This window comes from Callospermophilus lateralis, chromosome 2 (assembly GCF_048772815.1).
Source record: "Callospermophilus lateralis isolate mCalLat2 chromosome 2, mCalLat2.hap1, whole genome shotgun sequence".
In the NCBI taxonomy this organism is placed as follows: domain Eukaryota; kingdom Metazoa; phylum Chordata; class Mammalia; order Rodentia; family Sciuridae; genus Callospermophilus; species Callospermophilus lateralis.
The window spans coordinates 130,332,237-130,476,415 of record NC_135306.1 but is presented as its reverse complement, the minus strand read 5'-3'; the positions used below and the strand labels follow the sequence as shown (position 1 = coordinate 130,476,415).

At 39.3% G+C, this 144,179-nt stretch overlaps 6 protein-coding genes across 6 annotated transcripts; all 6 read left to right on the top strand.

Moving 5' to 3' along the window:
- The first annotated feature begins 19,155 nt into the window (after positions 1-19,155).
- Positions 19,156-20,835, top strand: LOC143387817 (lysine-specific demethylase 4D-like). The gene has a single exon (XM_076841973.2). The coding sequence runs from the start codon at positions 19,156-19,158 to the stop codon at positions 20,833-20,835; it is 1,680 nt and encodes a 559-aa protein (XP_076698088.2).
- A 10,077-nt stretch (positions 20,836-30,912) lies between these two features.
- Positions 30,913-31,944, top strand: LOC143387808 (lysine-specific demethylase 4D-like). Its single transcript, XM_077108308.1, is given in 3 exon segments — positions 30,913-31,287; positions 31,289-31,787; positions 31,790-31,944. Coding segments are annotated over 3 exon segments (1,029 nt in total).
- Positions 31,945-53,931: 21,987 nt separating this feature from the next.
- Positions 53,932-55,611, top strand: LOC143387797 (lysine-specific demethylase 4D-like). The gene has a single exon (XM_076841962.2). The coding sequence runs from the start codon at positions 53,932-53,934 to the stop codon at positions 55,609-55,611; it is 1,680 nt and encodes a 559-aa protein (XP_076698077.2).
- Positions 55,612-80,356: 24,745 nt separating this feature from the next.
- LOC143387786 (lysine-specific demethylase 4D-like) lies at positions 80,357-82,297 on the top strand. Its single transcript, XM_076841958.2, has one exon. The coding sequence runs from the start codon at positions 80,357-80,359 to the stop codon at positions 82,295-82,297; it is 1,941 nt and encodes a 646-aa protein (XP_076698073.2).
- An 8,650-nt stretch (positions 82,298-90,947) lies between these two features.
- On the top strand, positions 90,948-91,817 carry LOC143387775 (lysine-specific demethylase 4D). The gene has a single exon (XM_076841953.2). The coding sequence runs from the start codon at positions 90,948-90,950 to the stop codon at positions 91,815-91,817; it is 870 nt and encodes a 289-aa protein (XP_076698068.2).
- Positions 91,818-113,445: 21,628 nt separating this feature from the next.
- Endod1 (endonuclease domain containing 1) lies at positions 113,446-143,807 on the top strand. Its single transcript, XM_076843855.2, has 2 exons — positions 113,446-113,821; positions 140,180-143,807. The coding sequence occupies exons 1-2, from the start codon at positions 113,522-113,524 to the stop codon at positions 141,380-141,382; spliced, it is 1,503 nt and encodes a 500-aa protein (XP_076699970.2). The 5' UTR covers positions 113,446-113,521; the 3' UTR covers positions 141,383-143,807.
- The last annotated feature ends 372 nt before the right edge of the window (positions 143,808-144,179 follow it).

Sequence of the window (144,179 nt, the reverse complement as noted above, 5' to 3'; positions counted from 1 at the left end):
GCCTATCTAAGAAAGAGGAAATCAGTTATGGTCATGACATTGTAGTAGCTTTTCCTGTGCAGCAGGTGAGAAAGGAAGGGGCAGTTTATTTCTAGATAATTTGGTGGAGAAATGCTGGAGGTGGAGGAGTATGGACAATTTGAGGAGGAAGTCTCAGATGAAGCCATAGCTAGAGTTTGATTTGGAAGAAAAATGTTTGACAAACTGCTTGCACATATAACCAAAATATAGCATTAAAATCAGTAGCTCCTTCACTTCCAAATTCATTCTCTGAAGCCAATATCACCCTGATTCCAAAACTAGATAAAGACACTTCAAAGAAAGAAAACTTCAGACCAATATCTCTAATGAACACAGATGCAAAAGTTCTCAATAAAAATTCTCAATAATATTGAATACAAAAACATATCAAAAAGATTGTGTGCCATGATCAAGTGGGATTCATCCCAGGGATGCAAGATTGGTTCACCATAAGGAAATCAATAAATGTAATTCATCACATCAATAGTCTTAAAGATAAGAATCATATGATCATCTTGATAGATGCAGAAAAAACATTTGACAAAATACAGCGCCCCTTTATGTTCAAAACACTAGAAAAACTAGGGATAACAGGAACATATCTAAATATCATAAAGGCTATCTATGCTAAGCCTCAGGCCAACATCATTCTAAAAGTGGAGAAAAACTAAAGGCATTCCCTCTAAAATCTGGAATAAGACAGGGATGCCCTCTTTCACCACTTCTATTCAACATAGTTCTTGAAACATTGGCCATAGCAATTAGACAGATGAAAGAAATAAAAGGAATATGTATAGGAAAAGAAGAACTTAAATTAATTCTATTTCGTGATGATATGATACTATACCTAGAAGACCCAAAAAAAACTCCACCAGAAAACTTCTAGAACTAGTAAAGAATTCAGCAAAGTAGCAGGATATAAAATCAACACCCATAAATCAAAGGCATTTCTGTATATCAATGACAAATCCTCTGAGAAGGAAATGAGGAAAACTACCCCATTCACAATAGCCTCAAAAAAAAAAAAAAAAAAAAAAGGTACTTGGGAATCAACTTAACAAAAGAGGTGAAAGAGCTATATAATGAAAACTACAGAACTCTAAAGAAAGAAATCAAGTCAAAGATGACCTTAGAAGATGGAAGGATCTACCTTGCTCTTGGATAGGCAGAATTAATATTATCAAAATGACCATACTACCAAAAGTACTATACAGATTTAATGCAATTAAAATCAAAATCCCAATGGCATTTCTCGTAGAAATAGAAAAAGCAATCATGAAATTCATCTGGAAAAATAAGAGACCCAGAATAGCTAAAGAAATCCTTAGCAGGAAGAGTGAAGCAGGTGGTATCACTATATCAGACCTTACTATGCTACAGAGCAGGAGTAACAATATAGCAATGGTATTGGCACCAAAACAGGCTGGTAGACCAATGGTACAGAATAGAGGACACAGAGACTAACCCAAAAAATTCCAATTATCTTATATTAGACAAAAGTACCAAAAACATGCATTGGAGAAAAGATAGCATCTTAAACAAATGGTGCTGGGAAAAGTTGAAACCCACATGCAACAAAATGAAATTAAACCTCTATCTCTCACCATGCACAAAACTTAACTCAAAATGGATCAAGGACCTATGAAATAAACCAGAGACTCTGTGTCTAAGGGAAGAAAAAGTAGACCCTAGTTTTCATCATGTGGGATTAGGCTCCAACTTCCTTAATAAGATACCTATAGTGCAAGAATTAAAACCAAGGATTAATAAATGGAATGGAATCAAACTAAAAAGTTTCTTCTTAGCAAAATAAACAATCTGTGAGGTGAACAGAGAGCCTACATCCTGGGAGCAAATTTTTACTCCTCACGCATCAGATAGAGCACTAATCTCTAGGGTATATAAAGAACTCAAAAAGATAAATACCAAAAAAAAAATATATATATATATAACCCAATCAACAAATGGGCTAAGGACCTGAACAGACACTTCTCAGAAGAGGATATACAATCAATCAACAAATATTTAAAAAACATGCTCATCATCTCTAGCAATCAGGGAAATGCATACCAAAACCACTCTAAGATATCATCTCACTCCAGTCAGAATGGCAGCTATTATGAAGACAAACAACAATAAGTGTTGGCGAGAATGTGGGGGAAAAGGTACACTCATACATTCCTGGTGGGACTGAAAATTGGTGCAGCCAATTTGGAAAGCAGTATGGAGATTCCTTGGAAAACTGGGTATGGAACCAACATTTGACCCAGCTATTCTGCTCCTCGGACTATACCCAAAGGACTTAAAAACAGCATACTACAGGGACACAGTCACATCAATGTTTATAGCAGCACAATTCACAATAGCTAAACTGTGAATTGTGCTAGATGCCCTTCAATAGATGAATGGATTAAAAAATGTGGCATATATACAGAATGGAATATTACTCAGCAATAAAAGAGAATAAAATCATGGCATTTGCAGATAAATGGGTGGAGTTAGAGAAGATAATGTTAAATTAAGTTAGCCAATCCCCCCAAACCAAATGCTGAATGTTTTCTCTGATATAAGGAGGCTGATTCATTGTGGGATAGGGAGAGGGAGCATGGGAGAAGTAGAGGAACTCTAGATAGGGCAGAGGGGAAGGATGGAAAGGGAGGAAGCATGGGGTTAGAAATGAAGGTGGAATGTGATGTATATCACTGTCCAAAGTACATGTATGAAGACATGAAATGATGTGAATATACTTTGTATACAACCAGAGATATGAAAAATTGTGCTCAATATATGTAATAAGAATTGTAATACATTCTGCTGTTATACATCATAAAAAAATAATTAAAAAGAAAGAAAATCTAAACATTTGCGACCAAAAAATGTACTTATCTACTCCTCAGCTCTGTAGCTTTGTGTTATTAAATATTTATTTAATGTTATTAAATATTTATTAACCTTGATTTTTAAACTATAAAATCAAATAAACTATATTTAAATGACTGATAAATGAGTATAAAAAATAAATAAAAGGAAAGCATCAAACAGGGTTAAACACTTGGGGGGGATTCTCTATTAGGTAAAATATTTCAGGGTACTATTGTACTCAAACTAAAAGGGAACAGGATTTTTAAGATCAATATTTTTAAATGGGTGAATTGAAAGAGGGAACTAAGTTGGAGTGCAGGGGGAAAAAATCATTCAAAGCCAGGAGTTTTGGTACAAGCCTGTAATGCCAGTGGCTCAGGAGGCTGAGAAAGGAGGATTGAAAGTTCCAAGCCAGGCTCAGCAAAAGCGAGATACTAAGCAACTCAGTGAGACCCAGTCTCTAAATAAAATACAATAATGGGCAGGACATGTGGCTCAGTGTTTGAATGCCCCTGAGTTAAATCCCCAGTATCCATCCCCCCAAAAATCATTCAAGTCACAGTAGGAGGATCATGAGTTCAAAGTCAGTCTCAGCAACTTAGCAAGGCCCTAAGCAATTTAGCAAGATTCTTTCTCAAAGTAAAATCTAAAAAAAAAAAAAAAAAAAAAAAAAAAGAATATCCAAAAGATCAATTAACATAAAAAATTGCCTATTCTTATCAATAATCAAGGAAATTCAAATCTTGATGAGATACTTTCCCTGACTGACTGAAACTAAAAAGGTTGATATTTACTAAGGTTTGCAAAAGTAAAGAGCAAGAAACAGCCTCACATAAAGTTAGTAAGTGTGCATATTGGTGAAAACCGTTGAAAACAGTGTACATGATAGATTGCATTCACATATTCTATGATCAAGAGATCTAAAGTATGAGTACATAAGACCTCTAATATACAACATGTTACACTTAATAATGGAGATACGATCTGAGAAATGTGTTATCAGGTGATTTTGTCATTGTGCAATATCACAGTGTACTTATACAAACCTAGATGAGCAAAATATTAAGAGGTGTATTATTCTCTGAACAATACTTTTCCATTTTGACAGCACAGCAATTCAGCAGGGCATCTTGGAAGAGGAAGCTGGGTAATCTCTGACTTCTTATTGCTCCTGTACTTTTCGGGCCTGTGCAGTTAGTGATATGGTTGAAGACCTGGGTTTCTTGCTCTGTCAGGTTTCAATTTGTTGCTTGCAACATTGCTTTCAAGGAAGGCTATCCCTAAAAGTCTTGAAACCTGACATTGAATTGGCCTCAGTATGGATGAAAATCCTTTCAGACATCTGTTTCCAGAATTGGAAAAGTTTGTCCATGTTGAAGATACACTCTGGTTAGCCATGTCCCCAACCCCCCACACATATAGCTTTTCTAGAATTTCCCAATATCCTCCATCTGCTTCATATCAGCATTCACAGAAACTCTACTCCCATTCATATTATGTAATTAATAAAAATTCTTGAATAGTTTAAACCACTTAGAGCCAGCAGTAAATTCAACATTGTAATCGGATTCAGTTTTTTCTTTAGACATCACAAACTTTTTGCTTTGGCTGGGATTGTCATGGTGCTGAGAAGGTCCCACTGCTATCTGGTCTTTAATCCAGTCATTAGAAGTTTCTGCATATCTGACAGACCTGTCTCCAATTTTGATTAGTCTCCTTGCCTTTGATGAAGTAGATCCTTCAGCAGGTTTTCTCACTTTGTTACTGTTTCAGTTCAAAGCCACAGTGGAGTTGGACATGCCTGAATGCCCAGAAAAAAAACATCATGGATTTTCTTCCTTGGTAGTCCTCAATCACTTCTGATTTCATTTCCAGGTCCATCTCTTGATATGGCCTTTTCCTGGCAATGCTAGCAGTACATTTTGTATGCTCAGGGTTCATGACGGAAAGGATCATATGAGATTAGGTCAAAGATGAGAGAAATATTGCAATCAATAAATGTGGTAAATGTGAGATACAAGGCTTCAGCCAGCACAGTGTTTCACAGTAACTTTTTGTAAGTAGAATAGGACACTCTAAAGCAACAATAAATAATACAGTATAGAAAACATTATAATCCTCAAGCATAGTCATTTATTTTTATTATCAAATATCATGTGCTGTATGTAATTGTATATGCTACATTTTTAACCAACTGGCAGCACAATGCGTTTGTTTCCACCAGCTTCAAAATAAACACACAAGTAATTCCTTGCTTTATAATATTAGGAAGGCTCTGAGGTCAGTAGATGATAGGGATTTTTCAACTCCATCTCAACAGACCAGGGCTCCATCATTACATCCCAAAACCCTAGAAAAAGAAGACAAACCAACACCAAAAGTAGTAGAAGAAAGGAAATAATTAAAATCAGGGCAGAAATCAATGAATTTGAAACAAAAAAAATTCAAAGAATTGTCAAAACAAAACTTTTCACTGAAAAAAAAATTGATAAACCCTTAGCCACCCTAACAAAAAGGAGAGAGAAAACTCAAATTACTAAAATTCAGGAGGAAAAAGGAAATACCTCAACAGACATTATTGAAATGTGGAAGACAAATAGAAACTATTTTGAAAATTTATACTTCAGTAAAATATAAAATCTCGAAGACAACGACAAATTTTTAGAGGCATATGATCAACCTAAACTGAGTCAAGAGGCCATACACAATTTAAACAGATCAATTTCAAGCAAGGAAATAGAAGATGCCATCAAAAACCTACCAACCAAGAAAAGCCCAGGACCAAATGGATTCACAGCTGAGTTCTACAAGATTTATGAAGAAGAATTAATATCAATACTCCTCAAATTATTGTATGAACTAGAAAAGGAAGGAACCCTTTCAAACTCATTCTATGAAGCTGGTATCATCCTGAGACCAAAACCAGGCAAAGACACATCAAGGAAAGAAAATTTCAGACCAACATACCTGATGAACACTTATGCAAAAATCCTCAATATGGTGACTTATGACTGAAATGTCTATATATTGAACATGTCTGAGATTGTTCAGAGCAGTGTTGTTCGGAAGGGGTCAAAAGTGGGAACAACCCAAAAGCCCATCAAGAGCAGAAATACTTAGTCTGCTGAATGTTATGGTAGGAAAGCAGAAACAAGTATAGCTACACAAAGCAATATCAAGATGTATACAATACATTACTATATATAATTATGTTTTATATAAAACTGTGCAATGCTATAAAATAGTCAAAATTTTAATTTTGCACTGCTAAGGAAAATTAAGCCCTTGAAGTTAGACCAGGGTGAGTCTAGGAGAGAGACGGGGCAGTGATCTGTGGAAGAAAAGAACAGTCAGGTGCAGGGCAAGTTTTGCTTCTTGACCTGGAATGGGGTCTCATTTTGTTCACTGTGTTATTTGTTAATGGTTCATATGTATTTTGTAAATAGCCAATAAATATGTTACATTGCACAATTTTAAAAATATATCAAGCCGTTTCTGTTCTAAAGCATGTAAGAGGCTTAGAATCATTAACAGAGTCGTTTGATTTATGTTACATTTTATTGTTTTGTAAACTTTTAAAAACCCTGATTGTATTTCTAAACTTCCTTCCTAATATTGTTTTGGAAAAATATTGCATTTTTAAGTGTTTCAGATTTACATAAAGTTTAAGCATAGAACAGAGACTGCCATACAACACCCCTTCCATATCCCTACAGCTTCCTTATTTGTTTGTTTGTTTATTGGTACTGGGGATCTAACCCAGGGATGCTGTATTACTGAGCTACATCCCAGCCCACTTTTATCTTTTCTTTCGAGTCAAGGTCTCATTAAATTACTGAGGCTGGCCTGGAACTTGCAATGCTTCTGTCAACCTCTGGAATCCATGAGATTATAGGTGTTTGCCACCCTGCCTGGCAACTCCCCTCAATATTAACATCTTGCATTCGTGTGGTACATTTGTTGTGAATAAATAACCAAAATCAATGAATTCTTGATAATTCAAAGCCTTTTTTTTTTTTTTTTTTAGAATTTTAATACTTATTTTTTAGGTTTTGGCGGACACAACATCTTTCTTTGTATGTGGTGCTGAGGATGGAACCCGGGCCGCATGCATGCCAGGCGAGCGTGCTTCCGCTTGAGCCACATCCCCAGCCCCAATTAAAAGCCTTTGTTATTCATATATCAGATTTCCCTTGGTTCAGACTGGAGAGTCCTTGCCTAACATATTTCCCTATTCTTGAGCCTAGCGTCTGTTTTCTGTTGCAGCATCCTGACTAAAGCACCACATTACATCTAGTTTTCACCTCTCCTTAGTTCTCTTTTGGCTCTGAGTTTCTCAGGCTCTGCCTGGTCTTGAGGATGAGGATTTTGAGGGAATCTGGTCTGGCATACTATAGGATGTCCCTCAATTGAACTCTCATGACTTTCCCATGATCAGCTGGGGTAGTTGTGTTTCTGCTCTGTTCATCACATCACATCACATCCCATCCCATCCCATCACATCACACCAAGGGTACAACCTATCAGCATGACTCAGGACTCAACGTTGACCTGGCCAGAACAGTCATTTTCAGGTTTCTCCACTGTGGAGTTTCTATCATGCACTCCCCACCCCCTCCCTTGAAAGCCATATGCACCTCTGGAAGGAAGTCACTGTTCAATGACAAGAGTAAGGACAGGGACAATGCTCCCCTCTTCAGGGCAGAGCCTCTGTGGAATTTATTTGAATTCTTCTGCAGGAGAAATTTGTCTCTTCTCCCCCTTTTTTCAATGTATTCTATCATTTATGTGTATCTATATCAACTTATAGACACCGATTTTATACCATGGATTATAATTGTACACTGTCTTCATTTTGCTCCGGGTCATTCAAGCTGTGATCACTGGGGCCATTTTCATTAATGGTTTGTGCTTCCCTTTGATATTCCTGCCCATGTTTATGTTTGTATTTGGCACATTCTCATTTTCAGGCAATGCAAAAAGCTTCAGTCTCATGTATTTCCTTTCCCAGACCTAGAAACTTCTTGTTCATCAGTGTTGTCACTTCTTCATTTTATTTTTCTTTAAAAATATCAGATTGCAGTTTTATTAATCACCTCAATATCATGTACCGTTTCCCCTTTATCATTTTATCAGTATTTTTATACTTCATTGACTTTTGCTTGGTTTGTTTTTCATTTGTTTTCCCTCAGTTTAACAAAGATGAATAGATTTTTTTAAAGAAATGTGGATATTAAATTTTAAGGAAATATGTACTTTTATAGTTTCAATGTTATTTAATTGTGATCAACTGCTCAATATTGTCTGAAATTTTTATAGATTTTTTTGTGGTTCTGCATGGTAAAGTTTTGCAAACATTTTATATATTTTTTTTATTTTTTAATATTTTAAACAGAGAGAAGAGAAGAGAGAGAGAAGATTTTTAAATATTTATTTTTCAATTTTTGGTGGACACAACATCTTTTTTTTATGTGGTGCTGAGGATGGAACCCAGCGCCCTGCGCATACCAGGCGAGCGCCTTACTGCTTAAGCCACATCCCCAGCCCAAACATTTTATATATATTAAAAAGTATTTTTCTTTCATTGGTTTTGTGTTTGTTGCAGGTGATGTTTAGTTGTTCATACTTGATGACATTGTTTCTTTCCTTTTCTACTCTGTCAGCTTCTGAGGGAGTGGTGTCAAAATAAAGCACTATTCCAAGCCTGGTAGAAGGTTGGTCAGTTTTTCCTTGTGGCTCTCAGACTTGGTTCTCTAGGTTTGGCTGCTGGCTGGTTAGCTGCCAAAGTTCACCACTGCAGTATGCTTCTTCGGAGTTTTTCTTTCCAATAGCTATGAAAATCTCTCTTTGATCCCACGGATCTATCTGACATTAGTATTGCTATGCCAGGTTTGTTTTGTTTCTGCTCCTTTCTTTCTTCCTTTCTTTCTGTTTTTTCTTTCTTTCTTTTCTTTTTTTTTTTTTGTACTGGTGATTTGACCCAGGAAAGTCTTATCACTGAGCTTTATTCCCAAGCTTTTTCTTTTTTATTTGGAGACAGGGTATTCCTACATAGACAAAGCTGGCCTCAAACTTGCAATCTGGCTTCAGCTTCCCGCTTAAGGGGCTGGGCTAAGAGGCAAGTGCTACTGCAGTTTGCTATGTCAGGTTCCTTTGCTTAATTCTAGCCTGTTTGTCTTTTCCCATCCTTGATGTTCAATCTCTTCATTGGATTGGATTTGATTGAATTAAGAAAGGAGGAGGGTGGATGGGATTGGATTGGGTGGGGTGGTGATCCTAGAACCCAGCTCTGTGATTACATTAGGTGGGTGTGGATTGGATTGAAGCTGAGCGCAGGTATAAAACCAGGTCCTCAGGGTCTGGGCTTCCTGTGGACAGTAGGTGTGCAGAGGAAGCCTTCTCTGTGTGCTGGAGTGTCTCCACCTAACTCTAGAATTTGCTGGGGAAGGTAGGTCCCTCTGTTTCTCTGGTGGGCCTTCTTGGATGTTTGTACTTTTGAGGAAATGTTACCACCATGTTGTTGGTAAGATTCAACAATACTTTTAAAACCAAGGACCTCTGATAAATTTATGGCAGTGTCTCCTATTTTATCACTGATTTATTTCGTAGTCTTTTCATAGAAATCATTTTTTTCTTTTTTGTTGTCATCTATATTAGGTGTTCGGTTTTTTGTTGTGTATGGTTCATTTTATGCCCTGATTTAAAAAAGAATTTTTTAATATTAATTCTTTGAATTTCCTTTTTAACTCTATCTAATTTTATTAAAGATATTTAATTTTTTTTTTGGTACTAGGGATTGAATCCAGTGTCATTTACCCTCTAAGCTACCTGCCCAACCCGACTTTTTTTTTTTTTTTTTTCATTTAGAGACAGGTCTTGCTAAGTTGCTTAGGGCCACGCCAAGTTGGAGAGACTGGCTTTAAACTTGCAATCATCCTGCCTCAGCTTCCTAAACTGCTGGGATTGTAGACATGTGCCATCATGCCTGGCTGTTAAAGATATTTTTTAAATAAACAAATTGGTACTAAAGGCAGGACATGGCAGACCATCATTAATAGTACACAACAATGGTAAAACTCCTTCTTGGAGGGGATACTAAAATCAGAAAGTCATAAGACCCAATGATTTATTCATGAGATGCCCTGAATAGGGAGAGTTTAGAGTGAGGGTTGGTATTTCAGCTTTAGCATGATGTTTAACAGCTTTTCACAAGCCAACCCTGACTTGCAGGAAATGGAAAGAAAATGGCCCAGTTAGAGAAGAGGTCCAGTCTAGAGAAGGAATTGCTGTTCTTTTGAGAGCACTATGTCAAAAAGGTCACTAGAAAGTCCAGATTGGCTGACATGGGTAGAAAGGATTCTGGGGGTCAGGTCCCAGTAAGTCTCTAGATTTAGGGAGTCAAGTGAATACAGACAGCAGAGAGGGAGAGAACATAAAGATGAATTTGAGTTTTCCCCCACTCACCACAAGGTGTTTGTGCCAAGTGGCTGTGTGTGCCAAGTCAGGGAATCCCTCCTTCTGGGAGCCAAGAGGAAGTCTCAAAGCTAGCAGGGAAAGGTGTTTTTCCCACAGCAATCTAGCTTTGGAGACATTCTACTAATGATCTGCTCCTTTCCCCCAAAGCAGCAATGAAGTGCCTCATGTGAAAACAACTTAGCGTTTTTAAAAAGTAAAACAGAGTTCTGCATTTTTATGAACTTGATAAAAGTAGTATTTCAGACTGTGAAGTGGCCAGGAGCACCCTGTTATCAACAGTGCACAGTCCCTTGGCATCTCCAGCACCTTCAACTCCCTGTGTTTTTGGCATCTCCATTTTTACAGGGTTATTCACACCCAGGTGAGTTCAACTTTCCCCTTTAGTACTTTCCCTTTTTTGCAGGGACTGTTTAGGTTTGGGCTCTGGCTTCAGAGGAGCAGGGATCCTTATCCCCACCACTTTTTTTATACTGAGGATTGACTCAGGGGTGCCCTTTTTATTTTTGATTTTTAGACAGGTTATTCCTAAGTTACTTAGGGCCTTACAAAGTTTCTGAGGCTGGACTTTCGAACCTCCTGTCTATTCTCCCGGAGTTACAGGTGGGATCATAGTTGTAAACTACCCTGACCAGCAACTCCCCTTAATATTAACATCTTGTATTCGTGTGGTATATTTGTTACAACTAAAGAACCCAATTCAGTGAGTTCTTGATAATTAAAAATCTTTGTTCATTCATATAGTAGATTTCCCTCAGTTTGGGCTGGGGATGTAGCTCAGTGTAGAATCCTTGCCTAACATATCTCCCTATTCTTGAGCCTAGAGTCTGTTTTCTATTGCAGCATCCCGATGAAAGCACCACATGACATCTAGTTTTCACCTCTCCTTAGCTCTCTCTTGGCTCTGACAGTTTCTCAGGCTCTCCCTGGTCTTGAGGAAACATTTGCACAGAAACTTGAGGTTTTGGGGGAGAGCTGGTCTGACACACTGTAGGATACCCCTTGATTGAACTCTGATGTCTTTCCTATGATCCAATGGGGTAGCTGTGTTTCTGCCCTTTTTATCACATCATATCATTTCCAGGGTACACATTATCAACATGACTCGGGATTCCACATTGACCTGGCCAAAACAGTGGTTGTCAGGTTTCTCCACTGTGGAGTTACTATCAGGCACTCCCCACCCCTTTCCCTGCTAGCCATATGCACCTCTGGAAGGAAGTCACTGTTCAAGGACAAGAGTAAGGACAGGGACAATGCTCTCTTCTTCAGGGCAGAGCTTCTGTGGAATTTATTTGAATTCTTTTGCAGGAGAAATTTGTCTCTTCTCTCCCTTTTTTTCAAGTTATTCTATCATTTATGTATATCTATATGAAGTTAGAGATATTTATTTTGTACCTTGGCTGGAATTGTATACTATTTTAGCTTGAAGTGGTGGTACACACCTGTAATCCCAGCAACTCAGGAGGCGGAGGGAGTCAATGGGATTATAGATGTGTGCCACCATGCCCAGCAACTCCCCTTAATATTAACGTGTTGCATTTGTATGGGACATTGTTACAATTAAAGAACCAAAATGGTGAGTTCTTGTCAATTAAAAACCTTTATTCATTCATATAGTAGATTTGGTTTCCCTCAGTTTGGGCTGGGGAAGGAGGATAGCGAGTTCAGTCAGCCACTTCATAAGACCCTAAGCAACTTAGAGAGACCCTGTCTCAAAATAAAAAGTAATAAGGGCTCCAGATGTGACTCATTGATTATGTGCCTCCAGGTTCAATTCCCATTACTACCCTTCCCTCCAAAATTGTTTTAATTTGGTCAACTCATTTGAACTCTGGTCATTGAGAGCCATTTCTAATGGTTTCTGTTTCTCTTTGGATTCTCCCTTCAATACTTTTGTTTGTATTTAGCATATTCTTATTTTCCAGCAATACAGGATGCTCCTCTTTCATTGGATATATTTTCTGCTCAGTTCTAGATAGTTCTTTTATATTCTTTAAAGGTGTCTGATTTCAGTTTTATTAACCATCTCAACTTTTGCATTGGTTTGTTTTCCCTTTTGCTTATTTATCATTCTATCATTAATTTAACTTCCATTTTCCTTTGTGTAACAATTTTATATTGTTTGGTTGGTTTAATTGAGTGTACATAAAGTGAGTGAATATTTAAAAATACAGATACTGATTTTCAATAAATATGACTGGGTTCATTGCTTTTATTGTTGATTTCAGTTTTATTTCATTGTTTTTGATGATGCATAATATATAGATTGCATGAAATTTTAATTGATATTTATTTTGTAGGCTTGTAATTGGTATGTACTTATAATTGTTTTGTGTTTATTGAAAAGGATTTTCCAATTGTCATGTATTTGTCATTGGCTATGTTTGATGTTGTTAGGTTTGTTGTTTAAATATTTTTTATAGCACAATTCATTTTATCGTCTACTCTGTATAGGATTCTAAGGAATGTATTAAAACAAAACAAAACAAAAAAAAACAAACCAATACAAAAAATTCCCAGCAGCACTGATGATTTTTACCTTTAATTTTTGACTTTCTGTCTGTTTTCTGTGTCTCAGGACTGTGTTAGGTGCATAAATTTCATCATTGTGTATATTCCTATTTCTTTTATATTTTTAAAGTTCTTCTTTGATCCTCTTTTTTTTTTTTTTTTTTTTTGTGGATGGTACCAGAAATTGAATCCAGGGGCACTCATCCAGTGAGCCACATCCCCAGTCCTTTAAAAATTTTTATTTTGAGCAGGGTCTCTCTAAGTTGTTAGGGCCTTGCTAAGTTGCTGAACTGGTTTTGAACTTGCAATCCTCCTGTCTCAGTCTTTGGAATATCTGGGATTGCATGCACTTACAGTCTATATTTCTTCATTGGAACCTTGAGTTTCTCTTGTTAAAAAACTTGAAATCAGGACAAGGGTGAGATTCAGTGGTAGAGCATGTGTTTGGAACATTAAGGACCTTGCTCATTATCCAGCATTAAATAAAAAAAAAAGAAAGAATTGAAGTGTTTTTGTTATTCCATTTTGTAATTGATTATTAACTGGTGGGCAGAATGGTATAGATTTCTATATGGTGACCTTGAATCTAGAAACTTTGCTAAGCGCAGTGTTTCTAATAACTTTTGTTTCTTAATCCTAAGCAGTGATTGAATTTTAATTAGAATGCTACTAATAATAATGATTCTTGGACCTGTATAAGTAAGTACATGTTTTGTGATTGTTTGCCTGCTTACTGCTTTGCAAAAGTACTCTTTAAAAAAAAAATAGAGCTTTATATTTATACATAGTAATTGGGTTCATCCAGACAAACTCCTAGATGCATGGAAATCTATGTCAGTATATAACCTCCCTCTTCTCCACTTTGCCCTCCTATCCTCCCTCCCCCTCACATTCTTCTTCTAATCTGCTAGACTTCCTTTTGCTCCTCTATTAATTTCTGAATTGTACTGCTATAAACATTGATATGGCTATGTCATTGTATTATGCTGATTTTAGCTCTTTTGGGAAAATACCAAGGAGTGAGACTGCTGAGTCATATGGTGGTTTCATCCCTAGTTATTTGAGGAATCTCCTTTCTGCTTTCCAGAGTGGTTGTCCTAGTATGCAGTCCCACCAACCATGTGTAAGTGTTCCTTTTCCCCTACAACTTGCCAGCATTTATTAATGTTCATGTTCTTGATCATTGTCAATTTTCTGGAGTAAGATGAAATCTTAGTGTAGGTTTTATTTGCATTTCCCTAAGTGCAAGAGATGTTGAACATTTTTTTCCCCATACATTTGTTGGCCATTTGTGTTTCTTCTTTTGAGAAGTTTCTTTTTAGTTTTTTTTTTTTTTTTGCCCATTTACTCATTGAGTTATTTTTTGGCGTTAAGTTTTTTGAGTTCTTTGTATATTCTGCATATTAATACCCCTTCAAAGGAATAGATAGCCAAGATTTTCTCCCATTCTGTAGGTTCTTTCTTCATGCTCTTCATCATTTCCTTTGCTATGCAGAAAATTTTTAGTGTGATGGCATCCCACTTAGATTCTTGGTTTTATTTCTTGTGGTTTGGAATCTTGTTAAGGAAGTCAGTGCCAGCAAATACAAAATGAAGTGCTGACCCTATGTTTTCTTCTTGTAAAGTTTCTGGACTAATTTCTAAGTTGATCCATTTTGATATAAGTTTTGTAAAGGTGAGAGAGAGGGTTCTAGTTTAATTTTTCTACATTTCTAGTTTTCCCAGCACCATTTGTTAAAATGGCCGTCTTTCAAAAAATATTTTTAGCACCGTTGTCAAATATCAGATAGCTAGAAGTGTGTGGATTTGTCTCTGTGTCTTTTATTCTGTTTCATTGGTCTTCCTGTCTATTTTCACACCAACTCCATGCTGTTTTTATCACTACATCTCTGTCGTAAAATTCCAAATCAGGCATTGTGGTGCCTCCTTCTTCACTATTCCTGCTTAGTATTTATTGGCTCTTCTGGGTCTCTTATTCTTCCAAATGAATTTAGGAATTTTTGTTTTCTAATTCTGTGAAGAATGTCATTAGTATTTTGATGGGGATTGCACTGAATGTGTACATTGCTTTTGGTAGTATGGACTTTTGGACAATTTGATTCTGCCTATCCATGGAATGTCTTTCCATCTTCTAAGGTCTTCTTTAGTTTCTTTCTTCAGTGTTCTATGATTTTCATAGTAGTGCTCTTTTATGTCCTGAAGTTAGTTTAATTTCCAAGTTTTCTGTTTCTTTTTTTTTTTTTTTTTTGGAGGAGGAGACTATTGTGAATGAAATGGTTTTCTTGATTTCTTCCTCAGATGAATTACTGTTGTAGTATAGGAAACCTATTGTTTTGTGGGTGTTGAGTTTGTATCTTGCTACTTTGCTAAATTTATTTATAAGCTATAGGAGTCTTCTAGTTGAGTTATTTTGGGTCTTGTAGATATAAGATCATGTGGTCAGCAAACAGAGATTGTTTGATTTCTTCTTTTCCTGTTTGTCTCCCTTTGATTTCCTTTTCTTGCCTGATTGCTCTGATTAATGTTTCAAGGGCTGTATTGAGTAAAAGTGGTGAGAGTGGACAGCCTTGTATGTTTCCTGATTTTAGAGGAAATTCTTTCCGGTTTTCTTCCATTTAGTATGATGTTGGCTGTGGGTTTGTCATAAATGGTCTTTGGGCTGGGGTTGTGGCAGTAGTACAGCGCTTGCCTAGCATGTATGAGGCACTGGATTAGATTCTCAGCACTGCGTATAAGTAAATAAAAAATAAATAAAGGTCCACTTATAACTAAAACATATTTTTTTAAAATGGCCTTTATGATGTTGCGTGTAAGTTCCTTGGATCCCAAGCTTCTCCAATGTTTTTAACATGAATGGGTGTTGAATTTCATCAAAGGCCATTTCTGGGTCTATTGAGATGATCATGTGATTTTTGTCCTGAATTATGTTTAAGAGGTGAATTATATTTATTGATTTGTATACGGTGAACCAAACTTGCATCCTTGGGATGAAACCCACTTATGTCTTCTATGTGCTGTTACAATTTTATTGCTTAATATTGGTCTGTTTTGGTTTTCTTCATCTTTATGATTCAATTTGGGCAGCATATGAAATTTGTCAATGCGTTCCAGATTTCCCAGTTCCTTGGAGTAAAAATTTTCAATATAGGTTCTGGTAATCAGAACATGGATTTCAGAAGAGTTTGTGGTAATATCTCCTTTTCTATCTCTGATCTTGTTGATTTGCACCTTCTCACCCTTTCTTTTGCTTAATTTGGCTAAAGGTTTGTTCATCTTACTCATCTTTTCACAGAACCAACTCTTTGTTGTGTTGATCCTCTGCATTTTTTTATACTCAATTTCTTGATTTTGACTCTGATCTTAGTTATCCTGTCTTCTACTGGTTTTGAAGTTAGTTTGTTCTTCTTTTTCTAAGACCTTGAGCTGGAATATAAGGTTATTTATTTGGAATATCTCTTATTTTTTTTTTCTTTTTGTGGCACTAGGGATCAAACCCAGGGCCTCATGCATGCCAGGCAGGCACTCTACCAATGAGCTATATCCCTAGCCCTCTCTAATTTTTTAATGTAGGCACTCCATGCTACAAATTTTTCTTGAACTGCTTTCATACTGTCTTAGAGATTTTAATATTTTATATCTCTGTTCTCATGTATTTTTTAAAAAATATTTTTTTGTTGTAGATGGACTTTTATTTTATTTATTTATTTTTATGTGTTGCTGAGACTTTCTTGATTTCTATCCTCATTTTTTCTTCTATCACTTCTTCCTTTAAAAGTTTTGTGTAATCTCCATGTGTTTATGCAGTTTTTATTATTTTTATTGCTCTTGATTTCTAACTTCATTCCATCATGATCTAATAGGATACATGTGGTTATATAGATTTTTTTTGTATTTGCTAAGATTTACTTTGTGGCCAGAATATGGGCTATTTTGGAAAAAGTGCCATGTACAGCTGAGAAGAAAGTAAATTTAGCTGTTTTGTGGTGGAATATTCTATAGATGTCCATTATGTTCATTAGATTTATAATGTTAATTAGGTTGGAGATATCTTAATTGATTTTAGGTTTTTGATGTCCTGTTTATTGGTGATAAAGGTATACTGAAAGCACTCACTATTATGATGTGGGGTCTATGTGGGACTTAATATCATGGGGTATCTTTTTTCCATGTAATTGGGTGGGTTGACATCTGGGACATGAATATTTACTAATGTTTTATATTTTTATTGGGTTGTTCCCTTGTCTAAGTTATAGGGACCTTCTCTGTCTCTTCTGATTAATTTCTGTTTGAAATCTGCTACAAAGTAGTCTTCATGAAGGGAATTTTTACCTCTTTTTAAAAATTAAGAGTTAAAAACATACATAATGTATGTCAAATAATTATTAGAGATTAAGTTATTTTAATTATATTTCTCATGAAATAATATCCTTTTTTCAACTATTTGTGTAAACAGGTATACTACTAGATTTTTTTCTTAATATGTACTATTTCTTTTTATTGTTACTGTTAAATTTGTTCTAATTAGTTATACATGACAGTAGTATGCATTTTGACATATTGTATACAAATGGAGCACAATTTCTTCCTCTGGCTGAACATGATGTAGAGTCACGTGGGTAGTGTAATCATACATGTTTATAGAATAATAATGTCCATTCTACCACTTTTCCCACCCCACACCCCCTCCTCTCTCTGCACTCCCCTCTGCCCAATTTAAACTTCCTTCATTCTTCCCTACCCCGACTCCTAATTATGGATCAGCATCTGCTCATCACAGAGAACCTCTGGCCTTTGGTTTTTTGGTTAGGCTTATTTCACTTAGCATGATACTCTCCAGCTCCATCCATGTACCTGCAAATGCCATAATTTTATCCTCTTTATTGCTGAGTAATATTGCATTGTGATATATACCAAATTTCTTTATCCATTCATCTATTGAAGGTCATCTAGGTTGCTTCCACAGCTTAGCTATTGTGAATTGAGTTGCTATAAACATTGATGTGCCTGCATCACTATAGTATGCTGATTTTAAGTCCTCTGGGTATAGACCAAGGAGTGGGATAGCTGGGTCAAATGGTGGTTCCATTCCACGTTTTCTGAGGAATCTCCATACTGCTTTCCATTACACTGCTGGATTTTTAAATCATCCTGAAAACCATGAAGTATGATTAATCTTCTATTTATTTATTTTTTCTTGATAGTATATTTTCATTTAAATCATACATAACTCAAGTTTTGTACAAAGCTATATAGTGAAAAATTGGGGTTTCCCTCTAAAGCCTTAAGTATCCAAAGTTTAAAAGGTTAATTTTAAAATAATCAAACAAATAAAACAACAAAAACTTCGTGGTGTATTATTCTTTTAATACCTAGCTGCATTACAGATTTCATTTATTTCTTTTTTAATATTTTTGTAAATTTGCCATTAGATAAACTTGAGCCTATGGGATTTCCAGTGGGGCTTGTTCTGGTTTTGGCATCAAGGTTATGCTCATGGCCTCATAAACCCAAATCATTCTAAAAACGATTATAGAAAAGAAAGTAAGAGAATCTACTTACAAAATGCTATGAGTTTAGCGTTTGAGGATTCGCTTTTTTCCCGATAATTTCATTGTGACATTATACTTCTACATGATTGTTGGATTTATTTTGGAGGGGTACTAGAGATTGAACCCAGGGGTGCTTTATCACTGAGCTACATTCCCAAGCCGTTTTCATTTTTTATTTTGAAATATGGTCTCACTAAGTTGCTCAGGCATCTTCCTAAGTTGCTGAGGCTGGCCTTGAAATTGTGGTCCTTCTACCCCAGCCTCCTGAGTTGCTGGGATTACTGGAATGGGCCACAATGCTATGCTATAATGGTTGCATTTGTTACATATTTCTACATACACAGAATATAAGTATAATTTGATCATTGTCATTCCTTACAGACCCAACAAAGGGAAACTCGCTGAGCTGCAGGCTGAGCCAGTTCTTGCATTGTGGTACCTGCTCCACTGGAAAATACTCAGTTTTATTTGAGTAAAATATCCACTGATCAGAATAGAGTACATTTGGTGAATCAGCAAAACTGGAAAAGATATGTCATTGAATTGGAGGCTCAAGACTGGGTTACTGCCTCAGAGATAAACAAACATACTTAAAAGAAGAAAGGAAGGAAGGAGTAAAGAAGGAAGGACAGAAAATAAGGAGGAAGAAGACAAGAAGAAGAAATAATTCCCAAACATTCTCAGGAATCTATAATTCATCTAAGGTTTTAGAATTTGTTGCCGAAAATATTGCACCATGAAGTCTGCTCACTCTGGTACCCAGACAAGAAGTTCCACCATTCTGACATTCCACCCAACCATGGAAGAATTCTCAGATTTCAACAATTATATTGCCTACATGGAATCCCAAGGGGCACACAGAGCTGGCCTGGCCAAGGTAATTCCACCCAAGGAATGGAGAGCCAGGCAGTCCTATGATGATGTCAGTGACATCTTAATAGCCACTCCCCTGCAGCAGGTGGTCTCTGGGAAGGCAGGAATGTTCACTCAATACCACAAGAAGAAGAAAGCCATGACGGTGAGAGAGTATCACCTCCTGGCAGAAAGCGAAAAGTATAGAACTCCCCTTCACCTGAATTTTGAAGATCTGGAGAGAAAGTACTGGAAGAGCCGCCTCTATGACTCACCAATTTATGGTGCTGACATCAGTGGCTCCTTATTTGATGAGAACACTAAAGAGTGGAACCTGGGACACCTGGGAACCATTCTGGACCTGTTGGAGCAGGAATGTGGAGTTGTCATTGAGGGTGTCAACACGCCCTACCTGTACTTTGGCATGTGGAAGACCACTTTTGCGTGGCACACGGAGGACATGGACCTTTACAGCATCAACTACTTGCACTTTGGGGAGCCCAAAACGTGGTACGCAGTGCCCCCTGAACACGGGCAGCGCCTGGAGCGCCTGGCCAGGGAGCTTTTCCCGGGCAGTTCCCAGGGCTGTGAGGCCTTCCTGAGGCACAAGGTGGCCCTCATCTCGCCCACAGTCCTCAAGGAGAATGGCATTCCCTTCAACCGCGTGACTCAGGAGGCTGGTGAGTTCATGGTGACATTTCCCTATGGCTACCACGCTGGCTTCAACCATGGCTTCAACTGTGCGGAGGCCATCAATTTCGCCACTCCGCGGTGGATTGATTATGGCAAAGTGGCGTCTCAGTGCAGCTGTGGGGAGGCCAGGGTCAGCTTCTCCATGGACGCCTTTGTGCGCATCCTGCAACCCGAGCGCTATGAGCTGTGGAAATGCGGGCAAGACAGGGCGGTAGTGGACCACACTGAGCCTACAGCGCCTGGTAGACAGGCGATGACCACCTGGAGGGATGTCCTTTCACGTAGGAAAGCTTCCTCCAGCCTGAGACAGTTCCCACTCTGGCAAGACCCAGCAGCTCTGGACCACACCAAGCCCACCGCATCAGCAAAACAGAAACAGGTTCCTGGGAGACTGACCCCTAGCCTGAGACACCACCGAGGCCAGGGAAAAAGATGCCTCAAATGTCCTGTAGCCACAGGCTGTGGGAGCCGTGGCTGCACCCCAATATGTCCTGCGTCCTGTAGCATGTCATCCCCAAATAGTTATATGCAGCCCAGGGCTACAGTTAAGGGCTGCTTCCCAAAGTCTGGAAGGATCCGGGCGCGAACCAAAACTGTTAATCGTTTTTGTTCTTGGGAATTGGAGGCTCCTGAGCCTACTGTCTTGACACAGACCAAAGGACTCCTAATGGTGGCCACAGGGAACACAGCTTCAGGTTCTGAGCATCAGCCCTTGCCTGAGGATAGAGCTTTGATGAACGATTCTGTATCTGTGAGAGCTGGGCCCTATTTTCCTGCCAAGGCCTCAGGATGTCACTGTGCCCCTGATCTTCAACCCTTGGGTCCCCCACTGGATCCTGACGAACCAATGCACCCTGGTCCATGCTTGTAGTCTCTGGATAACTTCACTCTGAATCTCCCTGAAATTGTCCCAGTGACTGCTTCTGACATCATTCCACCTGTAAGAGTTACTAAGGATGCTACTGGGGACTGCATGACACCTGCTGAGGTTGTAGGCTTGGACCACTTTTATTCCTCTATGTTTCTGGATCCAGCGGAGGTCTCTAGGATCTTCTTGCCACTAGAGGGATTTGAACCTTTGAGTTTGGAGAAGGCCACCAATGGATGCTGTTAATCTTGTAAATGTGACTGTGTTTGACCCCTAATCCTAGTGTTTTGGTTCAGATATAAATTGTCCCCCTGAACTCATTCATATGAATTAGTCCTTTATGAGTGCTATTGTTTACCTAGGATGTGTCCAATAAAAGCTCAAGTGTTAAAACATGGAATCATTTTCATAAGAGAAATGATTAGATCACAATAGGTATGGCCTAATCATTGAATTAATCTAGTGATATGGATTAACTGGGTCAAAACTGTGGGCTCATAAGGTGTGGCTACAGAAAAGTAGATTGCTGGGGGCCTTTTGAGGAGTGTTGATTTTTCTCTCTCTGCTTCCTGGTTTCCGTGTTCTGAGCTGCTTTTCTCTGCCACACTCTTCAACTGCACTGTTCTGCCTCCTGAGGCCCAGAGCTATGGAGCTGACCAACCATGGAACCTATGAAACCCTGAGCCAAATAAATGTTCCCTAAGTTATTCTTGCTGGGTCTTTTGTTACAGTGATGAAACTTGATTAAAACAATGAGTCTTATGTTAATGGTTTTAAGAGTATGGAGAGTTAATCTGTGTATAGTGTTTAAGGGTGGGACCTTTAGAATGTGATTAGTTTAGATTAGGTCCTTAGGGTCCAGCTGTCATGACAGAATCCTAGTGACATTATAAGGAACAGGAAAGAGACCATATATACACAGAGGTATGTACACGCTCTCCCTACCATATGATGCAGCCAGTAGACACCCTTACAGGTGACTGCATCAACCTGTTTGGACTTTCATTCTCCAAAATCATGAGTCAAAAGAAATTTCTATGTTTGCCAAGTAGTCTGCCTCAGATATTTCATTATAGCAACAAAGTACTGACAAATCCACTCAGGAAACTTGGAAAGAACCATTGAAGTTCTCAGCCATACAGCAATTCTGGCATGGGCCTGTCTCTAGTACCTGTTCCCTGTTACTTTCAAGAATTGACATTTCTGAGGATGCCTGATGCTTTCTCCCACTATAACAACTAGGGCTCACTGTAGCCTAGGAAGTGGATCTCTCCACCCTATAAGCCGCCACAGCAAGTTGTAGCATCTCTCAGGGACTGTCAGACCACTCCTGAACATGGCTGTGCCTGTGGCCCCTACCATGGTCTAGATGCCATGCCTACCTCTTGTTTCTTATGTCCTTGTTTCCTCCTCTATGGTATATGCTTCTAGCCCCCACAATCATGGGTCAACATTGGATGATGCAGAGAATCTGACTGAACTTCTTTACTTTATCCCCAATTTCCATCAGGGTGTCTGTCCTTAATCAGACTTCCCCTGGATCTTGCCACTGCCAAAGTGAGGCCCAGTAGCACCTCACAGCCTGACAAGTATAACATGCTCTGCTTCCCAGGTTACCACCAACCACTGTTCCTGAAGAAACTAAACCTTTTGACCAACTGAGTCTGGTAGTTCTGGCCCCAGGCAGGTTTTGTAACATTATCGCTGTTTAATAAATTTGTTATTTCTAATGTGTACCCACAAAACAAAGAGAGGGAACCCTTAAAATATATTCTTCATATAAAAATTGTATGAAAGAGATATATCTAAACAGTGTTTCAGGTAAATATAAAACAATATAATTGGCGAAACTGTACAAAGGAAAATGCAAACAAACAAACCTCACTGGAGTCATGGATCTTAGTATCAGACAAACAAAATGAGATCAAAGTTATGTACAGGAAGTGTGTGTGTGTGTGTGTGTGTGTGTGTGTGTGTGTGTGTTTGTGTGTGTGTGTGATTTTTCTAGTTGTAAATGTCTTTATTTTCTAGTTGTAAAATAACTTTATTTATTTTTATGTGGTGCTGGGGATTGAACCCAGTGCCTCACACATGCGAGGCAAGCACTTTACCATTGGGCTACAGCCTTGGCCCTAGAAAAAGGGCACTTTAAAAAAATTGCAATTATTAACATATATTAATTGTGCAAATTAATGAGTTTTACTGTGACCTCTCCCGACATGAATATATCATGCTTTGATCATATCCACTGTCTAGAAGATTCTTCATAATACTAAAGAATTCTTTAAACACACTTTGCAATGAAAGTAAAGCAGTTATGAATGTCCATGAAACTTTTTCTTTCATTAAATATCAAAATATTTTTGTTGTGGTTGAGTATATGTAACATATAATTTATAACCATTTTAGTGACTATAAAAGACATTCTAATTATACAACCATCACAACCACTATCCATCTGCAGAACCTTTCCTCACCACAAAGTGGTACTCTACACATTAGGCAATACTTCTTAGTACACACTGCTCCAGCTGCCATAATCCATTATTCTAGTTCATTTGTGTGTTAATTTGACTATTATGGCACCTACAACAAGTGGAATGATACATTATGTGTTGTTTTGTATCTGGTTTGTTTCACTTAGTATAATGTGCACATTCACGTTGTAATATGTATCAGAATTTTCTTCATCTTCAACACTAGTCACTGTCCTAGTCTGTATGTACACAACATTTTGAGTATCTATTCGTCCATTGATGGAATCTGTTTTTTTTTTTTCCACCTTTTGGCTATTGTGAATAGTGCTGAATGAGCGCTGATGTACAAAAATATTTTACAGACCTTTTTTAAAGCCATTTTTATCACCTTTTAGATTCAGTTCTATAGTCTTTATTAAAATCATGCATGTATTGACCATTTTTCTTACTAAATAACTACACTATATTACTTTTATATAATTATTTCTTAATTAAAAAATACATACGGTTATTATTTTAGATTTAAAATAAACTGTGGCATTCCCCATGGGCATTGAGAGTCTGTGGAAAGCTACAGATCTTCCCCTTTCACAACTCTACACACGTGAAAATCTATAAACATTTCAGGGAACTCGTGGGTCCCTTCAGTTTTATCCTAGGTGACAGGTTTATAATTCTAGTTTCTTTCCATATTTACTCATTGTGAGGGTCTGAGTGTTGGAGGGACACATTTATTCTTCCCTTCATTTGTACAGCCTGGATATAGGTATGCTCCATGTCTTATTCTTACTGGTAGTCTCTCTACACTCCATGTGGCTTTCCTGGGTGTGGTGGACAGGAGGCTGTACAGTGCCAAGAATCTCTTCCCAAGCTTCACACACTCAAGCGTGTGGGATCCCATTGCAAGGTGTGGGCTGGACAGTGTAATGCATCCCACTTGTGCTCTCAGAGGTCGCCAAGGTTCTGACTGTATCCAGAGCAAGTGGGGGGTGCTTGTAGGAGAATGCAGTCAGGAATGTCTCAGAATCATGCACAGGGATCAGTCTGTGCTTGGTTAAAGGGTATTCCTCATAATTTTCATGCTAAGCTTGTGTTGAGCAGTAAGTGTTGCCTTTGTGACCTAGAGGGAATTGTATGGCGCAAATGCAGAGGATTGTTCTGGAGAAAACAGAAATGTCATTGCTTTTTTCTCACTGGGATGCAAGTGACCCAAATGGGACACTTGGTCACGGAATGCTTCACAGAGCAGAAGACATTTTTGAGTCCCTTAAGGTCCAGAGCAGCATTTTCCACTTTCAGGAATCAGTATGTGCCACAGGCGTAATGTAGAGGAGGGTGATTGTGTTTCTTTAGGAATAGAAAGGAAGCTCATTTGTGCCTGGGGCATAGAAAGGAAAAAGAGGCCTTGTATCTCATGGTAAGTGTTTGATTCTTTTGTAACTTGAAAGGAGAAGGCATTAGAAGTTGAAAACAGCAGTTGACATGATGTGATTCTAAATTTCAATAATCAGCTTAGTCTTGTGAAAAATGTGGGGCTGGAGTAGCAGCTAGACCATGTAGATAATACAAGTGAGAGTAATGCTGACTTAGACTTTATTGGTAGTGTTGAAAATGCACACAGTGGACAAATGCAGAATGTATTTTTGAAGTTGAAAGTGCGAGTTTTGATAGAGAAAGAAAGATTTCAGAGAAGCAAGCTCCCCTCTCCTCAGTAACAGCCATCCTTACTCCTTCCCACAGAATTTCAGTAAGGCTCTAGAATTGAAGACAAGAGTAATAAAAAGTTGATACTTGTTAGAGATCCTGAGTAAAGGCAGCAAAAGCCTATATCTTAACCCTATCTCATCCAGGTGGGCAATTCTGTAGATCCTAATGTTACAAAAGATGGCATACCAGGCTGAGAGACTGAACTCAGGAAATCTGCGAACAGAGGAGGATGGGAGTGAAATGCCCGACTGAGAGGGAGAGTAAGTCAATATTGAGATGGAGGGATCACAAGATGGAAGCTCACTGTATTTACTTGGCAGGGAGCAGCCCTATGGGGGCTGCTGGGCCTATAGCAGATCTTACATGGACTTATATCTGGTAAGGACTGAGAGATGGAGGCGTTTATTCCTTCAGATGAAGTTTTATTGCCCCTGGTGTTCAGGGACACAGGTTTCAGCTGCCAGTTCCTACAGCTGTGGAGAGATGCCTCACCCAAGGCCATGGCTCTTCTCAGGGAAGCCCATGTCCCATGACTGCTCCATGCTGAGGCATGAAAGTTTGGCCACACTGCTCCACCTGGGAACATTCTGAAGGGCCAGTTCAGCTCCAGAGTTCCTTACAGACTGTCTTTGAGCCTGAACCTAAGCTCAACTTTTCCGGCTGCTCAACCCTGCCTCAGTCCCCTCCCTTTCCCCTGGCCATGTGTACCCCAAGGGCTCTTCTAAATAAATGCCCCTGGTGCTGAGCTCTTGAAGTCTGCTCCTAGGCAAGAAACTAGAACACCACTCTAGGTCTTGATTGAGAAAGTGAAGGTCTGTGCCCCCCGCTGACATCATCCTTCATTGCAAGGTTGTTCAGGGATGTGAGGAATTAGAAAATGCCAGATATAATCTCTGCTTCCAATTCATGAACTTTTGTTGTAACTCCTGGAGAAAACAGATGCCTCTGGGTACTGAAAGTCACAAGTATATGAGGCAAGTGTTGTGCTCTGGGAAATATAAATCATTCCAATATCTACCCCTAGATTTAGTGGAAGTACTTCTCTGAGAGGAACAATACCATATTTGGGGCAATGGACACACTTGTGTGTCAGAAGTTTGTGGCAATTGACAGTCACACAACCTCTTTGAAAAACTGTCAATTTCTTATAAACCTAAGTACACATGTGACCCTAGAAAATACATTCCTATAGTTATTTACCTAATTCAGAAAATTGAGAGCTGTGTGAAAAATTCAAATGTCTCCGAACAGATGAATGGGAAAAATAATAGTTCATTGAAATATTCTTCATTAGATGAATGGATAAAGAAAAGGTGGTATACATACACCGCCATCAAGCACTACTCAGCCATAAAGAAGAATGACTTTTTGTATGAGAAGTGGAAGCTACTCCATAATAAGTGGGGGGCGGAATAATAAAAACATAATAGAAGGATCAGTGAAGTAGACAAAGGATAATGAAGAGAAGAGAGGAAGGATGGGGTATGGAAAGACAATGAAATGATTTTGACCTAATTTTCTATGTACATGTCTGAATATACAACAGTGAATGTCACCATCATGTACATCCACAAGACACTAATTTAAAAAAATCAGTAAGTAGCAAAAAGATTAGTAGAGAACCGGAAGGGAATGGAGGAGGGACGAGGGTACAGGAAGAGGAAGTACTAGGGATTGAAGTAGAACAAATTATATTTAATGCACTTATAAGTATGTCAAGATAAATTCTATTATTATGTATAACTCAAAAGAACCAGTAAAAATAAAAACATGATAAAAAGAAATATGACTTATCAATCTAATAGAATGAAGTGTGGTTTATGCTGCAATCAATAGAAGCCATTTCCAAGAGAACAAAAGATTATGATTCTAGGGCTCAGGTTGTGGCTCAGTGGTTGAGCGCTTCCTTGGCACGTGTGAGACACTGGGTTTGGTTCTCAGCACCACATATAAATAAATGAATAAGTAAAGATTTATTGACAATTAAATATATATATATAATATATATATATATATATAATATGTATTATATATATATTTTAAAAGATTATGATTCCATTCATATTCCTTCCAAGAATGGGCCAAACTGATCTGCAGTCATAGAAGCTAGTCAGTGGTTGCTTCTATTGGGGAGTGGGGACTGATTAGGAAGGTCTAGGGAGGAGAGAATAGTATAGGGTGGTTGCTGAATCATCCTACATCGTTTTGGGGTGACGACTGCATACTGTACTCATTTTTGATACTCACTGAAGACCTAAGATTCATGCATTTATTGTATTCTGAGGCAAACTGAGTAGTAGAAAGGATAATAGCAGAGAAAAAGTGAGAACTGTCTCAAAAACTTCATAAAGCTGAGTTCCTAGATTAGTGGAAGAAAAAATAGAAAGCAGCTCAATCCACAAAACTGAATGGGGATGAGAATTTACTACACCTAGTATGCCACTGGAGTTGGGAGTGAAATTGAGAAGTGCAAGAGGTTTTGTTGAAAATTTATTTGCAAAGTTAGTAGTTGGTCGGTCAGCTCCATCAAATGATCATCTCAGGTAGTCCTTTACAGTGATCTTGGTAGAAGGGCAGATGTTCTTGTTTTCCAAGTGAGAAACGGTAATTTAGTGGTAGAATTAGATGGTGGATATGGCAATGCAGAGAAATTTGGGAATTCTGGAAAGTGTCTCTTAAGGCAGTAGCCTTGGCTGGCCTTCCTGTTTTGAACAACAGATGCTGATTTCTTCTCATCATCTTTCAGTAATATTATACTTTCTTCCCAGATGGATAGATGCTGTGAGAAGTCTTTGCTTTAAAAAAATTTGCGGGTGTGGGAGGGCTCTGAAGGACAAAAACATAAGCACACAACTCATTTTTTGAAAACACTGTTTCCATGGCACTCCTATACTTTTACTCTGTAGCATTCATTAGTGTTTATTCTCTTGCCCTATAAGTACAAAGAAAGGCATATTAAACCAATTTCTAAATTAGTCTTCTGGAGATTCAAGAAGTGGAGGAGATCCTTCAAGAAATGTTATTCAGAATTTTCTGTTACTTGTAGTTGCCACACTCAATCTGAACACACTCAATTTGGAGCATTCTTCTGAGTAAAACACACCCATATCTACCTGGTATGGTTTGGATGTAAAGTGTCCCCCAAAAGCACATGTGTGAGACAATGCAAGAAGGTGGGAGGAGAAATGACCAAATATAGCTTTCACCTACTAATCAGTGAATTAATCCCCTGATAGGGATTAACTGACTAGTAACTGAAGTGGTAGGATGTGGCTTGAGGTGGTAGGAATTAAGGCATCACTTTGGTGTATATATCTGAATCTGGAGAGTGGAGTCTCTCTCTGCTTCTGGATCACCATGATGTGAGCTGCTTCCCTCTGCCATATCCAACAAAAAGCTATATTATCAAGTATATAAAGAGCTATTACAGTTGACTCTCTGTATTCATGGGTTCCACTGCATCTACAGATTTCAAGCAATCATGGAATAAAAATATTTTTAAAAAATTAAATCTGTATTGAACACGTATAGACATATACTCTTGACACTCCCTAAACAATAGAGTATAACAACTGCCTCCATTGGATTTACATTGTATTAGGTATTATAAATAATCTAGACATGATTTAAAGTATATCAGAAGACACATGTAAGTTATATGAAAATACTATACCATTGTTTATAAGGACATGGGCATTCATGGATGTCCATATCTTCAGGGAGTTCCTGGAACCAGTTCCCTACACCCCAGATACTAAGAGATAACTGTACAAAAAAGAGAACCCAGATTCCTGATATTTACCTATGATTTTCAGAGGTGAAAAGCAATGAGCACCCTCATACAGAGCTAGTGGGTGTGTAATATGGTAAAAAACTGTTGAAAAGCAGTTTGAATGATAGTTTGCATTCATGCTCTATGACCAAGAGATCTATTCATTATTATGAGTCCACATGAACACCTGTACATAGTGTACAAAGTCCAAAAATGATCCTTTTTATTGGTTCTTTTTTAGTAATCCATAACATCAGGATTTATTTTGACATAAATATAAGCACATTGAATATAATTTGTTCTTATCCAGCTCTGGTACTTCCCCTTTCTCTTCCCTCCCCTCTCCTCTTCTTCTCTTCCCTCTACTCTACTGAGCCTTCTGCTCTATACATATAGGGATTTTTTAAAAAAAATTATCATCTTATGGATATATATGATGGTGAGATTTACTGTGGTGTATTCATATGTGTACACAGGAAAGCTATGTCAGATCCACTCCACTGTCTTTCCCTACAAGGATCCCTCTTCCCTTCCTTTCATTCTCCTTTGTCTATTCCATTGAATTTTTTTCTATTCTTTTTTTTAACCCTCTCTCTCTTTATTTTGGATTAGCTTCTACTTATCAAAGTAGAAAATAAACTACCCCCACAAACTTTAAAAAGTGGAAGCTCATCAAACTTTGACTTTCTGAGACTGGCTTATTTCACTTAGCATAATATTCTTCAGTTCCATCCATTCTCTGGCAAATATCATAAATTCCTTCTTTTTTTTTACAATGGAGTGATATTCCATTGTGCAAATGAAACAATTCATCTGTTGAAGGTCACCTACTCTGCCTTCAGAGCTTTGCTATTGTGAATTATGGTGCTATAAACACTGATGTGGCTAGGTCACTGTAGGTACTATGCTGATTATAAATCTTCTGGATATACCGAGGAGTGGGATAGCTAAGTCATATGGTGGTTCCATTCCTAGTTTTTGGAGGAATCTCCATACTGCATTCCACAAGTGGTCCTACCAGTTTGCAGTCCCATCAATAATGTATGAGTGTACCCTTTTCCCACATCCTCGCTAACATTTACTGTCACTTGTATGCTTAATAATTACCATTCGGACTAGAGAAGAAATATCAGTATAGTTTTTATTTGCATTCTCTAATTGCTAGAGATGTTGAATATTTTTTGATATATTTGCTGACTTTTCAAATTTCTTCTTTTGAGAAATATCTACTTAGTTCCTTTGCCCATTTATTGGTTGGGTTATTTTTTTTTTTTGGTATTAACTTTTTTGAATATATTCTGGATATGAATTCTCCAAGGAGAAGGTGGCAAAGATTTTCTCCCATTCTGTACACTCTCTCTTCACACTCTTAATTGTTTCTTTTGCTGTGAAGAAGATTTTTAATTTGATAGCATTATCCTACTTATTGATTTTACTTCTTGCACTTTAGGAGTCTTGTGAAGAAAGTCAGTTCCTGAGCCAACATGTTGGAGTTCTGGGCATACATTTTTTCCTAGCAGGTGCAGGGGTTCTAGTCCTAGGTCTTTGATCCATGTTCAGTTGACTTTTGTGCAGGGTGAGAGATAAGGAATAAATTTCATTTTTTCTACCTATGGATTTTCAGTTTTCCCAGCACGACTTGTTAAAAAGGCTATCTTTCTCCAACATATGTTTTTGGCACCTTTGTCTAATATCAGGTAACTTATTTTCTATTCTGTATTTTCTTTAGTTTTAGAGTTTAAAACTACTTGACAATACCTGGTACAGTGGAGCCAGCAGCTATTCATGCATGCAGGCCTGAGAATTAGAAGACATATCCAAGACAGTGAAAGCCCCTATTGAAGACACTCATCTATCTGCAAGCTGAACCAGTACTTGGATTGGAGTACCTGCTCAATTGGAGATACTCTGTGTTCTTTGGGCAGAAAACTCTGAACAGGATGGAGTTACTGTAGTGTTAGCAAGTCCGGGAAATTACTTAAAAATCAAGTCTGCCTTCACCTATAAGTCAAAACATTCAAAAAAAGAAAAAGAATAAAAGGGGAAAGGTATAACTCACAAACATTCTCAGTAATCTGTAATATACTTGAGGTCTTCAAGTTTGTGGCTGAGTATATTGCAGACATGAAGTCTGCTCACTCTGGTACCCAGACAAGAAGTTCCACCATTATGACATTCCACCCAACCATGGAAGAATTCTCAGATTTCAACAATTATATTGCCTACATGGAATCCCAAGGGGCACACAGAGCTGGCCTGGCCAAGGTAATTCCACCCAAGGAATGGAGAGCCAGGCAGTCCTATGATGATGTCAGTGACATCTTAATAGCCACTCCCCTGCAGCAGGTGGTCTCTGGGAAGGCAGGAATGTTCACTCAATACCACAAGAAGAAGAAAGCCATGACGGTGGGAGAGTATCACCTCCTGGCAAACAGTGAAAAGTATAGAACTCCCCCACACCTGGAGAGAAACTACTGGAAGAACTGCCTCTATGACTCACTCACCAATTTATGGTGCTGACATCAGTGGCTCCTTATTTGATGAGAACACTAAAGAGTGGAACCTGGGGCACCTGGGAACCATTCAGGACCTGTTGGAGCAGGAATGTGGAGTTGTCATTGAGGGTGTCAACACGCCCTACCTGTACTTTGGCATGTGGAAGACCACTTTTGCGTGGCACACGGAGGACATGGACCTTTACAGCATCAACTACTTGCACTTTGGGGAGCCCAAAACGTGGTACGCAGTGCCCCCTGAACACGGGCAGCGCCTGGAGCGCCTGGCCAGGGAGCTTTTCTGGGGCAGTTCCCAGGGCTGCGAGGCCTTCCTGAGGCACAAGGTGGCCCTCATCTCGCCCACAGTCCTCCATGAGAATGGCATTCCCTTCAACCGCGTGACTCAGGAGGCTGGTGAGTTCATGGTGACATTTCCCTGTGGTCACCATGCTGGCTTCAACCCTGGCTTCAACTGTGCAGAGGCCATCAATTTCGCCACTCCGCGATGATTGATTATGGCAAAGCAGTGTCTCAGTGCAGCTGTGGAGAGGTTAGCTTCTCCATGGATGCCTTTTTGCACATCCTGCAACCTGAGCGCTATGAGCTGTGGAAATGCAGGCAAGACAGGGCGGTAGTGGACCACACTGAGTCCAAGAAGTGACTAAGCCAGAGTTGCTGACCACAGAGAGGACTGGATGCTCTTGAGAGATACCTAGATGCATATTGTTTCTGGAGAACTGTGCTGGCTGGCAGCTCTTGAGTGTACTCATAAGTCCAGGGTCCAGATGCCCCTCCTAAGGCTACAGAGCTGATGCAAAGCCTGGTACAGTCATTAATTTCACGTGTTGCCTATTGTGACTCTATCAAGAAATGCTGTCCATCCATTGTAACTCTATCAACTGGTAGATGTGATAGTCATGGTGGTGGTCTTTGCAAAGTGGGACTCACTTTGTGAGACAACTTTCCAGACTCCAACCAAGAGTCACCATTTCATCTGCAACAAGAGAATAGCTTGCAACCCAGAGCCTCAGTGCCTGCCTTTGGATGGCATTTACACAGTCTGTAAGACATGGGTCTCATTTTTCTGCCATGGTTCCTGGATTCTGCTGAACCCCTGATCTTCAACCCTTGGGACCCCCCCTGGTTCCTAATGCACCCTGGCCCATGCTTGCTATCCCTGTACCACGTTGTCTCCCTGAAATTATCCTGCTGACTGCTTCCAATGTTATTATGCCTTTTAGAAGGCTCTTCAGGGCCACTATTGGGTACTAAATGACCCCTGTGAACCTGGCAGAAGGTGTAGTGTTGAACCACTCTTCCTCTAGGAATTTAGACTCAACTAAGGTTGCCAAAATCCCTTATGTCTCTGGGTGGGATTCCTCCCAGCTGAAGCTAGATGGTGCTGCACTTTTGAGGCCTAAAATAACTTTATTAATGGTTGCTCTCAACTTCTGAATCCATGGCTATTTAATATATTGCCAAATGCTGTGCCTCTGACTCTTAACACTTGGAACCACAGAATATCCTCATCAGCAACAATTCAGGCCTGAATCTTTCACCTGTGGAGACCCAAGAGTGGACACCAGTGAGATGTTTGTGCTTCCTCCTGCTATGACAACCAGGGTCCACTGTGCCACAGATGTGGACCTTCCCTCCCCATAAGCTGCCACAGGAGGTTGTGGTATTTCTCAAGGACTCTTAGCCCAGTCCTAAACATGGCTGTGCCTTTGGCCCCTACCATGGCCTGGATATCATGACCACCTCTTGCTTCTTATGTCACCCTCAGGATATCTTCCTTGTGGTGTTCCCCTCTGGCCCCCACAATCATTTGAGCCAATATAGGATGACTGAGCCTCACTTCATCCCATGTTGCCTCTGGACCTCTAAGCCACTGACTTTAGCTTCCATCACTAAGCTTCAGTGAAGTCCAGGGCTTATCAAAATTCTTTAAACACTGACATGCTTTACCTCCCAGGCCACCAGCAACCATTGTTCATGCAGAAACTAGAACTTCTGACCTTTTGGAGTAGGCCTAAGTGTTCTGACACTAGGTGTTTTGTACTTTTGTGATATTTAACAAATGAAATGGTTATTTCTTGTTTGTTTAATAAATAAATTTGTTATTTCTTCTTGTACCTGCAAAGATAGTTGAATTAAAAAATATAAATGTGTATATATAATATAAATCTGTATACACACGTGTGTGGTGTGTATGATTTTTTTTTTTGTACTCTGTTTCAATCTCAGGGCCTCACATATTATAGGGAAGCACTGAACCACATTCCCACCCCTTTTCTTTTTTCTATTGAGACTGGGTCTTGCTAAGTTGCTAAGGCTGACCTCAAACTTGCAATTTGCCTGCCTCAGCCTCCCCAGTAGCTGGAGTTACAGATGGTTACCACCACACCCAGCTCTTAAAATGTGTTGTAGAACTCAGAATTAGAGTAAAGAGATAGAGCTAAAATAAAAAGGCTGAACACAAAAGAATGGGCGGTGCTATCAAAGATAATGCAAACAAAAATAGAGCCAGAAACATTAATATTAGAAAAACTGTAATTGAGACCACAAATACATAGAAGGGCTTTTAATTATTCCAAAGGCTAAAGTTCACACTGAAAATAAAGCAATCATGAACATTCATGCAGCTTGGATAAATATAAATCATACTAGATAAAATTCAAGTTGAAACAAACATTAAAAGTAGAATCTAATTCATCTCAGTCCAAACAAAAAAACAAATGGACAAACATAAAGATATAAATAATTCACATTAACAATAAGGTAGAATTTATGTACCTGGCAATAAAGATACTTGCTTTTTTCAAGTGCCAGAGGATCAAATTTGACAATATATTAGGGTGGGAAGAAAACATAAATACATTTTTAAACCAAAGTAAAAAAAAATGTGAACATTCTAAAATACAGTGTAATAAGACTACGAACACATTTAAAAATCAGAGAATCTGGAAGGACTTTTCTCAAAGTTAAAAATTGTCTATTGAATTAGAGAGAAACAAAAGCCAGAAAAAACCAAGTTGTCAGAAATCAGAATAAATAACAGTATGAACTCTGGGTCAGACAGCCTGAGTTTGAAACTTAGTTCCATCTCTTACCAGCATGTGTGGCCTTGAAATTTACTTGTTGATGACAGATTCCTCAACTCAAAAAAGAAATGACATCTACCTCACGTGTCTGGTCCAATAGTTCTATGAGTTAACACCCATAAAGTGTTAAGATCAATGCCTAGGACACAACATGTATTACTGGAGGGTTTTTAGATTTCAAAATTAGCACACATATGTGCAGAAATATATGAGATTCAGTGAAGACAGCGTTGAAGAGGATTTGCAGTGTTGGATATTTTTTTCTGTCAAATTGATAGGATGAAATTAAATGGATCAAGGTTCTGATTCAAAAAGTTAGGAACAAATAATGACTAGCAGGAAGGAATTGATAGAGGAAACACACAGGAATTAATGATTAAGAATAAAATCAGGGCTAGGAATATAGCTCAGTTGGTAAGGTGTTTGCCTTGCACACACAAGGCCCTGCGTTCAATCACCATGGACTTCCAGATAATAAAATTAAAAAAAAAATAATTAGAATCATAATAAATCAACTGAAAGCTTGAATAATATGTACACTTTTCTGGAAAATTAGCTTACTAAAACTAATTTAATTAGAAAATCTAAACCATAAATTCCTATGTAGAAATATAAAAAAGCTGGTGCATGCCTATAATCCCAGCCTATAATCCCTGCAGAGGCAGGATTGCAAGTTCAAAGTCAGCCTCAACAAATTAGCAAAGCCCTGAGTAATTAGTGAGACCCTGATTAAGTGGCCATAGATTACATCCCTGGCACACACACACACACACAAAAAAAAAAAAAAAAAAAAAAAAGAAAGAAAGAAAAAAAGAAAGAAAAAAGAAAAGAAAAAGAAAAAGAAAGAAAGAAATATACAAAAGCCAGGTGTCGTAGCTCATGTCTGTTAAGCCTAGCAATGCAGGAGGCTGAGGCAGGAGGCAGGAAGCAGGAGAATGTGAGTTCAAGGCCAACCTGGGAAACATAGTGAGATTTCCCCATTGAAAGAAAAAAAAAAAAAAAAGAAATAAAGAAAGATGTCAAAAGATTTACTATTTAAAAATTCCCCAAACCAAATAATATTACAGAGTTATTATGAGATACCTCTTTCCAAATCATTTTGGGCATTTAAAAGGAAGAAACTCCAAGTTGTAAAGTCAACACAATATTGGTAAAAAATCATGATAATATTACATAATGATAAAATTATAAATAAAACTTATTTATGAAGATTGATGCAAAAATATCAAGTTAAATATTAGTTAAGAGATATTAAGCCCATTAAAAGAATAATTATATAATGACTAATGGAGATCATTGCCTGAAGGCAATAATAGTTCTGTTAGATAAAATGTGTAGACTGTTGGTATGGACTGGGATTCACACTAGGCCCAACAGACCAAACTAATGTGGAGTTACATCACAGTAGCTGAACAGTAGCTAATTGTAGGAAATTCTGCAAATAGTTAACCAGTTAAGCACTAACCAATTAATTTGTCTCTATACCTCACTTTTATTTTTGTGTAAATGCTGTCATATCACATTGTTGATTGAAGTTCTCTAAACGTGTTTTATTTCTGAGGCCTGTGAGATTTGTGAATCATTTTTGGTTTAATTTTTTATTTCATTGATTTATGGTACTGGTGATGGAAGCCAGGGCCTCATACATGCTAGGCAAGTACTCTACCACTGAGTTACATCCCAACCTCTCATTTTTGCTTTGTTTTGTTTTTAATTGCTCAATTAAATAAGAATTTCATTAGCATGAGGGCTGCTTCTTTTAACGGTTTGAATAAGAAAATTTAAGAGCTGGGGATGTAGCTCAGTGGTAGAGTGCTTGCCTAGCATGCATGTTGCCCTGGGTTCAATTCCTAATACTATAAATAAGTTAAATGTAAGAATCCTATAAATGGATACAAGAGTAAGAAGTATGTGATCATTTTTATCATTGTTGACAGGAATTTGAAAAATATCAACCCTTGGTCTCCTCTCATTTTAAATATACACCAATAAACAAGCAATGGATAGTCCTTAAAATAAAAATGGTTTCTCTGATTGTCTACTTAGCTCTCTTAGCTTCAACACCAGTATTTTCCCCAATGTAAAACATGTGAGACATTGATGCTAATAATTTATTTATAAAAATTATAGGTACTAACCAATGCAAAAATTAGAACAATAAGTGATGCAAGGGAAGAGACCAATGTTACTTTGCTACATTGCAGTTGAGATGACTGAATGCCTGGAAAACAGTAGGGGGAGGGTAGTCATTCCTATCTTTTTTCTCTGATTCTTCAAGCTAGCAGGTCTTCTGTATCACCTACGCTTCACTTCTCTGCCTTCTTCGGTAAGTGCAAAGGTAAGCGCCTTTCTGCAACAGATGATACCCAGAGGACGTAAAAAGAGCATACTCCAGGGACACAGCCACATTAATGGTTATAGCAGCATAATTCACAATAGATAAAATGTGGAACAACCTAGATGCCCTTCAACAGATGAATGGATTAAAAATGTGGCATATATACATAATGGAATATTACTCAGCAATAAAAGAATAAAATCATGGCATTTTCAGGTAAATGGATGGAGTTAGAGAAGATAATGTTAAATTAAGTCAGCCAATCCCCCAAAACCAAATGCTGAATGTTTTCTCTGATATAAGGAGGCTGATTCATAGTGGGATAGGGAGAGGGAGCATGAGAGGAGTATAGGAACTCTAGATAGGGCAGAGGGGTAGGAGGAGAAGGGAGGGAGCATGGGGTTAGAAATGATGGTGGAATGTGATGGACATCATTATTCAAAGCACATGTATGAAGATATGAATTGGTGTGAATATACTTTGTATACAACCATAGATATGAAAAATTGTGCTCTGTATGTGTAATAAGAATTGGAATACATTCTGCTGTCATACATACATAAAAAAAAACATTTAAAAAAATTTAAATATTTCCAACCCCAAAAAATATACTTATCTACTCCTCAGCTCTGTAGCTTTGTGTTATTAAATATTTATTTAATGTTATTAAATATTATGAACCTCGATTTTTAAACTATAAAATCAAATAAACTATATTTAAGTGACTGATAAATGATTATTAAAAAATAAATAAAAGGAAAGCATCAAACAGGGCTGAACATTTGGGGATTCTCTATTAGGTAAAATATTTCAGGGTACTATTGTATTAAAACTAAAAGTGAACAGGATTTTTAAGATCAATATTTTAAAATGAGTGAATTGAAGGAGGGAACTAAGTTGGAGACAGGGGGAAAAAATCATTCAAAGCCAGGCGTTGTGGTGCTCGCCTATAATGCCAGTGGCTCAGGAGGCTGAGAAAGGAGGATTGAGAGTTCCAAGGCAGCCTCAGCAAAAGCGAGGTGCTAAACAACTCAGTGAGACCCAGTCTCTAAATAAAATACAATAATGGGCAGGACATGTGGCTCAGTGTTTGAATGCCCCTGAGTTAAATCCCCAGTATCCATCTCCCCCAAAATCATTCAAGTCACAGTAGGAGGATCATGAGTTCAAAGTCAGTCTCAGCAACTTAGCAAGGCCCTAAGCAACTTAGCAAGATCCTTTCCCAAAGTAAAATCTAAAAAGAGAAAGAATATCCAAAAGATCAATAAACATAAAAAGTTGCCTATTCTTATCAATAATCAAGGAAATTCAAATCCTGATGACATACTTTCCCTGACTTACTAAAACTAAAAAGGTTGATATTTACCTAAGGTTTGCAAAAGTAAAGAGGAAGGAACAGCCTCACATAAAGTTAGTAAGTGTGCATATGGGTGAAAATCATTGAAAAACAGTGTACATGATAGATTGCATTTACATATTCTATGATCAAGAGATCTAAAGTATGAGTACATAAGACCTCTAATATACAACCATGTGACACTTAATAATGGAGAATGCTGAGAAATGTGTCATCAGGTGATTTTGTCATTGTGCAATATCACAGTGTACTTATACAAACCTAGATGAGCAAAATCTTAAAAGGTGTATTATTCTCTGAACATTACTTTCCCCTTTTGACAGCACAGCAATTCAGCAGGGCATCTTGAAAGAGGAGCTGGGTAATCTCTGACTTCTTATTGCTCCTGTACTTTGCGGGCCTGTGCAGTTAGTGATATGCCTGAAGACCTAGGTTTCTTGCTCTGTCAGGTTTCAATTTGTTGCTTGCAACATTGCTCTCAAGGAAGGTATAATCCTATCCCTAAAAGCCTTGAAACCTGACATTGAATTGGCCTCAGTATGGATGAAAGTCCTTTCAGACATCTGTTTCCAGAAATGGAAGAGCTTGTCAATATTGAAGATACACTCTGGTTAGCCATGTCCCCAACGCCCCCCACACATCAGCTTTTCTAAAATTTCCCAATATCCTCCATCTGCTTCATATCAGCATTCACAGAAACTCTACTCCCATTCATATTATGTAATTAATAAAAATTCTTGAATAGTTTAAACCACTTAGAGCCAGCAGTAAATTCAACATTGTAATCGGATTCAGTTTTTTCTTTAGTCATCACAAACTTTTTGCTTTGGCTGGGATTGTCATGGTGCTGAGAAGGTCCCACTGCTATCTGGTCTTTAATCCAGTCATTAGAAGTTTCTGCATATCTGACAGACCTGTCTCCAATTTTGATTAGTCTCCTTGCCTTTGATGAAGTAGATCCTTCAGCAGGTTTTCTCACTTTGTTACTGTTTCAGTTCAAAGCCACAGTGGAGTTGGACATGCCTGAATGGCCAGAAAAAAACATCATGGATTTTCTTCCTTGGTAGTCCTCAATCACTTCTAATTTCATTTCCAGGTCCATCTCTTGATATGGCCTTTTCCTGGCAATGCTAGCAGTACATTTTGTATGCTCAGGGTTCATGATGGTCAGAATCATATGAGATTAGGTCAAAGATGAGAGAAATATTGCAATCAATAAATGTGGTAAATGTGAGATACAAGGCTTCAGCCAGCACAGTGTTTCACAGTAACTTTTTGTAAGTAGAATAGGACACTCTAAAGCAACAATAAATAATACAGTATAGAAAACATTATAATCCTTGAGCATAGTCATTTATTTTTATTATCAAATATTATGTAGTGTATGTAATTGTATATGCTACATTTTTAACCAACTGGCAGCACAATGGGTTTGTTTCCAACCAGCTTCAAAATAAACACACAAGTAATTCCTTGCTTTATAATATTAGGAAGGCTCTGAGGTCAGTAGATGATAGGGATTTTTCAACTCCATCTCAACAGACCAGGGCTCCATCATTACATCCCAAAACCCTAGAAAAAGAAGACAAACCAACACCAAAAGTAGTAGAAGAAAGGAAATAATTAAAATCAGGGCAGAAATCAATGAATTTGAAACAAAAAAAAATTCAAAAAATTGTCAAAACAAAACTTTTCACTGAAAAAAAATTGATAAACCCTTAGGCACCCTAACAAAAAGGAGAGAGAAAACTCAAATTACTAAAATTCAGGAGGAAAAAGGAAATACCTCAACAGACATTATTGAAATGTGGAAGACAAGTAGAAACTATTTTGAAAATTTATACTTCAGTAAAATATAAAATCTCGAAGACAACGACAAATTTTTAGAGGCATATGATCAACCTAAACTGAGTCAAGAGGCCATACACAATTTAAACAGATCAATTTCAAGCAAGGAAATAGAAGATGCCATCAAAAACCTACCAACCAAGAAAAGCCCAGGACCAAATGGATTCACAGCTGAGTTCTACAAGATTTATGAAGAGAATTAATATCAATACTCCTCAAATTATTGTATGAACTAGAAAAGGAAGGAACCCTTTCAAACTCATTCTATGAAGCTGGTATCATCCTGAGACCAAAACCAGGCAAAGACACATCAAGGAAAGAAAATTTCAGACCAACATACCTGATGAACACTTATGCAAAAATCCTCAATATGGTGACTTATGACTGAAATGTCTATATATTGAACATGTCTGAGATTGTTCAGAGCAGTGTTGTTCGGAAGGGGTCAAAAGTGGGAACAACTCAAAAGCCCATCAAGAGCAGAAATACTTAGTCTGCTGAATGTTATGGTAGGAAAGCAGAAACAAGTATAGCTACACAAAGCAATATCAAGATGTATACAATACATTACTATATATAATTATGTTATATATAAAACTATGCAATGCTATAAAATAGTCAAAATTTTAATTTTGCACTGCTAAGGAAAATTAAGCCCTTGAAGTTAGACCAGGGTGAGTCTAGGAGAGAGACGGGGCTGTGATCTGTGGAAGAAGAGAACAGTCAGGTGCAGGGCAAGTTTTGCTCTTGACCTCGAATGTGGTCTCATTTTGTTCACTGTGTTATTTGTTAATGGTTCATATGTATTTTGTAAATAGCCAGTAAATATGTTACATTGCACAATTAAAAAAAAATATCAAGTTGTTTCCGTTCTAAAGCATGTAAGAGGCTTAGAATCATTAACAGAGTCGTTTGATTTATGTTACATTTTATTGTTTTGTAAACTTTTAAAAACCCTGATTGTATTTCTAAACTTCCTTCCTAATATTGTTTTGGAAAAATATTGCATTTTTAAGTGTTTCAGATTTACATAAAGTTTAAGCATAGAACAGAGACTGCCATACAACACCCCTTCCATATCCCTACAGCTTCCTTATTTGTTTGTTTGTTTATTGGTACTGGGGATCTAACCCAGGGATGCTGTATTACTGAGCTACATCCCAGCCCACTTTTATCTTTTCTTTTGAGATAAGGTCTCATTAAATTACTGAGGCTGGCCTGGAACTTGCAATGCTTCTGTCAACCTCTGGAATCCATGAGATTATAAGGTGTTTGCCACCCTGCCTGGCAACTCCCCTCAATATTAACATCTTGCATTTGTTGCGAATAAATAACCAAAATCAATGAATTTTTGATAATTAAAAGCCTTTATTCATTCATATATCAGATTTCCCTTGTGTTATCATGAAGAGTCCTTGCCTAACATATTTCCCTATTCTTGAGCCTAGCGTCTGTTTTCTGTTGCAGCATCCTGACTAAAGCACCACATTACATCTAGTTTTCACCTCTCCTTAGTTCTCTTTGGGCTCTGAGTTTCTCAGGCTCTGCCTGGTCTTGAGGAAACTTGAGGATTTTGAGGGAATCTGGTCTGGCATACTATAGGATGTCCCTCAATTGGACTCTGATGTCTTTCCCATGATCAGCTGGGGTAGTTGTGTTTCTGCTCTGTTCATCACATCACATCACATCCCATCCCATCCCATCCCATCACATCAAAGGTACAACCTATCAACATGACTCAGGACTCAAGGTTGACCTGACCAGAACAGTCATTTTCAGGTTTCTCCACTGTGGAGTTTCTATCATGCACTCCCCACCCCCTCCCTTGAAAGCCATATGCACCTCTGGAAGGAAGTCACTGTTCAATGACAAGAGTAAGGACAGGGACAATGCTCCCCTCTTCAGGGCAGAGCCTCTGTGGAATTTATTTGAATTCTTCTGCAGGAGAAATTTGTCTCTTCTCCCCCTTTTTTCAATGTATTCTATCATTTATGTGTATCTATATCATCTTAGAGACACTGATTTTGTATCATGGATTATAATTGTACACTGTCTTCATTTTGCTCCGGGTCATTCAAGCTGTGATCACTGGGGCCATTTTCATTAATGGTTTATGCTTCCCTTTGATATTCCTGCCCATGTTTATGTTTGTATTTGGCACATTCTCATTTTCAGGCAATGCAAAAAGCTTCAGTCTCATGTATTTCCTTGCCCAGACCTAAAAACTTCTTGTTCATCAGTGTTGTTGCTTCTTCATTTTATTTTTCTTTAAAAATATCAGATTGCATATGGCAATATGTAAATCAATGGATGTGTAACTGATGTGATTCTGCAATCTGTATACGGGGTAAAAATGGGAGTTCATATCCCACTTGAATCAAAGTGTGAAATATGATATATCAAGAACTATGTAATGTTTGAACAACCAACAATAAAAAAAAATTAAAAAAAATATCAGATTGCATTTTTATTAACCATCTCAATTTCATATATGTTTTCCCCTTTATCATTTTATCAGTATTTTTATACTTTATTGACTTTTGCTTATTTTCGTTTTCATTTGTTTTCACTCAGTTTAAGAAAGATGAATTGATTTTTTAAAGAAATGTGGATATTAAATTTTAAGTAAATATGCACTTTTATAATTTCAATGTTATTCAATTGTGATCAACTGCTCAATATTTTCTGAAATTTTTATAGATGTTTTTTGTAGTTCTGCATGGTTAAGTTTTGCAAACATTTTATGTATATTTTTTATTTTTTTAAAGAGAGAGAGAGAGAAGAGAAGAGAAGAGAAGAGAAGAGAAGGGAAGAGAAGATTTTTTAATATTTATTTTTCAGTTTTCGGTGGACACAGCATCTTTATTTTTATGTGGTGCTGAGGATGGAACCCAGCGCCCTGCGCATGCCAGGCAAGCACCTTACTGCTTGAGCCACATCCCCGGCCCAAACATTTTATGTATATTAAAAAGTATTTTTCATTCATTGGATTTGTGTTTGTTGCAGGTGATGTGATGAAACTTGTTTAGTTGTTCATACTTGATGACATTGTTTCTTTCCTTTTCTACTCTGTCAGCTTCTGAGGGAGTGGCGTCAAAATAAAGCACTATTCCAAGCCTGGCAGAAGGTTGGTCAGTTTTACCTTGTGGCTCTCAGACTTGGTTCTCTAGGTTTGGCTGCTGGCTGGTTAGCTGCCAAAGGTCACCACTGCAGTATGCTTCTTCGGAGTTTTTCTTTCCAATAGCTATGAAAATCTCTCTTTGATCCCACGGATCTATCTGACATTAGTATTGCTATGCCAGGTTTGTTTTGTTTCTGCTCCTTTCTTTCTTCCTTTCTTCTTTCTTTCTGTTTTCTTTCTTTCTTTCTTTCTTTTCTTTTCTTTTCTTTTTTTTTTTTTTTTTTTGTACTGGTGATTTGACCCAGGAAAGTCTTACCACTGAGCTTTATTCCCAAGCTTTTTCTTTTTTATTTGGAGAGAGGTTATTCCTACATAGACAAAGCTGGCCTCAAACTTGCAATCTGGCTTCAGCTTCCCGCTTAAGGGGCTGGGCTACAGGCAAGTGCTACTGCAGTTTGCTATGTCAGGTTCCTTTGCTTAATTCTAGCCTGTTTGTCTTTTCCCATCCTTGATGTTCAATCTCTTCATTGGATTGGATTTGATTGAATTAAGAAAGGAGGAGGGTGGATGGGATTAGATTAGGTGGGGTGGTGATCCTAGAACCCAGCTCTGTGATTACATCAGGTGGGTGTGGATTGGATTGAAGCTGAGCTCAGGTATAAAACCAGGTCCTCAGGGTCTGGGCTTCCTGTGGACAGTAGGTGTGCAGAGGAAGCCTTCTCTGTGTGCTGGAGTGTCTCCACCTAACTCTAGAATTTGCTGGGGAAGGTAGGTCCCTCTGTTTCTCTGGTGGGCCTTCTTGGATATTTTACTTTTGAGGAAATGTTATCACCATGTTGTTCCTAAGATTGAACAATACTTTTAAAACCAAGAACCTCTGATAAATTTATGGCAGTGTATCCTATTTTATCACTGATTTATTTCGTAGTCTTTTCAAAGAAATCATTTTTTTCTTTTTTGTTGTCATCTATATTAGGTGTTCGGTTTTTTGTTGTGTATGGTTCATTTTATGCCCTGATTTTTTAAATTTTTTTTTAAAATATGAATTCTTTGAATTTTCTTTTTAACTGTATCTACTCTTATTAAAGATATTTATATATATTTTTTGGTACCGGGGATTGAATCCAGTGTCATTTACCCTCTAAGCTACCACCCCTACGCCCCTTACCCCCCCCCCCCCCCCCCGCCTTTTTCATTAAGAGACAGGTCTTGCTAAGTTGCTTAGGGCTACCCAAATTGGTAAGATTGGCTTTAAAGTTGCAATCATCCTGCCTCATCTTCCTAAACTGCTGGGATTATAGGCGTGTGCCATCATGCCTGGCTGTTAAAGATATTTTGTTTTTTATAAAATTGGTACTGGGGAAGGACATGGCAGACGATCATTAATAGTATACAACAATGTCAAAACTCCTTTTTGAGGGGCTGGGGATGTGGCTCAAGCGGTAACGCGTTCGCCTGGCATGTGCGCAGCGCTGGGTTCTATCCTCAGCACCACATACAAATAAAGATGTTGTGTCCGCTGAAAATTAAAAAATAGATATTAAAAAATTCTCTCTCTCTCTCTCTCTCTCTCTCTCTCTCTCTCTGTCTTTAAAAAAAACTCCTTCTTGGAGGGGATACTCAAATCAGAAATCATAAGACCCAATGATTTGGATACCCTTGGATTGAACTCTGATGTCTTTCCTATGATCCGAAGGGGTAGCTGTGTTTCTGCCCTTTTTATCACATCATATCATTTCCAGGGTACACATTATCAACATAACTCAGGACTCCACATTGACCTGGCCAAAACAGTGGTTGTCAGGTTTCTCCACTGTGGAGTTACTATCATGCACTCCCCACCCCTTCCCCTGCTAGCCATATGCAGCTCTGGAAGGAAGTCACTGTTCAAGGGCAAGAGTAAGGACAGGGACAATGCTCTCTTCTTCAGGGCAGAGCTTCTGTGGAATTTATTTGAATTCTTTTGCAGCAGAAATTTGTCTCTTCTTTCCCTTTTTTTCAAGTTATTCTATCATTTATGTATATCTATATGAAGTTAGAGATATTTATTTTGTACCTCGGCTGGAATAGCATATTATTTTAGCTTGAAGTGGTGATACACACTGGTAATCCCAGCAACTCAGGAGGCTGAGAGAGTCAATGGGATTATAGATGTGTGCCACCATGCCCAGCAACTCCCCTTAATATTAACATCTTGCATTTGTGTGGGACATTTGTTACAATTAAAGAACCAAAATTGGTGAGTTCTTGATAATTAAAAACCTTTGTTCATTCATATAGTAGATTTCCCTCAGTTTGGGCTGGGGATGGAGGATAGTGAGTTCAAAGCCAGCATTGGCCACTTAGTAAAACCCTAAGCAACTTAGGGAGACCCTGTCTCAAAATAAAAAGTAATAAGGGCTCCAGATGTGGCTCATTGATTATGTGCCTCCGGGTTCAATTTTCCCATTACTACCCCCCAAAAAAATTGTTTTAAATTGGTCAACTCATTTGAACTCTGGTCACTGAGAGCCATTTCCAATGGCTTCCGTTTCTCTTCGGATTCTCCCTTCAATGCTTCTTATTTTCTAGCAATACAGGATCCTCCTCTTTCATTGGATATATTTTCTACTCAGTTCTAGATACTTCTTTTATTTTCTTTAAAGGTGTCTGATTTCAATTTTATTAACCATCTCAACTTTTGTATCAGTTTGTTTTCCCTTTTGCTTATTTATCATTCTATCATTATTTTTAACTTTCATTTTCCTTTGTGTAATTTTATATTGTTCGGTTTGTTTAATTGAGTGTACATAAAGATGAGTGAATATTTAAAAATACAGATACTAATTTTCAAATAAATATGGTTGGGTTCATTACTTTTATTGTTGATTTCAGTTTTATTTCATTGTTTTTGAGGATGCCTAATATATTGATTGCATGAAATTTTAATTGATATTTATTTTGTAGGCCTGTAATTGGTATATACTTATAATTGTTTTATGTTTATTGAAAAGGATTTTCCAACTGTCATGTATTTGTGGTTGGCTATGTTTGAAGTTGTTAGGTTTGTTGTTTAAACATTTTTATAGCACAATTAATTTTATTGTCCACTCTGTATAGGATTCAGAGGAATGTGTTAGAAAAAAACAAAAAATCACAACCAAAACAAAAAATTACCAGCATCACTGATGATTTTTTCCTTTAATTTATGACTTTCAGTCTGTTTTCTGTGCCTCAGCACTGTGTTAGGTGCATAAATTTCATTACTCTATATATTCCTAGTTCTTTTTTATTTTTATTTTTTAAAGTTCTTCTTTGGTTCTTTTTTTTGGGGGGGGTTGGTGGGGGATACCAGAGAATGAGGCCAGGGGCACTCAGCCAGTGAGCTACATCCCCAGAGTTTTTTTGTATTTTATTTCGATACAAGGTCTCACTGAGTTGCTTAGTGCCTCACTATTGCTGAGGCTGGTTTTGAACTCAAGATCCTCCTTTTTCAACCTTCCCTCAGCCCCTAGGATTATAGGCGTGTGCCACCTCACCTGGCTCTTACTTTGATCTTATAAATACATTTATATTGATATTGCTACCTCAGGTTTCTTTTGCTTAATATTTGTCTGAATTATATTTTTCCATCATCTGATGTTTCAACCTCGTAGCTTTAAGATTGATTAAGGATATTTTTTAGAGGGGGTGGGTATATATTAAGTGGGATGTCAAACCAGAGCCTAACTCTGTGATTATATTAGTTGGGAGCTAATAAGATTAAAACATTGCTCAGGTGGGACTCCAGGATCCTTGGTACTTGAGTTTTGTTTACAGTGTAGCTACAAAGAGGGAACCTTCCTCTGGGTCCTGGAGTATTTCTGTAGGAAATTCAGATTTTGTTGGTGGAAGGTAAGTTGCTTTATTTCTCTTCTTTCTGAGATAGAGATACCATCATTTGGAAGTAGCAGAAAGTAAACACTCTTGTGTTTCACTTTTCCTTAAGTAATAAAATATTAAAATGATGAATTTTACTTTAGAAAGTACTTCCTGGTTTTAAAAAATCATCTTCTTTATTCATACAGTGAGAAAATATTAAGTGCATGTCATTTCTGTTCTTTTTATTTTGGGTACCAGGGATTGAACCCAGAGTTACTTAACCTCTGAGACACATCCCCAGTCCTTTTAAAATTTTTATTTTGAGACAGGGTCTCTCTAAGTTGCTAGGGCCTTGCTAAGTTGCTGAACTGGGTTTGAACTTGCAATCCTCCTGTCTCAGCCTTTGGAATATCTGGGATTGCATGAACCTACAGTCTATATTTCTTCATTGGAAACTTGAGTTTCTCATGTTAAATAACTTGAAATCAGGACAGGGGTGAGGTTCAGTGGTAGAGCATGTGTTTGGAACATATAAGTACCTGGCTTAATTATCCAGCATCAAATAAAAAAAAAAAAGAGAGAAGTGAAGAGTTTTTGTTATTCCATTTTGTAATTGATTATTAACTGGTGTACAGAATGCTGTAGATTTCTATATGCTGACCTTGAATCTAGAAACTTTGCTGAGCCCAGTGTTTCTAATAACTTTTTTCCTTAATCCTAACCAGTGATTGAATTTTAATTAGAATGCTCCTAAAAATAATGATTATTGGGCCTGTATAAGTAAGTACATGTTTTGTGACTGTTTACATGCTTACTGCTTTACAAAAAAAAATACTCTTTTTTTTTTAAAAAAATAGAGCTTTATATTTATACATAGTTATTGGGTTCATCCAGACAATCTCCAAGATGCATGGAAATCTATGTCAGTACATGACCTCCCCTTTCTCCCCGACTTTGCCCTCCCATCCCCCTCCCCTCTCCCATTCTTCTTCTAATCTGCTAGACTTCCTTTTGCTCCTCTATTAATTTCTATTTGATTGGTTCTTTATGTTATCCTTCCATCCCCCATTTCTTTTATTTTACTCTAGCCTTCACAAATGAGAGAAAACATTTAACCTTGAAGTTTCTGAGTCTGGCCTATTTCACTTAGCATGATATTCTACATTTCCATTCATTTGCTGGAAATGCCATAATTCCATTCTTTTTTCATGGCTGTGTAGAACTCCCTTGCATGTATACACCACAATTTCTTAATTCATTAATCTATTGACAGTCATTTTGGTTGATTTCATTTTTAGCTATTGTGAATTGTACTGCTACTGACATTGATGTGGCTATGTCACTATATTATGCTGATTTTAGATCTTTTGGGAAAACACAAAGGAGTGGGAGTCATATGGTGGTTCATCCCTAATTATTTGATGAATCTCCTTTCTGATTTACAAAATGGTTGTCCTAGTATGCAGTCCTACCAACCATGTATAAGTGTTCCTTTCCTCCCACAACCTTGCCAGCATTTATTATTGTTCACATTCTTGGTCATTGTCATTTTGCCTGGAGTGAGATGAAATCTTAGTGTAGGTTTGATCTGCATTTCCCTAAGTGCTAGAGATGTTGAACATTTTTTCCCCCATACATTTGTTGGTCATTGTGTTTCTTCTTTTGAGAAGTTTCTGTTTAGTTTTTTTTTCCCATTTATCGATTGAATTATTTTTTGGTGTTAAGTTTTTTCAGTTCTTTGTACATTCTGCATATTAATACCCCAGCAAAGGAATAGATAGCCAAGATTTTCTCCCATTCTGCAGGTTCTCTCTTCATGCTCTTCATCATTTCCTTTGTTATGCAGAAAACTTTTAGTGTGATGGCATCCCTCTTAGATTCTTGGTTTTATTTCTTGTGCTTTGGAATCTTGTTAAGGAAGTCAGTGCCAGCAAATACAAAATGAAGTGTTGACCCTATGTTTTCTTCTTGTAAAGGTTCTTGACTAATTCCTAAGTCTGATCCATTTTGATTTGAGTTTTGTACAGGATGAAAGAGAGGGTTCTAGTTTAATTTTTCTACATTTCTAGTTTTCCCAGCACCATTTGTTAAAAAGGCCGTCTTTCAAAATACATTTTTAGCACCTTTGTCAAATATCAGACAGCTAGAAGTGTATGGATTTGTCTCTGTGTCTTTTATTCTGTGTCGTTGGTCTTCCTGTCTATTTTCACACCAATTCCATGCTGTTTTTATCATTACATCTCTGTCGTAAAATTCCAAATCAGGCATTGTGGTGCCTCTTTCTTTACTTTTCTTACTTATTATTGCTTTGGCTGTTCTGGGTCTCTTATTCTTCCAAATGAATTTAAGAATTGTTGTTTTCTAATTCTGTGAAGAATGTCATTAGTATTTTGATGGGGATTGCACTGAATATGTATATTGCTTTTGGTAGTATGGACATTTGGACAATTTTGATTCTCCCTATCCATGGGATGTCTTTCTATCTTCTAAGGTCTTCTTTAGTTCCTTTCTTCAGTGTTCTATGATTTTCATTGAAGTGCTCTTTTATGTCCTTAAGTTTTCTTTTTTGGGGGGTGAGGGAGGCTATTGCGAATGAAATGGTTTTCTTGATTTCTTCCTCAGATGAATTACTGTTGTAGTATAGGAAAGCTATTGATTTGTGGGTGTTGAGTTTGTATCCTGCTACTTTGCTAAATTTATTTATAAGCTATAGGAGTCTTCTAGTTGAGTTATTTTGGGTCTTGTAGATATAAGATCATGTGGTCAGCAAACAGAGATTGTTTGATTTCTTCTTTTCCTGTTTGTCTCCCTTTGATTTCCTTTTTTTGCCTGATTGCTCTGATTAATGTTTCAAGGGCTGTATTGAGTAAGAGTGGTGAGAGTGGACAGCCTTGTATCTTTCCTGATTTTAGAGGGAATTCTTTCAGTTTTTCTTCCATTTAGTATGATGTTGGCTTTGGGTTTGTCATAAATGGTCTTTGGGCTGGGGTTGTGGCAGTAGTAGAGCGCCTGCCTAGCATGTATGACACACTGGATTTGATTCTCAGCACTGAGAATAATTAAATAAAAAATAAATAAAGGTCCATTTTTAACTAAAACATATTTTTTAAAATGGCCCTTATGATGTTGAGTGTAAGATCCTTCGATCCCAAGCTTCTCCAATGTTTTTAACATGGATGGGTGTTGAATTTCATCAAAGGCCTTTTCTGGGTCTATTGAGATGATCATGTGATTTTTGTCCTGAATTATGTTTAAGAGGTGAATTACATTTATTGATTTGCATATGTTGAACCAAACTTGCATCCTTGGGAAGAAACCCACTTGATCGTGGAGTATTATTTTTGATGTGTTTTTGAATGCACCTTTCTAATATTTTAGTAAGGATTTTTGTCTCTATGTACATCAAGGATATTGGTCTGTAGTTTTCTTTCCTTGATGCATATTTCTCTGGTTTTGGTATCAAGGTTATACTGGCTTCATAAAACGTATTTTTGAGTGTTCTCTCCCTTTCATATTCATGTAATAATTTGAGAAAGCCTGATAAAGTGTCTGCTAGGACTCAGATGAGAAGATATCATATCCTAGGCTTTTCTTTCTTTCTTTTTTAATTAAAAAAATTGATGAAACTTCATTTTATTCAGTTATTTATATGCAGTACTGAGAATCAAACTCAGTGCCTCACACATGCTAGGCAAGTACTCTACCACTGAGCCACAACCCTAGCCCCTTTTCTTTCTTTTTTCTTTTCTTTTTTAAGTCTTTTATGTGCTGCTTTAATTTTATTACTTAATATTGGTGTGTTTTGGTTTTCTTCATTTTCCTGATTCAATTTGGGCAGCATATGGAATTTGTCAATGTGTTCCAGATTTCCCAGTTCCTTGGAGTAAAAATTTTCAAAATAGGTTCTGATAATCAGAACATGGATTTCAGAAGAGTTTGTGGTAATATCTCCTTTTCCATCTCTGATCTTGTTGATTTGCACCTTCTCATCCTTTCTTTTGCTTAATTTGGCTATGTTTTTTTTTTCATCTTACTCATCTTTTCACAAAACCAACTCTTTGTTGTGTTGATCCTCTGCAATTTTCTTATACTCAATTTAATTGATTTTGATTCTGATCTTAGTTATCCTGTCTCCTGGTTTGAGGTTAGTTTGTTCTTCTTTTTCTAAGACCTTGAGCTGGAATATAAGGTTATTTATTTGGAAGATCTCTTATTTTTTTTTTTCTTTTTGTGGTACTAGGGATCAAACCCAGGGCCTCATGCATGCCAGGCAGGCACTCTACCAATGAGCTATATCCCTAGCCCTCTAATTTTTTAATGTAGGCACTCAATGCTACAAATTTTCCTCTTAGAACTGCTTTCATACTGTCTTAGAGATTTTGCTATTTTATATGTCTGTTCTCGTGCATTTTTTAAAAAATTTTTTTGTTGTAGATGGACTTTTATTTTATTTATTTATTTTCATGTGTTGCTGAGAATTTCTTGATTTCTATCCTCATTTTTAATTCTATCCCTTCTTCATTTAAAAGAGTTTTGAGTCTTATCCATGTGATTATGCAGTTTTTATTATTTTTCTTGCTCTTGATATCTAGCTTCATTCCATCATGATCTAATAGGATACGTGGGGTTATATTGATTTTTTTGTATTTGTTAAAGTTTACTTTGTTGCCTAGAATATGAACTATTTTGGAAAAAGTGCTATGTACAGCTGAGAAGAAGGTAAATTTAGCTGTTTTGTGGTGGAATATTCTATAGATGTCCATTATTTTCATTAGATTTATAATGTTAATTAGGTTGGAGATATCTTAATTGATTTTAGGTTTTTGATGCCCTGTTTATTGGTGATAAAGGTATACTGAAAGCACTCACTATTATGATGTTGGGGTCTATGTGGGACTTAATATCATGGGGATCTTTTTTCCATGTAATTGGGTGGGTTGACATCTGGGACATGAATATTTACTATTGTTTTATATTTTTATTGGGTTGTTCCCTTGTCTAAGATATAGTGACCTTCTTTGGCTCTTCTGATTACTTTCTGTTTGAAATTGGCTACAAAGTATTCTTCATGAAGGGAATTTCTACCTCTTTTTAAAAATTAAGAGTTAAAACATACATAATGTATATTCAAATAATTATTAGAGATTAAGTTATTTTAATTATATTTCTCATGAAATAATATCCTTTTTTCAACTATTTGTGTAAACAGTTACACTACTGGATTTTTTTCTTAATATGTACTATTTCTTTTTATTTTTTACTTTTAAATTTGTTCTAATTAGTTATACATGACAGTAGTATGCATTTTGACATATTGTATACAAATGGAGCACAATTTCTTCCTCTGGCTGAACATGATGTAGAGTCACGTGGGTAGTGTAATCATACATGTTTATAGAATAATAATGTCCATTCTACCACTTTTCCCACCCCACACCCCCTCCTCTCTCTGCACTCCACTCTGCCCAATTTAAACTTCCTTCATTCTTCCCTACCCCCACTCCTAATTATGGATCAGCATCTGCTTATCACAGAGAACATTTGGCCTTTGTATTGTTGGTTTGGCTTATTTCACTTAGCATGATACTCTCCAGCTCCATCCATGTACCTGCAAATGCCATAATTTATCCTCTTAATGCTGAGTAATATTGTAGTGTGTGTATATATACCAAATTTCTTTATCCATTCATCTATTGAAGGTCATCTAGGTTGCTTCCACAGCTTAGCTATTGTGAATTGAGCTGCTATAAACATTGATGTGCCTGCATCACTATAGTATGCTGATTTTAAATCCTCTGGGTATAGACCAAGGAATGGGATAGCTGGGTCAAATGGTGGTTCCATTCCATGTTTTCTGAGGAATCTCCATACTGCTTTCCATTACACTGCTGTATTTTTAAATCATCCTGAAAACCATGAAGTATTTTTAATCTTCTATTTATTTATTTTTTCTTGATAGTATATTTTCATTTAAATCTTACATAACTCAAGTTTTGTACAAAGCTATATAGTGAAAAATTGGGGTTTCCCTCTAAAGCCTTAAGTATCCAAAGTTTAAAAGGTGAATTAAAATATCCAAACAAATAAAACAACAAAACCTTTGTGGTGTATTATTCTTTTAATACCCAGCTACATTAAAGATTTCATTTATTTCTTTTTTAATATTTTCGTAAGTTTGCTATTAGATAAAGTTGACCTATGGGATTTCCAGTGGGGCTTGTTCTTGTTTTGGCATCAAGGTTATGCTAATGGCCTCATAAACCCAAATCATTCTAAAAAAGATTATAGAAAAGAAAGTAAGAGAATCTGCTTACAAAATGATATGAGTGTAGTGTTTGGGGATTAGCTTTTCCCCCCAATATTTTTATAGGTACATTATAATTCCACATGATTGTTGGATTTAATTTTGAGGGGGTGCTAGAAATTGAACCCAGGGGTGCGTTATCACTGAGCTACATTTCCAAGCTCTTTTCATTTTTTATTTTGAGACTGGTCTCTCGAAGTTCTTCAGGCATCTTCCTAAGTTGCTGAGGTGGGCCTCGAAATTGTGATCCTTCTACTCAGCCTCCCAAGTTGCTGGGATTACAGGAGTGGGCCACAATGCTCTGCTATAATGGTTGCATTTGTTACATATTTGTACCTGCTCACAATATAAGTATAATTTGATAATTATCATTCCTTACAGACCCAACAAAGGGAAACTCGCTGAGCTGTAGGCTGAGCCAGTTCTTGCATTGTGGTACCTACTCCGCTGGAAAATACTATATTTTATTTGAGTAAAATACCCGCTGATCAGAATAGAGTACGTTTGGTGAACCAGCAAAGCTGGAAAAGATATATCATTGAATTGGAGGCTCAAGACTGGGTTACTGCCTCATAGGTAAACAAACATACTTAAAAGAAGAAAGGAAGGAGGGAGTAAAGAAGGAAGGACAGAAAATAAGGAGGAAGAAGACAAGAAGAAGAAATAATTCCCAAACATTCTCAGGAATCTATAATACATCTAAGGTTTTAGAATTTGTTGCCGAAAATATTGCACCATGAAGTCTGCTCACTCTGGTACCCAGACAAGAAGTTCCACCATTCTGACATTCCACCCAACCATGGAAGAATTCTCAGATTTCAACAATTATATTGCCTACATGGAATCCCAAGGGGCACACAGAGCTGGCCTGGCCAAGGTAATTCCACCAAAGGAATGGAGAGCCAGGCAGTCCTATGATGATGTCAGTGACATCTTAATAGCCACTCCCCTGCAGCAGGTGGTCTCTGGGAAAGCAGGTATGTTCACTCAATACCACAAAAAGAAGAAAGCCATGACGGTGGGAGAGTATCACCTCCTGGCAGAAAGCGAAAAGTATAGAACTCCCCTTCACCTGAATTTTGAAGATCTGGAGAGAAAGTACTGGAAGAGCCGCCTCTATGACTCACCAATTTATGGTGCTGACATCAGTGGCTCCTTATTTGATGAGAACACTAAAGAGTGGAACCTGGGACACCTGGGAACCATTCTGGACCTGTTGGAGCAGGAATGTGGAGTTGTCATTGAGGGTGTCAACACGCCCTACCTGTACTTTGGCATGTGGAAGACCACTTTTGCGTGGCACACGGAGGACATGGACCTTTACAGCATCAACTACTTGCACTTTGGGGAGCCCAAAACGTGGTACGCAGTGCCCCCTGAACACGGGCAGCGCCTGGAGCGCCTGGCCAGGGAGCTTTTCCCGGGCAGTTCCCAGGGCTGTGAGGCCTTCCTGAGGCACAAGGTGGCCCTCATCTCGCCCACAGTCCTCCATGAGAATGGCATTCCCTTCAACCGCGTGACTCAGGAGGCTGGTGAGTTCATGGTGACATTTCCCTATGGCTACCACGCTGGCTTCAACCATGGCTTCAACTGTGCGGAGGCCATCAATTTCGCCACTCCGCGGTGGATTGATTATGGCAAAGTGGCGTCTCAGTGCAGCTGTGGGGAGGCCAGGGTCAGCTTCTCCATGGACCCTTTTGTGCGCATCCTGCAACCTGAGCGCTATGAGCTGTGGAAATGCGGGCAAGACAGGGCGGTAGTAGACCACACTGAGCCTACAGCGCCTGGTAGACAGGCGATGACCACCTGGAGGGATGTCCTTTCACGTAGGAAAGCTTCCCCCAGCCTGAGACAGTTCCCAGTCTGGCAAGACCCAGCAGCTCTGGACCACACCAAAACCACCGCATCAGCAAAACAGAAACAGGTTCCTGGGAGACTGACCCCTAGCCTGAGACACCACCGAGGCCAGGGAAAAAGATGCCTCAAATGTCCTGTAGCCACAGGCTGTGGGAGCCGTGGCTGCACCCCAATATGTCCTGCGTCCTGTAGCATGTCATCCCCCAATAGTTATATGCAGCCCAGGGCTACAGTTAAGGGCTGCTTCCCAAAGTCTGGAAGGATCCGAGGGCGAACCAAAACTGTTAATCATCTTTGTTCTTGGGAATTGGAGGCTCCTGAGCCTACTGTCTTGACACAGACCAAAGGACTCCTAATGGTGGCTACAGGGAACACAGCTTCAGGTTCTGAGCATCAGCCCTTGCCTGAGGATAGAGCTTTGATGAACGATTCTGTATCTGTGAGAGCTGGGCCCTATTTTCCTGCCAAGGCCTCAGGATGTCGCTGTGCCCCTGATCTTCAACCCTTGGGTCCCCCACTGGATCCTGACGAACCAATGCACCCTGGCCCATGCTTGTAGTCTCTGGATAACATCACGCTGAATCTCCCTGAAATTGTCCCACTGACTCCTCCTGATTTCATTCCATCTTTAAGAGTTGCCAATGATGCTACTGGGGACTGCATGACACCTGCTGAGGTTGTAGGCTTGGACCACTCTTATTCCTCTAAGATTCTGGATCCAGTGGAGGTCTCCATATTCTTCTTGCCACTAGAGGGATTTGATCCTTTGACTTTGGAGAAGCCTTGGCCACCAATGGATGCTCTTAATCTTGGCTACTGAGTATATTGTAAATGTGACTGTGTCTTAGACCCCTAGTCCTCGTGTTTTGGTTTAAATATAAATTGTCCCCCTGAACTCATTCAGAAGAATTATTCCTGTATGAGTGTTATTGTTTATCTAGGATAAACAAGTGTTAAACATGCAATAATTTCCATAAGAGAAATGATTAGATCACAATAGGTATGGCCTAATCATTGAATTAATCTAGTGATACAGATTAACTGGGTCAAAACTGGGCTCATAAGGTGTGGCTACAGAAAAGTAGATCACTGGGGGCCTTGGGGGTTTATATTTTGCTTTTGATGAGTATTGATTTTTCTCTCTCTGCTTCCTGGTTACCTTGTTCTGAGCTGCTTTTCTCTGCCACACTCTTCCACTGCAATGTTCTGCCTCACTGAGGCCCATAGCTGTGGAGCTGACCAACCACAGAACCTATGAAACCCTGAGCCAAATAAATGTTTCCTAAGTTGCTCTTGCTGGGTCTTTTGTTCACAGTGATGAAACTTGATTAAAACAATGAGTCTTATAATGGTTTTACGAGAATGGAGAGTTAATCTGTGTATAGTGTTTAAGGTTGGGACCTTTAAAATGTGATTAGTTTAGATAAGGTCCTTAGGGTTCAGCTGTCATGATAGAATCCTAGTGATATTATAAGGAGAGGGAAAGAGACCATATATACACAGAGATATGTACACGTTCTCCCTACCATATGATGCAGCCAGTAGACACCCTTACAGGTGACTGCATCATCCTGTTTGGACTTTCATTCTCCAAAATCATGAGTCAAAATAAATTCGTATGTTTGCCAAGTAGTCTGCCTCGGATAGTCATTATAGCAATGAAGTGCGGGCAAATCCACTCAGGAAACTTGGAAGGAATCATTGAAGTTCTCAGCCATACAGCAATTCTGGCATGGGCCTGTCTCTAGTACCTGTTCCCTGTTACTTTCAAGAATTGACATTTCTGAGGATGCCTGATGCTTTCTCCCCGTATAACAACTAGGGCTCACTGTGACCTAGGAAGTGGATCTCCCCACCCTATAAGATGCCACAGGAAGCTGTAGCATCTCTCAGAGACTCTCAGACCACTCCTGAACATGGCTGTGCCTGTGGCCCCTACCATGGTCTAGATGCCATGCCTATTTCCTCCTCTATGATATATTCTTCTAGCCCCCACAATCATGGGTCAACATTGGATGATGCAGAGAATCTGAGTGAGCTTCTTTTCTTTATCCTCAAATTCCATCAGGGTGTCTGTCCTTAATCAGACTTCCCCTGGACCTTGCCACTGCCAAAGTGAGGCCCAGTAGCACTTCACAGCCCGACAAATGTAACATGCATGCTCCTCTTCCCAGGCTACCACCAACCACTGCTCCTGAAGAAACTAAACCTTTTGACCAATTGAGTCTGATAGTTCTACTCCAGGCAGATTTTGTAACATTATTGTTTAATAAATTTGTTATTTATAATGTATACCCTCAAAACAAAGAGGAGGAACCCTTAAAATATATTCTTCATATCAAAATCGTATGAAAGAGATATATCTAAACAGTGTTTCAAGTAGATAAGAAAAAAAATATAATGCCAAAACTGTACCAAGGAAAATGCAAACAAAGAAACCTCACTGGAGTCATGGATCTTAGTATCAGACTAACAAAATGAGACCAAAGCTATATAGAGGAAGGGTGTGTGTGTGTGTGTGTGTGTGTGTGTGTACTTTTTTTCTAGTTGTAGATGGACACAAAATACCTTTATTTAGTTTTATGTGGTGCTGAGGATGGAACCCAGTGCCTCACACATGCGAGGCAAGCATTTTAGCATTGGGTTACAGACCTGGCCTAGAAAAAGGGCACTTAAAAAAAAACGAATTGTAATTATTAACATATATGAATTGTGCAAATTAATGAGTTTTACTGTGATCTCTCCCGACATGAATATATCATGCTTTGATCATGTCCACAGTCTAGAAGTTTCTTCATAATACAAAGAACTCTTTTAAACACACTTTTCAATGAAAGTAAAGCAGTTATAAACGTCCATGCAACATTGTCTTTCATTAAATTTCAAATATTTTTGTTGCGGTTAAGTATATGTAATATATGATTTATTTTATTAATAATTTTAGTGACTATAAAAGACATTCTAATTATACAACCATCACAACCACCAACCATCTGCAGAGCCTTTCCTCACCACAAAGTGGTACTCTACCCATTAGGCAGTACTTCATATTACACTGTGCTCCAGCTGCCAGAATCCATTATTCTCCTTCATTTCAGTATTAATTTGACTCTTATGGCACCTACAACAAGTGGAATGATATAGTATGTGTTGTTTGGTATCTGGTTTGTTTCACTTAGTATAATGTGAGCATTCACGTTGTAACATGTATCAGACTCAACTAAGGTTGCCAAAATCCCTTATGTCTCTGGGTGGGATTCCTCCCAGCTGAAGCTAGATGGTGCTGCACTTTTGAGGCCTAAAATAACTTTATTAATGGTTGCTCTCAACTTCTGAATCCATGGCTATTTAATATATTGCCAAATGCTGTGCCTCTGACTCCTAACACTTGGAACCACAGAATATCCTCATCAGCAACAATTCAGGCCTGAATCTTTCACCCGTGGAGACCCAAGAGTGGACACCAGTGAGATGTTTGTGCTTCCTCCTGCTATGACAACCAGGGTCCACTGTGCCACAGATGTGGACCTTCCCTCCCCATAAGCTGCCACAGGAGGTTGTGGTATTTCTCAAGGACTCTTAGCCTAGTCCTAAACATGGCTGTGCCTTTGGCCCCTACCGTGGCCTGGATATCATGACCACCTCTTGCTTCTTATGTCACCCTCAGGATATCTCCCCTGTGGTGTTCCCCTCTGGCCCCCACAATCATTTTTGCCAATATAGGATGACTGAGCCTCACTTCATCCCAAGTTGTATGTGGGCCTCTAAGCCACTGACTTTAGCTTCCCCTGGACATTGCTACAGCCTCAATGAAGCCCAGGGCTTATAAAAGTTCTTTAAACTGTGACATGCTTTACCTCCCAGGCCACCAGCAATCATTGTTCATGCAGAAACTAGAACTTCTGACCTTTTGGAGTAGGCCTGAGTGTACTGACACTACGTGTTTTGTATTTTTGTGATATTTAACAAATTAATTTGTTATTTCTTATTTGTTTAGTAAATAAATTTGGTATTTCTTCTTGTACCTGCAAAGATATGTGAATTAAAAAATATAAATGTGTATATGTAATACAAATCTCTATACACACCTGTGTGTTGTGTTTGATTTTTTTTTTTTTTTTTGTACTCTGTTTCAATCTCAGGGCCTCACATATTATAGGGAAGCACTGAACCACATTCCCACCCCTTTTCTTTTTTCTATTGAGACTGGGTCTTGCTAAGTTGCTAAGGCTGACCTCAAACTTGCAATTTCCCTGCCTCAGCCTCCCCAGTAGCTGGAGTTACAGAAGGTTACCACCACACCCAGCTCTTAAAATGTGTTTTAGAACTCAGAATTAGAGTAAAGAGATAGAGCTAAAATAAAAAGTCTGAACACAAAAGAATGGGTGGTGCTATCAAAGATAATGCAAACAAAACTAGAGCCACAAACATTAATATTAGAAAATCTGTAATTGAGACCAAAAATACTTACAAGGGCTTTTAATTATGCTAAAGGCTAATGTTCACATTGTAAATAAAAATCATGAACATCCATGCAGCTTGGATAAATATAAATTATACTAGATAAAATTCAAGTTAAAACAAACATTAAAAGTAGAATCTAATTCATCTCAGTCCAAGACAAAAAAACAAATGGACTAACATAAAGATATAAATAATTCACATTAACAATAAGGTGGAATTTATGTACCCGGCAAGTGTACATAATTTTTTTCAAGTGCCAGAGGATCAAATTTGACAATATATTAGGGTGGAAAGAAAACATAAATACATTCTTAAACCAAAGTAAAAAAAAAACGTGAACATTCTCAAATACAGTGCAATAAGACTAGGAATACATTTAAAAATCAGAGAATCTGGAAGTCCTTTTCTGGAAAGTTAAAAATTCTCTATTGAATTAGAGAGAAACAAAATGCAGAAAAAGCCAAGTTGTCAGAAATCAGAATAAATAACAGTATGAATTCTGGGTCAAACAGCCTCAGTTTGAAACTTAGTTCCATCTCTTACCAGCATGTGTGGCCTTGAAAATTACTTGTTGATGACAGATTCCTCAATTTAAAAAAGAGATGACATCTACCTCATGTGCCTGGTCCAATAGTTCTATGAGGTAATACCCTAAAGTGTTAAGATCAATGCCTAGGACACAACATGTATTACTGGAGAGTTTCCAGATTTCAAAATTAGTACACATATGTGCAGAAATATATGAAATTCAGTGAAGACAGCATTGATGAGGATTTGCAGTGTTGGATTTCTTTTTCAGTCAAATTGATAGAATGAAATTAAATGGATCAATATTCTGATTCATAAAGTTAAGAAAAAATAACCAGCAGCAGGAAGGAATTGATAGAGGAAACACACACGAATTAATGATAAAGAATAACTAAAATCGGGGTTGGGATATAGCTCAGTTGGTAGGGTGCTTGCCTTGCACGCACAAGGCCCTGCATTCAATCACCACGGACCTTCAGAAAATAAAATTTAAAAAAATAATATTTAAAATCACAATGAATCAACAGAAAGCTTGAATAATGTACACTTTTCTAGAAAATTAATGTACTAAAACTAATTTAATTAGAAAATCTAAACCATAAATTTCTATGTCAGAAATATAGAAAAGCTGGTGCATGCCTATAATCCCAGACTATAATCCCTGTAGAGGCAGGATTGCAAATTCATACCCAGGCTCAACAAATTAGCAAAGCCCTGAGTAATTTAGTGAGACCCTGATTAAGTGGCCATAGGTTAAATCTCTGGTAGAAAAAAAAAAAAGAAAAAGAAATATACAAAAGTCAGGTGTGGTAGCTCATGCCTGTTAAGCCCAGCAATGCAGGAGGCTGAGGCAGGAAGTAGAAAGCACATGAATGTGAGTTCAAGGATAGCCTTGGAAATAAAGTGACATTTCCCCCATTTAAAGAAAAAAAAAGAGATAGAGTGAAAGAAATACAGAAAGATGTCAAAAGATCTACTATTTAAAAATTCCCCAAACCAAATAATATTATAGAGTAATTATGTGACACCTCATTTACAAATCAATTTGGGCATTTAAAAAGAAGAAACTCCAAGTTATAAAGTGAGCACAATATTGGTAAGAAAATCATGACAATCTTGCTTAATGAGAAAATTATTTATGAAGATTGATGCAAAAATATCAAGTTAAATATTAGTTAAGAGATATTAACCACATTAAAAGAATAATTATATAATGACTAATGGGGATCATTGCCTGAAGGCAATAATAGTTCTGTTAGATAAAACTTGTAGACTGTTGGTATGGACTGGGATTCACACTAGGCCCAACAGACCAAACTAATGTGGAGTTACATCACAGTAGCTGAACAGTAGCTAATTGTAGGAGGCTCTACAAATAGTTAACCAGTTAAGCAGTAACCTGTTGAGGACCACAACCAAATTAAGATGGCGCCTGGCAGTTTGCCAAGAGGAGTGGTTTGTGAGCCAACTGAGCCAATGCCACCGAGCCATTAAGATGGTGGAGATTCCTTATTGGTTGATTGCTGTATCTGGATGATGCTAATTGAATCAAGCTGTGTGTAATCAGTTAGGTATATATACCTCTGCTGTCTCACAATAAAGCCACTCTCGCTACCTTGAGTGCCCGCTCAGTTTCCACTGAGCTTCTCTGCAATAAGGCAGTTCCCACTTCAACCTTCAAGTTGCTTGCCACCTCCTGGTTATTTTGCCCAGTCTGACTGCATCAGTAACCAATTAATTTGTCTCTATACCTCACTTTTATTTTTTTGTAAATGCTGTCATATCACATTGTTGATTGAAGTTCTCTAAACTTGTTTTATTTCTGAGGCCTGTGAGATTTGTGAATCATTTTCGGTTTAATTTTTATTTCATTGTTTTGTGGTACTGGTGATAGAAGCCAGGGCATCACACATGCTAGGCAAGTACTCTACCACTGAGTTATGTCCCAAGCCCTCTTTTTTGCTTTGTTTTGTTTTTAATTGCTCAATTAAATAAAAATTTCATTAGCATGAGGGTTGCTTCTTTTAACAGTTTGAATAAGAAAATTTAAGACTGGGCATGTAGCTCAATGGTAGGGTGCTTGCCTAGCATGCATGAAGCCCTGGCTTCAATCTGGTATACTATAAATAAATTAAATGTAAGAATCCTATAAGTGGATCCAAGAGTAAGAAGTATGTGATCATTTTTATCATTGTTGACAGGCATTTGAAAAAAATCAACTCTTGGTCTCGTCTCATTTTAAATATACACCAATAAGCAAGCAATGGATACTCCTTAAAATGAAAATGGTTTCTCTAATTGTCTACTTAGCTCTCTTAGCCCCAAGACCAGTATTTTTCCCAATGTAAAACACGTGAGATATTGATGCTAATAATTTATTTATAAAAATTAGAGGTATTAACCAATGCAAAAACTAGAACAATAAGTGATGGAAGGGAAGAGACAAATACTACTTTGCTACATTGCAGTTGAGATGACTGAATGCCTGGAAAACCCAAGAAGAGGGAGGCTAGTCATTCCTATCTTTTTTCTCTGATTCTTCAAGCCAGCAGGCCTTCTTTACCACCTACATTTTACTTCTCTGCCTACTTCAGTAAGTGCGAAAGTCAAGAGCCTTTCTGCAACAGACAGTGCCCAAAGGATGTAAAAACAGCATACTTCAGGGACACAGCCACATCAATGTTTATAGGAGCACAACTCACAATAGCTAAACTGTGGAACAACCTAGATACCCTTCAATAGATGAATGGATTAAAAATGTGGCATATATACACAATGGAATATTAATCATCAATAAAAGAGAATAAAACCATGGCATTTGCAGGTAAATGGATGAAGTTAGAGAAGATAATGTTAAATTAAGTTAGTCAATCCCCCAAAACCAAATGCTGAATGTTTTCTCTGATATAAGGAGGCTGATTCATAGTGGGATAGGGAGAGGGAGCATGGGAGGGGTAGAGGAACTCTAGATAGGACAGAGGGGTAGGAGGGGAAGGGAGGGAGCATGGGATTAGAAATGATGGTGGAATGTGATGGACATCATTATCCAAAGTACGTGTATGAAAACACGAATTGGTGTGAATATACTTTGTATACAACCATAGATATGAAAAATTGTGCTCTGTATGTGTAATAAGAATTGTAATACATTCTGCTGTCATGCATAAATAAATAATTAATTAAAGAAGAAAATCTAAATATTTTCAACCAAAAAATGTACTTATCTACTCCTCAGCTCTGTAGTTTTGTGTTATTAAATATTTATTTAATGTTTTTAAATATTCATGAACCTTGACTTTTAAACTATAAAATCAAATAAACTATATTTAAGTGACTGATAAATGACTATTAAAAAATAAATAAAAGGAAAGCATCAAACAGGGCTAAACATTTGGGGATTCTCTATTAGGTAAAATATTTCAGGTACTTTGTACTCAAACTAAAAGGGAACAGAATTTTTAAGATCAATATTTTAAAATGGGTGAATTGAAAGAGGGAACTAAGTTGTAGAGCAGGGGAAAAATATCATTCAAAGCCAGGCGTTGTGGTGCTCGCCTATAATGCCAGTGGCTCAGGAGGCTGAGAAAGGAGGATTGAGAGTTCCAAGGCAGTCTCAGCAAAAGTGAGGTGCTAAGCAACTCAGTGAGACCCAGTCTCTAAATAAAATACAATAATGGGCAGAAGATGTGGCTCAGTGTTTGAATGCCCTTAGTTAAATCCCAGTACCCACCCCCCAAAAATCATTCAAGTCACAGTAGGAGGATCATGAGTTCAAAGTCAGTCTTAGTAACTTAACAAGGCCCTAAGCAATTTAGCAAGATCCTTTCTCAAAGTAAAATCTAAAAAAGAAAGAATATCCAAAAGATCAATTAACATAAAAAATTGCCTATTCTCATCAATAATCAAAGAAATTCAAATCCTGATGAGATACTTTCCCTGATTGACTAATACTAAAAAGATTGGTATTTACCTGAGGTTGCAAAAGTAAAGAGCAAGGAACAGCCTCACACAAACTTAGAAAATGTGCATATTGGTGAAACCGTTGAAAAACAGTGTACATGATAGATTGCATTCACATATTCTTTTTTTTTTTTTTTTTAAGAGAGAGAGAGACAGAGAGAGAATTTTAATATTTATTTTTTAGTTTTCAGCGGACACAACATCTTGGTTTGTATGTGGTGCTAAGGATCGAACCCCGGGCCGCACGCATGCCAGGCAAGTTCGCTATGGTTTGAGCTACATCCCCAGCCCTTGCATTCACATATTCTATGATCAAGAGATCTAAAGTATGAGTACATAAGACCTCTAATATACAACTTAATAATGACACTTAGTAATGGAGATACATTCTGAGAAATATGTCATCAGGTGATTTTGTCATTGTGCAAATATCACAGTGTACAAACCTAGATGAGCAAAATCTTAAGTGGTGTATTATTCTCTGAACAGTACTTTTCCATTTTGACAGCACAGTAATTCAGCAGGGCATCTTGGAAGAGGACCTGGGTAATCTCTGACTTCTTATTGCTCCTGTACTTTGCAGGCATGTGCAGTTAGTGATATGCTTGAAGGCCTGGGTTTCTTGCTGTGCCAGGTTTCAATTTGTTACTTGCAACATTGCTGTCAAGCAAGGCCATAATCCTATCCCTAAAGCCTTGAAACCTGACATTGAATTGGCCTCAGTATGGATGAAAGTCCTTTCAGACATCTGTTTCCAGAAATGGAAGGGCTTGTCCACATTGAAGATACACTCTGGTTAGCCATGTCCCCAACCTCCCCCACACATCAGCTTTTCTAGAATTTCCCAATATCCTCTATCTGTATCATATTAGCATTCACAGACACTCTACTCCCTTTCATATTATGTAATCAATAAAAATTCTTGAATAGTTTAAACCACTTAGAGCCAGCAGTAAATTCAACATTGTAATCGGATTCAGTTTTTCTTTAGACATCACAAACTTTTTGCTTTGGCTGGGATTGTCATGGTGCTGAGAAGGTCCCACTGCTATCTGGTCTTTAATCCAGTCATTAGAAGTTTCTGCATATCAGACAGACCTGTCTCCAATTTTGATTTGTCTCGTTGCCTTCAATGAAGTAGATCCTTCAGCAGGTTTTCCCACTTTGTTACTGTTTCAGTTCAAAGCCACAGTGGAGTTGGACATGCCAGAATGGCCAGAAAAAAACATCACGGATTTTCTGCCTTGGTAGTCCCCAATCACTTCTAATATCATTTCCAGGTCCATCTCTTGATATGGCCTTTTCCTGGCAATGCTAGCAGTACTTTTTGTATGCTCAGGGGTCATGATGGTCAGAATCATATGAGATTAGGTCAAAGATGAGAGAAATATTGCAATCAATAAATGTGGTAAATGTGAGATACAAGGCTTCAGCCAGCACAGTGTTCACAGTAACTTTTTGTAAGTAGAAGGAGGACACTCTAAAGCAACAATAAATAATACAGTATAGAAAACACATAAACCTGGAGCATAGTCATTTATTTTTATTATCAAATATTATGTCCTGTATGTAATTATATATGCTACATTTTTATCCAACTGGCAGCACAATGCATTTGTTTCCACCAACTTCAAAATAAACACACAAGTAATTCATTGCTCCATAATATTAGGAAGGCTCTGAGGTCAGTAGATGATAGGGATTTTTCAACTCCATCTCAACAGACCAGGGCTCCATCATTACATCCCAAAACCCTAGAAAAAGAAGACAAACCAACATCAAACGTAGTTGAAGAAAGGAAATAATTAAAATTAGTGTAGAAATCAATGAATTTGAAACAAAAAAATTCAAAAAATTGGCAAAACAAAGCTGGTTCTTTGAAAAAATAAAATAAAATTGATAAACGCTTAGCCACCCTAACAAAAAGGAGGGAGAAAACTCAGATTACTAAAATTCATGATGAAAAAGGAAATACCTCAACAGACATATTGAAATACGAAAGAAAATTAGAAACTATTTTGAAAATTTATACTTCAGTAAAATAGAAAACCTAGAAGACAACGACAAATTTTTAGAGGCATATGATCAACCCAAAGTGAGTCAAGAAGCCATACACAATTTAGACAGATCAATTTCAATCAAGGAAATAGAATATGCCATCAAAAACCTACCAAACAAGAAAAGCCCAGGACCAGACAGATTCACAGCTGAGTTCTACAAGATTTACGAGGAAGAATTAATATCAATACTCCTCAAATTAGTCTATGAACTAGAAAAGGAAGGAACCCTTTCAAACTCATTCTATGAAGCTAGTATTATCCTGAGACCAAAACCAGGCAGAGACACATCAAGGAAAGAAAATATCAGACCAATATTCCTGATGAACACTTATGCAAAAATCCTCAATATGGTGACTTGTTGACTGAAATGTCTATATATTGAACATGTCTGAGATTGTTCAGAGCAGTGTTGTTTGGAAGGGGTCAAAAGTGGGAAGAATCCAAATGCCCATCAAGAGCAGAAATACTTAGTTTGCTGAACACCTTATGGTAGGAAAGCAGAACCAAGTATACCCACATAAAGCAATATCAAGATATATAAAATATAAAATTAGAATATATAATTATGTTTTATATAAAACTGTGCAATGCTATAAAATAGTCAAAATTTTAATTTTGCACTGCTAAGGAAAATTAAGCCCTTGAAGTTAGACCAGAGTGAGTCTAGGAGAGAGATGGGGCTGTGATCTGTGGAAGAAAAGAACAGTCATGTGCAGGGCAAGTTTTGCTTCTTGACGTGGGATGGGGCCCCACTTTGGTTCACTGTGTTATTTGTTAATGGTACATATGTATTTTGTAAATATCCAATAAATATGTTACATTGCACAATGTTAAAAAATATCAATTTGTTTCTGTTCTAAAGCATGTAAGAAGCAAATAATCATTGACAGAATCATTTGATTTATGTTGCATTTTATTGTTTTGTAGACTTTTAAATACCCTGATTGTATTTCTAAACTTCCTTCCTAATATTGTTTTGGAAAAATATTGAATTTTTAAGTGTTTCAGATTTACATAAATATTAAGCATAGAACAGAGACTGCCATACAACACCCCTTCCATATCCATAAAACTTCCTTATTTGTTTGTTTATTGGTACTGGGGATCTAACCCAGGGATGCTGTATTACTGAGCTACATCCCAGCCCACTTTTATCTTTTCTTTGGAGACAAGGTCTCACTAAATTACTGAGGCTGGCCTCGAACTTGCAATGCTTCTGTCAACCTCTGGAATTGATGGGATTATAGGTGTGTGCCACCCCGCCTGGCAACTCCCCTTAATATGAACATCTTGCATTCGTGTGGTACATTTATTGCAAATAAATAACCAAAATCAATGAATTCTTGATAATTAAAAGCCTTTGTTCATTCATATATCAGATTTCCCTTGTGTCATACTGAAGAGTCCTTGCCTAACATATTTCCCTATTCTTGAGCCTAGCGTCTGTTTTCTGTTGCAGCATCCTGACTAAAGCACCACATTACATCTAGTTTTCACCTCTCCTTAGTTCTCTTTTGGCTCTGAGTTTCTCAGGCTCTGCCTGGTCTTGAGGAAACTTGAGGATTTTGAGGGAATCTGGTCTGGCATACTATAGGATGTCCCTCAATTGAACTCATGTCTTTCCCATGATCAGCTGGGGTAGTTGTGTTTCTGCTCTGTTCATCACATCACATCACATCACATCACATCACATCACACCAAGGGTACAACCTATCAACATGACTCAGGACTCAAGGTTGACCTGGCCAGTACAGTCATTTTCAGGTTTCTCCACTGTGGAGTTACTAGTATGCACTCCCCACCCCCTTCCTTGCTAGCCATATGCACCTCTGGAAGTAAGTCACTGTTCAATGACAAGAGTAAGGACAGGGACAATGCTCCCCTCTTCAGGGCAGAGCCTCTGTGGAATTTATTTGAATTCTTTTGCAGGAGAAATTTGTCTCTTCTCCCCCTTTTTTCAATGTATTCTATCATTTATGTGTATCTATATCAACTTAGAGACACTGATTTTGTACCATGGATTATAATTGTACACTGTCTTCATTTTGCTCCTGGTCATTCCAGCTGTGATCACTGGGGCCATTTTCATTAATGGTTTGTGCTTCCCTTTGATATTCCTGCCCATGTTTTTGTTTGCATTTGGCACATTCTCATTTTCAGGCAATGCAAAAAGCTTCAGTCTCTTGTATTTCCTTGCGCAGACCTAGAAACTTCTTGTTCATCAGTGTTGTTGCTTCTTCATTTTATTTTTCTTTAAAAATATCAGATTGCAGTTTTATTAATCACCTCAATATCATGTATTGTTTCCCCTTTATCATTTTATCAGTATTTTTATACTTCATTGACTTTTGCTTGGTTTGTTTTTCATTTATTTTCACTCAGTTTAACAAAGATGAATAATTTTTTTAAGAAATGTGGATATTAAATTTTAAGTAAATATGCACTTTTATAGTTTCAATGTTATTTAATTGTGATCAACTGCTCAATATTGTCTGAAATTTTTATAGATTTTTTTTGTAGTTCTGCATGGTAAAGTTTTGCAAACATTTTATATATATTAAAAAGTATTTTTCATTCATTGCTTTTTGTGTTTGTTGCAGATGATGTGATGAAACTTGTTTAGTTGTTCATACTTGATGACATTGTTTCTTTCCTTTTCTACTCTGTCAGCTTCTGAGGGAGTGGTGTCAAAATAAAGCACTATTCCAAGCCTGGCAGAAGGTTGGTCAGTTTTACCTTGTGGCTCTCAGACTTGGTTCTCTAGGTTTGGCTGCTGGCTGTTTAGCTGCCAAAGTTCACCACTGCAGTATGCTTCTTTGGAGTTTTTCTTTCCAATAGCTATGAAAATCTCTCTTTGATCCCACGGATCTATTTGACATTAGTATTGCTATGCCAGGTTTGTTTTGTTTCTGCCCCTTTCTTTCTACCTTTCTGTTTCTTTTCTTTTCTTTTTTCTTTTTCTTTTTTTTTCTTTCTTTCTTTTTTCTTTTTTTTGGACTGGTGATTTGACCCAGGAAAGTCTTAGCACTGAGCTTTATTCCCAAGCTTTTTCTTTTTTATTTGGAGACTGGGTTTTCCTACAAAGCCAAAGCTGGAATCAAACCTGCAATCCTGCTTCAGCCTCCCGCCTGAGGGGCTGCGCTAAGAAGTGAGTGTTACTGCAGTTTGCTATGTCAGGTTCCTTTGCTTAATTCTAGCCTGTTTGTCTTTTCCCATCCTTGATGTTCAATCTCTTCATTGGATTTGATTTGATTGTATTAAGAAAAAAAGGAGGGTGGATGGGATTGGATTAAGTGGGATGGTGATTCTAGAACTCAGCTCTGTGATAACATCAGGTGGGCATTGAAAGAATTAGAGCAGAGCTCAGGTATAAAACCAGGTCCTCAGGGTCTGGGCTTTCTGTGGACAGTAGGTATGCAGAGGAAGCCTTCTCTGTGTGCTGGAGTGTCTCCACCTAACTCTAGAATTTGCTGGGGAAGGTAGGTCCCTCTGTTTCTCTGGTGGGCCTTCTTGGATGTTTGTACTTTTGAGGAAATGTTACCACCATGTTGTTGGTAAGATTCAACAATACTTTTAAAACCAAGGACCTCTGATAAATTTATGGCAGTGTCTCCTATTTTATCACTGATTTATTTCGTAGTCTTTTCAAAGAAATCATTTTCTTCTTTTTTGTTGTCATCTATATTAGGTGTTGGGTTTTTTTTATTGTTTATGGTTCATTTTATGCCCTGATTTAAAAAAGACTTTTTAAATTAATTTTTTGAATTTCCTTTTAAACTGTATCTAATTTTATTAAAGATACTTAATTCTTTTTTTTTGGTACTAGGGATTGAATCCAGTGTCATTTACCCTCTAAGCTACCTCCCCATCCCCCCCCCTCCTTTTTTTTCATTTAGAGACAGGTCTTGCTAAGTTGCTTAGGGCCACACCAAATTGGTGAGATTGGCTTTAAACTTGCAATCATCCTGCCTCAGCTTCCTAAACTGCTGGGATTATAGGCGTGTGCCATCATGCCTGGCTGTTAAAAATATTTTGTTTTTTATAAATTGGTACTGTGGGCAGGACATGGCAGACCATCATTATTAGTATACAACAATGTTAAAACTCCTTCTTGGGGGGCTGGGGATGTGGCTCAAGTGGTAGCGCATTTGCCTGGAATGCGCTGCAGCGCTGGGTTGGATCCTCAGCACCACATACAAATAAAGATGTTGTGTCCTCCGAAAACTAAAAAATAAATATTAAAAAATTCTCTCTCTCTCTCTCTCTCTCTCTCTCTCTCTCTCTCTCTCTCTTAAAAAAAAAACAAGAAACAACAAATTCCTGCTTGGAGGGAATACTAAAATCAGAATGTCATAAGACCAAATGATTTATTTATGAGATGTGCTGAATAGGGAGAGTGAGGATTGGTATTTCAGCTTTAGCATGATATTTTCTTTCTTTTTTTTTTTAAACAGAGAGAGAGAGAGAGAGAGAGAGAGAGAGAGAGAGAATTTTAATATTTTATTTTTTAGTTTTCAGCAGACACAACATCTTTGTTTGTTTGCCAGGCGAGCTCGCTACCGCTTGAGCCACATCCCCAGCCCTAGCATGATGTTTAACAGCTTTTCACAAGCCAATCCTGACTTCCAGGACTTGCGAACCTCCTGTCTTATCTCCCGGAGTTACAGGTGGGATCATAGTTGTAAACTGCCCTGCCCAGCAACTCCCCTTAATATTAATATCTTGTATTCGTGTGGTATATTTGTTACAACTAAAGAACCCAAATCAGTGAGTTCTTGATAATTAAAAACCTTTGTTCATTCATATAGTAGATTTCCCTCAGTTTGGGCTGGGGATGTAGCTCAGTGTAGAATCCTTGCCTAACATATCTCCCTATTCTTGAGCCTAGAGTCTGTTTTCTATTGCAGCATCCCGATGGAAGCACCACATGACATCTAGTTTTCACCTCTCCTAAGCTCTCTCTTGGCTCTGACAGTTTCTCAGGCTCTCCCTAAACTTGAGGAAACATTTGCACAGAAACTTGAGGTTTTTGGGGAGAGCTGGTCTGACACACTGTAGGATACCCCTTGATTGAACTCTGATGTCTTTCCTATGATCCGATGGGGTAGCTGTGTTTCTGCCCTTTTTATCACATCATATCATTTCCAGGGTACATATTATCAACATGACTCAGGACTCCACATTGACCTGGCCAAAACAGTGGTTGTCAGGTTTCTCCACTGTGGAGTTACTATCATGCACTCCCCACCCCTTCCCCTGCTAGCCATATGCACCTTTGGACAAGACAAGAGTAAGGACAGGGACAATGCTCTCTTCTTCAGGGCAGAATTTATTTGAATTCTTTTGCAGGAGAAATTTGTCTCTCTCCCATTTTTTCAAGTTATTCTATCATTTATGTATATCTATATGAAGTTAGAGATATTTATTTTGTACCTTGGCTGGAATTGTATACTATTTTAGCTTGAAGTGGTGGTACACACCTTTAATCCCAGCAACTCAGGAGGCTGAGGGAGTCAATGGGATTATAGATGTGTGCCACCATGCCCAGCAACTCCCCTTAATATTAACATGTTGCATTTCTGTGGGACATTTGTTACAATTAAAGGACAAAATTGGTGAGTTCTTGATAATTAAAAACTTTGTTCATTCATATAGTAGATTTCCCTCAGTTTGGGCTGGGGATGGAGGATAGTGAGTTCAAAGCCAGCATCATCCACTTGGTAAGACCCTAAACAACTTAGGGAGACCCTGTCTCAAAATAAAAAGTAATAAGGGCTCCAGATGTGGCTCATTGATTAAGTGCCTCCGGGTTCAATTCCCATTACTAACCCCACCCCCCAAAAAAATTACTTTAATTTGGTCAACTCATTTGAACTCTGGTCATTGAGAGCCATTTCCAATGGTTTCTGTTTCTCTGCGGATTCTCCCTTAAATGCTTTTGTTTGTATTTAGCATATTTTTATTTTCCAGCAATACAGGATGCTCCTCTTTCATTGGATATATTTTCTGCTCAGTTCTAGATAGTTAATTTATTTTCTTTAAAGGTGTCTGATTTCAGTTTTATTAACCATCTCAACTTTTGTAACAGTTTGTTTTCCCTTTTGTTTATTTATCATTCTATCATTATTTTTAACTTTCATTTTCCTTTGTGTAATTTTATATTATTGACTGAGTGTACAAAAGATGAGTGAATATTTAAAAATACAGATACTAATTTTCAAATAAATATGGTTGGGTTCATTACTTTTATTGTTGATTTCAGTTTTATTTCATTGTTTTTGAGGATGCCTAATATATTGATTGCATGAAATTTTAACTGATATTTATTTTGTAGGCCTGTAATTGGAATGTACTTATAATTGTTTTATGTTTATTGAAAAGGATTTTCCAATTGTCATGTATTTGTGGTTGGCTATGTTTGAAGTTGTTAGGTTTGTTTTTTAAACATTTTTTTAGCACAATTAATTTTATTGTCTACTCTGTATAGGATTCAGAGGAATGTGTTAGAAAAAACAAAAAATCCAAATCAAAACAAAAAATTCCCAGCATCACTGATGATTTTTTCCTTTAATTTATGACTTTCAGTCTGTTTTCTGTGCCTCAGCACTGTGTTAGGTGCATAAATTTCATCACTGTATATATTCCTAGTTCTTTTTTATTTTTTAAAGTTCTTCTTTGATCCTTTTTTTTTTTTTTTTTTGGTGGGGGGGGGGTACCAGAGAATGAGCTCAGGGGCACTCAGCCAGTGAGCCACATCCCCAGATTTGTTTTGTATTTTATTTCGATACAAGGCCTCACTGAGTTGCTTCGTGTCTCACTGTTGCTGAGGCTGGCTTTGAACTCAAGATCCTCCTGTTTCAAACTTCCTTCAGCCCCTCAGATTATAGGCATGTGCCACCTCACCCGGCTCTTTCTTTGATCTTATAAATACATTTGCTATTGATATTGCTACCCCAGGTTTCTTTTGCTTAATATTTGTCTGAATTATACTTTTCCATCATCTGATGTTTCAAACTCCTAGCTTTAAGATTGATTAAGGATATTTTTTAAAGGGGGTGGGTATATATTAAGTGGGATGTCAAACCAGAGGCTAACTCGGTGATTATATTAGTTGGGAGCTAATAAGATTAAAACATTGCTCAGGTGGGACTCCAGGATCCTGGTACTTGGGTTTTGTTTAAAGTGTAGCTACAAAGAGGAAATGTTCCTCTGGGTCTTGGAGTATATCTGTAGGAAATTCAGATTTTGTTGGTGGAAGGTAAGTTGCTTTATTTCTCTTCTTTCTGAGATAGAGATACCATCATTTGGAAGTAGCAGAAAGTGAACACTCTTGTGTTTCACATTTCCTTAAGTAATAAAATATTAAAATGATGAATTTTACTTTAGAAAGTACTTCCTGGTTTTAAAAAATCATCTTCTTTATTCATACAGTGAGAAAATATTAAGTGCATGTCATTTCTGTTCTTTTTATTTTGGGTACCAGGGATTGAACCCAGAGACACTTAACCACTGAGCCACATCCCCAGTCCTTTAAAAATTTTTATTTTGAGACAGGGTCTCTCTAAGTTGCTAGGGCCTTGCTAAGTTGCTGAACTGGTTTTGAACTTGCAATCCTCCTGTCTCAGTCTTTGGAATATCTGGGATTGCACCTACAGTCTATATTTCTTCATGCACCTACAGTCTATATTTCTTCATTGGAAACTTGAGTTTCTCTTGTTAAAAAACTTGAAATCAGGTCAGGGGTGAGGTTCATGGTAGAGCATGTGTTTGGAACATATAAGAACCTGGCTTCATTATCCTGCATCAAATAAAAAAAAAAAAAAGAGAGAAGTGAAGAGTTTTTGTTATTCCATTTTGTAATTGATTATTAACTGGTGTGCAGAATGGTATAGATTTCTATATGCTGACCTTGAATCTAGAAACTTTGCTAATTGCAGTGTTTCTAATAACTTTTTTTCTTAATCCTAAGCAGTGATTGAATTTAAATTAGAATGCTACTAAAAATAATGATTATTGGGCCTATATAAGTAAGTACATGTTTTGTGACTGTTTACCTGCTTACTGCTTTAAAAAATTCTCTTTTTTTAAAAAAATAGAGCTTTATATTTATACATAGTTATTGGGTTCATCCAGACAATCTCCAAGATGCATGGAAATCTATGTCAGTACATGACCTCCCCTTTCTCCCCGACTTTGCCCTCCCATCCCCCTCCCCTCTCCCATTCTTCTTCTAATACACTAGACTTCCTTTTGCTCCTCTATTAATTTCTATTTGATTTTTTCTTTATGTTATCCTTCCATCCCCCCTTTCTTTTATTTTACTCTAGCCTTCACAAATGAGATAAAACATTTAACCTTGAAGTTTCTGAGTCTGGCCTATTTCACTTAGCATGATATTCTCCATTTCCATTAATTTGCTGGAAATTCCATAATTCCATTCTTTTTTCATGGCTGAATAGAACTCCCTTGCATGTATACACCACAATTTCTTAATTCATTAATCTATTGACAGTCATTTTGGTTGATTCCATTTTAGCTATTGTGAATTGTACTGCTACAAACATTGATGTGGCTATGTCACTATATTATGCTGATTTTAGATCTTTTGGGAAAACACAAAGGAGTGGGAGTCATATGGTGGTTCATCCCTAATTATTTGATGAATCTCCTTTCTGATTTATAGAATGGTTGTCCTAGTATGCAGTCCCACCAACCATGTATAAGTGTTCCTTTTCCCCCACAACCTTGCCAGCATTTATTATTGTTCATATTCTTGATCATTGTCATTTTGCCTGGAGTAAGATGAAATCTTAGTGTAGGTTTGATTTGTATTTCCCTAAGTGCTAGAGATGTTGAACATTTTTTCCCCATACATTTGTTGGTCATTGTGTTTCTTCTTTTGAGAAGTTTCTGTTTACTTGTTTTTTTTTTTTTTTTTTTTTTTTTTGCCCGTTTATTGATTGAATTATTTTTTGGTGTTAAGTTTTTTGAGTTCTTTGTATATTCTACATATTAATACCCCAGCAAAGGAATAGATAGCCAAGATTTTCTCCCATTCTGTAGGTTCTCTCTTCATGCTCTTCATCATTTCCTTTGTTATGCAGAAAACTTTTAGTGTGATGGCATCCCACTTAGATTCTTGGTTTTATTTCTTGTGCTTTGGAATCTTGTTAAGGAAGTCAGTGCCAGCAAATACAAAATGAAGTGTTGACCCTATGTTTTCTTCTTGTAAAGGTTCTTGACTAATTCCTAAGTCTGATCCATTTTGATTTGAGTTTTGTACAGGATGAAAGAGAGGGTTCTAGTTTAATTTTTCTACATTTCTAGTTTTCCCAGCACTATTTGTTAAAAAGGCCGTCTTTCAAAATACATTTTTAGCACCTTTGTCAAATATCAGACAGCTCAAAGTGTATGGATTTGTCTCTGTGTCTTTTATTCTGTGTCATTGGTCTTCCTGTCTATTTTCACACCAATACCATACTGTTTTTATCACTACAACTCTGTCATAAAATTCCAAATCAGGCATTGTGGTGCCTCCTTCTTTACTTTTCTTGCTTAGTATTGCTGTGGCTGTTCTGGGTCTCTTATTCTTCCAAATGAATTTAAGAATTGTTGTTTTCTAATTCTGTGAAGAATGTCATTAGTATTTTGATGGGGGATTTTACTGAATGTGTATATTGCTTTTGGTAGTATGGACATTTGGACAATTTTGATTCTGCCTATCCATGGGATGTCTTTCTATCTTCTAAGGTCTTCTTTAGTTCCTTTCTTCAGTGTTCTATAATTTTCATTGTAGTGCTCTTTTATGTAATTATGTTTTCTTTTTTGGGGGGTGAGGGAGGCTATTACGAATGAAATGGTTTTCTTGATTTCTTCCTCAGATGAATTACTGTTGTAGTATAGGAAAGCTATTGATTTGTGGGTGTTGAGTTTGTATCCTGCTACTTTGCTAAATTTATTTATAAGCTATAGGAGTCTTCTAGTTGAGTTATTTTGGGTCTTGTAGATATAAGATCATGCTGTCAGCAAACAGAGATTGTTTGATTTCTTCTTTTCCTGTTTGTCTCCCTTTGATTTCCTTTTCTTGCCTGATTGCTCTGGTTAATGTTTCAAGGGCTGTATTGAGTAAGAGTGGTGAGAGTGGACAGCCTTGTATCTTTCCTGATTTTAGAGGGAATTCTTTCAGTTTTTCTTCCATTTAGTATGATGTTGGCTTTGGGTTTGTCATAAATGGTCTTTGGGCTGGGGTTGTGGCAGTAGTAGATCGCCTGCCTAGCATGTATGAGGCACTGGATTTGATTCTCAGCACTGAGTATAAATAAATAAAAAATAAAAAAGGTCCATTTTTAACTAAAACATATTTTTTAAAATGGCCCTTATAATGTTGAGTGTAAGATCCTTCGATCCCAAGCTTCTCCAATGTTTTTAACATGGATGGGTGTTGAATTTCATCAAAGGCCTTTCCTGGGTCTATTGAGATGATCATGTGATTTTTGTCCTGAATTATGTTTAAGAGGTGAATTACATTTATTGATTTGCATATGTTGAACCAAACTTGCATCCCTGGGAAGAAACCCACTTGATCGTGGAGTATTATTTTTGATGTGTTTTTGAATGCAGCTTGCTGATATTTTAGTAAGAATTTTTGCCTCTATGTTCATCAAGGATATTGGTCTGTAGTTTTCTTTCCTTGATGCATATTTCCCTGGTTTTGGTATCAAGGTTATACTGGCTTCATAAAACGTATTTTTGAGTGTTCTCTCCCTTTCATATTCATGTAATAATTTGAGAAAGCCTGATAAAGTGTCTGCTAGGACTCAGATGAGAAGATATCATATCCTAGGCTTTTCTTTCTTTCTATTTTAATTAAAAAGTTGATGAAACTTCATTTTATTCAGTTATTTATATGCAGTGCTGAGAATCAAACTCAGTGCCTCACACATGCTAGGCAAGTACTCTACCACTGAGCCACAACCCTAGCCCCTTTTCTTTCTTTTTTCTTTCTTTTTTAAGTCTTCTATGTGCTGTTTCAATTTTATTACTTAATATTGGTCTGTTTTGGTTTTCTTCATCTTCCTGATTCAATTTGGGCAGCATATGGAATTTGTCAATGTGTTCCAGATTTCCCAGTTCCTTGGAGTAAAAATTTTCAAAATAGATTCTGATAATCAGAACATGGATTTCAGAAGAGTTTGTGGTAATATCTCCTTTTCCATCTCTGATCTTGTTGATTTGCACTTTCTCACCCTTTCTTTTGCTTAATTTGGCTAAGTGTTTGTTCATCTTACTCATCTTTTCACAAAATCAACTCTTTGTTGTGTTGCTCCTCTGTAGTTTTCTTATACTCAATTTAATTGATTTTGACTCTGATCTTAGTTATCCTGTTTTCTGGTTTGAGGTTAGTTTGTTCTTCTTTTTCTAAGACTTTGAGCTGGAATATAAGGTTATTTATTTGGAAGATCTCTTATTTATTTTTTTTCTTTTTGCGGTACTAGGGATCAAACCCAGGGCCTCATGCATGCCAGGCAGGCACTCTACCAATGAGCTATATCCCTAGCCCTCTAATTTTTTAATGTAGGCACTCAATGCTACAAATTTTCCTCTTAAAACTGCTTTCATACTGTCTTAGAGATTTTGCTATTTTATATCTCTGTTCTCGTGCATTTTTTAAAAAATTTTTTATTATAGATGGACTTTTATTTTATTTATTTATTTTCATGTGTTGCTGAGAATTTCTTGATTTCTATCCTCATTTTTAATTCTATCCCTTCTTCATTTAAAAGAGTTTTGTGCAATATCCATGTGATTATGCGGTTTTTATTATTTTTCTTGCTCTTGATTTCTAGCTTTATTCCATCATGATCTAATAGGATACGTGGGGTTATATTAATTTTTTTGTATTTGTTAAAGTTTACTTTGTGGCCTAGAATATGAACTATTTTGGAAAAAGTGCTATGTACAGCTGAGAAGAAGGTAAATTTAGCTGTTTTGTGGTGGAATATTCTATAGATGTCCAATATGTTTATTAGATTTACAATGTTAATTAGGTTGGAGATATCTTAATTGATTTTAGGTTTTTGATGTCCTGTTTATTGGTGATAAAGGTATACTGAAAGCACTCACTATTATGATGTGGGGTCTATGTGGGATTTAATATCATGGGGTATCTTTTTTCCATGTAATTGGGTGGGTTGACATCTGGGACATGAATATTTACTATTGTTTTATATTTTTATTGGGTTGTTCCCTTGTCTAAGATATAGTGACCTTCTTTGGCTCTTCTGATTACTTTCTGTTTGAAATTGGCTACAAAGTATTCTTCATGAAGGGAATTTCTACCTCTTTTTAAAAATTAAGAGTTAAAACATACATAATGTATATTCAAATAATTATTAGAGATTAAGTTATTTTAATTATATTTCTCATGAAATAATATCCTTTTTTCAACTATTTGTGTAAACAGTTACACTACTGGATTTTTTTCTTAATATGTACTATTTCTTTTTATTTTTTACTTTTAAATTTGTTCTAATTAGTTATACATGACAGTAGTATGCATTTTGACATATTGTATACAAATGGAGCACAATTTCTTCCTCTGGCTGAACATGATGTAGAGTCACGTGGGTAGTGTAATCATACATGTTTATAGAATAATAATGTCCATTCTACCACTTTTCCCACCCCACACCCCCTCCTCTCTCTGCACTCCCCTCTGCCAAATTTAAACTTCCTTCATTCTTCCCTACCCCCACTCCTAATTATGGATCAGCATCTGCTTATCACAGAGAACATTTGGCCTTTGTATTGTTGGTTTGGCTTATTTCACTTAGCATGATACTCTCCAGCTCCATCCATGTACCTGCAAATGCCATAATTTATCCTCTTAATGCTGAGTAATATTGTAGTGTGTGTATATATACCAAATTTCTTTATCCATTCATCTATTGAAGGTCATCTAGGTTGCTTCCACAGCTTAGCTATTGTGAATTGAGCTGCTATAAACATTGATGTGCCTGCATCACTATAGTATGCTGATTTTAAATCCTCTGGGTATAGACCAAGGAATGGGATAGTTGGGTCAAATGGTGGTTCCATTCCACGTTTTCTGAGGAATCTCCATACTGCTTTCCATTACACTGCTGGATTTTTAAATTATCCTGAAAACCATGAAGTATTTTTAATCTTCTATTTATTTATTTTTTCTTGATAGTATATTTTCATTTAAATCTTACATAACTCAAGTTTTGTACAAAGGTATATAGTGAAAAATTGGGGTTTCCCTCTAAAGCCTTAAGTATCCAAAGTTTAAAAGGTGAATTTTAAAATATCCAAATAAAACAACAAAACCTTTGTGGTGTATTATTCTTTTAATACCCAGCTACATTAAAGATTTCATTTATTTCTTTTTTAATATTTTTGTAAGTTTGCCATTAGATAAAGTTGACCTATGGGATTTCCAGTGGGGCTTGTTCTGGTTTTGGCATCAAGGTTATGCTAATGGCCTCATAAACCCAAATCATTCTAAAAAAGATTATAGAAAAGAAAGTAAGAGAATCTACTTACAAAATGATATGAGTGTAGTATTTGGGGATTAGCTTTTTCCCCCAATATTTTTATAGGTACATTATAATTCCACATGATTGTTGGATTTAATTTTGAGGGGGTGCTAGAAATTGAACCCAGGGGTGCATTATCACTGAGCTATATTTTCAAGCTCTTTTCATTTTTTATTTTGAGACTGGTCTCTCGAAGTTGTTCAGGCATCTTCCTAAGTTGCTGAGGTGGGCCTCGAAATTGTGATCCTTCTACTCAGCCTCCCAAGTTGCTGGGATTACAGGAGTGGGCCACAATGCTCTGCTATAATGGTTGCATTTGTTACATATTTGTACCTGCTCACAATATAAGTATAATTTGATAATTATCATTCCTTACAGACTCAACAAAGGGAAACTCGCTGAGCTGTAGGCTGAGCCAGTTCTTGGATTGTGGTACCTACTCCGCTGGAAAATACTATATTTTATTTGAGTAAAATACTCGCTGATCAGAATAGAATACGTTTGGTGAACCAGCAAAGCTAGAAAAGATATATCATTGAATTGGAGGCTCAAGACTGGGTTACTGCCTCATAGGTAAACAAACATACTTAAAAGAAGAAAGGAAGGAGGGAGTAAAGAAGGAAGGACAGAAAATAAGGAGGAAGAAGAAAAGAAGAAGAAATAATTCCCAAACATTCTCAGGAATCTATAGTTCATCTAAGGTTTTAGAATTTGTTGCCAAAAATATTGCACCATGAAGTCTGCTCACTCTGGTACCCAGACAAGAAGTTCCACCATTATGACATTCCACCCAACCATGGAAGAATTCTCAGATTTCAACAATTATATTGCCTACATGGAATCCCAAGGGGCACATAGAGCTGGCCTGGCCAAGGTAATTCCACCAAAGGAATGGAGAGCCAGGAAGACCTATGATGATGTCAGTAACATCTTAATAGCCACTCCCCTGCAGCAGGTGGTCTCTGGGAAGGCAGGTACGTTCACTCAATACCACAAAAAGAAGAAAGCCATGACGGTGAGAGAGTATCACCTCCTGGCAGACAGCAAAAAGTATAGAAGTCCCCCACACCTGAATTTTGAAGATCTGGAGAGAAAGTACTGGAAGAGCCGCCTCTATGACTCACCAATTTATGGTGCTGACATCAGTGGCTCCTTATTTGATGAGAACACTAAAGAGTGGAACCTGGGACAGCTGGGAACCATTCTGGACCTGTTGGAGCAGGAATGTGGAGTTGTCATTGAGGGTGTCAACACGCCCTACCTGTACTTTGGCATGTGGAAGACCACTTTTGCGTGGCACACGGAGGACATGGACCTTTACAGCATCAACTACTTGCACTTTGGGGAGCCCAAAACGTGGTACGCAGTGCCCCCTGAACACGGGCAGCGCCTGGAGCGCCTGGCCAGGGAGCTTTTCCCGGGCAGTTCCCAGGGCTGTGAGGCCTTCCTGAGGCACAAGGTGGCCCTCATCTCCCCCACAGTCCTCAGGGAGAATGGCATTCCCTTCAACCGCGTGACTCAGGAGGCTGGTGAGTTCATGGTGACATTTCCCTATGGCTACCACGCTGGCTTCAACCATGGCTTCAACTGTGCGGAGGCCATCAATTTCGCCACTCCGCGGTGGATTGATTATGGCAAAGTGGCGTCTCAGTGCAGCTGTGGGAAGTTCAGGGTCAGCTTCTCCATGGATCCCTTTGTGCGTATCCTGCAACCTGAGCGCTATGAGCTGTGGAAATGTGGACAAGGCAGGGCGGTGGTGGACCACACTGAGCCTACAGCGCCTGGTAGACAGGTGATGACCACCTGGAGGGATGTCTTTTCACGTAGGAAAGCTTCTCCCAGCCTGAGACAGTTCCCAGTCTGGCAAGACCCAGCAGCTCTGGACCACACCAAGCCCACCGCATCAGCAAAACAGAAACAGGTTCCTGGGAGACTGACCCCTAGCCTGAGACACCACCGAGGCCAGGGAAAAAGATGCCTCAAATGTCCTGTAGCCACAGGCTGTGGGAGCCGTGGCTGCACCCCAATATGTCCTGCGTCCTGTAGCATGTCATCCCCAAAAAGTTATATGCAGCCCAGGGCTACAGTTAAGGGCTGCTTCCCAAAGTCTGGAAGGATCCGGGCACGAACCAAAACTGTTAATCGTTTTTGTTCTTGGGAATTGGAGGCTCCTGAGCCTACTGTCTTGACACAGACCAAAAGACCCCTAATGGTGCCCACAGGGAACACAGCTTCAGGTTCTGAGCATCAGCCCTTGCCTGAGGATAGTGCTTTGATGAACGATTCTGTATCTGTGAGAGCAGGGCCCTATTTTCCTGCCAAGGCTTCTGGATGTTGCTGTGCCCCTGATCTTCAACCCTTGGGTCCCCCACTGGATCCTGACGAACCAATGCACCCTGGCCCATGCTTGCAATCTCTGGATAACATCACGCTGAATCTCCCTGAAATTGTCCCACTGACTCCTCCTGATTTCATTCCATCTTTAAGAGTTGCCAATGATGCTACTGGGGACTGCATGACACCTGCTGAGGTTGTAGGCTTGGACCACTCTTATTCCTCTAAGATTCTGGATCCAGTGGAGGTCTCCATATTCTTCTTGCCACTAGAGGGATTTGATCCTTTGACTTTGGAGAAGCCTTGGCCACCAATGGATGCTCTTAATCTTGGCTACTGAGTATATTGTAAATGTGACTGTGTCTTAGACCCCTAGTCCTCATGTTTTGGTTTAAATATAAATTGTCCCCCTGAACTCATTCAGAAGAATTATTCCTGTATGAGTGTTATTGTTTATCTAGGATAAACAAGTGTTAAACATGCAATAATTTCCATAAGAGAAATGATTAGATCACAATAGGTATGGCCTAATCATTGAATTAATCTAGTGATACAGACTAACTGGGTCAAAACTGTGGGCACATAAGTTGTGGCTACAGAAAAGTAGATCACTGGGGGCCTTGGGGGTTTATATTTTGCTTTTGATGAGTATTGATTTTTCTCTCTCTGCTTCCTGGTTACCTTGTTCTGAGCGGCTTTTCTCTGCCACACTCTTCCACTGCAATGTTCTGCCTCACTGAGGCCCAGAGCCATGGAGCTGACCAACCACAGAACCTATGAAACCCTGAGTCAAATAAATGTTTCCTAAGTTGTTCTTGCTGGGTCTTTTGTTCACAGTGATGAAACTTGATTAAAACAATGAGTCTTATGATAATGGTTTTAAGAGAATGGAGAGTTAATCTGTGTATAGTGTTTAAGGTTGGGACCTTTAAAATGTGATTAGTTTAGATAAGGTCCTTAGGGTCCAGCTGTCATGACAGAATCCTAGTGACATTATAAGGAACAGGAAAGAGACCATATATACACAGAGATATGTACACGTTCTCCCTACCATATGATGCAGCCAGTAGACACCCTTACAGGTGACTGCATCATCCTGTTTGGACTTTCATTCTCCAAAATCATGAGTCAAAATAAATTCGTATGTTTGCCAAGTAGTCTGCCTCGGATAGTCATTATAGCAATGAAGTGCGGGCAAATCCACTCAGGAAACTTGGAAGGAATCATTGAAGTTCTCAGCCATTCAGCAATCCTGGCATGGGCCTGTCTCTAGTACCTGTTCCCTGTTACTTTCAAGAATTGACATTTCTGAGGATGCCTGATGCTTTCTCCCACTATAACAACTAGGGCTCACTGTGGCCTAGGAAGTGGATCTCCCCACCCTATAAGCTGCCACAGGAAGCTGTAGCATCTCTCAGGGACTCTCATAACACTCCTGAACATGGCTGTGCCTGTGGCCCCTACCATGGTCTAGATGCCATGCCTACCTCTTGTTTCCTCCTCTATGATATATGCTTCTAGCCCCCACAATCATGGGTCAACATTGGATGATGCAGAGAATCTGAGTGAGCTTCTTTTCTTTATCCCCAAATTCCATCAGGGTGTCTGTCCTTAATCAGACTTCCCCTGGACCTTGCCACTGCCAAAGTGAGGCCCAGTAGCACCTCACAGCCTGACAAATGTAACATGCTCTGCTTCCCAGGCTACCACCAACCACTGCTCCTGAAGAAACTAAACCTTTTGACCAATTGAGTCTGATAGTTCTACTCCAGGCAGGTTTTGTAACATTATTGTTGTTTAATAAATTTGTTATTTATAATGTGTACCCACAAAACAAAGAGGAGGAACCCTTAAAATATATTCTTCATATCAAAATCGTATGAAAGAGATATATCTAAACAGTGTTTCAAGTAGATAAGAAAAAAAATATAATGCCAAAACTGTACCAAGGAAAATGCAAACAAAGAAACCTCACTGGAGTCATGGATCTTAGTATCAGACTAACAAAATGAGACCAAAGCTATATAGAGGAAGGGTGTGTGTGTGTGTGTGTGTGTGTACTTTTTTTCTAGTCGTAGATGGACACAAAATACCTTTATTTAGTTTTATGTGGTGCTGAGGATGGAACCCAGTGCCTCACACATGCGAGGCAAGCATTTTAGCATTGGGTTACAGACCTGGCCTAGAAAAAGGGCACTTAAAAAAAAACAAATTGTAATTATTAACATATATGAATTGTGCAAATTAATGAGTTTTACTGTGATCTCTCTCGACATGAATATATCTTGCTTTGATCATGTCCACTGTCTAGAAGTTTCTTCATAATACAAAGAACTCTTTAAACACACTTTTCAATGAAAGTAAAGCAGTTTTGAACGTCCATGTAACATTGTCTTTCATTAAATTTCAAATATTTTTGTTGTGGTTAAGTATATGTAATATATGATTTATTTTATTAATAATTTTAGTGACTATAAAAGACAGTCTAATTATACAACCATCACAACCACCAACCATCTGCAGAGCCTTTCCTCACCACAAAGTGGTACTCTACCCATTAGGCAGTACTTCATATTACACTGTGCTCCAGCTGCCAGAATCCATTATTCTACTTCATTTCAGTATTAATTTGACTCTTATGGCACCTACAACAAGTGGAATGATACAGTATGTGTTGTTTTGTATCTGGTTTGTTTCACTTAGTATAATGTGAGCATTCACGTTGTAACATGTATCAGAACTTTCTTCTTCTTCAACACTAGACTCTGTCCCAGTCCATATGTACACAACATTTTGTGTATCTATTCATCCATTGATGGAATTTGGGTTTTTTTTTCCACCTTTTGGCTGTTGTGAATAGTGCTGCATGAGCATTGATGTACAAAAATATTTTAAACTCCTTATTTAAAGCCATTTTTATCGCTCTTTAGTTTCAGTTCCCTGTTCTTTATTAAAATCATGCATGTATTGACCATATTTCTTACTAAATGACTACAGTATATTACTTTTTATATAATTATTTTTTAATTTAAAAAATTATACCTAAGGTTATTATTTTAGACTTAAAATGAACTGTGGCATTCCCCAGGGGCATTGAGAGTCTGCTGAAAGCTACAGATCTTCCCCTTCAACAACTCTACACACGTAAAAATCTATAAACATTTCAGGGAACTCATGGTTCTCTTCTGTTATATCCTAGGTGACAGGTTTATAATTCTAGTTTCTTTCCATATTTCCTCATTGTGGGGGTCTGAGGCTTTGGAGGAACACATTTATTCCTCCCTTCATTAGTACAGCCTGGATATAGGTATGCTCCATGTCTTATTCTTACTGGTAGTCTCTCTACACTCCATGTGGCTTTCCTGGGTGTGGTGGACAGGAGGCTGTACAGTGCCAAGAAGCTCTTCCCAAGCTTCACACACTCAAGCGTGTGGGATCCCATTGCAAGGTGTGGGCTGGACAGTATAGTGCTCCCCACTTGGGCTCTCAGAGGTCGCCAAGGTTCTGACTGTATCCAGAGCAGGTGGAGTGTGCTTGTAGGAGAATGCAGTGGCTTTGGAGTATACATCTGAATCTGGAGAGTGGAGTCTCTCTCTGCTTCTGGATCACCATGACGTGAGCTGCTTCCTTCTGCCACACTATTCCACTATGATGTTCAGCCTCACCTTGAGCCCTGAGGAATGGAGCCCTCCTTCTATGGACTCAGACCTCTGAAACCGTGAGCCCTCAAATAAACTTTTCCTTTTCTAGAATTGTTCTGTTCAGATCATTTAATCCCAGCAGTGAAAAAGCTGACTACAACACTACTTGTTTGTCCATGTTCAATAAGTTTTTCTTACATTCTATCTTGTAAAATCAAGAGACATTGATTAAGAAAACCTTATATACAGATAAGTGTAGAACTCTCTTTGCTCTATTTTTAGGCTTTTCTTCACTTCTAAGAAATAATGAGTTCTGCGTATCTTCACGGTTGTAACCATAAGTCTGCACACAAACGTAATATGTCATTTATGTTTCACCAACTTCTTCCCCATTGTGTCATCTTTTTAGAACACTCAATGTACATAATCTAAGCCTACTGCTACATACACAGATCCCAGCAACTTGAAGAGTCAATGGGCAATTTTCTTTCTATCCCTTCCTCTGCTGTTGGACAAATGGATTACTTTCGCATCATTTTTTTGTTGTTTTATGGATTGAAACCAGTGGTCCTAAATCATGGAGCCATATCCTCAGCCCTTTGTATTTTTTCTTTTGAGAGAGGGTCTCTCTAAGTTGCTTAGGGTCTCACTAAGTTACTGAGGGTACTCTGAACTTGTAATCCTTCTGCTTGGGCCTCCAAAGCCACAGAATCCAGGTGTGCACCACCACGCCCAGCTACTTGCACAACTTAGCTACCTCATACAGTACTTCACTGAATGTCTTCATACTCAGAAATAAGGTTGATGAGTTGTATTTATGTTTACTTTCAACTTTTCTTGGGACAGCTAGTTGGGTTTTCAATTTCTATCTCCATTAGTAATCTGTATCATCACACCTATTAATTTTTCCTATATCAGTAAAAAGTACTGTCTCATGCATTTCTCCAGTTATTAGTAATCTTAAATATCTCCACATATATTTTGGCCCTTTGGATTTCTTCTGTTTTGGATGGTCTGTTCTAGGACTTTGCTTACTTTTTTGAGTTGACTATTTTTAAAAAATCAATCTGTTGTCATTTTTTAATGTTATTATTATTTTTTGCAGTACTAAGATTGGAACTTAGGGATTCTTTGCCACTGAGCTATACCTCCCAGACCATTTTATTTTTATTTTTGAGACAGGATCTCACTAAGTTGTCCAGTCTTGGCTAGAAATCGTGACCCTCCTGCCTCAGTTTCCTGAGAAGCTGGATTACAGGCATGTGGCACTGTGCCTGACTTCATTTTAGGACACTAATTCATTTTCTCCTTCATGTTCTCTCTTTCTCTGGTACCAGGGATTGAATCCAGGTGTGCTTAACCACTAAGCACATACCCAGCTCTTTTTCATATTTTGTTTAGAGACAAGGTCTTGCTAAATTGCTTAGGGCCTTGCTAAATTGCTGAGACTGGATTTGAACTTGTGATCCTCCTGATTCAGCCTGCCAAGCCACTGGGATTACAGGCCAGGCCAAGCTCCTTAGTCTTGAACCTTTAGAACTGTGAGCTGAACAAACTTCTTCAAAAATTATCAAGCCTCAGGAATTTTATTGTACCATTGTAATAGTGGTCCGTTTCATGCTTTGAATATAGCCCTTGCTGCTCTGCCAGGGAGGCTTATTTTAAAATGCACATGTGTTTCTTTTCCTCTTCTCCCTCTCACCCTCCCTTTCCTGTGAGCAGAAAACTAGATTATCCTTTCCCATCCCAGGCCAAATTATCTGTCTTTGAGCACAGGCCCACGACAGGAAGGAGAGGGAACCAGAAGATCTAGAAAGTGACTATCTTCAAATTAGCAAATAAATTTCAGTACCCATCAGGGCAAACCTGGGATCCCCTGTCAGGGCACATATAAAAATTTTTTAATATTTATTTTTTAGTTTTCGGTGGACACAACATCTTCATTTTTTTAAAAAAAAAATTTATGTGGTGCTGAAGGATGGAACCCAGAGCCCCGTGCATGCCAGGTGAGCACGCTACCAATTGAGTCACGTCCTCAGCAAGAAAAAGTCACTTTTTTTAAAAGAGAAATCAACTTTGAGATTATTTTTTGAATATCTGATATCTTATTTGAATATCATGTCACTTAATGTCTCCATGACTCTATTTCCTCACCTGAAAATAGAGTTCATAAGATTTTCCTTGTAAGTTATTGTGAGGATTAAGTCAATGATTTTTTGAAGAGTAAATTAAACAGTGTCTGGCATTTGAAATTCACCAAATAACACATATGTTCTTTTTTTATGTACTCTCATTAGTTCTCAGGGAAACAGACCTTAATGGGATACCACTATGCCTTTGCCTGACAGCTGAACACTAGGATTTTACCTAGGATTTGCAGAGGTGAAGAGCAATGAGCACCCTCATACAGAGCTAGTCGGTGTGATTTGATACTAGGGAGGATTGAACTGAGGGATGTACCTACCACTGAGTTACATCAAGGCTGGCCTCAATCTTGCAATTTTCCAGCCTCAGCCTCCCTAGTTGCTGGGATTACAGGTGTGCAACCACCACACCAGTTATTTTAGCTATTTTTAGTAATATTTTGATTATGACTGTTGAGGTACTTCCGTTCACCAAAAGGCATGAACAGGAGGGTGAAGACAAACCAAGGAGTGTAAATAGATATTGTAATACTCATATCCAACAAAAAGCTACAATATCAAGTACATAAAGAGCTATTACAGTTGACTCTCTGTATTCATGGGTTCCACTGCATCTCCGGATTCAAGCAATCATGGAATAAAATTGTTTTTTAAAAATTAAATCTGTACTGAACATGTACTCTTGACACTCCCTAAATAATAGAATATAACAACTGCCTCCATTGCATTTACATTGTATTCGGTATTATAAATAATCTAGAAATGATTTAAAGTATATCAGAAGACACATGTAAGTTATATGCGAATACTGCACCATTTTATATAAGGGACATGGGCATTCATGGATGTCCATATCTTCAGAGAGTTCCTGGAACCAGTTCCCCCCCACCCCAGATACTAAGAGATAACTGTACAAAAAAAGAGAACCCAGATTCCTGATATTTACCTATGATTTGCAGAGGTGAAAAGCAATGAGCACCTTCATACAGAGCTAGTGGGTGGGTAATTTGGTAAAAAAAACTGTTGAAAAGCAGTTTGAATGATAGTTTGCATTCATGTTCTATGACCAAGAGTTCCATTCATTAATATGAGTCCACATGAACACCTGCACACAGTGTACGAAGTCCAAAAATGATCAGGGTAATTGTAAGAGGCGAAAAGTTGAAAGAATTCAAATGCTCATCAATAGCAGAAATAGTCATACAATTGAATACCTTATAGAAAGAAACTGGAATAAAGTACAGCTACGTGGAGCAATATCAGTGTCAAAAAAGTATACATAAAGCATATTTAAATATATAACTATGATTCTTTGTATGTAAAGTTCTATAACGTTTTAAAAACTGGGCCAAATTTTTGTTTATATAATTTATTAAAATTCTTCTACAGGAAAAAATTATATTTTCTCTCCAATTTTTAAATTTATTCAACTATTTATTTAAATCAGTGTGAACTTTTTTTATACATTGGATTATACTACAATACTATTTTTATTTCATTGCTTGCTCAGTTTCTTTGAGAGTTGACCATTAGGAATGGTTTTATATGCCCCTTTAACAGACCCCAATGTTTTTGTTTGTATTTAGCACATCCTTATTTTCAGCATTATAAGACAATGGAGGTTCATTCCATGTATTTCCTGCCACCTTTTTGTAACTTTTTTTTTTAAATGTTTTCCTTTTATTTAAGGAGCGGGTACTGGGGATCAAACCTAGAGCCTCAGGCTGGGACTGTAGCTCAGTGACAGAAAACTTACTTAGCATGTGTGAGGCACTGGTTTGATCTTTAGCACCACATAAAATAAACAAATAAAGGTATTCTATCCGTGTACAACTACAAAGGAAATTAAAAAAACAAAAACGTAGATCCTCATACATGTAAGCAAGTGCTTTACCACTGACCTATACATCAGCTCTTTTCATTTATTTATTTTTCATTTTGTGACAGGGTTTTGCCAAGTTGCCCAGGCTGACCTTGAGTCTGACCTCGAACTTGTGATTTTCTTGTCTCAGCCTCCCCAGTACGTTAAATTATGGGCATGCACCACCATAGCTGGCTGGAAACTTTTTTGATTAATGTTACTAGTACTTTATTTTATTTTTATTTAAAATAATCACATTTCAGATTTATTAATTATTTCTATTTTTTAATAAACTTTTCCTTTTGTTTGTCATTCTGCCATTTTTATATCTCATTTTCTCTTTTTAAGCATTTTTAATACTTATAGATGGATAGAATATCTTTATTTTATTTGTTTCATTTTTATGTGGTATTAAGTGTTGAACCTAGTACCTCACACATGCTAGGCAAGTGCTCTGCCACTGAACTACAGCCCCAGCCCCAATATCTCATTTTCTTTAGCAATGTCCTGTTTTGTACGGTTTTCCTTTACTTTTGCTACCTGTTTGTATTGAACCTAAAAATCAATAGGTTTTAGAAACCTAGATATTAATTTTCAAATAAATATGGTTTTGCTCTGTGTTTTTATTGTTGACTTTAAATTTTACTTTATTGTGGTCAAGATTATGTCCAATATATTAATTCTGTGGAATTTAGTTAATATTTATTTTGTAGTTTGGGTAAGTTTTTATAAATGGTTTCTATGCATTGAAAAGCATTTTCCATTCGCTTTGTGGTTGTTGCAGTTTAGATGATCAAAGTTAAGTCTGTTGCTCAAACTTTTATAGCATTGTTAATGTTCTTCTATGTTATATTGGTCTTTTAAAAAAAACCCTTTGCATGTTTTACCTTATAATGCTCAGTCTTGTGTTTCTGTATCTCAGCTCTGTGTGGTTAGGAGCATGAAGTTATTTGCTGCAATGTGTTCCTAGTGAGGGTTTTTCTCTTTTTTTCCAATAGCAATAACATGTCTCTCTTTGATCTTATAAATCTATTTATATTTATTTGTATTGGTATTTTTATCCCAACTGTTGGTTTTTTTTTTTTTTTTTTTTTTGTAATCTTTGTTTGCCTTCTCTGATCCTTGATTTTCAACCTCTTGATTTGATTAGACTGGATTAAAAAGGGGGAGAGTGGATGGGTATGGATTAAATGAGATGTCAAATTAGGAACCTAGCTCTGTGATTACATTAAGTGGGTGCTGATTATATTGGAGCAGAACTCAGGTGTAAAGCCAGGGTGTTCCTAACCTGGGCTTTCTGTGGATGGCAGCTGCCAACAGGAAACTTTCTCTGTGTGCTGGAATATGCTCACCTGGATCCAGGTGGTCTTTGGGAAGGCAGATATGTTCACTCAATACCACAAAAAAAAAAAAAAAAAAAAAAAAAAAAGCCATGATGGTGGGAGAGTATCACCTCCTAACCTCCTGGCAGACAGTGAAAAGTATAGAACTCCCCCACACCTGAATTTTGAAGACCTGGAGAGAAAGTACTGGAAAAGCCGCCTCTATGACTCACCAATTTATGGTGCTGACATCAGTGACTCCTTATTTGATGAGAACACTAAAGAGTGGAACCTGGGACACCTGGGAACCATTCTGGACCTGTTGGAGCAGGAATGTGGAGTTGTCATTGAGGGTGTCAACACGCCCTACCTGTACTTTGGCATGTGGAAGACCACTTTTGCGTGGCACACGGAGGACATGGACCTTTACAGCATCAACTACTTGCACTTTGGGGAGCCCAAAACGTGGTACGCAGTGCCCCCTGAACACCGGCAGCGCCTGGAGCGCCTGGCCAGGGAGCTTTTCCCGGGCAGTTCCCAGGGCTGTGAGGCCTTCCTGAGGCACAAGGTGGCCCTCATCTCGCCCACAGTCCTCAGGGAGAATGGCATTCCCTTCAACCGCGTGACTCAGGAGGCGGGTGAGTTCATGGTGACATTTCCCTATGGCTACCACGCTGGCTTCAACCCTGGCTTCAACTGTGCGGAGGCCATCAATTTCGCCACTCCTCGATGGATTGATTATGGCAAAGTGGCGTCTCAGTGCAGCTGTCAGGAGGCCAGGGTCAGCTTCTCCATGGACGCCTTTGTGCGCATCCTACAACCTGAGCGCTATGAGCTGTGGAAATGCGGACAAGACAGGGCGGTAGTGGACAACACGGAACTCATTTTGTGAGTCATACAGAACTGATCACCTGGGTTCATCAGAGACTTGATCCACTTGACCCTTTCCTGGGTCTGTATGGAGACGGATGGCGGGGGATGGCTGTGGCCTAGGGCTTGGGACTTGTCCTTGCCCCCACTCCCTCCTCCGCCCACGCGTCCAGAAGTACCAGGTACAGAAGCCTGTCTTTGTGGCCTACAGAAGTGCTTACTGCCCAGCTCAGAGATGGTGCTCCCAGAGTTCTCAAGAACCCCCCACCTCTGTCCCCCATGGTCATTCTTGAGTCTGCGTGGCCCAGTCCTTCTCCCATTACCTGGCAATGTGTGAGTGGTGGATGACTTTGGAAAACTTTAAACTCAGAAGTTGACTCTTCAGACTTCACCCAAGAGGTTCTTGTTGGTGGGCACACACATTCTGGGCTCCTCAGCTCAACCCCTCTCTGAGGAGGGTGGCTTGGTGCACATGCCTGCACTTCTGAGCCCTGATGGCAGCATCATGGAAGGGCTTCTGGCTGCTCCTGTGCCTCCATTTTAAAATCTTGGGGACTTCTGGATGCTGATAATCTGATGCACCCTTGCAAGTACTTGCTGTCCCTGGACAACAGCATGGGAAATCTCCCTGGCAGTGTCTGACTAACTGTTCCCAATATTCTGACCTTAGAGATTTTTCAAGCAGTGCTGATGGGAACCGCATCCCCACCCTGAACCTAATTAAGGTTGTAGCAATGGATCATTTATGCCTATAGAATACTGTCCCCAAATGAGGTTTCCAGTGTCTGTGGCACCCCTTTCTGATATACTGGGGTTAAAGCTAGATGGACTTGCATCTATGAATTCTGAATTATTTGCCATCAATCAATGGCCTGAAACTTCTGACTGTGGCTATTGGATATGCTGCCAAATGTGGCTGTGCCTCTTCCCTCAATCCTCAGAACCATAGAAGTTCCCAACCAAGTGACAATTTTGGCCTAGGCCTGTCCCTAGTAATAATGACATAACAAAGAGAGGTGCACTAGCAATGAGAAAATAACAATTTGGAGCCATGAATAATCTGGCAACAATGGAATTGTATCGAGGCTGATTGAATAAAATTGTTCTTTCATTCATATCTCTCTCCACTATTATTTCCTGACTGAATTATCAATAAAGAAATATTTCATTTCCTTGGTGCAGAAACACCTGAATCCAGTATTTAGTTCTTGAATGATACTTTATAATCTTACTGGAATATCTCAAGTTAGAATTGGTGGTGGTGCGTAACAGACTGTAGCCCATGTTTTGTTGTTACTATAATTAATGTTTTTTAGGATAGTGTTTTCATATATGTAGCTCTCAACTTTATCTATATCCAGAGCAGACCCTGGGACTTAGGCGTTTTGTGTGTGCCACCATGCATAGTACCACATCATCTGTGGAAAGGGGTGTTCAGAATCTAAGTTTTACAATAATGGCATTTTTTTTCTAGTCATGAAAAAACTTAAAAATATTTTTACAAAAAATAAATCTTCATCAAATCCAAAGGCTCACACATGGTAGGCCTAAGAAAGGGAAAATCAGGTATGGCCATGACATTGTGGTAGCTTTTTCTGTGCAGCAGGTGAGAAAGGAAGGGGAAGTTCATTTCTAGATAACTGGATGGAGAAATGCTGGAGGTGGGGCCAATTTGAGGGGGGAGATCAGATTCAGTCATAGCTAAAGTTTGATGTGGAAGGAAAATGTTAGACAAACTGCTTGCACATATGACAAAAATATAGCATGAAAATCAGTAGCTCCTTATATAATAGAAACTTTGAAATCTGGGAACAATTTTGGACCTGTTGGAGCAGGAATATCTCTGATAGGGCACAGTACCTAGTCAAGAACTTCCAATGGAGAGTTGTCATTTGCTCAAATGGAGAATTATTGTTTGCTGAATACAGCATAGATTTGCTTCAGATCCCCAGACCAGTGGTTCTCAAACTTATATGTGCATTTCAATCACGTGGAGGTGTATCACACTGCAGATTTCAATTACGAAATTTGGGCTGGGATCTGAGGTTCTATGTGTTCAAAAAAACCCCAGGTATTATCAATACTGCTGATCATAGATCATTATTTGAGTAGCAAATAATATAGAAGACTCCAGTGCAGTGGTGCATGCCTGTAATGCCAGAGGCGCTGCAGGATCATGAGTTCAAAGCCAACCTCAGCAAAAGCAAGGCACTAAGCAACTCAGTGAGAACCTGTCTCTAAATGAAATACAAAATAGGGCTGGGGATGTGGCTTAGTGGTCAAGTGCCCGCGAGTTCAATCCCTGGTACTCCCCCACACCCAATTAAAAAAAATGTAAAAGATTTCATTGTGATTGTCCTATGGAAATTTGACAGCCTTCATCAGTGATTCTTGAAGTGTGGTTCCCTTTCCCAGAGTCTCAGTATCATCTGGAACTTGTTAGAAAAGCCAGTCTGGGGTTGCACCTTCCAGACCTATTTAATGAGGAGCTAGGGTAGGACTCAGCACTCCAATTTAACTAGTTCTCTGGATGGTTTTGTTCTCACATGAATTTGGCAACCACTAGAATCCGTAAGTTGATGGTTCTAAACCAAGTAATATAATCTCTAGAAAGGAAACCTAGGCATCAACAATGTATATATTTTAAGTTCCAATGCACAAGGGACTCAGATGATTCCAGTGTTCAGTAAAGGATCATTGCCACAGAGCACCCACAGGTGCTGAGAACACAACTGAATCAGCAGAATTTTAAAGGACATGTGGCAAAGCTGCTTCTGCTACAATCCTGATCTGGTGGGAAGTTTTTATCGTTCTGGGCCCAATGTGAAACAGCCTTTTGTTCACCAGGTATATTGTGTACGTTGCCTCCAAATTTCTAAAAGACACCTACAGCTCTGTATCTCTTTCTTAGTATTTTGAAGTCTCAGGGCTCATCCATACATCCTTCACTTTGAAGGAAATACCCAAATGCAGGCCATTCCACTAGATTTAAAAGAACTCCACTGAGTTACACATGTGTACTATCAAATCACCAAGAATATTTACTACGTTGTTTTTCCTGGTCCTATGAAAAGGATGTAACCAATAAAATAAATCAGTGTCCTGTGTTTTGGTAAGTTGGTGAAGATTCCATGTGACTAGGTAGTAGCTCAAATCCATAAAGAATAATACTGATGTTAGATAAGTAATGTGTTTTATCATCTTTCTAGATTAGTGTTCCTTGTGTATAAGAATAAAGAAAAATATTATGTAGATTCATGTATAGATTGTGCAGTGATCTCTAAGAATAGAGCATTTTGGGCTGGAAAAGGATTAGATTTGCCATCAGACCAAGTTAAAAATCCTAGCTTTATCAACGCTTATATGGTTATTGGAAATTGAGCAAATCAATTCAATATCTCTGAGTCTCAGTGTTCTTATCTCTAAAATAGGAACAATACACTCACATCAGGGGTTACATAAGGACAATATTAGTTAATCCATGTAAATCATTTTTATCAGTGCCTACCACATACTAAGGGCTCAATTATCACTTTATCTTAATTGTCATTTTAGAGACCACCAGGGAATATGGGTTTTGCATGGCCTTAGGAAAAGTCTGGGTCAGAATAAGGAAGAGTTTAGGTAAGTACTCTTAGGAGAATAAAAATAGAGGAGCAGGTCAAAAGACAATTTGTCATTCCCCCTAAGGAGTTAGGTCAAGGAGAATAAGGGTTTTATAAAGTGTGTGTGTGTGTGTGTGTGTTTGTGTGTGTGTGTGTGTGTGTGAGAGAGAGAGAGAGAGAGAGAGAGAGAGAGAGAGAGAGAGGAGAGAGAGAGAATTGGCTATGGCTTCTCTTGCAACAATGAGGAATTAAAATTGTTCTGTTTGAATTGACAACGAAGTTGGGGGTGGGGGTTATGTCCTTCTCCAACCAGGATGAAGATAGTAGAATGGGATGAGTGCAGGTACCCAGAGGAAAAACATTGACTGAGTTCCTTGGGTAGACAACAGAGAAGAAATGAGAGAAGAAATGAGAGTTGGGGAAACCTGCCTGGGTCTGAGGGGCCTGGTAACTCAGCTATAACAAAGTCCCTGCACTGTTCCTCATTGAGTGCTGGAGAGGATGTTCAGAGAGTGTTGCCTTTGCTTTACAGCAGAGCCAGAGCATTGGGGTGAGGCTTTAGATGTCTGCAGAGGTGCCCATCACAGGGGTTGCATGGAGGAAGCTCTGCCTGCCTCCTGCTGGGGCTTCTGCTGTAAGATGGACTTCAGGACAATTGATAGACATCGTTTAGGGACCTGAGACTTGCTGTTGATCTAGGAGGACAATTAATTCTGTCAGTGGTAATCAAGGAGTGGAGAAAACTCTGTGGTAACCAGAGTTACATGAACCTTTTATAGCATATGAGATGAACACGTTAAAAAGATTTAAATAACCATAGTGAAGGGCACTCTGAAAAGATTTTGTATACTGCTGCCATAAATGGAAGCATGATTAAGCCCTAGTCCTGAAAGCGTGTAGCTTTCTACCCTGAGTTCTCCACTGCTTTGTCCCTGTCACTCTGTATTTTGGCATATTCTCACCACCGCAACCTCCCATCAGTAAATGGTGTTGAGAGGCCTTGCTCTGGATAGACGTGGTGACTGTGATGTACAGAGCCAGATTCCCCAGGGCCTCGGCCACTCCCTGCATTGTCACCTGGCTGTCAGGCAACCTTCCCTGGCATGGCTTCAGAGCTGCAGAGGGTTTCCTTCCTCCTTGTCAAAGAGAAGGTGACTCCCAGGAAAGTCTGACTGCTTGTCCATTACCAGTGACCTTGCATCATTGGTATGAGAAAATCCAGGAGGGCAGTATCTCCGTGTAGCAATAATGGTTCTCAGTCCATTCCTTCCCCACCACCTTCTCCACAGCCTCTTATTTTTCTTTGAATGGTGAAGTAAATGAATGATGAACCGTTGATGTGGTGTGATACCTTCCTTTCCACAAACAGCCCATTCTTAGGTCAGGTATGAATCACGAGCGCACAGTTGAGCCTGCAGTGTGATGTGTTTAGTGGAGCAGAACTTTCCCTCCGTCACTGTTGTCACCTTTCCAGCAGTTAGGGAGGAAAGCTCGGTGGAGTCAGCTTGAATGTGAGCTGTGCTACTTTCTAGTAATGTGACTTTCACAAAAAAATCATTGATTTTCTTAGATCCCAAATTATAATGTAAATTTTATGTGTGTGAAAAGATGTAGTGTGGTGTAAATGTGACAGGCATGTAGAAGGCACTCAATGAATTTGAAAAATAAAAAATGGCTTCTGTGTTCCTATACACAAAACCAAAGGCAAACTTTCAAATGCTTTCATTATGGGACTCGGTGGTTCTGCTGTTGCCCTCCTCCCCACCCACACAGGCTTACTCATGAATTTTTTTGACAGATTATGTTTTGGAAAGTAGAGTTATCACATACCCCGTCCCTCAACAATTGCACAGAATCTCCCATTATCAACATCCACCACCACAGTGGCTTGTTTGTTACACCCAATGACTCTACATTTATACATAGTTATTGCCCCAAGGCCATGGTTTATTTTAGGAATCAATTGTGGTGCATATTTTATGGATTTATAAAACTGTATATAGATATATATATATACCTGCTCTTATTATATTAGAAAAATAGCTCTACTGCCTAAATATCTACTGTGTTCCACCTATTCATCCCTCCTTAGCCTCTGGCAATCCTGGATCTTTATGACAACTTTTTCTTTTTCCAATGTATCATAGAGTTGGAATCCCACAGTATGTATGTAGCCTTCTCAGATTAGCTGCTTCTACTACTTGTTGTTGTTGTTCTTCTTCTTCCTTATCCTCCTCCTTCTCCTTTTTCTTTGTTACTGGGGACTGAACCCAGGGGCCCTTTATTACTGACTACATCTCCAGCCCTTTTTATTTGAGACAGGGTCTTGCCAAGTTGTTTAGAGCCTGGCTAAGTTCCTGAGGCTGGCTTTGAACTTGCAATCCTGCCTCAGTGTCCCGAGTCACTAGGATTTCAAGCATACACCATCACACCTGGCTTCAGATTGGCTTCTTTTACTTAATAATATGCAATGAAGTCTCCTCCATGTCTTGTGGCTTGATAGCTTATTTCTTTTTATTACTGAATAATATTCCGTTGTATGGACATACCACAGATTAAACATTCACATATTGAAGGATGTTTTTGTTACTTTCAAGTTTGGGCAATTATGAATAAAAATGCTATAGACATCTATATGCAGGTTTTGGGGTGGATAAATGGTTTCAATTTATTTGGTTAAATACCAAGAAACTCAATTGCTGGATTATATGGTAAGAGTATGTTTAGTTTTGTAGGAAAGAGCCAAATTATTTTCCATCCATCACTTAATGTTCTTTTTTCTCATGATCCACCACATATTTGTACAAAAGGTCACACATGCTTATTTGTAAATTCCAATCCTTGTCATGTTTGGCCTTGTTGCAGTGCTACCAGGGCAAGGTCAGGATTTCATAAATAGTCAGGAGCCCAGAGACTCAACCTTTCTTCAGAACTCCTATACTGGCTTTTTGAGTAATCTTTCAAAAAAAATCAGCTCTGTCCTCTGGGTCTCCATGTCCTTATTTAGGCAAAAGAAGCTTCTAGCCACATGACACCTGTGCTGGAGTTGGCACATGGGTTCAGACCAGTGTGAGTAGTATTTGTGCTAAATAACCATTGGCTATTAACAGTGTTACTTATAAGCTCAAATTTATAAGAGGTACATTAGAACTGTACTTGAATGCATACTTGTAGAGATTGGTGTGTAGGTCTTTCAGAGTTTTCTGATATTTCTTAAAATTTTTTAGTTATAGATTTTGTGTGACTACCTGACCACATTGAATTTTTCATAAAAATTAGCCTATGCTAAATTATTTTTTAAATATTTAAACAGATTTTTTCCAGATGTTTAGAAACAACTTCACCATGATATTTATTTTATTGGGTCATAGCCATGTAATTAAAGATTTTTTTCTTTCAGTGTTTGTGTTACCTATCATTTCTTTAGATAGAAACACACAAAGAGTGGCTAGGAATTGACTACAGAGAGAAGCAGGAAGGAAACAGATCTGAGTTGAACAGAACCCCGGTGAGGAAAAACCCCTCACTCTGGTGGCCTTGGGGTCCTCACTCTGCTCTCTGGCTTCTCAGAATGAAATACCCAATGCTGTCTTATCTCTTCATTGCCACAGAGACCTGTTTCGGTGACCTACAGTGACCAACAGGATGATACCTTGAGAATGTTTTCACCAATCCTCAGTGTTGTGGTTTAGATGTGAAATGTACCCCAAAAGCTCATGTGTGAGAAAGTGCAAGAAAGTTTTAGAGGTGAAATGATTGGGCTGTGAGTGCTCTTAACCTAATCAGTGCATTAATCCCCTCATGGGGATTAACTGGGTGGTAACTTCAGGTAGGTAGGATATGGCTAGAGGAGGTGGATCTATGTTGGGGTTTATAGTTTGTCCTTGTTGAGCAGATCTCTCTCTCTCTCTCTCTCTCTCTCTCTCTCTCTCTCTCTCCCTCTCTCTCTCTCTCTGTCTCTGCTTCCTGGTGCCATGTTCCCTGCTGCTTCCCTCTGCCATCCTCTTCTGCCACCATGTTCTGCCTTGCCTCAAGTCCTGAGGAATGGAGCCACTGTCTATGGACTGAGACCTCTGAAACTGCAAGCCCTAAAATAAACTTCTCCTTCTCTAATTGTTTTCAGTTATTTTGGTCACAGCAACAAAAAGGCTGAGGAAAACACTCAGCAAGGGTTGGATATTATGGAGATAAGCCATTTCTGGCAGGACAAAGGTCGGGCACGTAGGGGAAGAGGGCCATTATGGAAGGTACCACCCTCCCAAAAAAGATTTGCTTGCTGGGTTTCTGCATTTCCTTACCTCCTCTCTAGTACCCTGGCATCCAGTATCCCAATATCGTAAATATTTAGTATCTTCCACCCCCAAAAGAACTGTATCCAGACCTGTGGATCTCGGAGTGTCTTTTCCTGCACTCATAAATGCTTTTTTCTCCTGTCCCACTCCTCACAGCCTGTTCTTAAAATACCCACATTGTGTCTAAGTACTTTAGATTCATTCATTCATTCATTCAATGAATGTTTACTGAGAACCTGTTGTGTACCAAGCACTGTTCTTGGAATCGAGGACAACAGTTTAAACTCTCTTGAGCCTACATTCTCATCATGAAGATTGACATAAAATAATATGCCAAGTAATTTAAAAGGTCAAGAGAAAAAAAAATAAAGCACAGTAAAGGGTTAGAGAGTGACAGGGCTGCCATATTTGGTTGGGTGGTCAGGGATGACATCTTTGGACTGTGGTCTTCAAGTGAACCATGTGGATGTGGAATGGAGCATCTTTATGGGAAGAAGGACAGGTACAAATGCCTTGAAGTAGGAACAATGTGCTTGCAGATTAGCAAAGAGGCTGGCATGAAGGGTGAGGGATTGGGAGTCAAGGCAGAGGTCTGGATAGGGCCAGACAGGAAGAAACATCTTGCTCAGGGCAAACTTCTCCAGTATATCACCGAGTGGTTGGAGTAGTTGGTGTTTTAGGTAAGCTGGAGTGGAAGAACTTGGGAGCCACAGAGTCTTTGAAAGTTCATGTAATATACAACTAACCCTGGAAATGACTATCTTTCCTGCCAGTTATAAATCCTACTATAGCAGGACTGTTTGGAGGAGAGATTACTGAGGATTGACCCAGAGATGATCTACTACTGAGCTGTACTCCTAGCCTTTTTTATTTTATTATTTTTTTAAATTTTGAGATAGAGTCTTGCTAAGTTGCTGAATCTCACCTCAGAATTGCGATCTTCCTACCTTAGCTTCTTGAGTTGCTGGGATTATAGGCCTGTGTCATTGTGCCTGGCTAAGAACTGTGTTTTTCTTTTTTTTTTAAAGAGAGAGAGAGAGAACTTTTTTAATATTTATTTTTTTTAGTTATCGGCGGACACAACATCTTTGTTTGTATGTGGTGCGGAGGATTGAACCCTGGCCGCACGCATGCCAGGCAAGCGTGCTACTGCTTGAGCCACATCCCCAGCCCCTAAGAACTGTTTTTGTTTTTGTTTTCCTGCGGTATCAGGATTCACAGTAGGTAGTTCATACTGGCATTGCATTAGACTGCATTCTGCTAGACACAGGATTTCACTATGTTTGCAGTCACATAGGCTGCCTATGAGCAACCCAAAAACAAGGACATGTAGTTGACATGTCAGAAATTCACTGAGTTTCATATCTGAAGACCATAGAGGGCTATGAAGCTAGTGTGAAGGAAGGAAGGAGACACTTATCCCCCAGGGAGCCGGTGGCAAGAATTGCCTGGAAAACGGGCCTTGGTCATGCCGAACAGGAGATCTACCAATGAGCTACATCCCTAGCCTCAGGGGTTTACTTTTAGGATGATAAAAATGTTCTAAAATTAGATCATATACTTGGTGAACATACTAAAACAATTGAATTCTATATTTTAAAAGAGTAACATTTATGGTATATGAAGTATAACTCAATAAAGCTGATTCATTATGTAAAAAGTGGATCACAGACTAAATGTAAAAGCTAAATCATAAAACATAAAAGAGAATGTTAAAAAAATTGCCTGGAAAAACAGCTACAGAGGGATCAGGTGCGAGAATAGAACTGGTTGTGGATTTGGAGGGTAAAACTACGCACAGGGAAACTGAGGCTCCAGATAAGGATAAAATCTGGGAAAGTATTAAATCAGGAATTGGCAATCATCTCAGTGAGCATTCCTGGTGATTGTCAAGGATCGGCTGAGTAAGTTTGCCATCTGAGACTCTCCTTAGGAACGAAGCAACCTTATCTTGCTTCTCTTGGGAGGACAGCATCTTGACCAGACTTGTATATGGCCCTCTGGCATCCTAGTACTTTATTTTATCTACAGTTGATCTCATTTATTAAATCTAATTAATACAACTGGTTATTGTTTTTCTTACTTTTTTCTGTACAGTGAGGGCTTAATGAGTATTGTTGATTGAATGAATGACTTGAAATCATCAACACAAAGGAAAAAAGGGCCAGCTTTGTAAGAAACACTTATGACAAATAAATTATTGCTTTCACATTAACTATCTTTTGAAATAAAGATATACAGTTCTAAGCAAGAGGTTAAAATAAATTATAGAGCCAGAGAATAAACCATTTCTCACATTGCAACACCAGCCTTTCATTCATTCACCCAACAGTTACTGTTAAGCCAGGCAGTACCCTAGAGGCTAAGTATGGAGCTCAGAGTCTCCTTGGATGGAGTCACAGACAAGCAATTAGGCAGTTTCACCAGAAATGTGTCTTCTGTCAGGAGCAGTCAGCCTCAACCTAAGGCCAAAGACACACAGGCCCTTGGAACTTTGTCAGTCTGTTTCTGAGCTCTTGGTAGCCCTCTCAGTCCCCTTTCTTCCCAATCGTGACTGAAAATAGATCCACTTTTCTTAGGAGCAATGTCAGCCATAGGATAAGCCTCCAGGGATCTGGGGGCTGGCCTTGATTGGATGCATTGAATGATTTACTCTAGGAAACGGATAGGGTACTACTTACTATCAAATCTTCCATCTGTGCTATAGACATTCCTGAGCTCCTTTTAGTGAGTGGTGTCATTTAAATTCCATTTCCTGCCATTCTCTCTTGTCTCTACTCATCTCTCTTCCATGGACTGAACCTGTCCTACCAAAATTCTTGTGTTGAAACCCTCATCCCCAGTGTCATGATATTTGCAGGTGGGGCTTTGGGGAGGTCATGAAGGCATTAATGCCCTTAAAAGAAGAGACAGGAGAGTAATTTCTCTCTCTATGCTATCTGAGGCTACAAGAAGAGAATGACTTGTCCGTCAGCTACCTTTATTAAGACCTTGACCATGATGGTACCCTGATCCCAACTTTCCAGCCTCCAGAATTGTGGAAAATGAATGCTGTGTAAGTTATTCAGTGTATGGTAAGTTGTTATTGAGGTCTGAGCTGATCAAGACATTCTCCAAACTATTTGTCTAAAGTTCATACCGGATACCCTTGGAGACAGGTAAAAACAAGGAGGGTAAAGGGATCAAGAAACCCAGTCACTACATTGTGAGTGTCCACAATGGGCCTGGCTAACACTTTCTGTACCTCACTCATTTTCTCTCCCAAGAGCTCCATCGATATAGTACGGCCAATGGAGATTCTGAACCCCAGGTCTACCACTTATTAGGCAACTGACTCACAACTCTGAGGCTCTAGCTTCCTGGAGAGACTGTAGCAGAGTGGTTACTAGCACATATTCTCTATTTAAACCCCAGTTCTTGTGCTTATAAATGTGTGGTCTTGACAAGCTGCTTCATCTCTGTGTGTTTCAGCTTCCTTTTTCCAAAAGTGGAAATGAACTAAAATAACAGTGCCCACAACAAGGGTGGTTATGAAGACTAAATAAGCTAATATAAGTAAAGCACTTTGAGCAATAACCAGCTCAAGGTAAGAATGTTACCAAAAATTCTCAATACTCTGAACATGAGTTTAGAAGTTCATCCCATGGAAAAACCAATGTGCAAGATATAAGAGTTGGGGAGAAAGGAAGGTTTTATTTACAACCAAAGAATGCAGAAGTGGGAAGAGGTGTTCACATTTCAGCTTTTCAATTCCAGAAGGTTGACAGGTTATATAGATCTAGGAAAGGAATAGATTACAGATGTAAGAGAGGTTAGTCAGTTTCCATCATTTTGGCTAAATACCTGAGAAAACCAACTAGACTGATTTTGCCCCATTGTCCCAGATGTAAAACATCTATAAAAATTTAAGTATATTATATAATTGTATAATATAATTATATAATAACAATATAATTAAAATAATATTAATATTTTAATCATTAATGTAATATTAATGCAATAATATAAGCTTTAGATCATGATTTCCAATTTTAGATTCCAGCTGTAAAGTATGATTTTAATGCACCTGTATCAATTTCATAGAATTAAAAATTGGAACTTGATGGGAAAGAGGAGATTTATCTTGGATCATGGTGGCAGTCCATGGCCCCACCACTATGGGGAGGGTGCCATGGACTGCCACCATGATCCAAGATCTTCATGACAGGGAGGTGTGGTGAAGCAGAGATGGTCACCTCATGGCAGCTGGGAAGCAAAGAGAGAGAAGAGGCGGCTGGGCACAAGAGGTACGCTTCCAGGGAACACCCCAGTGACATACTTTTTCCAACTAGGCCTTACCTCCTACAGTTCCCATCATCTCCCAATAATCAATCATTTACAAACCCACCAATGGGTTAATCCACTGATGAGGTCAGAGCCCTCCTGATGCAATCACTTCCCAAAAGCCCCACTTCTGAACACAGCAGCTCTGGGGAATGAACCTTCAACACATGAGGTTTTGAGGGTCATTCCAGAGTCACACTAAAACAAATAATGAGGAATAGAGACAGGCTAATAAAGATAAGAAATATTTATGTCTATTTTGGGATAGACAGAGATGCTATAGTTTTGGACACAACATTTCTCAAATGATCAACATCTCTACATACAGAGCCGAGTGGCATCTGACCCAAAGGTCAAGGCAAAAAAGTGGGCAGACACAAAATGAGAACAGAGATGACAAGTGTTTTCATCCCATTCCAGTCATCCATCAGACATCTGTAGGTCTAAATGAAGAGTCAGTTTTTTCAATAAAAGTGGCCTTCAGGTCCCTGAAGAGAAACCTAGGCAACCACTATCATCATAACCCACATGGCAGAGGTGTTATCTGTAGCAAAGCTAGTGGGAGACTAGTAATGTATGATCTCCATAATTAGTGATTTTTTAAGTCAACAAAGAGCAAGTGAAACTAGAGGGTTTATTTTTTTTTTCCTCAGTAACAAGGACAAACTGTTATTTTGCATCTTCTTGTTGAACATTTTTAAAAAAGTATTCTTTAATACAGTGTGTGGCAGGAAAGAAACAACAAAGTCTAACTATTATTGATGGTTTATTATTATTATTATTAGTTTTTATTTTTATTGTTTGAGTATTAATGTTATTATTACTATCATTCTTACTTTCCGACTTGGTGGTAACAGACCTACCTTCTTCCCTACTGGAGAATTTGAAAAGACATGGACAAAGCAGAGGGCTCTGGCTCCTTGTCACTCAAATCATGGGCTGGAATCCCTGACTGGCATCAACTTCAAAAACTTGTTGGAATGAAAAAGCTCAGAATCTGCCTTTTAGACTAGATCCCCAGGTGAGTCATGAGTAAGTTTAAATTTGAGAAGCACTTCTAACATTGGTTCTCAGCCTTGGCTTGGAGACAATACCTGGGCTCCTCAACCCTGCCCTGCCCCAGAAATTCCATTTTAATTGGCTGGAGCACAAAAGCTTAAAAGGTCCCTGGGTGACACTAATGTGCAGTCAAGGCTGAGAGCCACCCATGGAGCATTTGGCTGGAAGGAGTTAGGCTGCAGGAGTGCATGGGAGTTTATTTATTTCAGCAACTGCCAGTGAGAGTTCTGGTTTGTTTTGCTTCTTTTAAGGCCCAGAGAAAGTAGAAATAGGAAGGAACACAAGGAGGACACATTCTTCCCGACCCACCCCCAACATTCCCCAGTCTTCTTTCCAGCCAACAGAACACATGACAAGGTTTTTTGTCCAGGATTTCTGTTTCTCTTTGTTGCAGTTCTCAGCATCCAAGCTGTGTTGGTTGGCTTTGTGTCTCTCACTGAATTTACTGTGCTGAAGGGACTTGTCTTTTCTGTGAAGGAAATTTGTGTTTCCCTGGAAATGATGTCCTTCTCCTTGCTTCTTCCTCTCCTACCCATTGTTCATGGTTCATGGTACCCAGAAGCTGTTGGAGAAAACCTGATGGGAGATCTCTCCCTAACCTCTTATGTCAAGCCCTTGACCCATGATAGAAAATTCATGTTCCCAGTAGGCTCAGGGAAGTTATCGGAGTGAATGCTGCTGTCTAGACAATTGTTCATGCCAGATCATAAAGCTAAGGACTCTTGGGGGCATGGATGGGAGGCAGGGTCATTCTACATTTTAAAAAGAAGCTGGAAATCTGGAATTTTATGAAGACTCTTCATGTTTTTCAATGTTGGCAGTTAATTAAAAAACAAAACAGCTTTGCTGGCCAAATAAAACATTTCCTGAGGTGAGAGCAGACCATGGACCTCTGAGGCATGCCTGGTGTTCTAAACTGCCCATTTGGGTTGGAAAAGTTCCTTGAGTTATGGCAACTAAGCTTAGTGATCTTGCTTTACCTTTGGTATTGGTAGAAAAGGTAAGATACCCGAGTATCATGTCTTCTGAGTCATGTAACCAAAGGTTTTTAATTCCAGTGACTTTCTCTGGATTTGTTCTTTTGGTATACTCTGGGCCAAAGGCAAATCTTCCATATACACAGGCCCAGATATGGCTGTTTCCTCTATACCATCTAAGTCCTCCGTGTGCCCTAGGGTCACAGTGGACTGCTCTGCCTCACCTGATGCCAGACATTATAGGAGTTAGGCAGATATGTTACAATTTCCTGGGATAGCAAAATAGAAGGAAAGAAAGGAAGGTTTATATTGTTCAATCTTCTCCCTCTCCTATAGCTTCCCCTCCCTTGCATAACAGCCCCAGCATTTGACAGAGCTCCTTGTTTAATGCTGCCATGACTCTGCAAGTGACTAAATGTTTCTCCTTCAATATTCTCTTTATACAAGATGACGTGACTTGTGTTTGTTGCTAATATTAGATTTGGAACAGATGCCCTCATTGTTGGGTCCAGGGTACATGCAGAGCAGAGTAATAATCCAAAGACAAAGGCCTCAAATGCGCAGTGACTTACTTTTTTTTTTTTTTTTTTTTTTTTTGTGGTGCTAGGGATTGAACCCAGGGCCTCATGCATGCAAAGCAAGCACTCTACCTTGAGGCTACATCCTCAGTTCCAGTGACTTTAATAGCAGAAATTGAGAACTTGCTGCAAGGGACTCTGTCTGGTTCATGCTACATGTTTGGGTCGTGAGACCCAAGAATTAAATACTTAGTACAGCTCTCATGGAAATGTAGGCAGAGCTCTTGTGGGGAGGGATGAGGGGTACACAGAACCAAGTGATAACATCTTCATGTGGACATACGCAACAATACCCAGGCCATCTAGTCACCACTGGTTGCCAAAGTTAGGACCAGGGAAACCACATAGCAAGCCTAGGGGATCAGTGGATACTTCAGCCGACAAGGCCAATGTCAGGGTTCTTTCTGTTCTTTTCCATCGTTCTCACTATAGCCTTCTTGGAAAAATCAGAGGAGGGAAGTTACAAACTATGAACCTTCCGGGTCCATTATCAACACCTGGGACTTTCTTTCCTCTTCCCTCGTTCTCAGAATGCTCTCATGTTTGTGAGGTAATTTGTTTCTTAGGTTCTGCCAATGTGTTTTATTTCTCCTCAAATTTTAGTTGCCTGAACCCTTGTAGAAGTTAAGGTTGCTTGCCTTAGTAGAGAATGTCTGTCTCTGATGCTTTCTGCTCATAGCCACATGCTGCAGATATGGTTCTTAATGAGTACCTTTTGCCCATGGCAATCCCATGGATCAAAAATCTTTTGGTCTCAAGGGGTTGTATTAGAAAGATCCTATGCCATAAAAATTCTCTCTTGATTTGCAATTGAATCATCAGATTAAATCCCTCAGCCAGCGATTTTGCAAACTGAGTGTAACCTTTATGAAAATAAAAACCAGAGCCCTAAAATACTTGGCTTATAAAGTTCCAGTTTTTCATTGTCGCCTCCCCCCAACCTTAAGTAAAAGTCTAGTGATCTAGTTATAGAGGGGGAAGAAAGAACTAGCATTTATTGAGTTTTGCTGTAAGTCAGGTGCTTCACACTGGTTATCTCTCTGGAGAGCTTAAAAAGCTTGTAAGTGGCAGAGGTCATACTTAAACCAATACCTTCTAATACCCAGAAATATGCTTTTTTTTTTCAATTTGTCTATGCTTTTACAGTTCTCTTGCATTTCTCTCATGTTATCATGTGCAGAATAAGATAGACACATACAGATTTAGAGATAGGACTGAATGTTTTCCTTTTTATTTTAGAGATAAAAATAAAACAGCAATTGTTTTAAACTCATAATTAGAACAAAACAGATACTTAGGCTGATAGGTTTCTGAAATAAATGTTTATAGTTCTGTGTTGAAAATAGAAATGACCTGGTAGAAAGCTTATATTGTGGATTCCAAGGGCCTAAAACCATGTTTTATTCACTCTGTATCCATAATAATTAGCACCAAGCCTGGTCCAAAAGAGTTCACTCAATATTTGTTGAATGAACAGTTTTCTCCTCTATCCCCATCAGCACTGAGAGGGGAAATCTTCTGCTTGCAAAGATGGGGCAGAGGCTGGGCCTCTTTCACCTACTGAGCAGACTGCTTTCTTCAAAAATACTGCATAATATTAACAGGTATTAGGCAGGACAGTCCAGCCAGGCAGTTCAGCCACATCTGGAGAAGGTGGCAATTTGGGTCATCTTGCTGCATCAGAACCTCCACCTCATTTTGTACTTTGGAGAAAAATGAACAAGCACATTGGTGATGCCAGTGAAAGGAAGTCCTCCTGAGAGTTTGTCTTAGCAAATTTATAGCCCTTTCCAAACTGCAATGAATTTAATATTATTTACCTTTTAAAAATGTTAATTGTACATCAGTTGTCTGTAGGCCAGTCTTTCACTGAAGGCTTATGGGGTGGGGGTTGATGTGTGTGCATGTGTACATGTGTGCATTTTCCATGAGATCTGAAATTGTCTAATATTTCTCTTTTTTTTTTCATCCATTCTAAGTGTGGTAAAAAGCATTTAACATGAATTCACCATCTTAATTATTTTTAAGTGTTAAATACATTTACATTATTGTGAAACATATCTCAAGAACTTTTTCATCTTACAAATCTGAATCTCTGTACTCATAAAACAACAACTAGTATCTAATTTTGCTAGAATGAAGACAGCTCTGCTGTCAATTTCAGGAAAGCATGATTCAACCTCCTGTTGCTCATACATTGAGAACCTTCTTGGCTCAGTAAACCACATTCTGCCTTTCACTTGTGGGGTGAACCACGCAGGGTCTTAGATTTGGTCATTAGTAGGAAAATATATCAGGAATTTAAATCCAAATAAGCACTACTGCTCAGCTTCCTCACCTTTCCTCCTCAGCCAAATTGGGCTAACTTCCTCATTGTTTGTGAATTCCTTATGAGTGCCAGAGACTCTACTGAGAGAAGAGTCAAAGACATGGCCCCAGGGGCCTAAGAAATTATTATTCTAGTTTACAAGCTATGTTCCAACATGTCTCACAATTATCATTCCCACGATTCCCATTGTCTTTCCTGATCTGATCCTCCCCAGATTAGCCTAGGGTGATCCTTCTCTGCAGCATAACAGGATCACTTTATTTCCTGGTGTTCCCTTATCAAAGCATTTCTCACACTGTATTGCAATTGCTTGTCTATCTTTTCTGCCACACCCCGAGTTCTGTGAGACCAAGATGTGTATCAATCTTGCTGTGGGATGGAGCTAAATACATTATTAAGTCAATGTTATATAATCTTTGCCAGCTGTGAGAAGGTCCCCCTGCATTGCTATTGCACTTCTCTGGTCCAAGGCAGAGCAGCTTGCAGAGGATCACTGAACTTCTGTGAACTGAGATGTGCTGGCATGAGTGCCATGAGAACAGGAGCCAGGTTAAGCTTTGCTGCCCTTGAAGACCCAACATTGAGCACAGTTGCTGGCTCTTGGTAGACATTTAAAAAACATTTTGAAAATGAATGAATCAACTAGAGCATTGAAGAAATAAAGTTTCACAGAGGAAGGATTCTTTTCTCTCTTTCTCTACTGCAGCATGCTTTGAAAGAGGCATAGTATTTATGCCAAAGGAGAAGGTAATCATTATAATACAGGGAAAATACTGGGCTAGATAGGTACAATTAGAAGGGGCTCTTAACGGAACATAGGGCAGGAGGGGTGTGATGTGAGGATATGCTTGTCAGGAAAGGCCAAGGGGAGTAGTTTATGATGCAAAGGCTCAAAGGCAAGAGAGTACTGCATGTTTGTGGAACTGCAGGAAGTTGAATGCTGCTTAGGGTTTGGGACAAGGTGGGAAGAGATGAGGCCCAACAGAAGGAGGGGCAGATCTCAGTGGTCTTGAGGTCAGCCAGAGAGGACTAACCTCATCCCAAGTCTAAGGAGAATGACTGCAGGTGTAAGCATAGGATGGCAGATTTATGTTGGAAAGTCACCTCAGCTGGAGGATGGAGTAGAAGGCATCATTGGATAAAACCCAGACAGGAGAGATGAGGATGGCTTCATCTATGTGGTGTCATGTTGGGGCAGGAGGGAAGAAGTGTTTACAACAACCAAACCACAGAAGTGCACACCCAACTCATTTTATTCCACATCAGCCATGACTTTTCCTCTTCAGGCCTTTGTTGAAGACTATTAACAAAGGATTGATTGGGTGTGAGTGTAGAGACCTAAGAGGATCTGTTTGAAACCTCCTCCTTTGTGGGAAGAATCATCAGAAAATAAAAGGAACTCTAGGTGACCAAACAGACAGCAGTGACTTTATGATGGTCATTATGTGTATCACACATGAAGATGCTGCTAAGGACAAGGTCCCCTGGAATGAGCAGCCAGGAGATATTTTAATTAGATCAAGGTGTCCACCTGCATAGTTTGTTCCAGATATTGGGGGTTAAGATATTTGTAATTTGCAAAAGTAAGTTAAAAATTTTAATATAATTTTATCCTTGGGAGGCAAGTGCACAAAAAGAATCTCTTTGTCTTGTACTATAAACTAGAAGATAAACTAGGCAAACTCATTAGTGGGATGGGCACATGTTCTGTGTGTATGTGTTCAGCCACTGATGGGGACTGGAGAAACTCAAATCTGCCAAAGAGAGTGGCAGGTAGGGACAGAGATTCTTATGCTTATCATAAGGAGGCAGGAATCAAGAAATTTTTGAGAAATAGTGAATTAAAGTCCCACAGATACTTCAGTCATATGGGCCAACAATTATAGTGTTATAATGTATCTGTTAGTTAAAGTACAATATAATCATGTATTTGACCTCTATTATTTGGGACTTTGTGGCAGCTTCTGTGATCCAGAGATTAAGGAGACACTGCCTTGCCCTCATGAGTATACATCTAGTGGAGAAGACAGACATCGGAATCATTATTGTCTTAACATGATAAGTACCACAATAGAGTCACAGTCAAAGAGCATAGAGAAGAGAGCTCCTAGTTGTTAAATTGTTGTATACAGTTCTGTAGGATTGATACTGTAAAACCTATAAGCCTTCAAGCATTGTAGGAGAGGCATCACTTCCATGAGAGGAATCTGACTGAGGCCTACAAGGATGAGATGACTCGACCGAGATACTACTACCAGATACCCAGGGTCATCACCCCAAATCAAAGGAGCGCTAACTTTAGCCTTTTCTGTGACAACACAGTAAATGTGTCTTTTTTCTTAAATTAATATACAAATTTAGGTTTCATTTCAGGGACTAAATCTAGTCAACATTTCCAGGCCCTGGAATTTGTAACAAATTTGTTAAATTTCAAAGAATGTTCTCAACCTCCAGATTAGACTTAAAGGAAAGGCCATACTTGGGAATCAGAGACCTACTCTAAATTTATTCAGGACTCAACATTTATCTCATCAGGCAAGCGTCAACACACTCTGATCCTCAGCTTCCCAAGCAGTAAGATTAAATAATAAGATGTCAGTAGAGGAAGCTGGCACTATCTCTGGCTCTATCTTTATCATCAGCACCCTAGTCCAAGTTACCATCTCTCATCTGGATTATTGTAATTGTTTTTTCATTCATTCTGGATCACTCTAATCTACTAGTCTCTACTTAGAAAGCAAATGTGATTATATAACCATCATTGAAAAGATCAAAACCCTCCACATGATTTATAATATTCTTTCCAAACTGCACATCATGAACCATGAGTGGGTCATAGAAATAATTTCATGAGTCATCACCAGCACTTTAAAAAAAAAGTATAATAAAGTAGAAGAGAGATATAAGAATGCAGTGGCAATGATAAGTGTTTTACTCAGCTTTTCCCTACAGTGACCAAAGTACCTGAGAAGAACAATTCAGAGGAGAAAAAGATTATTTTGGTTCATGGTTTCAAAGGTTCAGTCCATGGTCCTTCAACTCCATTGCTCTGGGCCTGAGTGAGGCAGAACATTTTGGTGGAAGGGCATGGCAGAAGAGAGCTGCTGTGCTCAGGCAGGGGGAGAGGAGGAGGGGGTGAGGGAGAAGGGGAGGGAGAGAGATAAAGAGAGAGAAAGGGTCCAGGACAGATATGGCCATGTCCCATTTATCTATAATTACTACCCAGTAGACCATTCAGCTATCAATCGATTAATCTAGCAAATGTATTAATCTGCTGATGAAGTCAGAGCCCTAATCATTGCCTAAAAGCCCCACTTCTGAAACGCTGTTGAAGACCCTGCTTCCAACACTTTCCCCAAGCTTTTCAGGGAGCATTCCAGATCCAAACCATAACAATAAGCATAAGAACTATTTAATAAAACGTGAAGGTCCCAGCCTACTGAGTGATATGATCTCTGTCTCCTAGCTCCATTTCCTCTAATCTCTGCTCAGTTCTTTGCTCTATTCACAACAATCTTCCTTAAATTCCTCCAACAAATCATGCTTCCTTCTTCAGGAAGACCCCTTATGTGCTGTTTTCCTCTTCTCTAGTACATATCAACCTTCAGGTCTCAACTCAGGTGCTACTTTTTCAGGCAAACTTTCCCAGACTATATCTTGAACCCTTATAAGGGTCAGGTTCCCACAGTTCTTGTTCGTTTTCAAATTATTATTATTTTTTTAATAGCACGCTTCTTTGGTTAGCGACAATCTTTTCCGTTAGGCTGGGGTCTACACGGCTGCAGGGACCCTGCTCTTGTTTAGCATTGTAGTAACCCAGTGCCTAACTCCCCAGGGCACCTAGGTATTCAGAGGAGTAATGACTAACCTGTCAGTCAACGATGCTGGCTGCTCTTTCTTAGCGTCGGCTTGGTTTCTCACGCTTGCACTAAGTAAACCACTGCTGGGCTGTGCTGTCTGCCTAGGTTAGCAATTTCCTTTAACAGGATTCCTTAACTTGGGTGTTAGTGAGGAAGGGGAGACTGATCTTCATCTGGTTTCAGGAGGAGTCTGCTCACTCGATCCAGAGAGCCAGAGCTCCAAGAGCATCTCCCGCCGCCCTTCTGCATCCCTGGGGACCCGTGGGTCGCGTTTGATCGGAAGGCTTCTAAGCATCACGCCTAAGCATCACGCCTAGGCGACCCACCCGTTCCAGCCCCTCGGACTAGGCCAGCCCGTTCAGACCTTCCACTCTTCGCCGTGCGCATTCCCCTGGTATGCTGGACCCAGGCAGTGGCGGCAGGTGACCAGCCTCTCTAGGTCGGGGTGCTTCCACTGGGAGTTGGCCAGCCCTTCTGAGCCTCTGCAGCCATCTTCTGGGACGCCAAGGAGGAGGCAGAAAAGGGGCGGGGCCTTTGTACGGCCCGCCCCCACCGCTGGAGCCGCCCTGCCTGTCTCTGCTGTGCGCCGCGCCGGGTTTGGACTTCCCCTCCCAGATCTGCTCGGCGGCGTCGCGCGCTCCCAGCCCAGCCCAGCCCGCAGAGCCCGCTCCGCGGCCGCCCCGCCGCGCTCTCAGAGGCCGCCATGGGCACCGCGCGCTGGTTCGCGCTAGGCAGCCTCCTGGCCCTGGCGGGGCTGCTGGAAGGCCGGCTTGTGGGCGAGGAAGAAGCTGGTTTTGGCGAATGCGACAAATTTTTCTATGCCGAGACCCCTCCTGCCGGGCTGGCTGCCGATTCCCACGTGAAGATCTGTCAGCGCTTCCAAGGCTCCGAGCGTTTTGCTACCCTATACAACACCCGCGATCGCATCCCTGTGTTCTCAGCATTCCGTTCGGCGCGTCCCGCGCCTGGCAGCGCGGAGCAGCGCTGGCTGGTGGAGCCGCAGGTAAGCGAGGTGGTTCCAGAGCCGGGCGGGGCGCCTGGGCCAGCCTCCAGGTGGGGGGGGGGGGGGGGCTTTGTCGTACCGCCAGCGGCAGTGCCAGGAAAGGCAGTCCTTCACGCCTTTGATATCTTGGACCCCGGTTTCGGATCCACCCCATTGCGCCCGCGTAGATACAACTAGCCTCACCCATGACGAAGCTACAATAAAAGCTTGGCGATCTTGGAGCCTTCATTAGAGCCGCAGGGGAGGGAGGTCCCCTGGGGAGGTGGTTCTCCTTACATTTCGGCGCAGACATCTGCAGTGTCTCCTTCGTTTCCTGAGTAGCGTGGAGTGTGAGAACAAGACCTAGGAGACCGTGCAGATCCGCGGGAAGCTTAGGAGGGCCACTCACAGGCCTGGGTTCATGTCATTGCTTCAGAATTCATTTGGGGTTGGGTGAGCATTTTCATACCCATTTTTCAGAAGAGAAGATAGATGCTCAGGCCGGTGAAGAGTTTCTGATAACCTACCTGCTGGTAAGATCTGGCAGGTCTTGTGGTTAGACTGTCACTACCTTTTTTTTTTTTTTTTTTTTCCATCTTTTTTTTTTAATTGGTTGTTCGAAATATTACAAAGCTCTTGACATCTCATATTACATATAATAGATTCAAGTGGATTATGAACTTCCATTTTTACCCCAAATACAGATTGCAGAATCACATCGGTTACACATCCACATTTTTACCTAATGCCCTATTAGTAACTGTTGTATTCTGCTACCTTTCCTATCCTCTACTATCCTCCCTCCCCTCCCCTCCCCTCCCATCTTCTCTCTCTACCCCATCTACTGTAATTCATTTCCCTCCTTGTTTATTTTCCCCTTCCCCTCACAACTTCTTATATGTAATTTTGTATAGCATTGAGGAAGAAAAGATTAACTACCTTTTCTTCTAAGGAAAGCTTCTTCAAAGCCCAGCCTAGTGTAGAAATGCTTCCCTCTACATGCAACAGTGAGTACATTAGATCTGAAGTTGTATTGAATTAGAACAATAAAATAAAGGCATGAGTTTTTAGAAATGCCATGGAATAGTTACAAATGGTAGCGAAACATTGATTATCTCCAACTGCTGGGAAGGAGAAACCAGTTTTTCCTGACTCTTTACATCTATATTGTCAGACCACTTGGGAATCATGTAACCTTTCATGGGGTTCTGTCTGGTGATAGTGATCAAACATGCCAAGAGGCCCTCAGAGGCCCTCAGCATCTGCTGGCCTGTGCCTAACACATCCTGGTTCACCTCTGTCCATGGGCTTCCTCTCCAGAACATTCAGTCCTGTTGGGCTTTAACCTCTCACCCCATCAGAGCTGCCAGGGGGAGAGCTGTCACATAGCCCTCAGTTCCTGATGGCCATAGCTGCCTAGTACCAGGTGAACAGCCAACTGGCTTTCAGATTCCTCATTCAGAGCCTTTGGGTTGTAATCTCATTCAGACATTTCTAGCCCTGAGATATTGGCCAGGTCTCAAGCAATCTGCAATCTGGTTTCCTTACCTTCTCCATGTCCTTTTACCAATTTTATCTGAGGACCTATGAAATCAGGTATGTGAAAAAGACTGAGTACATTCTTAAGACATTTTAATTTAAAATTAGTGTCCCCCACATATGCACTTAGAGCTTGAATACTGTGTGACCTCCAGCTCCTTATTATGTACTGTGATTGTGGGCCTAGAAAGAAAATAGATGGCCTGATCCTTTCTTCTTGAGGATCTCTTGCAGATGCAATGTACACAGTAAGAAATCATGGAAATGCATGCTGAACAAATATCAGTTAAATGCAAAATCATTTAGTAGGCACTTGCTGTATGCCAGACATTTAGTATACCAGAGAAACTCTAGATATATTCAATGTATGACTCCAGAACTCAAGGGCTTCCTAGTTTGTAGGTAGGTTTTTCTGCATGGAGAGGTGATGTAGCATCTGATTACACACACAGTGTGGGATCAAATCCTGTTTCCTCTCTTGAGTGGCTATAAACCAGGGCAAGTTAACTTGAAGATAATAACACTAGTTATTAGCAGTAGTTATGAGGATTAAATGATAAAGTTCTCAGGGAGGTGTCTAATACATAAGCATTAGATGTTACTGTGACATAAGCAAAAAGCCATAATTTAATAAAGGTAAACAAAGTTCTACTAGATTTAATCTGTATTTAAAGTGATAGGGAGCAAAGCCTTGAAGTCAGGATGACATTTGTGCTATTCCTGGAAGGATAAGGTAAAGTTCAGAAGGGAGATGAGGAGGAACGCATTTTAAAACTGAGGAAACATGAGCAACATAGGCAGATTCAGGGCTTATTGGGAGTGGTTGGAACAGGTAAACCAGTAGAAGTGAGTAGGTTATTACACTGTACTCAGATGCTCAAATACAGGGAAATCATGGAAGGGAGGGGCCAGGTAGGAAGGAGTCATCAAGGAAGGCTTAGGGAGGCAGAGCAGTTTATAAAGTATTTGAAGGAGTCATAAGGGACATGATATGGCAGAGAGGAAGTGGAGAGGACTGTCACAGAGGTAGTAGAGACCTTGGGCGTGGTAATGAGGGTTGGGATTGGAAAGATAAAGAGGATGCTGGGGGGGGGGGGGATAGTTCCAGATGGCAGTTGATAGATGAGATGTACAGTGGTTCTGAAAAGTACTGGAGGCCAGAGTACCCACCCTGCTGGGGAGATCAGAATGGCCTGGGAGCTGAGAACTGCAGGATGCTTTTTCCTGCAAGATAAATAGACTCCCTGTGCCATCCTCCACCTTAAGGTCATTCGGGCAGAGAGAGAGGAAAGAAGAGAGGGAGGGATGGCGATAAGGAGGTTCAGGAGGACTACAGAGCGCATTGCAGCAAACCTGAGACCTGCCTGTCAGCCAAGGTCCCCACTGCAGAGAGCAGCTCAGGGCTCAGTATGTACTTCTAGCTGCTTCCAAGCAATTTATAGTGCCAAGTTGCCTTGTTCCCAAATCATCTTCTTCTGAGGTCAGCATTACGAAGAGGCCCAGCAGACAGGGGAGGAAGAGGCAGGCGAGCAAAGGAGCCCAGTGCTGATGAGCCAGGCAGGGCTGCACCAACACTGGGATCCTCAGCAGCTTTCAAGGCCGGCCCACAGTTCCCCTTTGAAAAAAAGCTTCTAAATCAAAGATCACAGAAAATTATTACTCGTGCTCAAAACCTTTAAGGTATTGGCTGCCTGACATCATCAGGACAAAGTTCAAACTGCAGAATGCCTTTACAAGGCCCTGCAGAGCCTGGCTTCTGACTCTGGCTCCAGCCCTGTTTCTTACCACACCTCACCTTCACATTTATATCCAAGATGCCTGGAGCTCCTCTCCTAAGCCATGCTGTTGCCAGTCTGTTTCTTTGCTGCTGCTGATTCCCTTTGCCCTGAATGCTCTTTGTATACTTCCTCCATCCTGCCTTTACTTCCTCTCCCTGCTCCATTCTTTATGACTCTGATGTTGGGTCCCCTCATCCAGAAAGATTTCCTCACCTGTTGTGGATCCATCTCCTGAGTCAGGCCCAACTCTTCACTTCTCTTATAATTTCTCCAATTCTGTACTTATAGCATTTTGTAATTAATTACCTGCTTATCTATCTGTCCTGGCAGCTGGAGCCCTGAAGGCTAAGAACTGCATTTTTTTGCTTATTGTATTCCTAGTGCCTAGCACATAGAAAGCACTTAATAAGTGTTAAATAAAATAATCTATTTAGAATAAAGTAGTTAGGAGAATCTATCAGGCGGCAGTGTAAGATGTTCTGCTTGCCTTTTCTCAGCAAGGAGCTTCCTGTTTCAGAAGCTTGTCCCTGTGACTGGCCAGCCGCCCCTGTTTCAGACATGTTCCATATGCAGAGCTGGAACAATCCTCAAAGGCCACCCCATCAGTCCTTGCTCTGACCTTTGGAGTTATCCCAAATGATTTGGATCTCTTCTCTGCATACCAGTCCTTTGGCATTGGATACAGGATCCCATGTCTGTTCACGCTGTGGGAATTTAAAAAGAGACCCTGAGGAACAGAAATTTAAAGAGAAGACAAAATAAATAAATAAAACCCACAGGCACCTGTTGTGGTTTTATGTGGAATTTCACCTTTAATTTGAAAATATAGATTAGATGTGAAAGAGATAGGAGATGTATTCCCATCTGGCATGATGGAGATGGGCTGAAAGGTTTTCATTCTGGTCTCCAGGAACCTGAGACTTGGGATCTGATTAATGCATGGGACTTTAAACCATTCAGCTCAGCTCCTTTCCATGATGGAAAAAAATTTTACAAGACACTATTGATGCCTTTCTTAAGTACATTCATGCCAGAAAACAAAATATAAGACCTTATCATTTTCTAAATATGAATGCTAGAGGGAATTGGCCTTATATTCAGTAATAACAGTGTGCATTTATTCAGTCTTACCAAAATACTGCAAGGTAGATGTGTGAGGTAGATAGGAAATTGGTGCAGAAAGCTAGTTGTGGTATCTAAGGTCATGCAGCTTGGATTTGAATGCATGGCTGATTGCTCTTAGGCCTCTGCTCTTTTTATACATCATGGGTATTCTCCGATTTCACAATGGATCCACTGCATTGATGGTGTTAGGACTTTAATTTGCATCTTTTAAATGAGAATCCTAATCTCAACTCCATTTCTGTTTCTCAGAAATCAAAGGACAAATGGGAGCACATATTTTTTTTTAATTTTTATTGTTGGTTGTTCAAAACATTACATAGTTCTTGATATATCATATTTCACACTTTGATTCAAGTGGGATATGAACTCCCATTTTAGGAGCACATATTTGAAAGCATAAACATTGTTCAAGTTGCAGTGTTTCTAGAGTGAAGAGGATATTTTGATCAACTGAAAAAGCATTTTCCTAGAGAGCATAATAAGGTCATATTTCAAGTCTCAATAAATGAACATAAAGTTTTCACAAGTTAGAATCTTGATTAAGTCCCTGATCTCTAATTTCCATCAATGGCTTCTTGCTTACACACCCTGAAACACTTAGAAACACTTTTTAATGGATTCTAACTTCAGATCTCTTCATCACATCAGGGGACAGATACATAGAAGACATCACAACTTAAATTTCTGTGTAAGGAAGCAGTGAACAGGACAATACTGATTCTTACTTCCTATTTAGACACTTGATTCAGACTGCTGCTGTGCCATTACAGGCTATATGTGACCTTAAATTCTTCCATACCTGTTTTTCTAGTTGGTTTATTAAAGATAATAACAATGTTTACCTTACAGAGTGGTTGTGACAACTCAACAAGAATAACACATGTAAGCATAGTAGTTGGGATATAGTGAGGTCTTGATAAATATTAATCTGAATACTTTTCAAAGATCTTACTCTGACAGATGGTAGACATATACAGACAGATAAATAGACACACACACAGAATGTTGGAGTAGATAGGTGACTGCTGCAATTCGACAAAATGCTCCTAAAATGCAAAACATTTATCTGTGTATCATCTCAGATGCTTGACCTATGTCCCTCATTCCTGTAAGTGCTCAGAAAATGCATGGTGAGAGATTTGATTAAGCAAAAGGCTGAATGAACAGATAGGTAGACAGAATCAGGTGATTAAAAAACAAACAAACAAACAGGGCTGTGGCAGTGACTCAGCGATAGTGCACTTGCCTGGCATGTGTGAGGCACTGGGTTCGATTCTCAGCACCACACATAGTTGTCTATCAACAACTAAAAAATAAATAAATAAATAAATTTAAAAAGAAAAGAAAAGAAAAGAAAAAACAGCAACAACCAGTTACCAGAGATATCTTCGCCCCCTTTGTTTCAAGCGATGAAGAGCTTGTTGTCATGAAACAGTGAGCAGTGGCGTTCTGGTCTATTATGCTGAGTCTGGGTAAGACTGGGAAGCACCTGGCTCTAGAAGATGGTTCAAGGTCACTCACTCACTCCTTGTTCTGTGGTGCAGAGAGTCCCTCCTGCTACCCTTGGTTGCTTTTTTCTCCTTTCTTGGCTTTGTCCTTTTTTTTTTTGTCCTTTGTTGTCTTTGAATTTGGCGTTCCCATTTGTTTCACAGATCATGCTCAGGAGCAAGTTAAGGTTTTTGCCTCCTATTGGCAGAATGTTTTAGGGACATTTTGTTCGGAAAAAGATCAGTGTTGATAATTCCCTATTCTTTGGGTTCGAACAAATTTTGACAATCTAGGAAAGGAAATATCATTTATTGATCCTTTACTATATGCGAACATCTTCACAACCTGACTTATCCACATAATGACTTTAGGTATCATGATCCATGCTCTGTAGTTTAGGAAACTGAAGTTCTTGGAGGTTCAGTCAAGTATCCAAGGTCACCCAGCTGTTGGATGGCAGAGCCCAGACTGGAGCTTTGACCCATTGCAAAGGTTTTAGCTCTTTCTTCTTTATCATGCTTCTTTGCAGTTAAAATGCCTGAATCCAAACTGACGAACTGGATTTGTTCTTTTATTTTTATTTTCCTGAATTAATCCAGTTCTTGGGATGATTTATGACTTCACCCCTATATACCATTCTGAAAATCCCAGCTTCAGATTGCTGTTAGCTTAGTTGCCTGTAGATTTTATTCTTTGGGTTTCTAATTTCTCTCTCTCTCTCTCTCTCTCTCTCTCTCAACTTTAAAACTATGGAAAAAAAAATCTTTCCACTTACCAGTAGCTCTTATTTCTGGTAGTCTGGTCTTGTTCCTAGAATTTCTGTCCAAGAATACTGGTTTTTTATTTTCCTCCTCCACCATGCATTTCATATCCTTTGAATGGTTACTCACCCTTATATTCCACAAAACTTTACATGCATCATAGCAATATTGCATTGCCTGCTGGTATATCTCTGTGGCCATAGAAAGGAAGGATAAATAAAAGAGAGGAACTGATTCATAGGCTGAACCAAGAACAGAAGTACTGTTTAGTATTCCAGTCATGGTTTTGTTGACCCAGTGCCTGAAAGAAGTGTGGCTCAATCAAAAGAAGTCAAGTCAAGCTGAGAGCATTTTATATTTTTAATCAAAACTGAAAATGTGGGTACCTTTCTTTTTGCAGAACAAACAGAGGACTGCATGCAGGTCTTGAGGTTTGATTGACCTTCAGTTAGCAGGGACAGTCAGCAGCTTTAACAAAGCCCTGGGTTCTCTGTTGTTTATCTCATTTAGACAACAGATATTTATTGAGCCTCTGCTGTGTGTCAGGCACTATACTTAGCAATGGGAATAGATCAGTGAAGCAGACAAAAAAATTACCTATTATCATGGGGTTTAGTAACTCATAGAGGATACAGATGTCAAACAAGTAGAAAACATACCTAGCATGTTAAATAGTTTTAAATGATAAACAGAAAAATAAAGCAAGGAAAGAGGATATAAGCTATCAGGGCAAAGGTGAAGTTTAAAAATGTTTCCTGGGAAGATATCTTTGAGGAGGCAACTTTTGGGTACGGATCTGAAAGAAGTGACAAAGCCAATCATGCAGATATCTGGGGTAAGAACATTCAGGTAGAAGGAAGACTAAGCAAGGGCAAAGGTCCTGAGGTCTGTGTGATCCTTGTGTTTGAGGAAGAACTAAGAGGTCAGTGTGGCTAGAGAAGGATAAAAGAGAAGAGTGGCAGGAAATGAGGTCAGAAAGGTGGGAAGAGGGATGGCGGATCATTCAGGTCCTCATAGTACAATTTGTAAGAAATTTGATAGCTCCTCTGTGAAACAGGAAGCCATTGTGCAAGGTTCTGAGCATAGGGTTTTGACCTGATCTAACTTAGATTGTAATAGAATCATTTTGGCTGTGGTATTAAGAACAGACTTCTGGGATTGAGGACAGAAGTGGAGAGACCAGTTAGGGGTTTCAGTAATCTGGCAAGAGACAGTGGTGGCTTGACCAAGGTGTAGCAATCTGTTTGGCAGGATGGTGACTCTGTAGTTCTGGATGTCTTTTGAAAGAACCAAGAATCTTTGTGGGGAGGTAAAGGGAGGTGTCACAGATGACTCAAGGGGTTGGGATCACATAGCCAAAAGAATGGAATTTCTGTGAATAAGATGAGGCTTTATAAAGGAGGATCATAAAACGCCTTTGATCATAGAAGTAAGAACAAAATAGTGGTTACCAGAGGCTGGAGGGTGAGGAAATGGGGAGCTATCATTCACTGTGACAATGGACAAATAAGTTCTAGGGATCTGTAGTACAGCATGTGCCTCTGGTTGACTGTGCTTGTGTTATACACTTCAGAATTTGTCAAGAGGGTAGTTCTCATGTTAAATGTACCAAACGCACACAAAAGAGGAAATGGAGCATAGACACAAGGAAACCTTGGGAGGTGTCTGTCACTTTGATGGTGATGATTGTGTCAGGGTGTTTGCATATGTCCAAAAAGCATCAAATTGTACAGATTAAATATGTACAGTTTTTATATATCAGTCATTCCTCAATATAGCTTCGAGTGGAAGGAGAGTATGGTTTTAGATAGGCTAAATGTGAGACACCCTCAGGTATTAACTGGGGTTTCAGGTAAGAGACTTGACCTCACTGTGTAGCAGAAATTTTTCTAGGATTTTTTTTCCCATGTGTAATTTCACGTGAATTCACATCAACCATAGGAAATACAGAGTATGGCTATCCTCCCTAGACAGAGGAGATAAGTGAGGCATACAGAGGTAGAGAGGTTAAGTTGTTATTCCATGTTCATACAGCTAAGAAGGGGTTGGGGTTTGAACAGGAGCTGTCTGGTAACAGCATACCCTGAGTTGCCTCTGTTACCAAACCTGTTAATGCATTGGGTGAATTCCTATTTAACTCTGTTTTTTTTTTTTTTTTTTTATAAAGAGAGAGAGGAGAGAGAGAGAGAGAGAGAGAGAGAGAGAGAGAGAGAGAGAGAGAGAGAGAGAGAATTTTAATATTTATTTTTTAGTATTTGGCAGACACAACATCTTTGTTTGTATGTGGTGCTGAGGATCGAACCTGGGCCGCACGCATGCCAGGCGAGCATGCTACCACTTGAGCCACATCCCCAGCCCCTCTATTTAACTCTTAAATGAAACTTTCAACGTTTTTTTGAAAGTTCACCTTTTTATTTACTGCCAGAGCATGTTCCCAGTGCCTCAGCCACATACCACAGAACGTCAGTGGCTCACAGACTCCATCCTTTGTGCCTGAAAGGGTTGCAGATTCAATAAATATTGCATTAGACTAAAGGGCCTGCTGCCTGCTTGTGCAATCTTGTTCTCTTCTATCCACCTTGAGCATTTCCTATGATCTCTCCTATACAGACATTTCCCTTAAGGCATAAGGCACCAGATTCAGAAAGGGGGAATAGATCATTTAAAAACTATGTTAGCTATGCTCTGTGAGCAACAAGTATTGTTCTCTAGTTCTCAGTGAGAATGACAGAGATGAGAGGGTGGGGATGCGGTCTGGTATCCACAAGGGTGTGGAGAGGCTATTAGGTTGGCCATGGGGTACAGGACTGAGGAGAGCCCAGCTCCTGACTGAATGCCCACTGCCATGGGAGGTGGGTTCAGACCAACCACACCCTCCCAAGCTGTACCTCTTCAGCAGAGGCACAGGACTCATCCACCCTTCAGCCTCAGTCTGTTCAGGAGCCCTTTGATGCCACCAGTCAGGCTCCTCAGGGAAGTAAAACCACTGTGAAACTTTATGACCCTGTGATGCAGTGAGTTCTACTTTGGGACAACAGTAGAGGGACTTTGCTCCAACTCAGAAATCCTCCCACCCCCTGCCCCTGTGAAAGTGCCAACATTCTTTCTTCTTTTATGACTGCAGTAACTTAAGTCCTGCACCTTTGTAAGTTCTTACCTTTGTCCTTAATCCTGACTTCAGCGCAGCTTGTCAAATAGACCTTCCCTGTGTTTGTGAAATGACAGTCTGGTTTTTGGAAATCTGCTTGCCATTATCTTAATGCTAATAACAAGAAAAGGAATTGATCCAAATCAAATTTGTTGATTGAATGGACCAGGATGCATGATTAAAGGGACCGGTCCACACAGGGAAACGGTCACAGTTTTGGAATGCAAAAAGCATGGGAAAAGAACAACAAAGTTCATGAAACACAAAAAAATTTTCTCATTCTTGGATGTTTCTATTTTATATGGCACCATTGTACTCCCTATAACAGTGAACTCCTTTGAACATGTGGACTCTTTTGGATAGTTAATGACCTTACTTTCTGCACTTAAGTTGGTCCAAATTCACTTCTGTAATCTTTGTTCTCTCTACTCTCAAATCCAAGCTCCTCTCATCTCTTATCAAGTCTCTGCAAAGCCTTCTGCTGATGTAGCCTATCACTCCTGGTTGTCCTCTGGCTGTTCTCCACTCTGAAGCTAGAGAAATCCTAACATCCATCTCCTTGTATCTCCCGTGCCTCTGTGGAAACTCTTTAGAATGCCCTGTTTCTCTCCAGATAAAAAGACACATCTCCTTATCATGGCCCCCAGAGTCTGCCCCCAGAATGATCCACCATTCCCTCTTCAGCTTTTTCTGGAGAAAAAGCTTGTCAGGCCTTTCACTCTGGCCACTGTGGCTTCTCTCTCTCTCTCTCTCTCTCTCTCTCTCTCTCTCCCCCCCCCTCTTTGTTTTTCTTTTTTAAATGTCCATGTTCCCTCCCATCACAGGGCCTTTGTACCTGCTGGATTTTGTTTGTTTGTAGCTTTTCATGCTATTCCCACCTAGGCCAACTGCCCCTAATACTCTGCAGTAGCACCTAACACTTTGCCTGTATGTTGCAATTACATATCTATTTCTGTAGCTAATTGCGTGCCAATTGAATAGACTCATAACTTCCATCAAGGTAGGGCCAGGACTCTCATTGCTCATCATTGAATCCTCCTTATCTAACAGGGCATGGCAAACTTTTTTCATAAATGCCAAATAGCAAACATTTTAGGCTTTGCAGGCTATATAATCTTCTGCAACTATTCAGCTATGCTGTTTTAGCACAAAAACAGCCACAGTCAACATAAGAAAACTTTACTTATGAAAAAGAGGTGGTAGGTTGGATTTGGCTCATGAGCTTTCATTTGCCAACTAGCTACATAATAGTGCTTAGAATGTAAATAACAGTCAACAAGTATTGAATGTTGGACACTTGGCAAATGTGCACTTATAGTAGAAGTGACATTTGAAAGCTAAACAGTAATCCTGTTTCTATTATAACCTTAGATGTTGAACTGTGGACAATTTTCAACTAAACTTTTTATTATAGTGGTGGTGGTTGTTATTTATGATATTTATATTTTTATGATTATGAAAGTAACATCCTCATGGTAAAAATATTTTTGAACATTTTAGAGTATATAAAAGATCCCACTTCTCACAGATAGCCAGTCTTCAGTGTGTGCATGTATATATAAAACATTCCAGAAATTTTCATCCCACCTACCTAAAGACACATGTACTATTTCATACTCTTTATTCTAGTTATCAAAGTCTGTGAGACCACAATAAGCAAACTCCTTAAACAATTGTCAACTCATGGACTTGGAGAAGGTGGGGACCCTATTAATGGATGAGTTTGCACATAAATAATTTATTTCATTAAGCATTTTAATTTAGAAATAGAAGACCTGGGGACTTCAAATGAAAAGTCTACTTCCTCACATTTTTCTTCCACGAATATGTCATATATAACTTACAGTTGGCTCAAAACGATGCAACCCTCTTTCTCCTTCTTGTGTTCTTGCAGATAGAGGCATCATCCTTTTCCTTGTATAAAGAGAACTCAGATACCCAGGGAATCACTGGTCTGTCCAAAGTCACAAGGCCAGTAAGTGGTAGAGTTGACAGATCTCTACATCTCTAAACTGGTGTTCTGTACTAAACCAGATTGATAGGGAGCCCAATTCACTATCTGTAGCATGGGGCTAGTAAATTGTCCCTATCCTAGAGAGACTCGAGGAAGATTCAGTGAGGCAGTGTGTGCAGAGGTCACTCTACACTGTGTGAAGCACTCAATTGTAACGTTAACTTTAATGAACAAAAAAGTAACCTTCTCTTCCCACACCACGTGTGCCTTAGACACAACCAGGATGCATGTGCCAAACTCCCAGGGCTGACCCATAGACATTGCTGAAGTGCCCTTGTTTTACATACTCCTGCTCTCTCGTCACCTTGACAATGACTGGTTTAAGCCTTTTCTGTGGAATCAGCTGCTCTGCATGATCCTGTTATTGTTATCCATTGAACTCTTCTCTTTTGGAAATTTTGGTAGAAATTCCTTCTCTGTTCCCTGGGATGTCTTGCTGATCTGCTTCCAGACTTCTGGCACCAAGACAACTTGTCTCTTCATCTATTCCCCAGTTTTAATCCTGTTATCTAGATGGTTCCATTGCCTGGTAGTCCCTTGTCCCAGTTCTCTCAGGGGCTTACTGGGTTCTGGTAAGAATAGGGCTCCCATATTTCAGGCTTCTTGATACATGAATCATGCATGTACCCAAGCCAATCAGGTGAAGGGCAGGGCTGTTTTAAGATAGCCCTGTAAAATTTACAGGCACGGGAAAAGAGATGGTTCTCAAAGGAAGCAGAGCCGGAAAACTTCCAGAAAAAAAATGGTCACAAAGTGTTCCGGGTCCTGTGCCCACTCTCCTTCTGTCTCTTTTCTTTTAAACAGCTCTGCTTTCCCACATGTCAGCCTTGCTGCCAACTCTGAGCTGTCTCTGGAGTCTGTGCACCCTTCACTGACTGTTGTTCATCTCTGAGTTTCTTAGAGAAAAGCCAGGCTGATGGTAGCTGACCAATTGAGTGGCCATTGCTTGTGACTGGCATGGAGGTGGGTAGGAGGGGTCATGTGTCTTCAGAGATCATGTTAGAAAAACTCCACTGCTGATGTGATTTCTCAGGACTGGGAGAGTTGGGACCCAGGAAAAGATTTCACTGAGCTTATATCAGCCAAGATCCTGGCTAGAGAAGCAGATGGAACTCAAATAGTTTAAAAAATGAAATGTAATGAAGAAACTATTTAGAGAGAACTGAAAGAGCCAGCAAGGTATGGTCAAGTGCCTAGGGACTAGCCCTGGCGGGAAGCTGTGAGAGGTGGAGTTTGGTGAGAACTGTGGCAGAGAGAAACCACACAGCCAGGCAGGGAGGGGATGAGCAAGACTCTCTCTCTTTTCCTACCTTTAAGAGAATTCAGATGATACAGTCCTGGAAGTCAGCCTCCGAGTACTCAGAGCAAGGCTGAGGAGTCTGGATCTTGAAAGCAAAAGAGACAGTGCAGTGGAACCTCGAGCCTGGAGCTCGATCTGAACACCCGGGGGGGATTTAGGTAGCAGAGAAGAAATGTGTAAGGCACCCCCAGCCAGTGGGGGCAGAACCACTGCACAGAGGGAACCAGGAGTGTTGGCATTCCATCCACAGAAGTGGCATGACAGGGAGCTGGGAATGACCTGTTTTGATTGAATATAAAAGAAGGTTTGAGAGATGAGGTTGAAGGAATTTGGGGGGAACGGTCATGAATGTGCCAGTTTATTATTAATTGGGACTATTACTATAGGATACTGTTAAAGATGTTAAAATTCAAAAGAGTATAAATAGCACAGATGGACTTTTCAGTCCATGTATGAATAAGGCAGGAAATCCATATTTGTACATTCTTTTTTTTTTTTTTTTTGGTACTGGGAATTGAACTTGGGGCACTCAATCACTGAGCCACATCCCCATCCCTATTTTGTGTTTTATTTAGCGACAGGGTCTCACTGAGTTGCTTTAGCTCCTCGCTGTTGCTGAGGCTGGCTTTGAACTCGTGAGCCTCCTGCCTCAGCCTCCCGAGGAGTGTGCTGCTTTGCCCAGTTTATACAAGTTATATGACCAAATTATTAGTTAATCTAATAGGTGGATGATCCATATGGCCTACAGTATTTTTCTCCTACTGTGGCATTATTGTCACAGCCCTTGCAGTCTGTGGATACTGCTCAGCCAGGGCACTCCCCAGGATGATTACAACTTTTGTTTTTCATTGTGGGGCTCATGGATCCCCAACCCCTCATCAGTGCCACCTAGGGTAGAGGTTAGAATGCATATTAGGTTAAACCCCCAGGTCTGCTGCACATATCTCTGTTGTGACTTACAAGAATCTGCATGTTTAACAAGGGCCAGCATTCTTCTGATACAAATTGAATTTTGATTATCATTGATTTAAGGAGACATTGCTAATTTTCTGTAGTGGCTGTCAAGGAGTGACTTATCCCATCAAAGAGCAATAAATGGGAATCTGACAAAGGCCTAGCCCAGTGGCTTCTAATTTGGAATCATATCAGAACCACCTGGGTAACTTTAAAACCATCCTGGTGGGGCTCTTTTTATTATTTATTACTCTGATTTAAGAGGCTTGGGTGAGGCTGACGGTATTTTTAAAGCTTCCAGGTAGCTTTAATGTGCAGCCAGGCATAAGAACCTTTGGTCTTGTCTGAACTCAGAAGGTGGAAAAAATTAGAAATGGAGACTTCTCAATTTAACTGACTTTTCTGAATTCTGTTCCACCTAGTAAATACTGAGAATAATTGCTCTGGAAAAGAAAGCGGAATCCAGAGTGGAAAACAGGCTTCTTGTGAGTAATGAGGAAGGAAACCCAAGAGGACCAGGATGATGTAACCTGAGAAGGTTCTGCCCTCTGGAAAGGTCTTAAAGGAGTAAGGCCTTTTCCTAGGCTTCATTGGAAACTCACTGTGAAAGGAGCAGCCAGAGGAGTCCCCCTGGAGGGGAGTCTCTTTGCCCTGGTGGCCCCCCTTGGCCTACCCTCAGGGATTTCTTGGTGGATTTTATTGCCAAATTAGAGTTGGTGCATTAAAAAAAAAAAAAAAGAGGATTTTTTTTTTTTAATGTTTCAAATTTTCAAGAAAAAGAAAAGTCTGAGATGGAAGTGGATACCCTTCCTCTGTCTACGTCCGCACAGTTCACCCCCTGGGTTCCCCTGGATATGCACCCCTCAGGCCAGCACTGGAAAGGCCTCGTTCTTCCCAAAGCAGGAAGGTGTGTGGCCTGGGAGCCCAGAGGAAGGTGATTCACTGGGAGGAAGGTGGGCACCAGCCGGCAGTCCTTAGTGCCAATCCTTAGAGCCAGAGGCCAATCAGGAAATGAAAAGCTCTGCATTTCTGTGTCCTAAAAGAAGAAAAAAAAAAAAAAAAAGGTGGTGGGGGGATCAGTATCCTTCTAATTTGTCTATAATTTGTCTAAAGCCGTTTCTGTTCCCAAGAGGGTAAAGAATATTTTAGATGCCAAGAAGATGATTTTTGTTTTGTTTTTTTTTCTTAAATGGGTGGGTCGGGATATGCTTTCCTGAGAGCTGAAAGGCCTCCTGGTTTATTCCTCCTCCAGTGTCTTAATCAGCTGTGCTGATTTTTTGTGTTTTGTTTTTTTCTTAAAAGCAGCTCTTTCCCTAGCTGGGTTGAGTATTCTCCATGGTAAGGAGGTTCTCCTTGGACTTCCCCAGATCTCAGGCCTAGTTTATTACACCATGTGACTTCAGAGGATCTTTAGGCCCCCATCCATCTCTGATAAGATTATCTGATGTTCTGATCATCCGCTTTACTCAGGGTTCCTTGGAAGGAGGGGCTCCCAGGTCTATCCAATGATGCAGAGGTGATAGCATCTCTTCTATCTCTGTGCATCCACACACACCATAATTCACACAGAAACAAAATTGGAACATCCATTGTTCAGTTCATTCTATTATTTATCTTGTTGAAAAATAAAATAACTCCCAAAGGAAACAGGCTCTTTGTCCCCCACAGAGTTCGTTAGGTAGGGGCTCGCTTGGTCTTCTCCTGACCACAGGATCTTGTCTGACTCATCCCCTGCATGTGCTTATCTAGTCTCAGCTTAAAATTCTCCAGGGGAAGGAAACTCCACCCTCTCCATGGTGACTCATTGCCAAATTTAATAACTGCTTTGATGATCCTTCATCAAGACCACCTTTTCCATGTGGTAGATCATGGGGCAGAAGTAGAGTCTTGTCTGCAAATTGGAGGAAATCCTGTGTGCATCAGAAGATTGTTGTGGAAGTCCAGTGAGATCATCTTTTAAGAAATGCCAGTTACTTCCTAATGTGCAGGGCCATCTTGCCAGGTATGGGAGCAGAACAAACTGACACTAGTCCTGACCCTTGAATTTAGTGGGACAGACAGATGGATAAACATATTCAGTGACAGACCACCATGGCCTTTGTCTTTGGTAGTCTTCCTTCTGACATTGCCCACTCACTTGCATCCTGTGCTCCTGGGCTCTGTCTGCACTCCTGCCAGCTGCCTACCACCCACTGGGTCATGCCTGGCCCCTCCTCCTGCTGATGCACTCCTCCTTCTTCCCAACCTTCTCCCCTTCCTTTTCCTCTGAACCCGTCTTGCTCTTCAGCTGTACCTGCTCAGTCCCTTCACGACAGTAGTGCCATTAGTTATTACCTGAAACTCTCGGCCCCTGTCCACCTGGGTCTGGAGCCTCGATCTGTTTGCATTGACAAAGTTCCCATATTGCATACCCACCACAGCACCTAGATCAGTTCTTACTCTGCCACTATCTCGGAGCTACAAATCATTTCAGGGGCACAAAAAGTACAAGAGCTGAAGCCCTGGCCTGGGCAGAGCTGGCCTGGCCCCTCCAGTCTCTGCTGACTTCCCCAGAGCCCCCTTTCTTCTCAGCAGCCCTTCTTTCCTCTTTTGCAAATTTCCTGGCACAGTGGCCTCAGGAGGCTCAAAAACTTCCCTAATCTCCCTGTGCTCAGGCCCCCTGGCTGCCATGGCAGATGCTGACCACCACATCCTGAGGAATTTTACCAATATCAGCCCCTCATTTACCCTTTACTCCTCCCATGGTCTCAGAAGAGAGTCCCCTCAGCCTACACTGGCCCCTTTCAATGTGTTCCCCATATACTTGTCCTTATTCTCCGCTCCTCTTATTCCATTGTTGCCTTTATGATCATCATCTTCCAAGAACCTGCTTCATGCAGAGCTTTGTTAGGCAGACAGAAAAATACAAGAGATGATCCCAACCCTTGAGGAGGCTTCAGTATGTAAAAATACAAGGGGCAAACCCACGGAGCTCACTGTAGCACGCTCATTTCCCCACTCTCTGGTAGCTCTTTTCTCTTGACTGTCAAGCCCGCATTGTACGTGTGTGTGTGTGTGTGTGTGTGTGTGTGTGTGTGTGTGTGTGTTTTCTTTAAAGCTGACCTTAGTGGCACATTGAGAGTTTCTCTCCCCTCTCTTCCCCCAAGTCGTCCTAGCCCTCTGTAGAACTTTCCTGTGTTTGGGACATTCTGTCATCCTCTGCCTATTCCCAGGGCTACACTTGTTTTGTTTCCCCATGGCACAGTCATCTGACTGATCTTGGAGATCTTGGCTGCGACTCCTAACTCCTCAGAGGAGCTCCCTTTTATCTGCCACGTCTCTGAAGTATGTCAAAGAATATGCTTCTGAAGGTGGTGTGATTCTAGCCTCAGAGGAGCTAGAAGGAGTGGGCGGAAGGAAGAGAGGAGTGGAGCAGGCTGGTGAGCCGCGTTGGTGCTGACAAGCCCCAAATCTCCATCTTTGTGCTTCTGAGGATCATTATCAAGAAGTAACTCCTTTCCCTCCTCAGAGACAAACTCCCCATGGCAAATCTACACTGTGTGACTCTGGCTCGTGAGGTTCGTATGGATTTTGCAGCCCAGCAATCTTTGGGGACAACACTCTACTTCATGCTCCCTGCTCCTCCAGTTCATTGCCCTCTAATTGTTCTAGAGCCTCAAGAATCAGCTTTAAGGTGCTCCTTTGTGCACAGAGTCAAGTAACCTCAATCTCCCAATGGCCCTTTCATTTGTCCCTGCAAAACCTTGTCTCTCAAGGCAAGTTTCTGTTGATCTCCTGCCCTTATCCAAGACTTCCCAAACAAGAGGTCCACTCTGTAGCCTCTTTTTGCCAAAATCCACTCACTTCTACCTGCTGAGCCCTGCCACTACTGATCCCTAGTCATCCAAGTCGTGGCCTTTATTTCCATCCTTCTGATTTCCCACTGTGGAAGGTGGTACACAGTGTTGATCAGGCTCTGGTCAAAGTGTTCTCCTGTCTTTACTTCTGACATGACACCAGGTTACTATCCTCACAGCTCCATCCTGCCTCTTCTTGTCTTCTCTTGGTGGCCACATGTGGTTCTCAGTTTACTCCTTGGCTGGTGCTGCTACAGGCATACGGTTAGAAGCTTTAGAATCAGACAAGTGAGGCTTGAGTCTTGGCTTTTCCATGTACTTTTTGGATGACTTCATTGCTGCCCCCTTATCTGAGTTTCTTTTTTCCCATGTGTGAAAAGCACATGGTCATATGTCTACCTTCTGGGTTATGTGAAGAGTAAATGGGATGCAACAATATTTTCTGAATTTTTGTTCAGTTGTTTCCAATTAAACCTTGCACTTTTCCTACTGTGAGTCCTATTTTCTCAGGCTGCTTGTTCCTGCCTCTAAGCCTTTGTGTAGAAATCTTACTAAACCGTTACTGACCTTTTGATTTCAGTAGATCTATCAAAGTCTAGCACATCCTCTAAGTCTTACTTCAGGTTTTTTTTTTTCTTCCCAAAAAGTCTTCTCGTAATATAATCATTATGTCCTTCCTTCCACTGAAATTAGATTCTTTTTTACCCTATCATTTATTTAGTGTTGGATATAACCTTTATTATGCTGTTGTTTTTCTCTTGAATTTCTATTTAACTTTGTATCTGTATCTTCTTTCCATAAATAAATGTGACACTCTTGATATGAAGATGTATTTGTAGGAATATAAGACATTAGCTATTAGGTGTACTTTTTTAAATTAATTTTTTTATTTATATATGATAGCATATCTCTGGTTGTATACAAAGTATATTCACACCATTTGTGTCTTCATACATGTACTTTGGATAATAATGTCCATTACATTCCACCATCATTTCTAACCCCATGCCCCCTGTCTTCTCCTCTCACTCTTCTCCCCTATCTAGAGTTCCTCTATTCCTCCTATGCACCCCCTCCCTAGTTTACAACCTGATCCCACCACATACAAACTGTGTGACTTTGCGCAAGTTACTTAATCTTCATGACCTTTAGTTTCCTCACCTATCAAAAGGCAATACTAATAACACATAGTTGTTATGTTTAGATGAGGGAATAATTAGCTCAGTCACTTACTAATCCAGTACATGTAAAGCTCTTAGCATAGTATTTGGCAGATAGAACTCATTAATGTTGTCTTTTTTTTTTTATTGGTTGTTCAAAACATTACAAAGCTCATGATATAATCATCTTTCATACATTTGACTCAATTGGGTTATGAACTCCCATTTTTACCCCAAATAACGTTGTCTTTTATTATCATCACCAATTCCAATGCTTCTTTCTATAGTGCTAGGCACATATAATATAGGCTTAATAAATATTGATGACTATTTCCCTTCCAGTACTCCTTTTCAAATTTCTATCCCATTTGTTAAATATTACTTGTATATTATCCCCCAAATTGAATGTCTCCCTTCATTTAATTCTGAAACAAAAAAGAAACCCCATGGGGTTAAATAGTTTTTACTGTTTGGTATAAGAAAACAGACTAGCTTGTTGACAGAAGCAATGTTTTTCTTGGTACTAAATTTGAAAAGGAATTTATTATAAGATTATTTATGGAGCATGAGGCTGGTGGAATGGGGACAGCTCATTTTTCTAAAACCTACTTAACATGTTGAGATTAGAAAAAAAAATTTCCATTAAATACAGCAACTCTATCAAATTACATCAGCAGCCCAGAGGGACTGGGTCACCAGGAGGTGGATCAGACAGAGAGAGCTTTGTATGTTCCCCTACCTCCAGAGGTTCTACTGGGAAGCCAAAGAGTTAAGATTGCAAAAGGACAGGTATAATCTAGAAATTGTAATCTGAAATTACTTCTTACATCGTAGGTCTATTTTTGTCTTTATGGAGCAGAGTTGTCAGTAATTTACTGTAATTGCAATAACCAGATCATTAAACTATGACTGTAGAAAGCATAGAAAAAAAATACATCTGTCCTTTCAGTGACAGTAGCAAAGAATATACTTGAATGTTTTTGTCAAGTACTATTTCCATTAAAAATCAAGTCTCCATACCTTAGGGAGGTATTTTAGTCACAAGCACACACAGGCATCCCTCAGAAAACAAGAGCTTATCAACATGTGCTCGGTTGTAGAAGGTAGTGAGCATGTTAATGATGGGGAGCTGGCTTACTAATTTTATTTAGATTTTCTTTTACATGATTCTTTAACAAAGGTATTATCATGGTAGGACAGATGGAAACTTAAGCAGTTGAAGAGCTGACAAGCTGTAGTTTTGCATGCTGACACACAGCAGCTCTTCTTACTGACATTTAACCATAGAGGCTAGCAGCTGCTAACAGGTACCTATAACAGATAACTGCAGTGGTAGAAGCAGGAAACACTGCAGCAGGGACAGAACACCTTTAGACTTACTGCAGTAAAAGTCTGTAAGCTGTATGAGCTAAGAGACCCTAGGTTTGTTGACAAGCATATGCCCATGTAACAAATGTCGAGTGCACCTCCAATATAATTGCACCAACTCCTTTGCCTTGAGGTACCCAAAACTTGCTTACTTGTAAAAGTAAAAGCCTTGCTGTACTCGGGACTCAGAATTTGGGAATTATTCCTCTGGACCATGGCGCCATTAATATTGTTGCTTCCAGATCTTGGTGCCCCAACCCTTATTTCCTGCTACATTAGAATATCAGTCATCTTGGAATCAGAAGAAAGTTTTGTCATGTGTTAAAACACTGGATGTCAACCAGAGGGCAGTTTAGCTTTAACAGGCATTTCTCTCAATGGAGATTAGTTAGTAGGATATTTAAAGGTCCTGGGATTTAATATCATTTTATAAGTGATGTGGAAAAGTGGCTTCATAATATAGTGTCCAATATTGGTGGATGATTCCATGTTACAAAATATAAAATCAATGGAGATAAATTCCAAGAAAACAGAAATGCATCATGAATAGATGAAAGAGTTATAAGTAGTAGATAATGCAGAAGAGTTAGCAGGAAAACAGAATCAAATTGTTTATAGACTGGCCACTGTGGCTTAGGGCAGGTCTGGGAGACCCTGTACCCTGCCCTTGGTGAAGGACTTCAGCCTATAACATTCTTGGCACCATCAGTAAAGGTGCCAAGAAGTGCTGCTCTGCTTATTCTAAACACTTATCCTGAGGTAGTCTACAAACAGAAAGAAAGAGAGAGATTTAAGCAAAGTAGATAAATTTTGGGATAATAAATCTACAGTGAATTTAAAGGCATACTTTAGGAGACATTAAATCTAGGACAATGGATAAGACATCTGGCCTAACAGATGTGGAATTCTTTTTCTCCCACTGAAAACACACAGAAATGCTGGATAAAATATATTATTTTAAAAAAATTAAATTCCTACTTAAGCAATTCCTTCTTGATGACATAAATATAAAAAATAGATAGCCAAAGTTATGTGTGGGAAATCACAAAGACATTAGGAACTAGGTCTCTGATATGCCTGGGGACAGAAGTCAAAGCCACATACCATGTGCATGACATGGAACTGGAGTTGAGCTCACGGGTGGAGCTGGGAGCTGGGAAGGTGCTGCAGCACTGGTGAACCAGGCAGGTAAACTCGACTCACAGGTTGTTATAGAAAGCAGCTATCTACACCATGTCATGAGTGTACACATGGCACCCTCCAAACCTAAGCCTAAAGCCAGCACCTTCCCTTTGTGTAGGTTCAAATTTGCACTGCCTTCTCTATGTGGAAACCCTGAACTGGGAAGATAACTTAAGAGTCAACTGCAATAAGTAATCTTATTGTCCCACCCACCCACCACCAACAGAACACCCTGGGCCTCTTGTGAAGTCAAGCCCAGCAACAAAAACTGCAGAGCACTTGTAAATACCCACCACCTTGAAATCAGACAATTGGTTAGAAGCAACAAAATAAACTGAAAAAACAAATAAAATAGAAAATATTGTAAGGGACTTTAAAATAATTGTGTCTAAACTAATGAAATGTTAAAAAGAATTAGAGAGAAATAATTTGAAATAGAAATTCTAGGCAAGAAAAATGTCATTGAAATGGGAAAAAATCTACATAAACAGTTCAAAAAGACTAAACATAGGGAGGAGGATATAGCTCGTTGGCTTGCCTTGCATACACAAGACCCTGGGTTCAATCCCAACATCACACACAAAAAAAGACTAGGCATAGCTAAAGAGAGCCAGTGAATTGGAAGCCATATCTGAGGAACTACCTAGAATGCATTATAGAGAGATAATGAGATTAAAATGGGAAAAAGAGGATATGACACAGAAAGGAGAGAGAGGCTTTGATGTATATCTAAGAAGGTTCTCCAAAGAGAGAATAGAAGGCTTATGGAAGATCAGCATATCTTCTTATGAAACATTACTATAATTTTTGTCAGAGATGTAATACTGGATTAGATAAACCTTGGGAAATGTCCCTAGTTTTTAGTTTATGTTTAGTTTTGTAGTGAAATACACATTAATTTGCCCCCTTCAGTATGTTGCTCCAGGGCCATGAGCAGACAAGCCAAGTCTACAGTGCTGATACCACCAGGGTTCCCAGTGGAGGAGCAGCCTTATGCAGACCACCAGAGTTCTTTCTCCAACACTCAACACAGGGCTGATGGACAGAGGTGGGCATTGGACTCAAGGACAGCCTGTTTGTCATGGCCTGATATGAAATGAAGAGCTGAGGAAATCGGACTCTGTCTTTTTAGCATTTAAGTAGGAAATTAAGTAACAGAAGAGGCTAAAATGGAAGGTTAACGATATGTCAAGTGGCTAGAGAGTGCATAGTGGTCCCTGTGCAAGCTCAGATTATGAATGAACAGCGATCAAGTGTAAGAAGCAGCCCTGGAGAAGAAAAGAGCTGTGCAGGAAGAAATAGGGGGCAAATCCAGGTGGGAGGGAAAGAGGACAGCTGACAGGTCAAGTGTGACTGTCTCTCAAAGGCAGGCAGTAGTGTCTAATTAGTCTCAAGCATACACCTTCTGCCCAAATTCTCTTGCACTGCCTGGAATCCATTTCCATTTCCAGCAGTAGAGGTACACCACAATTCCTGGGTCTTTGTGGACCCTGTTATTTAAACTTTTCTTGGGTTTCTGTGCCTTTTATCCTTCTAATGAACCCATCATTATAGGGAGAAACTATAATGAGTCTTTGTTCCTTGAAAATAGAAGGTCTTAAGGAACACCAACCAGAGTCCGTTAAGCTATATAATTTACCTAGGTCACCTTGGTTACATAGAGTCCCTTTCCTGTTTAATTCACCCTGTGGAGTGGGAGTGGAGGAGATTGTGATGGGGCTGATTTTCTGATTTTTCCTCAGAAGGTCTACTGTGCCCGGATGCTTGCTCTTCTGTGTTACCTTTGCTGGTGTGAAGAAGGAAAGGGCAACTGTCAAGGGAGGTGCTAACAGGAACAGTGCCTACTTCTAGAGAGAAGATGGAATTGCAGACAGTGTGGTCATTTTTTCCCTACTTTCTGATAGAGGAAACTGTAGAGCTATGTCCATGAAGATGATGGGAAATGGTATGGCTTAGTGACACATGCTTAAGGCAAGACCCCAGTTCAAATCCTAATCCTGCTGATCATTATTGGATGACTAAAAAGTTACTTAATTTTTCTGTGTCTTAGTTCCACCATCTGAAAAGTAAGTTCAAAACGCCTTCTGTATATTATATTAAAAATATTTAAGGTATAATTCAAAGAATATTAGTCTCCAACACCTCCCACATTAGTATGTAGGTAGACTATCCAGGCATTCTGTCTCTATTTTTGACATGATATTATCGTCAAATCTAGGGTTTGTAACAATATAGTGATCATGGATATGGGGTTCTGATAAAGTCAGAGGGAAGGGGAGGGAAGATGTGCTTTCTACCTCCAACATGTCCAGTACATATAGTTTCATTAGTTATTCATAGGAAGGGCTGCTCAGAGGAGCACATGGGCCCAGTGTGGAATTGGGCCCTGACCTTCCCAGGCACCTCGGCAAGAGTCTTAACCTGGTTGCTAGGTGCTTGACTGCAGAAGAAATCTGTAGCCCCATGAACCCAAGTGAACTGAGAGAATGTAGAAGCACCCAGCTTAGCCTCCTCTGACTGTAGCAACCCAGAGATCATGTTCTGCAGTTTGGGAGTCAACCCAGTATCCTGGTTTCTGCCTAAGAACAGGATTCTACATGCCTGCCTGCCTTCCTCCCCCCCACCACCCATTTTTCTTCCCTTTTCTATTTTTCCCTTTTCTTCTCTTGCCTCCCTCACTTTGCTTCTTTCCCTTTCCTCATCCAAGAATCCCTGTCTTTGCTCTGGTCCCAGGCCTGCCAACTATTCTTGTGGGCACCATTTCACCAGTGGGTGGTCCTTGTGATGAAGGCACTTTGGCAATGCTGCCTCTGCTCTGTCACAGGGCGCCAATTCAGAAACCATCTCCAGAGTTCCCCTAGAACAGCTGAAGACATTACACCAGGTTAAATACAGTCAGAATGCCCTAGTAACCATCTTATACCCAAGGCCTCATGGATCTTAACTCTGCCATATCTTGATCTCATGATTTAGGTATGAAGTGAATATTTCCTTGGGGTATATCTTTCAGCTGGGCAGAGATAGGAGATTTGCAAAATGAATGAGTTTCTTATCTGTCTTACAGGGGAGGTGGTGGGAGTGGAGAGCGTCTAGGATCATTGCTCCATCTAAGATTGGGGGAAGAGTGGAGTGAGTGAGTAGCTCAACCTGTGGGTTACTCCATTAGGCTTCAGCAGATATTCCTGTTTCAAGACAAATCACTCATCCATTGCCCTCCCTACTCCTACATGAGCATGTATGAGAGGGAGGGCCTGCACCTGCCACTGCAGAGATGGAAAAATGTGGGGTTGTGCTGTTCCCAGATGGGAGGTACAACACAATTCCTGTGGCTTTGATTACACTGGGGGGTTGTAGGATGGATTTAGTGAGTGACACCAGTACTAGGGAGTCAATTCCCTAGGAACCTGTGCATTAAATTATTTTAATTGTTTGTTGATTTCCTTTTAAAATTACATATATTATAAATAATTTATGGTTTGATGTAGGTAGGGGAAGTACAGAGAGGTAAACAAGAACATCTAGAGGAAACAAAAAAAAAAGCATCATTTGCATCCCCAAGAAGCAAACAACCACTATTGGCTTCTTGTGTCTGCTTCCAAAGATTATTGTTGCATATTTTTGGCTTTTTTTTTTAAAAAATGATCATTGAATTTTATATTTTTCATTTTGCTTTCAACATCATAGCATATAGTTTCCTACCACTGTAAACTTACTATAATTATAAATGCTTTTTAATGGATTTGAGATATTTGTTTGATGAATATAACATTATTTATTTAACTTGTTTTGTTTTTGCAAATGTGGATTTGTTCTCTCACCTGCTATTATAAATGCTGCAATGATGAGCATCTCAGGGCCTGAACATGAATAAGAATTGGCTTTGAGCTGGATACTGTGTGTGTCAGGCCTTGAGCTGGATTCTATGGAGACTGTACAGGGCCCCTGGTGTCAAGTAATTTACAGTTTAATTTGGGAAATAAAAATATAGTCCTTGGTTAATTCTGATCTCAAACAGCAGTTAGTCTAATTTGAATTTGAGCTTTGTCTGATATCTAATAATTGACAACAAATTATGTTTTCCTCCCATTTGGTTTAAATGGTCTGATTACAGCAGTTGGTTTTATACATCCTAAAATTGTAAGTATTTGTGAGGAACCTGTGCATTAAATTGCAGGCAGCATTGACATAATTCTTGAGTGCATTTCTGATTTTTATGGGCCTTTTGAGATCTATTCTCTTCTCTTTTTTTTTTTTTTTTTGTTTTTAAAATTACTTTGAATCTCATGGGGAAATATTCCAAAAAAGAACTATGAAATTCCTAAAAGTTGAGGAGATTCAAAAAGAATGCCATGGGCTGGCTTGTAACATAGTGGTAGAGTAGGTGCTAATGTGTATAAGACTCTGGGTTCATTCCTAGGCGGGGGGGGGAGATGCCACAGCTTTGTGTGTTTATGTGTGTGAGTGAGGGCATGGAGCTGCAGATCAGGGACGGGGAAACATACAAGGAGTAAAATAGAAAACAACCTTTTTGAAGGATGCTTTCAAATTCCAGGATTGTGAAATACTAGAATGCAATGTATGTGTATCTGAGCACCAAGTCTTTCCAAACTCAGCTTTAGAAATGTTAGAGTAATAGGGACTTTCCCAGAGTCTTAGTGGAATTATCCAACTGTGTACCCTCTGCTCTGGATGGGGATGCATCTCAGCATCTGTTTTCTTCTTGCAGATCGATGACCCCCACAGCAGCCTTGAGGAGGTGATGAATGAGGCCGAGGCCATCACCTCTGTGAACAATCTGGGAAGCAAGCAAGCCTTGAATACAGATTACCTTGATTCTGTTTATCAAAGAGGACAGCTGTACCCCTTCACCCTCAGCAGTGATCTCCAGATGGCCACATTCACTCTCACAAATTCAGTTCCCATGACCCAGTCCTTCCAAGAACGATGGTACATGAATCTCAACAGCCTGGTGGACCAGGCCTTAGTCCCGCACTGTGGCAATGGGGAGGACCTGTATATCATCACAGGTGCAGTGCCCTCAGGCAGCAAAGTTAAAGACAAAGTGACTATCCCTGAGTTTGTCTGGCTGGCAGCCTGTTGTGCTGCCCCTGGAGGAGGCTGGGCCATGGGCTTTGTCAAGCATACCGGGGACCGTGACATCATCGAAGATGTGATGGTGAAAGACCTCGAGAAACTGCTTCCATTTAACCCTCAGCTTTTCCAGAACAACTGTGGTGGGACTGAGCAAGACACAGAGAAAATGAAAAAGATCCTCGAAATGGTTAATCAAGTCCAGGATGAGGAGCGAATGGTGCAATCTCAAGAAAGCTCTAGTCCCCTTCCCAGCACCAAGAGCAAGAGGTCTGCCCTGCTGCCTCCAGAGACACCTGAGGGAAGTAGTAGCTTTTTGGGAAAACTCATAGGTTGCATTGCTACCCCATTCATCATGTTTTTCCAATTAATTTATTATCTTGTGGTGGAAATCCTGAAGAACACTGTCTATTTCCTGTGGTATGTTACCAAGCAGGTGGTTGATGGCATAGAAAGTTGCCTTTACAGCCTGGGCTCGGCTATCATCTCATACTTCTTGGCTATTGGAGAAGAGTTGGTGAGCATACCCTGGAAGGTGCTCAAGGTCCTGGTCAAGGTCATAAGAGCCATTCTTCGGATCCTTTGTTGTCTGCTGAAGACCGTTTGCCGTGTTCTGAGCATCCCTCTCCGAATCCTTGTGGATGTAGCCACTTTCCCTGTGTACACTGTGGGTGCACTTCCAGTCGTGTGCAAGGACATTGCCATGGGAATTGGTGGCACTATTGCTCTGCTGTTTGAGACTGCATTTGGCACTATGGGTGGCCTATTTCAGGTTGTTTTTAGTGTTTTCAAGCGGATTGGCTACAAGGTTACTTTTGACAATTCTGGGGAGTTATAGAATTCAAAAAATAAATAGTATCTAGTCAGAGTGAATTTGATCTTTTTTTAATAGAGAAAGCTGGAATATTTTGTTTTTACAATGGGTTTCTATCACTGTTAATTGTCATTATATTTTGGCTCTCGATGAGGATGTTCACCTATTTTTGCAAAGAAATATGATGCAATTTAGATGACCCAAGAGAAATGCTCAGGGTGGGGTTAGGTATGGGAATCTGCAGTGTAGCTCTAGAGATATTTGAAACTTGCAAGCCATTAATAACTTCAGTGATTCACTAATACAGAGTAAAACACCTGAAACATTCTGATGTGCATTTGTGATAAGTAAAAATTACAGGGAAATGAAGCATTAGGATAACTTTTAACCAAAAGCTTTCTGAGAAAAGGAAAAAGAAACCTTGTTCTTCTCATTATACTTTGAGATTTAAGGCAGAACTGATCTAAATATCCTCAGACAATTTCTGAGCCTTTGCTTGTCCTTCTCCCCAACTCAGCTGACCTTGGGAAAGTGCAGAGGATGCTTTTCCATTGAAATAGCTTCTTTAGAGATATAAAACCTGTGATGTCTCTTAGCTTTCCATGGTTCTCAAGAACCTTTAGAGTTTTATTTTCTTCCAAAGTTGAAGATTGCATTTTTATTTTAGATAATGATAAGCATTTTATGCCAATTGTGGCATAACAAATTTTGGATGCAGCCTTGAATGGAGTAAATACAGCCCCTCAGGTGTAAAAAAGGGAACACAAGGGTAACAGCTGTGCTCTTAAGTGGATGCAGCAGAACCAAGGATATCCTCAGCCAAGCTTGGATTAACTTGATGTATATTAAATCGCTGGCTGACAAGACTGAGCTCAAAGGTCTACATGTTAAATAATATGAAAATTTATACTCTGAAACGTACTACATCTTTTTAATGTATCAAGTAAGTATGCAATACAGAAAAACTGTTTGACTTCTCTCCTTAAATAATTGTTATGGTATATCCATATTGAAATACAAAAATAAAAAAATATTCTGGCCATCCTGGGGAAAATTTTATGCATATAAATACTTAAGAATCTTAACTCTTAGGAAATTATGTTTTTTTTAAAGAGAGAGAGAGAAAAAAAATTTTTTAATATTTATTTTTCAGTTTTCGGTGGACACAACATCTTTATTTTATTTTTATGTGGTGCTGAGTATCAAACCCAGCACCCCGTGCATGCCAGGCGAGCACGTTACTGCTTGAACCACATCCCCAGCCCCAGGAAATTATTTTTATAGTGTGTTTGAGGCTAGAAATGCAGGTGAAATTTGAAAGCCATTCCCATTTTTGATCAAGCACTTTTCATTTTAAGTCTTGCACTAAAAATGGTAACAATAAGAATCAGATTTTGCTTTGCCTTCCACAGCTAGTACAGTCATCTGGATTTTTCTGAGTGTTCTAAAGAGTTTCTGTGACTAGGAAAGGGACACGGTGGTGAAATACTGAACTTGGTATAGCCCATGAATCATCAGAAAGTTAGATGCAAAAGTTAGGAGTCTAGAAAGGTAACAGAGCTGGATGAGAAAGAGTGTAGCAAGAGGTACACTTTGTAGAAAAAGAGTTGAGTTGCACCCAGAGTGAAGCAGGGGCCAGCAGGCTGCCAAACTGATCAATTTTTGATACAAGGTTAGGAGGGTGAGTACAAGAATGGAACATGTTAGGGACAGATGACACTTGATTTATCCAAGAGTCCAAAGCAGTATTTGCCTACACTTTTCTATGGGTAAAGGGGAGGGTTAAGATTTGCCTTGGTACATCAGGTCAAGAATCCTGCCGGATGAAAGAAAGGGAATCTTAGAAGTGACCAGAGAGACAGAACTCATGAAGAGCTTGAGGCACAGGGAGGCAACAGACTTGTTCTCAGTTTTATGACTAGCTGAGAGCAAAGCAGGAGCCAGTGTTGCCCCATTACACCTAGGATGGCAGATATGGAAAAGTGTACTGTCACTCAACTATCTCCTCAAACCATAAGCAGGATTTTCTCATCCACCAAACAGGCTCTAGGCCCCGAATTTAGCATGTGCAATGCTTTCAGATGCTCAATAAATAAAATGAAATAAATGAAAATGATTGTCATCCATATGGGACATCGTGCTTATTGCATTTCACGTAACCTGTTTTCCCTTATAGTACATATTTGCATACCGGAATGTCCAAATTTGAAAACTGAGAAGCATCTATGGCAGTTTGAGTCACTTAGCATCACGCAAAGAATAGGACATCCAAACTGCTTCTTGAAAACCATTTGGAAATGTCTTCTTCTTTTCCACAGTCATTTCTTTATTGTCTATTTATTTAGACTTTCAGGACATTTTTTGAGACCTTAGAAGGAAAAATGAAAAAATATTCATGAGGTTAGGTGGCTGAGGCCCTTTACTCTGGACCAATAGTGTTAACTGTACCTCTAGTTCACTGGAACTGGTTGTGTTGGTCTTGAAGCTCCACCAGGTACTAGACTGCTGGCTTGTTCCAAACTTTGGGAACTCTTAGGTAGGAGTTTGGGTTACTGAACCTCTGGCTTGAAGATTCTGCTGTGTCTTTGTTCTGTTCTTAGGCCCTCGGGGAAGTTCACCACTCTTACTCATTTATGGAGCCTGATTTTTTTTTTTTTTTTTTTTTTGGTCTATGGATCAGTCATGCCTTTGGACTCCTCTTTTCCATTGTGCCTTTTGAACGTTAGCTTCTCACTCAGCATCAGTACTTTCAGCAAATTGTAGATTAGGGAGTTGGGAGAAGGAGTGAAAGTGAAGCATTCTTCATTCTTCAATCATTCAT

Coding starts and splice junctions, on each gene's coding strand:
- Endod1 (XM_076843855.2), top strand. CDS start 113,522: ATGGGCACCGCGCGCTGGTTCGCGCTAGGCAGCCTCCTGGCCCTGGCG. Junction 113,822..140,179: donor GCTGGCTGGTGGAGCCGCAG/GTAAGCGAGGTG, acceptor TTCTTCTTGCAG/ATCGATGACCCCCACAGCAG.
- LOC143387786 (XM_076841958.2), top strand. CDS start 80,357: ATGAAGTCTGCTCACTCTGGTACCCAGACAAGAAGTTCCACCATTATG.
- LOC143387775 (XM_076841953.2), top strand. CDS start 90,948: ATGCTCACCTGGATCCAGGTGGTCTTTGGGAAGGCAGATATGTTCACT.
- LOC143387817 (XM_076841973.2), top strand. CDS start 19,156: ATGAAGTCTGCTCACTCTGGTACCCAGACAAGAAGTTCCACCATTCTG.
- LOC143387797 (XM_076841962.2), top strand. CDS start 53,932: ATGAAGTCTGCTCACTCTGGTACCCAGACAAGAAGTTCCACCATTCTG.